General features: G+C 48.6%; 15 protein-coding genes, 1 long non-coding RNA gene, 2 other non-coding genes and 1 pseudogene across 33 annotated transcripts; 11 read left to right on the forward strand and 8 right to left on the reverse strand.

Moving 5' to 3' along the window:
• Positions 1 to 1,951: 1,951 nt before the first annotated feature.
• LOC148320695 (claudin-4-like) lies at positions 1,952 to 3,418 on the reverse strand. Its single transcript, XM_088279972.1, has one exon. It carries the CDS (start codon positions 3,300 to 3,302, stop codon positions 2,658 to 2,660), a length of 645 nt encoding a protein of 214 aa, XP_088136098.1. The 5' UTR covers positions 3,303 to 3,418; the 3' UTR covers positions 1,952 to 2,657.
• A 2,228-nt stretch (positions 3,419 to 5,646) lies between these two features.
• LOC148320696 (claudin-3-like) lies at positions 5,647 to 6,321 on the reverse strand. The gene has a single exon (XM_088279971.1). It carries the CDS (start codon positions 6,319 to 6,321, stop codon positions 5,647 to 5,649), a length of 675 nt encoding a protein of 224 aa, XP_088136097.1.
• Positions 6,322 to 10,329: 4,008 nt separating this feature from the next.
• LOC148320697 (claudin-4-like) lies at positions 10,330 to 11,489 on the forward strand. Its single transcript, XM_088279977.1, has one exon. The coding sequence runs from the start codon at positions 10,462 to 10,464 to the stop codon at positions 11,104 to 11,106; it is 645 nt and encodes a 214-aa protein (XP_088136103.1). The 5' UTR covers positions 10,330 to 10,461; the 3' UTR covers positions 11,107 to 11,489.
• An 859-nt stretch (positions 11,490 to 12,348) lies between these two features.
• On the reverse strand, positions 12,349 to 15,368 carry LOC148320698 (claudin-9-like; annotated as a pseudogene).
• Positions 15,369 to 15,868: 500 nt separating this feature from the next.
• Positions 15,869 to 16,650, forward strand: LOC148320699 (claudin-like protein ZF-A89). Its single transcript, XM_088279978.1, has one exon. The coding sequence runs from the start codon at positions 15,912 to 15,914 to the stop codon at positions 16,542 to 16,544; it is 633 nt and encodes a 210-aa protein (XP_088136104.1). The 5' UTR covers positions 15,869 to 15,911; the 3' UTR covers positions 16,545 to 16,650.
• Positions 16,651 to 17,575: 925 nt separating this feature from the next.
• On the forward strand, positions 17,576 to 19,709 carry LOC148320700 (claudin-4-like). Its single transcript, XM_088280296.1, has 2 exons — positions 17,576 to 17,890; positions 18,436 to 19,709. The coding sequence occupies exons 1-2, from the start codon at positions 17,651 to 17,653 to the stop codon at positions 18,751 to 18,753; spliced, it is 558 nt and encodes a 185-aa protein (XP_088136422.1). The 5' UTR covers positions 17,576 to 17,650; the 3' UTR covers positions 18,754 to 19,709.
• Positions 19,710 to 20,075: 366 nt separating this feature from the next.
• LOC148320701 (claudin-4-like) lies at positions 20,076 to 23,561 on the forward strand. Its single transcript, XM_088280291.1, has 2 exons — positions 20,076 to 20,305; positions 21,431 to 23,561. Exons 1-2 carry the CDS (start codon positions 20,237 to 20,239, stop codon positions 22,388 to 22,390), a joined length of 1,029 nt encoding a protein of 342 aa, XP_088136417.1. The 5' UTR covers positions 20,076 to 20,236; the 3' UTR covers positions 22,391 to 23,561.
• Positions 23,562 to 25,213: 1,652 nt separating this feature from the next.
• On the reverse strand, positions 25,214 to 28,495 carry mettl27 (methyltransferase like 27). 4 transcript variants are annotated; one of them, XM_088280294.1, is made up of 7 exons: positions 28,094 to 28,142; positions 27,697 to 27,796; positions 27,399 to 27,537; positions 26,086 to 26,214; positions 25,864 to 25,999; positions 25,549 to 25,641; positions 25,214 to 25,477 (listed from the first exon to the last, which is right to left on the reverse strand). In XM_088280294.1, exons 3-7 carry the CDS (start codon positions 27,519 to 27,521, stop codon positions 25,275 to 25,277), a joined length of 684 nt encoding a protein of 227 aa, XP_088136420.1. In that variant the 5' UTR covers positions 27,522 to 27,537; positions 27,697 to 27,796; positions 28,094 to 28,142; the 3' UTR covers positions 25,214 to 25,274. The 4 variants fall into 4 exon arrangements, with proteins under 4 accessions (XP_088136420.1, XP_088136419.1, XP_088136421.1 ...); XM_088280293.1 differs by lacking the exons at positions 27,697 to 27,796; positions 28,094 to 28,142 and adding an exon at positions 28,364 to 28,495; XM_088280295.1 differs by lacking the exons at positions 27,697 to 27,796; positions 28,094 to 28,142 and adding an exon at positions 28,191 to 28,350.
• Positions 28,496 to 29,768: 1,273 nt separating this feature from the next.
• Positions 29,769 to 35,956, forward strand: nf2b (NF2, moesin-ezrin-radixin like (MERLIN) tumor suppressor b). The gene is given in 16 exon segments (XM_088279500.1): positions 29,769 to 29,870; positions 30,712 to 30,837; positions 30,932 to 31,054; positions 31,409 to 31,492; positions 31,581 to 31,649; positions 32,196 to 32,278; positions 32,352 to 32,427; positions 32,524 to 32,661; positions 32,741 to 32,815; positions 32,890 to 33,003; positions 33,077 to 33,199; positions 33,690 to 33,992; positions 34,360 to 34,377; positions 34,577 to 34,740; positions 34,849 to 35,050; positions 35,341 to 35,956. Coding segments are annotated over 16 exon segments (1,836 nt in total). The 5' UTR covers positions 29,769 to 29,780; the 3' UTR covers positions 35,389 to 35,956.
• Positions 35,957 to 37,805: 1,849 nt separating this feature from the next.
• sdf2 (stromal cell-derived factor 2) lies at positions 37,806 to 39,507 on the reverse strand. The gene is made up of 3 exons (XM_088279499.1): positions 39,260 to 39,507; positions 38,527 to 38,723; positions 37,806 to 38,387 (listed from the first exon to the last, which is right to left on the reverse strand). Exons 1-3 carry the CDS (start codon positions 39,438 to 39,440, stop codon positions 38,091 to 38,093), a joined length of 675 nt encoding a protein of 224 aa, XP_088135625.1. The 5' UTR covers positions 39,441 to 39,507; the 3' UTR covers positions 37,806 to 38,090.
• A 288-nt stretch (positions 39,508 to 39,795) lies between these two features.
• Positions 39,796 to 59,470, forward strand: supt6h (SPT6 homolog, histone chaperone and transcription elongation factor). Of its 2 annotated transcripts, none has more exons than XM_088279416.1 (37): positions 39,796 to 39,930; positions 40,620 to 40,730; positions 40,820 to 40,981; positions 41,515 to 41,585; positions 41,666 to 41,840; positions 42,803 to 42,884; positions 42,952 to 43,207; positions 44,552 to 44,653; positions 44,722 to 44,835; positions 45,439 to 45,528; positions 46,782 to 46,924; positions 47,001 to 47,146; positions 47,207 to 47,314; positions 47,390 to 47,670; positions 47,734 to 47,888; positions 47,954 to 48,149; positions 48,409 to 48,548; positions 49,369 to 49,486; positions 49,557 to 49,633; positions 51,425 to 51,560; positions 51,625 to 51,762; positions 52,022 to 52,189; positions 52,255 to 52,382; positions 52,453 to 52,660; positions 52,719 to 52,866; positions 53,335 to 53,477; positions 53,547 to 53,687; positions 53,749 to 53,944; positions 54,020 to 54,165; positions 54,246 to 54,338; positions 56,015 to 56,128; positions 56,237 to 56,361; positions 56,440 to 56,552; positions 57,854 to 57,937; positions 58,012 to 58,199; positions 58,288 to 58,505; positions 58,997 to 59,470. In XM_088279416.1, the coding sequence occupies exons 2-37, from the start codon at positions 40,631 to 40,633 to the stop codon at positions 59,202 to 59,204; spliced, it is 5,211 nt and encodes a 1,736-aa protein (XP_088135542.1). In that variant the 5' UTR covers positions 39,796 to 39,930; positions 40,620 to 40,630; the 3' UTR covers positions 59,205 to 59,470. The 2 variants fall into 2 exon arrangements, with proteins under 2 accessions (XP_088135542.1, XP_088135543.1); XM_088279417.1 differs by having other exon boundaries at positions 39,847 to 39,936.
• Positions 59,471 to 59,823: 353 nt separating this feature from the next.
• Positions 59,824 to 64,123, reverse strand: rab34b (RAB34, member RAS oncogene family b). Of its 10 annotated transcripts, none has more exons than XM_088279428.1 (10): positions 63,911 to 64,123; positions 62,988 to 63,083; positions 62,394 to 62,434; positions 62,115 to 62,180; positions 61,028 to 61,129; positions 60,847 to 60,911; positions 60,724 to 60,775; positions 60,212 to 60,477; positions 60,037 to 60,144; positions 59,824 to 59,961 (listed from the first exon to the last, which is right to left on the reverse strand). In XM_088279428.1, exons 2-10 carry the CDS (start codon positions 63,033 to 63,035, stop codon positions 59,876 to 59,878), a joined length of 834 nt encoding a protein of 277 aa, XP_088135554.1. In that variant the 5' UTR covers positions 63,036 to 63,083; positions 63,911 to 64,123; the 3' UTR covers positions 59,824 to 59,875. The 10 variants fall into 10 exon arrangements, with proteins under 10 accessions (XP_088135554.1, XP_088135551.1, XP_088135550.1 ...); XM_088279425.1 differs by having other exon boundaries at positions 62,394 to 62,485; XM_088279424.1 differs by having other exon boundaries at positions 62,394 to 62,485; positions 63,287 to 64,123.
• A 54-nt stretch (positions 64,124 to 64,177) lies between these two features.
• LOC148320707 (uncharacterized) lies at positions 64,178 to 65,600 on the forward strand. Its single transcript, XR_015839585.1, has 6 exons — positions 64,178 to 64,414; positions 64,513 to 64,586; positions 64,779 to 64,852; positions 64,987 to 65,036; positions 65,211 to 65,252; positions 65,444 to 65,600. It is a non-coding gene; the product is annotated as an uncharacterized LOC148320707 (long non-coding RNA).
• On the forward strand, positions 64,631 to 64,702 carry LOC148320708 (small nucleolar RNA SNORD49). The gene has a single exon (XR_015839663.1). It is a non-coding gene; the product is annotated as a small nucleolar RNA SNORD49 (small nucleolar RNA).
• LOC148320709 (small nucleolar RNA SNORD65) lies at positions 65,297 to 65,369 on the forward strand. The gene has a single exon (XR_015839664.1). It is a non-coding gene; the product is annotated as a small nucleolar RNA SNORD65 (small nucleolar RNA).
• Positions 65,601 to 66,408: 808 nt separating the features above from the next.
• nsrp1 (nuclear speckle splicing regulatory protein 1) lies at positions 66,409 to 69,158 on the reverse strand. Of its 2 annotated transcripts, none has more exons than XM_088279422.1 (7): positions 68,996 to 69,158; positions 68,424 to 68,514; positions 68,278 to 68,334; positions 68,074 to 68,202; positions 67,777 to 67,984; positions 67,447 to 67,549; positions 66,409 to 67,100 (listed from the first exon to the last, which is right to left on the reverse strand). In XM_088279422.1, exons 1-7 carry the CDS (start codon positions 69,013 to 69,015, stop codon positions 66,548 to 66,550), a joined length of 1,161 nt encoding a protein of 386 aa, XP_088135548.1. In that variant the 5' UTR covers positions 69,016 to 69,158; the 3' UTR covers positions 66,409 to 66,547. The 2 variants fall into 2 exon arrangements, with proteins under 2 accessions (XP_088135548.1, XP_088135549.1); XM_088279423.1 differs by having other exon boundaries at positions 68,950 to 69,023.
• Positions 69,159 to 69,186: 28 nt separating this feature from the next.
• On the forward strand, positions 69,187 to 77,232 carry LOC148320711 (uncharacterized). Its single transcript, XM_088279418.1, has 15 exons — positions 69,187 to 70,680; positions 71,906 to 71,949; positions 72,054 to 72,163; positions 72,243 to 72,307; positions 72,415 to 72,533; positions 72,605 to 72,670; positions 72,757 to 72,822; positions 72,898 to 73,092; positions 73,156 to 73,249; positions 73,635 to 73,763; positions 74,107 to 74,153; positions 74,212 to 74,358; positions 74,434 to 74,634; positions 74,718 to 75,447; positions 76,336 to 77,232. The coding sequence occupies exons 1-15, from the start codon at positions 70,618 to 70,620 to the stop codon at positions 77,227 to 77,229; spliced, it is 2,970 nt and encodes a 989-aa protein (XP_088135544.1). The 5' UTR covers positions 69,187 to 70,617; the 3' UTR covers positions 77,230 to 77,232.
• Positions 77,233 to 78,479: 1,247 nt separating this feature from the next.
• On the forward strand, positions 78,480 to 87,323 carry coro6 (coronin 6). 2 transcript variants are annotated; one of them, XM_088279420.1, is made up of 11 exons: positions 78,480 to 78,628; positions 80,260 to 80,552; positions 82,164 to 82,286; positions 84,450 to 84,579; positions 84,644 to 84,822; positions 84,901 to 85,020; positions 85,228 to 85,332; positions 85,583 to 85,728; positions 85,802 to 85,859; positions 85,928 to 86,155; positions 86,414 to 87,323. In XM_088279420.1, the coding sequence occupies exons 2-11, from the start codon at positions 80,355 to 80,357 to the stop codon at positions 86,534 to 86,536; spliced, it is 1,410 nt and encodes a 469-aa protein (XP_088135546.1). In that variant the 5' UTR covers positions 78,480 to 78,628; positions 80,260 to 80,354; the 3' UTR covers positions 86,537 to 87,323. The 2 variants fall into 2 exon arrangements, with proteins under 2 accessions (XP_088135546.1, XP_088135547.1); XM_088279421.1 differs by having other exon boundaries at positions 78,488 to 78,628; positions 80,337 to 80,552.
• Positions 87,324 to 87,325: 2 nt separating this feature from the next.
• LOC148320713 (von Willebrand factor A domain-containing protein 7-like) lies at positions 87,326 to 92,969 on the reverse strand. The gene is made up of 15 exons (XM_088279419.1): positions 92,664 to 92,969; positions 92,021 to 92,293; positions 91,826 to 91,919; positions 91,623 to 91,757; positions 91,308 to 91,494; positions 91,039 to 91,214; positions 90,835 to 90,947; positions 89,983 to 90,099; positions 89,663 to 89,893; positions 89,455 to 89,587; positions 89,180 to 89,320; positions 89,009 to 89,098; positions 88,655 to 88,926; positions 88,282 to 88,578; positions 87,326 to 88,215 (listed from the first exon to the last, which is right to left on the reverse strand). Exons 1-15 carry the CDS (start codon positions 92,841 to 92,843, stop codon positions 87,823 to 87,825), a joined length of 2,832 nt encoding a protein of 943 aa, XP_088135545.1. The 5' UTR covers positions 92,844 to 92,969; the 3' UTR covers positions 87,326 to 87,822.
• Between the last annotated feature and the right edge of the window lie 13,430 nt (positions 92,970 to 106,399).

Here is a 106,399-nt window from a genome sequence, read left to right on the forward strand (position 1 = left end):
GTTGTTTTTGTCAATCATTATTGATCAAAAGATATGAAAATTACCAATGCAACCTGGCTAATATATTCACAGAATGACAGCATTTTACAGTTACTGCTTACAAAAACGGAATTGAAGAACAAAAATACCAAAGCGCTTCTCACTGGCTCCTGATGACGCAGCATCCCACATGGCTCGCGCTGCTGCTACTTTCCACCACCATCTCTAGGTGGTGCCAGAGAGCGACATTGCTCTCAAACGATATTGAACACGTGACACGTCAGAAAAACTTTTGGACTTCAAAAAGTCGACAAAGCGAGTTTATTTTCAGCGCAATCGCTGCATGGCTAACACTCAGTTTCCTGCTTTTGCGTCATAGTGGGAAGAGAGGCACTGCTCTTGTTTTCCTGCCTCGATGGCTGCAAACATTGGTTGCTATGGGAGACCATTCTGTTGGGGTGCCACGGGCTGTCACCATGGCGACCGCTAGAGGCGCAGACTCAGGGGAGCTCATGGTGCGAATGCTAAACACATCCGCAGGATCCACGTACAAACGTTGAACGAGTTTCTGTGACATGACATGTCATCTCGAGGAACTCTTGGAAATCTGAATTTGCGGGCTTGGCAAACACTTCTTGCTCCACCGATTATTTCTTTGACTAATTTACTAATGAATTGCGCTGCATCCTGCGTGTTGTGTGCTGTGTGTAGTCAACTCCAGTCAAGTCAAGTCAAATTTATTTCCGCAGCCCTTCGTCACAGAAAAGGGTCAAAGGGCTTCACATGCGCACAGTTGACAAATGTTAACGACAACCCCCCTCGCCTAAACCCCCAGGAGGGCAGTAACGCAGAAAAAACCCATCTGGGGAAAAATGACTTGGCATGATTCGACTGAGGCGGCACGGTGGCCGACTGGTTAGCTCGATGACCTCACAGCGCAGAGGTCGTGAGTTCAAATCCAGAAACTTGCGTGACAGGTTGATTGGACACTCTAAATTGGCCCCAGGTACGAGTGTGAGTGCGGCTGGTTGTTCGACTTTGTGTGCCCTGTGATTGGCTGGCAACCAGTTCAGGGTGTGACCCCGCCTACTGCCCAAAGACTGCTGGGATAGGCTCCGGTGCCCCTCGTGAGGAGATGCAGTTCAGAAAATGGATGGAGGATGTGACTGACTTTAGCTGTCCAAACCAACACAAGAAGGGGCCAAAATCATTGCTGGGCATTCCGGCCGGAACGGGGTTGGCCGTCAGTTTTTATGAACAAGGCCAGAGGGTCGAGGCCAGAACCGTACCGAGATCACGGCCAGAGGCCGGAGGACTAACTGGCAAAAAAGGGTCAAATGCCCAGCTCTCCAAAATGGTAAGGGCGATATTTTGAAAAGTCGAAGACAGTGACTCATGAAAATAAATCAGCAAATGCAATAAGAAGCGGAATCGAGGTAAGCGACACGAGAGCGAGCTCCAGTCGGACTCTTCTTCTTATAAACACGAGGACACGATATGCAACGTGAGAAATTGCATTTTCCAACAGGAGAACTTCCGATTCAAATAAAGAAATGCCAAAGGTTGGTCGTCAGCGTCATGTGGTAAAAGCGCGGGCGACATTTGTGCTGTCAGGCGAATGGATCAAACTCGGCGGCGCGATGGCCTCGTCCGGGTCGGTCCGCTTCGGCTTGGCTTCTGATAAAAGTCGTTGATAAGAGCAAAGCCTGCAATGACCTCGACGCGTTACAGACACTCGTCACGCGCCGACCCGTATCGTCTGCTTTCATATTGTTCTCAAAGATTTTGTAACTTTACGAGGTGGGTTGCGTCGATCTTCTTTTTTGAACTCATCTTTTTTTCATGACTGATCACCAGTGAACTTTATTTTGTTGGTCTGAAAAAACTTTTCAGGTTGTTTTTGTCTTTCCGGAGGTCAGATGAGTCGTTGCGTTCCCACTTTTTATTTGGGCAAAGAAGACCAACAGCAAGATGCTTTATTGAGCAACTTTTATTGAAATGTAGCACACAAGTCAAGCACAAGACGCATTTGAGGAAAACGTTGATTTGTTTTTGAAGAAACAAACACATTTCCGCTTGCACACGCTCACGCAGTAGCACTAATAGTATAAAAGTCAAAACGAACACGATTCACATGACACTTAAATGTGCTCTTACAATTCAAACTATCATCACTAATCAAAAATTATGGTGATCATTTGAAAAACAAGACACTCAAAATGAAGGAAATATCATCGCAGTGAAACTAAGAGCAAACGGCCTGCAGCCATTGCACCTCTTCACTTTCAGTCCAAACGAATAATAGACACGCACGCGCGCACACACAGACGCACACGCACTAGGAAGAAGCAAATGCAAATGAGCAGGTTGGTCTAAACACAGTTTCAGTGAAATATGACGCCGTCGCGAGACACACACGCACACGCGCACACGCGCGGACAGACATTGGAAGGACCAAATTGACGCAAAGCAATACGATTTGAACTTCATGTCTCTCTCTCTCTCTCTCTCTTTCTCATATGATGCAAATTGATAGACAAAAATAAAAATGTCATTTTGAAATGTATTTTCTTGTTCTTCACGATTTCATGGTTTCCAAGATGAACGCAAAGCGGGAAGATATGACCTTCAACAACTTGTTCTCACACACACGCACACGCACGCACGCGCGCACAGCTTCACACGTAGTCCTTGCGGTCGTATCCGGCGTTGTTGCTGCGCGGCGCCGAGTAGGCCATCCTGGGGGGCTTGTAGCGTGGCTCTTTGGGCGGGCAGCTGCTGCACAAGATGGCGCCGCCGATCAGGAGCAGGGCGGAGGCGCCCCAGCCCACGTAGAGCGAGGCGCCCAGCTCCCGCCGCTGCGGGTTGCTCAGGACAGGATTGTAGAAGTTGCGCACCACCACATGGGCGGTCCAGCAGGCCGGGATGAGCACCAGGAGGCCGGCGAGCGCAAACACGACGCCGGCCGCAATCATCACCTTGGCCTTGGCGCCCTCGTCCTCCATGCAGTTGGTGCACTTGGCGCCCGCCGTCGACACCAGCACCCCGAGCACGCCCAGGATGATGGCCACGATCATCATGGCGCGCGCCGCCTGCAGGTCTTGCGGCAGCGCCAGCATGGAGTCGTACACCTTGCACTGCATCTGGCCCGTGCTCTGCGTCACGCAGTTCATCCACAGGCCCTCCCAGATGGTTTGCGCCGTGATGATGTTGGCGCCCACGAACGCCGTCACCTTCCACATGGGCAGCGCGCACGTCACGATAGACATCAGGAAGCCCAGCACGCCCAGGCAGATGCCCAGCAACTCCATGCCCATCGACATGGCCGCCGCCTCAGCGAGTCACTCGGGCTGTGAGGATGGACGACGGGTCGCGGTTGCCAGGTGACTGGTTGTCTGTTTGAGGATGGACGACGGGTTTCGGTTGTGAGGCGGCGCGGCGGAAACGCACCCGCTTTATACAGCCGTTGAGTTGGGACCACACCCCTGTCTCAGCGCCCCGCACAAAACGCACCAAACACACACCTGCACCTGTGCACAGGGCAGGCGGGGGGAGGGGCGCTAGGAACGCGCGTGTGCGTGTGTGAGAAGATGGCTCACTGCGGACAGCAAACATTTGGTTAAGAGGGAACGTTACGCGGAAAACGGAAATGAAACGCCTGCTGCTCCTCATCTTTGTCTCGCCGCAGCAGACGACAGACCATTTATTGGGGGCGACTTTGTTCATTTTGGGAGGAAATGAAATTGCCGCAGCAGCAATCCATTGAAAATGTGTCCTTTAAATGACATGACATTCCTACTTTGTGAGGATGTTGCCACATATACAAAGAATCAAAAAGGTGATTTTAAAGAACGCAAGACAAATACAGACGGAAAAATGTGCAGAAGAAGAAGGAAACAAAACAACAAGGAGCGTGCATTTCAGCTTGGCGGTGAAAGTGCAAAAAGAAGAATAGATGCACAAAGCGGTTGTTAGCGCTTACGAAATTACGCCGTGTGAATGTTCACAAGCAAAATATTTGTTCATATTTTTTGTGTTGGCTTTTGCAAGATGTTTTTGAGTCTTGCTAATTGGGGGGTGGGTCGTGTTTCGAGCCGCCCGTAGGAACAATCTGGTGACAATGACCAAAGAAAAAACAAAGACGGGGAGAAAGGTAATTGAGAGAGGTAAAAAAAAAGAAAAAGAAAAGTCGGTGGTGCGCTAGCTTGTTGCTTCCTCAACATCATCCGTGTTGGGAAAACAATCCGCAAGCTCAGGGACAAACCGGAATAACCACTCCCAGTGTAAACATGAGCCTGCTCTAAGTACGTGCACGTGCGCGTGCACGTACGTGCACTCCTCCAATCAGCAAGCAGCTTGCAAAATGTTTCGTCATCAACTTCAACGACGCTTTGAGATGCGAGTGAGCGCACTCTTTGAGATACAAGCGTCGTTTGGACAATTTCGTGCTTCGGCTTGCAAGTAAAAACTGGACACCCGTTCAAGCGCGACTTTGTGGCAGCCAACTCAGCTGCCCTCACTTGACAACAATTGGCGCAATTGCTCCAAAAAGAGGCTCCAAGCTGGTTCTGGCCTCGCGCAGCTGGAAAGTGCTCCCAAAATGCAGAGAAAAAGAAGAGACATTACTGACAGTCTGCTAGCTTAATGCTAAAAGATGCGTTAATGCGAAACCGCTCAGACTTTCAGCAAAGGATAAAAATAGTGGAGCAACTCAAGTCGACCGAAAATAAAGCAACACTCACACGCAGTGCCGCTACTCGATAGCCGCTACGAAAATGACCCAAAAAAAAAAAAAAAAGGTTACAGCGGCTTCTTGAGAAACTCTTCATTCTTTTCTCTCGTGACGACTTGACTGACCACTCAAGTGGATGCAAAACTTTCGGTGCGCATCCGCCACCGATCGTCAGTACCAAGCACACCACCCCCGAGCCACTCCAATCCCGGCCCGGGTTTGGAGTGGCCTGTACGTCCCGCAGTACAACAACAGGCAACGTAGCGCAACAAAAAGTGCAGATAGGAGCTGATAGCAAAGATCCGTATAAACGTGGTGCTTGTGGCGCCCAAAAAGCCATCTTGAAATGCGCGCTCCCATTTCAGCTGCCGACTCATTGGAATATTCAAAGCAGAGTTGAGCACATTGTTCATTTGGGGAAGTCCGCCGAGGCACCGTCAAAGCAAACAATGTTTATTCAGCTCCAAGAAACAAAAGCACACGAGCACATTCTGACTTGAAAACAAATCCAATCATCAAAGTCATTTGCAAACCCGAAAAACACAAAGAACAGGAAACTGACATGTGGAATTTCAAAATGATGAATCGGAAAATGTCAAATTGAAACGATTTTGTGCATATTTCAAATAAATGATGAACACAAAGTGGACAATGTTTTTTGGAACGAAGGATGATTACTAAAATGATTCGTCTCATCACCGCCACTCGGATTCCATTTTGCGGCTCACGGACTAAACGTCCTGGTCTCCACGGCAACACCAAGTAAGGATGCATGTCCACAGATGCGAATAAATACAAAAAGACGTCCAGACATGACACGGGCTGGTTCTGTCTGGCTCTGGTCGGTTCTCGCTGGTTCCTTCCTGGCGCCGGCTCCAAGGAGAGCGCTCGGTCGCCGGTGGATGTCAACACGCCAAAGGTCGACGGCGCGGCGCTCACACGTAGTCCTTCCTGTGGTAGGAGCTCTGGGCCAGCGACCGGGCGGGGGCGGCCGAGTAGGCCACGCGACTGAGGGGGTGCGCGGCGTACCTGCCGGCCTTCTCCTCGGGAGGGGGGCAGCTGCAGCACAGGATGGCGCCCCCGACGAGCAGCAGCAGCGCGGCGGCCCAGCCCAGGTACAGCGCCGCCCCGATCTCCATCTTTTGCCCCGACAGGACCACGGGGCTGTAGAACTCCACCACGATGGTGTTGGCCGACCAGGACACGGGCACCAGCTGGGCCAGGGCCGCCGCGATGAAGGCGGCGCCCGACGTGATGGTCACCCGGGCTTTGGCGCCCTCGTCTTCGATGCAGTTGGTGCATTTGGCGCCCACCAAGGAGATGAGCAAGGCCAGGACGCCGACGATGATGGACACCACGGTGAGGGCGCGCGCCGCCTGCAGGTCCGGGGGCAGCGCCAGCATGGAGTCGTAGACCTTGCACTGCATCTGGCCCGTGCTCTGGAACACGCACGACATCCACAGACCTTCCCAGTACACCTGCGCCGTGACGATGTTGGCGCCGATGAAGGCCGACACCCGCCACATGGGCAGCGCGCAGCTCACTACGCTCAGGAGCCAACCCACCAGCGCCACCGACACGCCGGCCAGCTCCAGTCCGAACGACGACATTCTGCAAAGATTCTGGTTCCGTTCGCTCCTGTCCACGTTGTCGCCGCCCAAGCTCTTCCTGCTTTCGGCCGCGCGTGGCCTCCTTATCTGGACGTTCTTTTATGGCTCCGACATCCAACCCTCTGCGGTGACGCCGCAAGCGGACCAATGAGGCGCCGGCCGCTTGGGCGTGGACCTTCTGCAGCTTCTCAAACAAGCGAGCTGCTTTATGGTCGAACCTTTCGCCCGCGCTGGCGTCAAGCATGTGCTTTTATTGCCGCGGCGAGCTAATGATCATCCAGCGCCTTGCGCGCTGACGACTGAGCGTGCGGTGTCACGCCGCTCACACTTTGGAGTCGCAATCATGACGCACCTCGTTGCGATGACTGGAAATCACCAGTTTAAACGGTTCCAGTTGGAAAAAACGTCCATCGGCCACCAACATCGCCATCTCATTTGCTTGGCTTCTCTTTAAGGTCGCTGGAGGATTTTGAAAAGCGACTTTTGTTGTCTTTGCTTTGCCTTCAGCTTTTCTTGATTGTGAAGCACATTGAGTTGCGCCTTTGCCTTCTTTCTTTATCAAGACCACAAACTGCAGCTCAGGTTGCTCCCATGACTTGACTCGATTGGGAAAAAAAAGAAGAAAAGACTTGAGAGTGGATTGGAAGACTCGGGTGGGGACGTGCCTTGACGTGAGGCCCGACGAGATCTTCGATCCATCACGTGACGCATTTAGAAGGCGACTTGACTTCTGACAGGATTGGACCTGACTTGAGACTTGCCCAACGCTTGTGAATATTCTCATTCATGCAGACGACCGGAACATTTTAGTCGCAATTCATTCAATGTCCCGAGATCACCACTCTAGGTTTTTTTCTTTTTTTTTAATTTAATCACCACTCGAAAGTGTGATTTATTCGCATCCCATCCCATCTCTGGCCCAAAAGTGCTGCACAACTTTTGAGCCTCTCACTTTCTCGTTACGGCACGCTTCCATCCAAAGTTTGGTTGCGATGAGCGAGGCCTCGAACGCGTCCCGCCGTGACATTTTGGTTAATGAGCAACTTTTACGCACAACAACATTCAGCTTGTTTTGACGAGGCGCCAGCGTTCTCATAAAAGTGTGCGTCTGTCAGAGGAACTCAACACCAACGCGAGAGTTTGCGGAAGTTGGACGACTTCCACGTCGGAGAATCGAGAAGTAGGTCAGATTTTGACGTGAGCGTGACACACTTTGATCGCGCATTGGTTTAAATGCAATCACAATCGCGAGGGAGTCCGCAGAGCGAGCGCCTCTTCTTGCCAGCAAGCGATAAGATAAAAGCAGGCCGTTGAGTGGGCATTATCTTCCCGCTCCGGACGCAAACTAAACACGAGCATAACTGACTAAACAATCATCTCTTTATGAAATACGTATAATTGCTATAGGATGACGCTTTCATGTGAACAGTAGCTAAGAATACGAATAGAACTGATGATGTCGTAACATCCGTTTGTTACGTGAGCCTTCTGTGGGGATTTACCCGACCCGATTGACCCAATCACGTCAACACTTTTCCCAACAAGCGATCATCGTTTCGAGACCTTCCTTCACTTCAAATTCCGTCCGGAATTCCGACTCGGAACAGTAAATGTGCTACATACGATTTGTGAAAGCAGATTGATGACGTTGGTGTTTTTCCAAACATCTGTTTTTAATTTGGAAAATTTTGCCAGACTTTCTGATGGACGTTACAAACCAAAAACGGAATCATTATCGTTTTATGTTGCTGTAATTTCGGCACCGCACTCATTTTGAAATCATGTCTGGAGAGATGGAAATTTAAAAAAAAAAGAGAAAAAAAGATTTTTCATCCGATTCATCTAATAAGTACTCAATTAGGGAAGAGTTTTTTTTTCTTGTGTTCCACAGCGCCAACTAGTGGTTTGGCACGCACACGCGTCATCGAGCTCATTTTGCCACACAGGGACGGAAAACTGTTGATCGAGTTTGCTTGAGGCTTGAGACAGCGAGTGAGCGAGCGTGGAAGGTGATAACAAGTTTCTATTGTGAAGCGTCATTGCTCTCCAGTGCCATCGAAACCCGCACTCAGCTCGTCAACGCTTTCGATCGCACACACCCAAACTCAACAACGCCGCCGCCAATGCTACGTTGACATCATGACATATGGAGCTCTTTAACCTTCTTTTGAGGGAGTCCAGTTCTGGCTCGATGGAGCTTGTCCTGTTCTACTCTGTCTGGAGCTGTTTTTCAGCTGGCTTTTCAGGAATTGGCTTCATCTCAATGCTGAACGTCACATCGAAACGAATCAGACCCAAATCTAAGAGCAGTCATTGCTCAGCGGGCCAGATTTAAGCAGCGAGCGCCCCCGTGTGGCCATCCAGTTGAATGTCGACCATTTTGATGCAGCGCAATTGACGTGCTTGTGTTTGTTTTTCCAAAGTGAGGCCTGGCCAATCTGGAGGTTTTTTGTAATGTCGTGGCGCTCATTTCGGCCGCTTCCGGAAGGCTCCAGAAAATTTCAGGAGGTTTGCGGGCAACTTAACGACCGCCTGCGGACACATGAAAGACTCTCTGTGACGCCACTTTACGAGCGCACTCAACACAAGTCAAGAAACGAGCCGCCGAATGGAGTCTTGGCGCCGTTTTGGAGACGCGTCGACCCGTCGCTTACTTAGCCAGGTGACCTCTGGAAGCACAGCAGAAGTGCGTGCACGATTGACGAATGAGTCGCCAGCAGGCTGACCTCCTCCTCCTCCTCCTCCTTCATCTCCACCTTCTCGAGCAAAATTCCACGCTGAGCTTCTGAATGGCGTTCTGTCTTCTGCCGAGTTCTGACATTGTGGCCCACAAAGGAACTTGATCCATTTTCTTCCCCCACAATCGCACCAAAGTTCTCTTCAAAGACGACCTCGGCTGACACCGCCAACAGTCGTCTTCTTCTTCCGACCCATTTCGGATCTGCGATGTCACATCTTGGGGAACATCCCGAGTTGATTTGACGTCTCCGTTATGTGACGCCGTTCACTTCAATAAGCAAAATATTTATTCTCCTGAAAATGTTTTTAAAACGTGTCAAATGTTCTCCCACGTAGGCCTCCTCATTTCGGTCTTGTCCCGAGAATGAGATGCACATCCGCCTGTGGCTGCTTCATTCACAAACAAAAACAGACCGAGTTTATAAACATTCGGCATGCGTCCGTCACGTTAACGCATATATCGCCAGCTAACGGCGCAATCTCGGCTGCCTCGCCGCGTTGTTGCTCGCTGTTGTTGCGACGTTCCAGCCGGTAACAAACCAAGCATCAACATAACAGCAAATCATGTTCGATCGTTCATTTAATATGAGAAGAACGAACGACCAATGAAGGATTCCGTCCTTGCTTAAAATGGCTGCTGCTTGAAGCGAATGGCGAGCGCCGCGATGCCAGCGGCAGAGGGCACACACACACACACACGTCACTCCAGTTCCTCACGTTGATTCATTTTTATTCTGCGCTCACTTTTGATTGAAACCCGTCACAACACCGACAATGACACGAAATAAGCCCATGAAAATATTAGGAACAGCTCTGACTTAAGATGCACTTCCTTCATTCTGACAGCTGCGTTATTCTCGGTGCTTGAAATGTTCACCGAATTGCAAGCTTGTTATTCTTTTCAAATTTGGACTTTGACACGATTCACAGGATTGAGGGGATCAAAAGATGAGAAACGACGTGTGACTGAACAACAACAAATATGTGACTTGTGTGTCTCTTTGTGTGCATGCGTGCGTGTTCTCATATTTGGTGAGCTGCGTTTCGATGTGAGTCACAACGTGCGGCCATTGCTCGAGCACCTTCAAGAGAAACCCGGCCGGGTGGATTTGGGGGTTGGGCTCCGTTCATTGTGAGCGAGCTGACAGTTAGCGTCTTGTTGTGGTCTTTGAGGCGGGACAAACAGGTTTTCGGTCCCTGACACTGGAGAGGCGTGTCCCTGCGTGGCTCCGCCCCTGAGAGCAGAGAGATATGTAGCCACTCTCTTGCCCGTCCTCCCCCACACAGAAAAGGCGCCCAGCCGGCCACTCGCTCCTTCGTTCGTTGGCAGGCTCCTCACAAATTCCGACTCCGCCGACAGGAAGGGAGAGGGGGGGGAAGAAAAAAAAAGAAGAAGAGCAGATGGTGTCCGCGGGCTTCCAAATATTGGGCGCCGCCCTAGGCCTGATCGGCTGGATCGGCGCCATCGTGGTTTGCGCGCTGCCCATGTGGCGCGTGACGGCCTTCATCGGCAGCAACATCGTGACGTCGCAGACCATGTGGGAGGGCATCTGGATGTCGTGCGTGGTGCAGAGCACGGGCCAGATGCAGTGCAAGGTGTACGACTCCATGCTGGCGCTCAGCTCCGACCTGCAGGCGGCGCGCGCCCTGGTGGTCATCGCCATTGTGGTGGGCATCCTGGCCATCCTGCTGGCGGTGGCGGGCGGCAAGTGCACCAACTGCGTGGAGGACCCGGTGTCCAAGGCCAAAGTGGGCGTGGCGGCCGGCGCCGTCTTCATCGCGGCCGGCGTGCTGCTGCTGATCCCCGTGTGCTGGACGGCGCACAGCGTGGTGCGAGACTTCTACAACCCGCTGGTGGTCAGCGCCCAGAAGCGGGAGCTGGGCGCCGCCCTCTACATCGGATGGGGGGCGGCCGCCCTCATGCTCGTCGGCGGCGGCATGTTGTGCTGCAACTGCCCCCCCAAGGACGAGGGCTCGTACACGGCGCGCTACAAGGCGGCGCGCTCCGATGCCTCGGCGCCCGTGTCCGGCAAGGACTTCGTCTAGACGTCTGCGTCGTCACCTTTTCGCGTCAGAACAAGTGTCGAGGAGCGTCGCCAAATGACACGCGGACTCGCCGGCTCATGATGTACCTTGCGAGAGCTTTGAACTGTTTCGCGCTGACGTCGATAATTGAACCAAAATAAATGAGGTGAAATCGGATAGTTAAGAATAGCCGGTCGCGCTTTCGTGGCCGCCATCTTGAGTCTGTCGCCGTGGGCCCCGAAAGGCGGCAAGTTGACATGGACTCCTCCCACAGGAAGAATGATTGCCTTCCAAACGTTTTTGTCGTTATTATCCTTTGGCCACGTTTTCATTTTCAAATGCAAGCTCCTCTCTTGTCTCATTTGGGAGCACATGTAAATAAATATTTCCTCTGCCAATCACAACTGCTCTCACGCGCTTTTTTCACACTCATGATGACATGCAAGGAACACGTTAGAATTCGTCTCGTATCGCAGCAGAGCCTGCAGCGACTTCCGGCACTTTAACTATCGGAAGCAACGTTTTCCCTGAAATGTGTTGGATTGTTTGCAAACTGCACAGTGGCGATTGAAACCCAACTTTGCTATTTCTCGACTCTCGAACATTTCTGCTCGCTGACAAACAAAGGAATGGAGAGAGCTCTCTCGCGACTCGCCACACCCAAACCAGATAGACGACAAACACTTAACGACTGCTGCTGCCTCTGGCCTCTTTTCATTGCGTGCGCGTGCGCGTGCGCGTGCGCGTGCGCGTGCGCGTGCGCGTGTGGGTAAAGAAAGAAAGGTGGTGGAGGACAAAAACAAGAATAGGAGAAAGACGCTCCTTTAGGTGTTTCTGTCCGGTTTGGGCTGCTATAAAGCAGAGAAATATATTTGCTTTTAATCTGCGTGTGCGAGCGTGCGCGTCCCACGGCTGCCCTCCGTGAGCTCAACTACCAAAACTTGGAGTGACGTGCGCTGATTTGAGGCGCGCGAAGAATAGAAGGAGCCGAGATAAACCAAGACAAAGGCGAGCATGCATGCGAGCCCAAATGCCGGCGCCGAGGCCTCCCGCCTCGCTCGCTCGGACCACTTGTGAGTCCGGGCGGTGCTGAAGAATGCCGACGGTGCAGATATGCCGAGCCCGTCGCACCTGCGCCTCGTGTCACGAAAAAAACAAACAAAACAAAAAAAAAACACGGAAATGTCGGGCTATTGGTCTCGACGTTGGCTCCGTTCAAATTGCTTGCTTGCATCGTCTTTGTGTTTTTCAAATCCAAGTGTGTCAGGTGTCGCTCAAGACTGAATCGGTGGTCTCAACTTCTGTGGCAGCTGCTGGACATTCAGCCTGGGTCTGTCTAGGCTTCATTAAGTCCACAAAAAGGGTGTTAAGAATTCCCAAAACAAGAGTGTGCGCGCGTGCGCGTGCGTTTGCATGAGACGGCGAGTGAATTTTTTAACTGCAAACTGGTCATGTGGAAAGCTTTGAAAAACTTGATAAAGCGATCTGTGTCAGGTGGAGGATTGAGGCGGAGGAGCCAAACGCAGGGAAGTCGGGCAGGAGTAACGTTGAAGGTATTTCATTGAAGGAAATCACTAAAGGAAACTAAAAGCAAACAAGGAACGGGTGAAAAACAAAAACATCAAAATAACAATGAAAAGTGAAACATGCTGAGGAACGCACGACAAACCACAAGAACGAAAAGAAGCAGGGAACTAAATGCAAACAAATTGACGAGACAACAAGGAACACCTGGACAAGACGCAAAGGCTTGGAAGGAGCTGATTGGCTAACGTGAGCGAATGGGTCGACAAGCGCAGGTGGACAAAATAAGCTTTAACGAAAGACCCCAAAGGAACACAAAGAAAAACTTCAAACACGGGACCATGTCTGTCCGTGCGTGCGTGCGTGCGTGCACGAGTGGTCGTCGTTATGTCTTCTGCACATTTCTTGTGCTTTGCATTTGAATTGTGGCTGCTCGGGCTTCCACCGCATTCCACAACCAAGCGAATAAAATGAAAAAAAAAAAGAGAAATATATGAAAAAAAAGTTGTTGTTTTTTTGTTGTTGTATTCATTTGTTTTGGCGCAGTCCAAAAATAAATTCAACATATTGCAGTTGCATTTCTTTCATTTTGATTTCATTACAAACTACATTTTTCAGAGGTAACTCATAACCGTTTGTATCGACTTACACATCAGCTTCACCTTGGCCGGCCTCACTCACTTGCAGTCGCAGATGCATGATGGGAAGAAAGCAAGTTTTAATGGCGAGGACTTTTGTTGACTTTCTTTTGGTGGACGAAGGGCAAGCGTGGTCTCTCAGCGGGAAGCACGCGACGGCGTTCCTGAGCGTGAGGCAGCGTACAGGCCGCTCAGTAAATTTCAGCAAGCCGTTAGGAAGACAAGAGCATTGGCGCGCACGTCACCAAGAAACGCTCGGACGCGCCTCAAGAATGCTCGCCGGCTCTTGTTTTTAACGCGCTGACACGGACGGGAGCGTCGCTTGGCTCACCGACTCGCGCCAAGTGACGCGGTTAAGCCGTCCAAAACAAAACCAACATCGTTTAGGTTCCCTCAAACATTTGTTCTGACATCACACAAACATATCGTCCTATTCTAGCAGATTGGGTGTAATTCAAAAGTCAAGTCAAATCGTGGCAAGTTCATATTTTTGGGCACACTATTGTCCCGAAAGGACATTTGATAAAAATAAATGCTTGTAAAAGAGAAACAAAATGTGTGTCAATGACTTTCGGGATTTTCTCCCTAAATGAACTCCAAAAAATGCATTGATCAAGAAACGTTTAACACGTTTAAAGGCCACCTAAAAGAATGCGGTGGGCCCCATCTGGCCCTGGGGCCGTTAGTTTGACACCTTGTGGTCAAAATATTCGCAATCAGTGTTTTAGAATTAGAATTAGAAATCCCTTTATTGTCATTGTACTCAAGTGTGCAACGAGATTAGAGGGCTCCCCTCTCCAGTGCAATACAACAATAATACAGACAAATATATAAATTAGATAAATAAATAAGAGCGTGCAATGGAATTTAGTACTGAATAGGGTAAATAAAAACACATCACGTCGCTGTTCTGCAAGGTAAGGGTGTTCTCGTGTGTGTGTGAGAGTTCAGAATGGAGATGGCGCTTGGAAAGAAACTGTTTCTCAGTCTATTGGTCCTCGATTTGATGCATCTGTAGCGCCTGCCAGAGGGCATCAGGTCGAACAGGTGTGAGTTTGGGTGGGTATTGTCTTTGACGATGTTGAGAGCCCTTCTGAGGCACCGGGCGGTGTAGACGTCCGACAGTGAGGGGAGAGGGCAGCCAATAATCCTTTGCGCTGTTTTGACCGTCCTCTGGAGCCTCACTCTGACCGCCTCAGTGCAGCCGCCGTACCAGGTGGAGACACAGTACGTCGGCAGGCTCTCGATGGACGAGTGGTAGAAGGAAGAAGAGGTGGACCCAAAATGCGAGGAGGCAGGGATAAGGGTAACTTAAGGGAATTTATTAAATCACTTCAACGAGGGCAAACAAGGAACGTGGGCCAATAAACGTGGCAGGGGGGCAGACTTTAAAGACAAACTAAACGTGACAAGGCTGGACCGAGGATGAGAGCAAAACACCGAGATGAACTACAAAGGGACGTGAACAAGGGCGAACGCAGGCATGAACGTGATCAAAGCAATGTACGTGAGAATCCGAGACGCAGCAAAACGGGATAACGATCCGACACTGGGTTGAGGGCATGGAAGGCATAAGTAGTCCGGTAATCAGGGGAGCAGATGGGGAGCAGGTGTGTGATCGTTAATGAGGAGCAGGTGCGTGGCTGGTGAGGGGAACCGCCCCTGCTCAGCTGATCAAAACAAACAGGAAGAAGCACATGGCAGGAAGGAGGGGAGAAAATAACAACAAAACAATAACAAAAGGCTGTCATGCCCGACGCGGATCATGACAGAGCCGGCCACCGCCGCCACCTGGGCCTTGGCGCCGCAGTCGTCCACGCGGGTGGCGCACTTGGCGCCCGCCACTGCCAGCAGCAGGCCCAGCAGCGCCAGCAGGATGGCGATGACCACCATGGCGCGCGCCGCCTGCAGGTCGTGCGGCAGCGCCAACAGCGAGTCGTACACCTTGCACTGGATCTGGCCCGTGCTCTGCGCCACGCACGTCATCCACAGGCCCTCCCACATGGCCTGCGCCACCACGATGTTGTTGCCCACAAACGCCGATATCTACCACATGGGCGGCACGCACGCCAGAATGGCACCCATCCCGATGAAGAGAACCTGCAAGCCGAGAGACGCCATCGGCGAGTGACCGCCGCCGCCCCCCCAAATGTCAGCCACAAGTGTAAACGCTTTGAAAAATGGTGAACCCCAAGCACCCCTGCCCCCAAAACCTTTGATCAACTTATTTGCAGCCATTGACGGATATAGACGCCAAAAAAAAATACATTCATCTTGCCTGGGCTGGCAGTGAATTGGTTAAAGTCCTCTAAACTATTTTGAATATTTTATGTCTTTACTTTGAAATGTTTTTCAAGTTATCTGTTCATGTGTTTAAATGAGTATCTTTTTCGAAACTACTTTTGAGTTCCGAGCTTTGCTTTTGAATGTTGTGTCTTGTCGATGAAATGCATTGTGGAAATCAAAACGCCTTTCCTTGCCTACCAAAAGGCTGTTCGCTTCATGCAACCAGACGAAGATGGGCAATTAGCACACGAGTGACCTCCCCGCAGGTGTCTCCAATGTGCGCTCAGGCTGCCAGCCAATCAGCGCGTGGGCCTGGCAGCTGCTTAAGTAGCAGAGCCGCATGACGTCGCTCAGCATCCTCGCACGTCTGCCATCAACATGTCGTCTGTGGGCCTGCAGATGTTCGGCGCGTTCCTGGTGACGGCGGGATTCTTGGGCGCCATCGTGACGTGCGCGCTGCCCATGTGGAAGGTGTCGGCGTTCGTGGGCAACAACATCGTGACGGCGCAGGTGTTCTGGGAGGGCCTGTGGATGAACTGCGTCAAGCAGAGCACGGGCCAGATGCAATGCAAAGTGTACGACTCCATGCTGGCGCTGCCCCGCGACCTGCAGGCGGCGCGCGCCCTGGTGGTCGTGGCCATCCTGCTGGTGGTCGTGGGCCTGCTGCTGGCCGGCGTCGGCGGCGAATGCACCAACTGCCTGGAGGAGCGGACGCAGAAGGCTCGCGTGGCGGCGACGGCGGGCGTCCTGTGCGCGGCGGGCGGCGTCCTGCTGCTCATCCCGGTGTCGTGGTCCGCCCACGTGGTCATCCGCGACTTCTACAACCCGGTGCTGGGCGACGCGCAGAGGCGGGAGCTGGGCGCCGCGCTCTTCGTGGGATGGGGCTCGGCGGGACTGCTGCTGATCGGGGGCGCGCTTCTCTGCTGCTGGTGCGCCTCCCGCCGGGACGCGGCGTACTCTGTCAAATATTCTGCGCCGCGCTCGAGCGCGAGCCGGGACGTTTACGTTTGACTCGTGCTGCCACGCTCGCTCCACTTGTCTACCTTTTTTTAATGAGCTCACATGGTTTATTATTATTTTTTTTTAATTTGTAATAAATGTCACCCTTTAAGCCTTAGACGCCCTCCGTTTCCTCTTTTTAATTCGGTTGCAACTATAGGACTTGCTTTCTCACAGTCTCAATTAAGTTGAGGCCAATGAGAATCAGCAAATATGCGCTTGCGGAGTGCGTCACTTTTTCAGACTTTGTCCTTTTTTTGGGGTGCTAAATTGACTTTAATTGCAAATCTTGAATGTCATTGTTTCAGCCTGAACGAAGAAACTTTTAGAACTGTAGAAAGATCAAAATTTCGCCTCAATTGCTTTGCGGTGTGTGCTGCACATCCATCAAACAACAACGGTGTGCCCCCCCCATCTTTTTGACGAATAAACGCCGTGGAAAATAAACAATTGACAAAAATTTAAAAAGCGAAGCTTCCGAGCTTGTTTGCATCACGTTGATTCTTGTCGCGAGGCTTGAGTTGTTCTGCAAATATCACGTGACCGACTTGCGTGCGTAATTTCTCGGAGGAAAAACCGCACACACGCCGTCAGTGGCAGAACAGTTTTTTCCCCAAACACTTCTTGCTGTAGTCTCCTTCAGAGTAAGAGCATGTTTGACATTACCTAAATAAAATACACAAATCAACAATGCAAAGTTAAAAAGTTTGAATCGTTTCCATCTTTTACTGCCAAAAAAAGTGGCTTGCTTGTCTTTCAGTTTCGTCCAAAATGTGAACCACGCATATTTAGACAAAAGGTGTGCTTGAAGAGGAGCAGCCTAAAACTTCGTGTTGTGGAGTAAATATTCTGAAATAAATGTGTAAATGCATCCCTCCCCGACGTCCTTATTTGGCAGAAACTGTCCTTTGGCTCCTCCTCGCTTTTTTTTTTTTTAATTTATTTTTTTGTGGAGGATCAGGTGGAACCGGAAAAGTGGTGCGTGGTCCTCCCTGCTTTGTTTGCGCTCGTGCACGCAAGAGAAGCCGCGCGCGTTGACTCGGGCTGGGTCAGGTGGGCGTGTCCACGCGTGGCAACTTTGAAGCGCAACTGCTCGACGACGCATTAAGACGAGCAAGATGCGGACGCAGCTGTTGGGCGTGCTGCTGGGCGTGCTGGGCCTGCTCGGCACCGGCCTGATCTGCGGGCTGCCTGCCTGGAAGGTGACAGCCTTCGTGGGCTCCAACATCGTGACCGCGCAGGTGTTCTGGGAAGGCTTGTGGATGAACTGCGTCATCCAGAGCACCGGGCACGCGCAGTGCAAGGCCTACGACTCCGTCCTGGCCCTGCCTCGAGACTTGCAGGTCTCCCGGGCGCTGGTGCGTATTTGCGCGCACCCTTTGCCACGCACCACGAGCACGAGCGGTCCTCTCGGTTTGAGCTCAAGACGCAAGACAATTTGTCTGACCACGGGCCACATTTTGTAGACACAAGTGAATTTCTCCATTAGAGTATTTTCCTTGTTGGTGCAAAAAAAAAAAAAAAACACAATCCGTCCATCCATCGTCTTTGTCCGTGATTTCAACAACTTTTGCACACTCGTAGGACAACTTTGTGCTGCTACTAGTGAGGCAAGACTGTGCGCAAGTTGACATCAGTGCACTGTTTTATGGCAAGATGCTCGTCGAATGTGGACATGGCCGAAGCACGCTGTTGTCGCTTTTGCCGCAAACGTAACACGTCTTACGATGCCAACAAAGACGGCACTAATAGCTGGACGAAATGGAATAAAATGTTTTAGATTTTTATTCCCATAAATTCTTCCTCGGTTGATGTCCAAGTAGAAATGGAAACAAGTCGTGCGCTACACGTCACAACGTGCGCACGAGTACAAGGCGCTAACTGTCGTACGGCCTTCCCGCAGGTGTGCGTGTCGTTGGCGGTGGGCGTGCTGGCGGTGGGCCTGGCCGCGGTGGGTGCCCGCTGCACGACCTTCCTGCGTCACGATTGGCCCACCAAGAACAACGTGGGCCTGTCGGCGGGCGTGGCCTTTGTGGCGGCCGGCGTCCTGTGCGTGATCCCCGTCAGCTTGTCGGCCCACGGCATCATCACGGGCTTCTTCGACCCGCTGGCGCTCGAGGAGCGCCGCGGCGAGCTGGGCGCCTCCATCTACGTGGGCTGGGCCTCGGGGGCGCTCCTCATCATCGGCGGGGTGCTCGTGTGCTCCGTCTACTCGTGCTGACGGCGAGCACGCTGAGTCTCTCTCTGTTGACTTTGACACTTTTCCGACATTTCTTTCGTGCACCGATTGCACCTTTGACCAGAATTGAAGCGAAAACTGTCGAGGTCACGTGAAGATGGACAAGAAGGAGCCCACCAGCAGCCGAGTCACGCGCAAGTATTAATACAAGACAATATGTCTTTTGTCCTCTGAGCTGTTCACTGCACGTTTCCCGTGGTGGGTCCGCCCCGTATTCTGTCTGCTGAGCTCCCCCGAGACCTGAGTGACCTGACTCGTAAGTTGTTCACCGTGTGAGCTGTCATTAGGCTAATTTTTCAACTTGGATGCAAAATCTTAAAGGGATCGTCGAGTGGGCGTGCTCCCAGAACCTCGTGTCTCAAGACACCGCTGTTGGTTGCACAACTCCACACAAGTGCATCTCGTGATATTTGTTGTCTGATGGTTGCTTTTAAAGCAATCAAAGTAGAGCAACGCGATACGCTCACCTTCAAACAATACGACGTCATTATTACGGTTGGTTCATTTGTTTGATATTTTTGATAAAAGATGATCCGCCATGTTGTATGTATGGAGGTCACCGGTGCCGCCAATTGAGTTTTCATCGGCGTCGAGAGTCACCTGCTGGATATAGACCACGACATCCAAAGTAGCTTCAGAACTCGATTCGGGAGCCGCCATCGCACCTCGGCGATTCTTTCATCGACTTTTTACAAAGTCATTTTGTCCACTTTTGTAACACAAAAACATTCTGAAGAGTTTGGGGGCACTCTGCAAGTGGATTGGTGGAAGAGATTTGGGTTTAAGCGAACGAGTCAAGTCATTTAAGTGGCGGGATCACAATTAGGGCTTTCAACCTTCAACTTGCATGATTCAACATAGCTGTATTTTGTATTTATATATTTTTTTACATCCATGCTGCAAAATATGATTGCATGTAAATAAAAGATCGGCTTTTGCCCGCTTTGTTGCTCTTTTGGGGACAGTGATCACGTTCAATATTTTAGCAGTTTTCCTCCCAATCACTGGGGGGCGCCAGATGAGATTCAGGTGCTTGAATGTACATTGACGATGTTCAATCAAACAATGACTCTATTGGAACTCGATGCCTGTGGGCATTTTAGTGACGTGAATTATTTCTGGATTCTTTTTTTTTTATGAATCAATACATTTTAACTAACCAAATGGGGAAAAAAAATCCAAATGGAAATAAAATGACAGGACTCTAAATGGTGTGCTCGGTACGTGGGCCACCTTACAGGAGGTAACCGGGCCAACCCACAGATGGAAGGATGAGCGATTATTTCAAATTGAACTCTCTCACATACACACCCACATAGGAAGGAGGGAAGAGGAAGTGATGATGTGTTGCACGTGAGGCTCCGCCCCCTGAGCTCCCTTCGAGCAGGTGCGGTCGTCTCCACCCGCGTTCAGCGGAGTCACTCCCAGGTGACGAGCGTCAGCCTGCAAAAGTGCAGAGAGACGAATGGGCGTCTCGTTTCGACCGGCAACGACGACGAGTCCCACCAAGAACATCGACAAGACGACGTCTCAGGTGTGTTGTGGAAAACAAAAGGAGCCGTTGTCATCCTTGCGCTCGATTTTCTTTGCAAGAGGTCAGTCTTGACAGGCAGGCAGCATGTTGACTCGTGTTCTTTTCTTTTTCTTTTCTCCTTGCGGACAAGAACGAGCAAAATTAGCAGCAGAAGATATCACGTATGCGGGCGGGTCGGCCGGGGTCTTCCTTCTTGGCAGCAAATGCTTTCGGGTTTTTCCAGTTTAGCGGGTGCCGTTAGCTCGGACATGCGCAGGTGGCCGACTTTGGATGACGTGAGCAGTCGAGGCTTCTCGCACACAAAAAACGTGAAAAGTGTTGAGGACGTCAATTGGCACGCTCTTTGCCAACAAATTTTTGGTGTGTGACAAACTTGGAAGCGTCCACTTTCTGGAAACTTCGACTTTCATCATTTTCTCTTAGCAAACGTCCACAAGCTGTCACAGCGCTCAAAAAAATGTTTGATGTTTTTGTCCTATTCCATCAAAAGAGGCGACAAAAAATGGAGTCAATTGACATTGAAATTGATCAGCGCCTATTTTCGTACTCAACTCGTTGCTTAGAGACCTTGGTGAGCTTCAATTAATTTCTGCCTCTCGTTCTCCCTGAAAACCGACCGATCGAAGACATTGGCAAACATCTGCTTTGACTTTGCAAAAAAATAAAAAAATCAACATTTTCTGACCGCTGGTACCAGGGGTGCAACTACCTACTTTCTGGGGTGTATGCAGACACATGACAAGCGATCCCCCCCCCCCTCCCAAAAAAAAACATACGTAGCAGTGAAGCTGCTAACAAGCACCCTCCGCGGACACGCACTGGAAACAAAACAGCCCGTAGCACCAGCACCACGCGTGTTTTCCGTCTCAAGGGAGGCCGGCGTGCATTGTAAATTTTAAAATAAAACAACTCGGAATTCAGCCCTTTTCCCTTTTTTATTTTCAATAGTAAAAAAAAGAAAAATAATAATAATATTAATTCTATATATATCGATATCGACCGATATGACATACATGCATCCCGATATAGTTTTCAGCCATATCGCCCAGCCCTAGTCCGATTGATTCACGGTTCAAATAATGGATTCTGCTCCTCTGACAACCGACGTCTGGTCTTCCACCGCAGGCGGTTGACATGGCGTCGATGGGCACGCAGCTCCTGGGAAGCGGCCTGTGCCTGCTGGGCTGGGTGGGCGTAATCATCAACTGCGTGCTGCCCATGTGGCGGGTGACGGCGTTCGTGGGCAGCACCATCGTGACGTCGCAGACCATCTGGGAAGGCATCTGGATGAGCTGCGTGGTCCAGAGCACGGGCCAGATCCAGTGCAAGCCCTACGAGTCCATGTTGGCGCTGAGCGCTGACCTGCAGGCAGCACGCGCCCTCACCGTGCTGGCGGCAGTGACCGGCGCCGCGGGCCTCGTCCTAGCCTTCGTCGGGGGCAAATGCACCCGCTTCCTGGACAGGCCGGGGTCCGGGTCACGGTCCAGGTCCAAAGGCAGGGTGGGGGTGGCCGCAGGGGTAATTCTGGTACTAGCGGGATTGCTGTGTTTAATTCCCACCTCATGGGTCGCCGGCGCTGTGGTCCGCAAGTTCTACAGCGCAGCCATCGACGCTCAGCGGCGTGAGATCGGAGCCTGCCTCTACATTGGCTGGGGGGCGTCCATCCTGCTCATCCTGGGAGGGGGGCTTTTCATCAGCGCCGGCTGCCCCCTCGAGGCTCAGCGGGCGGACAAGAGCCCGTCCGTTCGATACCTGATGGTCCGCTCGTCCACCGGGTCCCTCCGCAAGGTTCCGGCCACGAGGCCCACCGGGACCATTTTCAGCGGACCGCCCAGCTACCGGCCGGCTTCTACCAAGTCCGAGCCGCCCGACGTGGCCGCCTGGGGTCAGAACTCGGAGAGGTCCTGGGCACCGTCTAATAAGTCTCAGCTGAAACCAACCGGCTCGGCGCCCTCAGAGCAAAGCGACGCTCTGTCTGCCGAGTCTCAGTTGAAGGCAGACAAGCAGGACCTCAACGAGACTTTGGACTCGGATGGGAGCCAACGTGAAGATGCATCCTCCAACCCTTCAAAGACCTACCTATGACCTGACACATCAAAGCTCTGGACTCGCTGTCTCTTTGACATGGACCGATCAAAGTCCGACTGTTGACCAGGACCGACGCTTATCTGTCCATTCCAAAGAGCTAGACCGACTATTTGAGACTTCAAAGGCCCACGTTTGTTGTGGACTTGAAATCAAAGAGCGCTAACAAAGCGATATGATACAGGCTGTGTCTTTGACTGACAAGAACTAACTCTATTTGACGGATCCAAGTCTAAACTATAGACCCGGACTATTTGTTTCATGTCTAGATACCCCAAAGGCCTAAACTGGCTGTTTAAGACTTGAAAGTCCTACCTTTTGAAGTGGACTAACTCAATGGGTATACATCAAAGAGCCATTGTCGACCCAAATTTGTTGTGGACCAAATGTATTTGACAGTTTTCCTTGCGCTAGTCCTACATTTAATCTGTCTAAACACTTAGACGGCGACTTCAAAGATCTAGACTACGCTAGTCCCACGTTTGATGTGGACTTAACACAAAGACTTGAGCGAGATATCTCCTCGGTGCGGATTAACTTTAAAGTCCCACCACTGGCCCGGACATCAAGGACTTTTGTAAGACAGCGGCGATGCCAGCCATGATGCAGGAAGTTGACGTTGAGGTTCTCTTGACGGGTGAGCAGATTGGATCAGGTTAGTCATGAGTTCATCGAAGGGACTGCCAAGGTTACACGAGATATTTCACAAGGACTTGAACATGTCCCGAGGAGACCCAGTGAGTTTATCGGATACTATTACAGAAAAGGAAACGACGACAATGACCACGAAGAGACATCAAAACCTAGTGGAACTTTTTACTGCGTCCAAGTTTTTCCGACTTGACTTGGACTAACTCTTGAACGAGATCGAATTGGCCACTTTGACCTGACCCGACTCGGGTTGACCTTTTCTTTGATCTTGTGTGTGTCTTTGTTGCGTCCAGTGACAGGAAGTGATCTATAACCTCTACTCTGTCTTTGACAGCATTTGGTTCATGTTTGATTTGATTATGAAATGAAAATGTGACATTTTTAGCTCATAACCTCTGATAGCGAAATGTTTTTTGTCTTTTTTCCAGACCCGACTGTTCTTTACACTTTTGGATGACCCCAAAACATACGAGACACATCAATGTGCAAAATATTTGCAGTAAAGCTTGAGGAAGTGCTACTGTGCTTGTTTTGAATGGCTTATTTTGAAATGAAGGTCAAAAACGAGGAGGAGAGAAGATGGCAGCTGCTTCGTGAGATTGGAAGTGTGATGAGCTGAGTTTTGCTTGCGTGCCGGTCAAACCGGTTGGACAGAAAGTCTGCTGCTGGCTTTGCAGACGCCAAAATGGTTTCACTCGACATCTTTCGCTTTCAATCGCACGGGTTGAATGAGTATGCATCATCACTCGTTGCATCGTGATCATATCGTTTCTAGCGCTGTTCTGTCTTTTTGCAGACATCAAAGTGGTTTTGCGTGTGAGCTTTTGCCAAGCTATTCTTTGTGCAACTCTTTACTTCAATAGGGTGAGTGGAAGTGGTCCAGAGTGTATGAGCGGCACGATGGCCTCACAGTGCCCGGGAAAAAAACAAAAAACACATGCATTACATTTTCGACAACTATATTGCATTAACGATCGATTCCTCGCAACGGAAATTCCGATATCCGGAACCCGGAAGCCAGAGCGTAGCCCCGCAGTTGCGCAAACTCAAGCATACAACGGAAAAACCTTGACAGCTCCCCCATGATCGGATCCAAAACGGCGACATGTAAATGACCCTTTGGCATGAGTTTTATTGAAATTGAAAAAGATTTCAAATCCATTCGTTTACGTCTGTAGATCATGGCATCCAAACGAAGAAGAACGGTAATGACCGTGGAAGAGAGTGAAATGGATCTGATTAAGCGAAGTGAATTTAGATTCCGGCAGTTTACCTGCCCGAAGGAAATTGCTTGCGGCTTGACGGACGAAGTACAACGGTGTAAATGAACGTGTCCTGGAATGCTTAAGCTGTTGTGCTAAAAATTTCACACTAATTGGACCGCTGTTTAGAGCGAAGGTGAGACCAATGGGCATTGAGAGTGAGTGAGTGGAAGAAAAAGCTATTAAAAAAAAAAAAACGAAAAAAAAAGCTGTATTTTGTTAACATACTTGCATGCGTGAGGAAGAGTGGCAGTGGCATCACGTGTCACATATGTACCCAAGTCGTTTCCCACGTAAGGAAATTCTGTTATACGGATAATGCAAATATAATTCCGTACTAGAGAATACGGTCCGCCTTCAGAGCGAACCATGCGGGCGTCTGTGCTGTGAGTGAACGGGCTTTTAGAGTCGACAGACAGTTGCGATGGCCAATCCGATCACGAGTTGGTTACGGTGAGCCTTCTCGCGAGCCTCACGTGTCAACGCGTGCTGTGATTCGCTTCTCACTTGCGACAGGGGGGTGCTTCGCCGAAAATCGATACCAGACAGTCTTTCATGACGACCCTTCGAAAATCTAAAATGTATTCTTGCTTTTTTTATCCCACAGTGGCCCAAGGAGGGAAAAGTGTGGATTTCATTGCAGTTATACTTGCAAGTCCATTTTCAAGATGGACCTTTCAAGGGAAGCTCTCTCGTGAGTCGTGGTCGTCCAACACTCCATAGTGCCGAAGCGCGTCTGTATTAGTTCTCTGAAGGCTTCGGTGTGAAATGCACGGGCCGCCACGCGGGTGCAGCTGTGTGTCACTCACGTGCATGTGGAAGTCAAGCCCATGTTCATATACAGGTGTGTCCGTCAAGCAGGCAAAGCAAAAATTTTCAACGCTTCTGAAAGAAATTCACACATGCAGACACGTGCCACCGTTGTATTGTCTAAAACTTCACAACTGCATCGTCTCGAATGGATTCGCGTGTTAGAGCTTTTCAAAGACATAAACACATCCAGGGGTGTATCCCCTCTCATGGTCGGTCACGCCTCGCTCAAACTCGCTCACGTCTGTCACGTCGACTCGGCGCCACAGACCCTGGTCCTCCATTTGCTTCATCTCACCCTCTAAGGCCATCTTGTAGTCAATGTTGTTCCTGTCGGCTCGGGTGGTCATGCAGATGAGGCCTCCTGTGTGGTCACAAGTCAGTTTGAGACCTGAAAAGTGTCCACTGCATCAATGGAGTCCAACACAACCTCACCCTGCTTGGCGGCCCGCCACAGGTCACGGATCACCTTCACTGGAACTTGACCTAAACTCAGACTGCCGGCAATTATCACGACATCAAAGACACCTGCAGGAAGAGACAAGCACGGATGAATGACTTCACGAGGACTTTTTGGGACATTTGCAGGCCAATGAAGAATTGCATGTTGGGGTGAGGCAGGCTCTACTTTTCTGGGCCTGAAGTCACCAAGATGGATGGCTTTGCCTCACTCATAACATGGAGTTGTCCTCCCGGCATGCGAAAGCAAGCCAAAGTTCACAGAACTGTCGTGGATGGATGGATGATTACCTAACGGAACTGGAATCAGCTGGTCTCCGAGCACGGCCATCTTGAGGTCTTGGTACAAGCCGTTCTGTCGGGCATGTTGCAGCATCCCCTCGCTGCCGTCGATGCCCACAAAGCGCTGAAATCCGTCACGCTTCATCTGCACCACATGCGCGCTTATCATCATCACCATCACTTTGCAAATGTCATTCCGGTGGATCTCTTCACGTAAATCACGACACCCACCATCTTGGCCACCATACCCGTGCCGCAGGCCACGTCCAACACCGCCGCCGCTTGGCGCTCGCCGCGGAAGAGGGCGGAGACTCGGCTTGCTGCCAGAGCTGGCGCGCGGTACTCAATAAGTTCAACATCCTGTTGAATGGATGCCGGAAACTGGCAATGAGTAGACTGTTGGAACGTGTCTCTTTTTGTCATTGAATATAACGTTTGATAAACGACTCTTCGTTTGAATCTCGTTGCACACTTGAGTACAATGACAATAAAGGGATTTCTAATTCTAATTCTAATGATTGAGCACATGAACCACTCGTACGCCTACAATACAAAAACACCAAAATTGAAAAACAGCTGGATTTTTCTTGGGTTTTTTTTTGTCTGGAGTGAGTAAGGAAAAGAGTTTCATTTTAATTCTAAAACTAAAATAGAATATACCACGAGACAGACATCGAAATACGGCCTGTAAACGTATTTGTTATCGATTACTGGAAGTTGTCACTCACAGCGTTTCTCCTTCTAACCAGGTGGCGGTGATATGTCATGTCATGTCATTATCCACACCGTTTCTTCTGTGCAAGGTCGCGGGAGGGTGCTGGAGCCTATCCCAGCTGACTACGGGCGAAAGGCGAAATAGGAGAGACTTATTTTTAATCACACACTGATTAGCGTTGTGTGGGTTGTCTCGGTATGGTTACGGCCAACAGTACCTAGTAGTAACCCATCCATCCATCCATTTTCTGTACCGCTGCGCTCCTCACTAGGGTCGCGGGGGGGTGCTGGAGCATATCCCAGCTATCTTCGGGCAGGAGGCCTAGTAGTAACCGTTTTTGTTATTAAATAGTTTGTTGCTAGCTCGCCACTTGACCCGATTACTTCTGCAACATTACTATATATATATATATATATATATATATATACACATACACTTTGGTAGTTGCGCATACGTGACCAAAATGGACATTATCACACCGGCGTCGGTGGACCCCGCACGCTGTCGCCACCTCCTGGTCAGCAGGAGAAATGCTGTCGGTGACAACTTCCGGGAATCTCAAAGGAATCTCCGAGCCGTATTTCGATTTGTGTCTCGTGCTACGGTCTATTTTTGTTTTAGAATTAAAAATGAAAATCAAACTGTTTTTCGATTTTTCCTTATTCGTTCCAGACAACAAACTAGAATATCAAGCTTTGTTTCAATTTTGGTGTTTCGATATTAAAATGAAAATCAATTAATCAGTCCTTTTTCCATATTTAATATCTGCTTCCAAAGACCAAAAGAGACACGGAACCGGTATCATTAATCGGGTGATTGCGGTGAAGACCTGCTCGTAGGTTTGAGCCCATTGGTTGTAGAAGTTGATTTTGGCCTCCGGTGAGTTGTCCTCGTGCACAGACAAGACCGCGTTTTTGGCCATTTCAAACGTGCGCGGTTCCGCGGACGACATCGTGCACGTGCGACAACTAAACACAGACAAGACATATGACGCGTGAAATTAACATCAACATGGATGCAGCGTGGTTACACTTCACACATGACGTCAACATAAAGCACAGCTTTAGTGTATCGAAATGAAACAAGGCTGATAAAATCCATGGTCATGTGGCATCATAGGATTATACCTTGATGCCCAGTCGCAGCAGAAGAATAATTCTGATATGTAGACAACTTCTCTCGTTAGCCAACTGGCGTAGTTTATTTCAGCAACACACACGAACTGCTCTTCTCCAGAGCCAAAAGCAGAGAGAGAGAAATAAGGCTTGAACACCTGCCTAACATCGCATCGTCTGTTAGCGACAGCACCCCTTGTGGCAAATAAGCACATTACAGTAACAAGCAGTCATACAATAACGCTCAACAAAGGCAACCCTCTTTGGAGCCTTTGAAACGGATTCCACTTGTGATGCGTCGCTGCAGACACAACACGATAAGAACAACAACACAAAAAAGGTCTGCTAGCCAAGCAACATGAAGACAAGTTGATAAGATATAATTAAGAAATGTTATTTTGGGGTTTACCTGACAAGCAAAAATCAGAGTGAGTCGTAAAAGTGGAGTGAAGGAGTCACTACTGTAACCGGCTGATCCGATTCGATACAGGAAATGAGCGGCATACCTGGCCTGAGGGTGCCACTGTCCGACAGGGAGGGGTGGAGTTTTCTTTCAGTTTTTTTTTATAAATGACGTAACCTGAGGCGGTCAAAGTCATTTTTAGCCTTCTACTACAACGTCTGAGTGATGCTTTTGGATCAGCAAAAATTTGTTGCAGCTTATCCATCCAGCCATTACCTGTAGCGCTTGTTCTCACGAGGGTCGCCGCAGCCTCTCCCAGCTGTCTTCGGGCAGTAGGCGGGGGACACCCTCAAATGGTTGCCAGCCAATCGCACAAAGACAAACAACCATCTGCGCTCACACTCACACCTGGGGGCAATTTAGAGTGTGTCATCAACCTGCCAATGCTTGTTTTTCGAATGTGGGAGGAAACCGCAGTACCTGGAGAAAAGCCACGCAGGCACGGGGAGAACATGTAAACTCCTCACAGGAAGGCCGGAGCCGGAATCGAGCTCTGCACCTCTACACCGTGAGGTGGACGTGCACTTGACCCCGGTGCCGCCCTGTTGTTTATTACATTTTAAATTAAGCAAATGATAAAAATGAGCTTTTATCAAGGCTACTTGAAGTCGTCGCTTCTTTATCACAGACAGACAATAAGGTTGTCGTTTACATTATATAAATTACAGGTTACATATCAGAACCTTTTCATTCACTTTATTTATGGTGATTGAATTTGCTAAATTGAAACACTGCCAAATTATCTGCACTAACGTAATAATTAAAACCACAATAACAGTCAAATGAGTACGAGCAAAAATGATCAAATAAATTATGAAATCAGCACGAAAAGACTGTCCTATAACTTGACTGAACCAGATATTTGGATGTATGCTTTTATTTTAATAGTGTATATTGTGCTCCAACAAAAATAGAATTCGATTGTAAACGCATACGGACAGAAAGAAGCAAATTATTAGCACGTTCAATGGCGTAGCGGCAGCAGGTCAGATGGAGTCGAGATATCTTTCGGGGGAGCACAGAAATGCAAAAGCGGGTGCCTCGAGGGAGGCATTCATGAGGCAGCGGTCGCGACAGAAGCAGAAATGACGGAGGCACTTTTGATTCGTATGGAGTCGATTCGAAGCTGCGCGAGGATGTTATGTTCGGTTGAATCAGCCTGCAGTTATCAATGCCGCCTGTAGGAGCCGCTTTCTTCTCTGCTCGCGACCTGTCCTCAACTTTTGCGACGCGCCAACAAGACGAGCAGCGAACGCAGCTTTTTTTGTTTTGTTTTGTTTTGTTTTTGTTTGTTTTTGGGCAGCTGTTTGTGGGGGAAAGCAAGCAGACGACGAGTGACGTTTTGTTTGTGTTTAGTGATGGAGTCTTGGGAAATGTTGCCGACGTGCTTGAGTGGCTTTCGGTGTGTTTTGGTTCTCTAGTTGAAACTGGCGTTGGAGCAGGTTAGCTTAGCATCAAGCAGCCAAACAACAAGCAAAACGTCTCCTTTGACTTATTTGGTCGCTCGAAACGTTTCTCATTTCTCTCAGGTAGTGAGCTTTGTCCTACTTATGTGTGTCCATTTCTATTTAGTTTTGTGTTGTTGACATGGTCTTGACTTCCCCGCAGGTTTGCTTGAGAGCCGTGCAGCAAAATGTCCATTTTAGGCTTAAAAAAGAAACAGCCGCAGACGTTCAAAGTGAAAGTCATCACCATGGATGCTGAGATGGAGTTCAGTTGCGAGGTACGAGGTGACAGACGCCCTCAAGTCAATCCGAAAAAGGACGTGCAAAAACTGACAACGTTGTAGGACTCATTTGTGGAGTAGTGGACGATTTTTCAGTTTTCATTATTATTATTATTAGTTTTTGTGTGTGTGTGTGTCAAACATTGCCCACTTCAGAGGCTGGCATGAGTTGGCAATAGCGTTTATGTGGTGCTTTTGTGACTTGCACTCAGCGAGCTTGCCATTCCTACAAGCCTGAAATGATTCTTCTTCATGGATATCCGCTTCATTGTCTGCCACGAGTGCGTGTGCTCTTTACTCGGAATAGTGTTCAAGCGAAGGTTTGAGTCTGACCCCTCGTGGCTGTTTTTATGACGCCTTGTTTTCAGCGCCGAGTGCTCGCACGTCACGCATAGAAACATACGCGCATAAATACAATACAATACAACTTTATTGATAAGGAAGGGGAGCGAGGAGGGTGGAATTTTTTATTTAAAAAAGTGCAATTTCACAACCAGAGAGCACACCGGCCCTTCAGACTGGTGTGGCAGCATTCGAGCGCCTCGTTGTCATGGCGTCGAAAGCCGGTGACCTCCCGGTGGGATATACATATTCCGGAGGCTTTAAGCCCATATGTATTTGCAACTCAATAATGTAGTTGGTCAAAGCATCGAAAAGATGTAGCATTTGTTTTCCCAGGTGTCAGTAATGATTCTTTGATTGTCAGCTAAGTGCAGATTTTCACGTATGATAACCGTAAGCAAACATGTCGATGTATGATCTGTGCCGTTTGTAGTCCGCAGCAGTTTGTTGACAGCAAGTTGTCTCTAACGGTTGTTGTTGCGCTTTTGTCATTCAGGTCAAGTGGAAAGGCAAAGACTTGTTTGACCTGGTGTGTCGCACGGTGGGCTTGAGGGAGACTTGGTTCTTCGGCCTGCGCTACACCGTCAAGGACACTTACGCGTGGCTCAAACCTGACAAACGAGTAAATGTGGAAAAGGAAGGGGGAAAAAAGAAAAACAGGATTGGATGCTTGCATGTAGTTGTTGTTTGGTTTCAACTGAAATCTCCCCCCTCAGGTCCTGGACCAGGAGGTTCCTAAAGACTCGCCCATCACATTTCACTTCCTGGCCAAATTCTTCCCAGAGAAAGTTGAAGAAGAACTCGTCCAAGAAATCACACAGCACCTCTTCTTCTTGCAGGTTCTTTACTTAAAGGGACACTTGCTTGGACTGAACATTGGCTCTTTCATATTAGGCATGCATGTAAAAATGTCATCAGTGCTCAAATTCACCCCTTTAAACAATTCTGCAGTAACGTCAGGGCTTTTTGTTTTTGTTTATTACGGCAAACGACGAGGGCCTGGCTGGATGAACCCTTTAAAGCCTAAGCCGAGTCAAATATTTTCTTGTCAATAATATGTTCTTTGTGCCCCACCGTCGCCTGAGACAGCATTCGGATAAACGTTGCCTTTGTGGAAAATGAATGAGTACATTTGTAGTTTTTTGTTGCTTCGTTTGGCTCATTGTTGACTTGCTTTTGTTTCATCGGGTCAGGTGAAAAAACAGATCTTGGATGAGGAGATTTTCTGCTCTCCCGAAGCGTCTGTCCTTCTGGCCTCGTATGCAGTCCAAGCCAAAGTAAGTCTGCACACCACACCCTTTTGTTAACGAAAATACGTCGAGCGGGATCTTTTTTTTTTTTTTGTATTGCTTTGATTTTTTTCAGTACGGTGACTACGACCCCAACTTCCACAAGCCGGGCTTCCTGGCGCAGGATGAACTTCTGCCCAAAACAGTAAGTGACCCAAATATAACATGTGGCCATTGCCATGGCGACGGTCACCGCTGGAGGACGCTCAACGTTGACTCGCATAACAACGTCTGCTATTTCAAAATGTTGCGTGTGTTCCACTGCGATCACCTTCTCTAAAGATTGTCTGATCATATGTTGCAGTCATCCCCGCTGTCGGATCAATAGTCTTACCTTTTTATTGGTCGCCGCACATTCTGGTCTCTGTGTGTGTGCGCTCAAACTTTGGAGATACGTCAATCCGAGTTCAACATTACAATGGCGGTACACATTCGACAGGCACTTCGACGCACACGCGTTCCGCCACGGCGGCAGCTTAATTGTCACTACACGTACATTGTTTTAAACAAGCCAGGTAAAACGGATCAAGCATGTTAGAAAGGTGAAAGATCGCACAGCAGCATTGGATTAGCGACTGGCCGTCAGTAAATTTCAAGATCACGCGATCACAAATCCCCCGACAATTCAGCCCGACCTTGAACGGACTCGCTTGTCTTTGTTTTCATTGTGAAATTCATTTTGGGTGTTCAGGTGCTGATGCAGTACCAGATGACAGCAGACATGTGGGAAGAAAAGATCACCGCCTGGTACGCCGAGCACCGGGGCATCGCCAGGTAACATCGGGCACGCCGACGCAGGTGCTCGTCAGAGGTGTTTTGAAAGGTGACGGTCGTGTGGTCCTCGCAGGGATGAAGCCGAGATGGAATACCTGAAGATCGCTCAGGATCTCGAGATGTACGGCGTCAGCTACTTTGACATCACCGTGAGCGCTCCCGCTTCCGATCCAGAAACGGTTGCATCTGCTTGCCGTATGTCCCAGCGTGTCGCCGCTGACTTGAATCCCGTTTCCCGGCAACAGCAAAACAAGCGCGACACAGACTTGCTGCTGGGCGTGGACGCGCAGGGGCTTCACATCTACAGCCCCAACAGCAAGCTGACCCCCAACAAGTCCTTTCCGTGGAGCGGCATTCGCAACATCTCCTACAGCGAGAAAGAGGCGAGCGTCACGTCTGCCCAGCCTCCGTCCTCCTCCCGTCTTTCTTCTGACGCTGCCGACGTTTCGTTTGCAATTGCAGTTCACCATCAAGCCTCTAGACAAGAAGAAAGACGTCTTCAAGTTCTACTCGTCTCAGCTGCGCGTCAACAAGCTGGTGAGTAGAGCGCCGTTGGCGTTGGCGTACGTGAAGGCGGGCGGCGCGCACTTGATGTGCTCTTGCGCCCTCAGATCCTGCAACTGTGCATCGGCAACCACGATCTGTTCATGCGGAGGCGCAAGGTGGACTCCATCGAGGTGCAGCAGATGAAGGCACAGGCAAAAGAGGAGAAGGCCCGCAAGAAAGTGAGAATGTCCGCCGGCCGAGGTTCGCTGCGCTCTCTGCTTTGACGGAAGGCGGCGCTCGCTCTTCTTCCAGATGGAGCGGCAGATTCTGGCGCGGGAGAAGCAGATGCGGGAGGAGGCTGAGCGAGCCAAAGAGGAGATGGAGCGCCGACTGTTCCAGCTGCAGGATGAGGCGCGCCTGGCCAACGAGGCGCTGGTGAGGTTTCGCAACACTCAAGAGAAAAATGTCCTCAAATTTATTCGAACGGATCTGTGGAAATCGATTCATCGTGAGATTGAAGTCTTGGAAATAGTGACAACCAGAACTTCATTTCTGTTCAGCTGCGATCTGTTTAAGTGATTGGCGGATAAAAAAAAAAAAAAAATCATAACAGAATGCTTTCCCCCCAACGAAATCAAACAAACACCTGAGCAAGTGGTCGGTTGGATGTGGCCTTGCGTTTGATAAGGGACTATCTCCTATCTCCTAATTGAAATACGAGATGAAAGTACAGTCGGCCCGCTTGTGTTTCGGTCAACATGTTCAATTTGCGGTCTGTGGATGAAACATTCGTCGCATTCTAAAAATGCCTCCAAATTTTAGATGCAGGAAAAATCCCGGCCGGCCCTGTTTGACTGCAACTATTTGTGCCAAATGACGTGGACGCTCGACATTTGAGTGAATGACGCGTGGGCTCGTCCTTCAGCTGCGCTCGGAGGAGACGGCCGACCTGCTGGCGGAGAAAGCTCAGATCGCAGAGGAGGAAGCCAAGCTGCTGGCTCACAAGGCGGCCGAGGCCGAGCAGGAACGCCAGAGGTTAGAGGTCAACGCCATGAAGACCAAAGAGGAGAAGCGGCTGATGGAGCAAAAGATGAGGGAGGCCGAGCAGCTAGCCGTCAAGCTGGTGGAGCAGTCGGAGAGAAGGTAGTCGTTCTTCTGCGCCCCCCCCCCACTGACCGCATGAAAGTAGCCCGAGTGCAGAGCCCGGAAGCACTGTGATGACGTCACTGTTGCATTCATTCCTTCATAAATGTGCGAAATAAAGTTGTGCAGGCTTTTATGTTAAACATTCCATGCAATTGCCCGTGTACTGCTCCACAACACAGAAGCAAAAATGTACAACAGGCGTGGCACACGCAACATGCGACAGGTTGCAAGCGTGTGGTTGCGCTGCTTTGTTTCGCCATCCTGCCATAGATAGATAAACAAAGACACATTTGGAGGAACAGAAAAAATGCTTTGAATTCACGGCACATTGGTCACTAGAGAGGAACGCTTGCGTCTTGATTTTTGCTTTGAAGACACGATTGTGGCGTTTGGGTGAGTGCTGTGTGAGAGAAGGAGGCTGACAAACACTTTTCCACTGACTCATGCAGAAAACGAGTCATCCTTGCGTCCATTTTGTCCTGTGCTTGAGCCTGCCTCAGCTGATGGCGGGGACGCCCGGACTGGTCGCCAAACAATCGTAAATGTTTATAGGATGGGGGAGGCCTTTTTCCTCAAACTACCAACTTTGGCCCACAAAGGTGAACGGATACTTGGCACGGCCATTGTGGCGTCTCACCGTGGCGGTTTTCTCTGTTGTGTGTTCAGCTGATAGCAGCTTATTCGGCTCCGCCCCCTGCTGTCATTCCCGTACCCGCCGCGGCGCTTGCCGCACCTCCGGAAGCCGACTCGGCCCACGAAGCCACATCATTGCGCCTGGACTTTAAAGACTCGGACATGAAGAGGCTCTCCATGGAGATCGAGCGCGAAAGGTCACGCACACGCGCAGCTCTTCTTCCCTTTTGTCGTCTGTGTGTGTGTGGTGGGGGGGGGCGGGGGTGTGTGTGTGTGACGTGTGTTTGTGTTCTTGTGTGTGTTAGGCTGGAGTACATGGAGAAGAGCAAACATCTTCAGGACCAACTGAAGGAGCTCAAGTCTGAGATTGAGTCTCTGAAGCTGGAGGAGCAGCAGCAGCAGCATCATCATCATCCTCACATTCCTCAACAGCAGGCGTCCGCCATGTACACGCTGCACGACGGCAGGGCTTACATCCCGGAACCGTTGTACATTCGTCACGCCAACGTAAGCACCCAAACATGCGTCGCCGTCGTCACATGCTGGAAGGGTGTGGAATTGGATTCTGTCCAATTCCAGTCTTGGAGAGGGAAACTATTGCATAAAAATAGAACCACAGAGCAATTATCAATAAAATGTAGATGGAGACGCGTTTGAATTTTTTTTTTTTACTCAAGGCACTTGGAAGCACGAAGCTAACGTGCATCGGCGACACGACACGCATGAAGGAAGCGCCGACGGGTTGCTTCTTTGCGGCCTTCCACTTGTTCGTGACGTCTTACATTTTGTCTTGGCAGAGAACTTCGGCCTTTGCGTCCCCGATGGCCTTCTTCGAGGAGGTCTGACGAAGAGGAGCAAGAAGACGCGCGTGGACGTTTGCAACACTAAAAGCCTTTTTGGGATTTTCTTCATCTTTGTCGCCAGGTGCCTTTTTGATGCTCTTGAGTGGATTTCATTTCATACGACACAGCCGAAGCATTTCAGCTCTTTCTTTCTGCTCTTTTTCTTCACTTTCACAATTCTTCTGCTCAGTCGCGGTCGACTTATTGTCTGGTTGTTCACTCTGGTGAACTTTTGGCTTTGCTATCATGTTTAATAGATGGCTGTCATTTTGTTCTCGTTTTGGCGACACCGCACATCACCAATGTGAATTGCGCCACCTTGTCTTGTTTTGCGTAACTGTGCAGCATTCAATCATAATATTTATTTCTGCTTTTTTTCATCACCACGACGATCTTTTCTTGTTTTTTGTTGTTTTTTTATGTCACTATGACTGAATTTGTTTTCAATAATTTTCTACTGAACACATCATTTCAATAGAATTTGTTACAATGGGCTGACTACCACGTTTTTCTTCTTGAATTTCAAATAGAAATGTTTTCACATCTGCAAACATATTTGACTTTTGACAAATATTTGAAGCATTTCTTGCCGAGACTAAAACCCTTTTCACACTGCACTTATTCGGCAGCACGATGATAACTGCGGCTCCCCGGTTGCCAGCGTGCCCATATTTGGAAGTGCCTATCAGCAAGTCAAAATGGAGGTTTTACCACGGGTTCGACTGCACCTTCACAAGACGTAGCGTGAATGAGCTGGCGACCGTAGCGCCTAAATCTGGTGTGAAAGACCTCAACTGCAAATAATTTGGAGTGTTGTGCGTCGCACAGCGCAACAAACCAACTGAAGTCACAGTGGAAAATAAAATGAATGTCAGTGTGGTTTGTGGCCACCAGAGGGCGTCACCAGCTTCGAGCCGTACTTCACCGAGTGGCGAATGCTTGCTGAAGTCTTTGCAACCTTTAGCGAAGCCCGATGAGACGAATAAGCAACATTTGCTACGTTGGGAAGCCTCTGCCACTTTAAAAGCAAAACGACGATACAGATGTTAATTTTCTCAGATTTTTAGAAATGGTCCATGCAAATCTGTTTGAAGTCATCAACTTTTGGAGAATGAATTTAATATGTTTCGAAAGTAACCTCCCAATGAAAAAGGTATTTCAATCCTTCTTCTTTTCAAGTATTAAAACCTAGTCGTTGTTCCAAAGGATGATGTACCACAAAGTTGCAAGACATTTGATCATTTAAAAACAAGTAAAAATAGTCGTTTGATGCAGCATCAGGAGGTTGTGTTTGCTGAAATCAAAAGCCATTGCAACAGCGCCACTTAAGTGTCGACCACGTCGGTTGTTGCATGTTGACTGTCATTCGTGTGGAAAGTATCAAGACATCAGGTCGAGCGTGTGCTGCATTCGTGGGAACGAGATGACGAGGTGCGGCTTGCTCGTCTTCGGCAACGTCGATTCCCTCCCAACGGGGCGTTTTCTAGCCACTGCTGCTGAGAAACTGCAACATCACAACTACAAGTCATGTTTGAGATCAACTTGAGTTGGTTTTTCACATGTTCAATGTTTGGGTCATGGCTCATTTGTGACCAGAACCAGTTCGTAGCGGCATGAGCTCATGTTTCCATTTTTCTTTAATTAATGTCTTTGCTTATTTATATTAGCATGGAGCAATTATTTCTGGGAGATATCTAACAAAATTATAGTTCACTCCACCCCAGGTGTCATGCCAGATAATTAATTTTTTGGGGTATTTTTCTTCCATTCTCCACCGAGACCTTTTACTGAATGTCTCTCAGCATTTTCTGCTAAATTGTCTGGGTTTGCAAGACAATTTTCTTTGTTTTGCCGACCCCAGATAGCTGTGGCCCCCACCAAAGGCTAAAAGTCGAGCTGCGTCAGTTGGGATTCATTCTTACAGTGGGAATAATATGATTGAAAAAAACGTTTCAAATCTCAAAAGATTCTAGCAGAGGTGGGCAAATATCATCGCTATCCTCTGAAAAACACGTTTGCCCATTTTTTTTCTTTTTTAGTTTCCGCGTTACAGACATCGCATGAATGTGAACATTTTCAAATATTACGAAATTGGACAAACGTGCCTTTCACAGGACAAGGATATGCAAATCCAAAATCACGTGATGGCGGCCGTTGACCTTTTGCATGACGAGACCTCGCCGGCTTAGCATGTGCTGAGACAAACGAGCAATACAATGTATCGGCTCCAGCTTGGGAACATGTGCAAAGAAAAACAACTTTATGCAATAAAGTCTTTGACAAGTATGTTGGGTTCCCTCCAAGTTCCTTCTTTCATGTGAGAGACAAAAATTGGCAGTTGACGAAAGGCCTTCCTACGTGTCAGCTTTGTTTTAAATATTCAAGTTAAGCAATATACATTCAAATCGATAATAGTCAGATTCAGTATCTAGTGGCAACATAGATTTATTGTAAGGTTTGATGCACCTCACCAATGACGAATTACATCTGTGTGCGTGTACACGTGCACATGCAGGTGCTGCAATCCAAGTTTTGAATGAAATATTTTGCTTGTTGATGTTGTTGCTGAATGATGCCCGTTTATGCCTGTACTAAAGAGCAGCAGAACAAGGCGCACGTCCTCCAGCAGCAAGTTGCCATGCGGCGAGCGTAGACAAGAAGTCCGCCAAGCCGACACAATGCCACAGGTAGTTTGCGTTTGGTGTTCAGAACTCGGTGTGCGCGTGCTCCCACTTAGCGAGGGGGGGTCCGTCGGCGGGCTTGACGAAGATGCCCTCCATGGCCTTCCACAGGCTTTGCTGGCCGTGGCCTGCCATGGCGTGGACTTCCCTCTGGCCGTTGATGGGTCGTCCGTACTGCTCGCCCGTCACCGCCAGCGCCGCCTCTGTGGCTTTGTGGCGCAAGCGCACGGCCTCGGCGCGCTTCCACACGGCCCCGCCGCACTCCACCGTCCACTCGTCCAAGTGGTCGCCCTCGCCCTCTTCGCCAAACGCGCTCACTTCCTGTCAAGACACAACGATGTTATCATCAACAGCAACACGTTTCTTCGAGTTATCCAATGGAGTTCAATGCTTTTCAATGACGTCATTTTGACGTCAGCCCGGAATTGCCAGCAAGTGGAGGCAGCAGAGCGCCACTCACCTGGTTGGAGGACAGCGGCGAGCTGAAGTAATGGCTGTGCAAGTTGCGTCCCGTGTTGACATGAGTCAGTCGGATGTTTTGACCGCACTTGACAGCGTTTCCCCGAAGGCAGGCGCTGTCGCGGGTGCCGCGCACGCTCCAGTAGCTGTTGCTGTCCTCCAAGCTGGTCACGCCTGTCACCGACTGCTGCCCGCTTCCTGGGTCACACACACACACGCACACAGGTCAGAGCATTTGAGTGGATCCGTGGATGGAATCATCTTGGTGACACTTCAGGGGGGGTAGGGCGCCGAGAGTCGGCTTTTTCTTTTTGGTCTTCTCCAGTCGGGGCTTTTAACAGCACCCAGCTCTGTCACGTGACGGACAAAGTGCTCCCCTTAGCACCTCTAATTATAGTGACTTTTTATAGACGTATCTGGTTCCAACAGGATGAACACTTGTTCGTTGTCCAGGCTGTCGGTTGAAGAAGGATCGTGCGAGTATTGATTAGAATTGGACACCAACAGGAGGCAGTGACGTCACATCAATCGATCACGAAAAAAAAAGGGTGAGAAATCTGATCAGAGTGAACGGACACGTCATGCATATACTTTGGCACGTCAAAACGTATGCAGAGATCAGTGCGACACTTGACCCAAAAACACAATTTGGAAGCTTCTTGGACGTGCTTCTAAAGAGTCGCTAGGCTTGTGAACACAAAATGTGAATTGCGACGACAGTTTTCGCGACTGACCTGAGCCGTAGCGCACATCATGCGAATGAAGTCTCACGTTGTGTTTGACGTTTAAAAGTTTGAGCACAGAACCACACGTGACAAACGTCAACTCCGATCCGAGCGAGCTCCGGAACAAAATCGCCCAAAAGACAAGACGAGCGAAAAGGCGCGAAGGAGAAATAAAATTAACCGAGTCCATCCTCCTGCTCCTTCGGTTGCTGCAGTCCTGCTTCTATCGCCGTAGACGTCATCCATGCCAGCAAATGTCGACGGGGATGTCACAGCGCCCTCGGTGTCGCGGAGTAAAAATTACACCTGCGTCAGTTTATATTGTTTATATTTTTTTAAAGCTGTTTACATATACTAGGGCCAACAAATTGTAGTAATTGCAAGGGAGAGTAATTGGTCTTCAATTAGTCACACTGGCACGTTTGTACACGGAAAGCGGAAATTTGCGTGTTTGTTTGTTGTTGGAGGGTCCCCGATCTGCTCTTCTCGAATTTTGCGTGCTTTAGTCAAGTGCCGACGAACCAGCAGGGGGCGGCAACGTGCGCTTGAAAAGGCCGCCGGATGTTGCTGCCGGAATCCCGGAAGTCATCACGCATTCTGCCATTTTTTTCTCCCAAGTGCACACAAAAACTCTCAGCGCATTTCGTCCTCTTTTACTCAGCTTGTCACCGCAACGAAACGTACGTGTGAGTTCTGTTTGCGTGTTCGTTTGTGTTGTGAAGCCAGCCACCGAGACGTCGATGTTGGCGCGGCTACTGCCCGCCAGATGGCGCTTCTTGTTATGCTTGCAGCTCTCGCTAATGCAAGATTAGCATGGCACGTTAGGTGTGCCGATTACACTCGGAGGCCTGTTTGCTGCTTCTATTTCTTTTCTTTTTTTCCGCGCGTAAACGTGCCATTCGGCGTCCCGACCAGAATGGCGGACCTTAGTGGCTCCCTCTAACCAGTTACGACAACAGATGAATGCTAGCTCCTCCATGCTAGCGTGATGCTAGCTCCATGCTAACTAGCGGCTTCATTGGAAAACAGTTGCTTCGTTCAAATCAGCTCAAGTAATTCAGCGGAAACATGTTACGATTCTAATAATACCAAAAAGTCCGAAAATTATTTCGCGTAGAACTTCGAAATGTTCGTGTGACATGTTGATGTCCGCATTGCGGCTTTGGTTCATCACACACTGGGCTCCCATGCCTGTTTTGATTCGTAACACAAAAATGGCTTTAATTTGCTTTTCAGAAAATTTCCAGCCTTGTATCTTCCAATAAGAGAATATTTTCACCTTTGTCTTCAAAATGGACCGTGGGATGAAATATTGTATTTTGTTCTGTTTGCCAATGTATATGGACTGGAATTGTGAAAATGTGAACAGGAGCAGCACTCATGTCGGACTTCATCGAGAGCGAGGCCGAAGAGTCTGAGGAGGAGTTTGAAGAGAAAGACCTGAAGCCCAAGAAGACACAGAGGTTCATGGAGGATGACGGTGGGCTCCCAAACACTCACACGCGCGCGCACACACGCACACGCGGTTGGGCTTGTGTGTGTGCAAAACTCTTACACATATCCCTGCAGATGAGGAAGAAGATGAGAACATGGAGGACCAGGATGAGCGGGGCAATTTGCGTGGGCTCATCGATGACGGCGAGGAGGAGGAGGAGGCGGGAGGTCAAAAGAGTGTGAGTGATGCTGGCAGCGACTCGGAGGAGGAGGTCCGGCATCGCCGCAAGAAGCGGAGTAAGTTGAAGATAGGTTTTGAGTGCAAGAAAATGAAAACAATTCAAGCAGACGTCTGCTTATTATTATCGCTGGTAATTGAACAGACCGACCCAAGGATGCTTGACTGCGTTGCGCATTCTTGCCACCATTTGCCCCAATGTTCCACGCTGGTGGATTTCCTGATTTTAGGGCAGCACACACAAGCTCAAGAAAAAGAAAAAAACAATTAGAAAAAATCAACAGCAAAAGCATGACCACTTAACTCTACACGCCTATTAATATAAAAAAATAATACTCTTCTAAATGCTACTATAGATTGGGGAGCCGTGTCGTTCACTGCAGCGAGAATTATTCCTGCTATTGTTACAAATTAGATCTTTAATTTTTGGAACGTGTGTATTCCATCCCCCAGCATTTTGTTGTCATCTTTTCCGTTCTCCATTTGTCTACCTCAATTGTTGCTGATCCAGCTCAAAATTATATACACAAATATGGAAACTGTAACTAGTTCAAGTGTTTGACACCTCTTCTGTCACTTTCCCTCTTGCCAGATTACAACGACCTGGATGAGGACGACCTGGAACTCATTGAGGAAAACTTGGGTGTGAAAGTCAAGAGGAGGGTAAGCATCTTTTCATCCTCGCTTGGCTTCTCCTCGCAAGCTGCTACCAAACTAAACTCAGTGCTGTTCTCGCACCGCAGAAGAAGAAATACGATCGTGTGAAAACACTGGATGACGATGACGATGACGAGAAGGACCTGATCGCAGACGAGATCTTTCACGGTGACGGAGACGGCGAGCTGGAGGAGGGAGAGGCCGTCCACGAGCCTCTCCAGCAGGCGGAAGACGACGAGGAAGGAGAGGAGGAGGAGTCAGGTAAAACATGAGTCAGATTCAAATACAGATGCGCTGCGTCCTTTAGCTTGTGCTGTCAAGTCCTCTGTGAAAAAAACATTTCCAGTTTATATATTCTAATACAATACATTAAAAGAATTATTACAAAAAAAATCCGCAAAGCTGCAGCAATACGGTAAACATTACTAAGGTGTCTTATGGCCACACTGAAAATAAACATCCATCCAACCATTATGTACCGCGTATCTGGCGTCGGGTTGCGGAGGCTGCAGCTTCAGCCAGGAAGCACAGACTTTCCTCTCCCCTGCCAGCCGCGTCTCCCAACTTTTCCGGCGGGATCCTCAGTTGTTCCTAGGCCAGCTGGGAGACAGATGTCTCTCCAGTGTATCCTGGGTTGTCCTCGGGACCCCCTGCCGTTGGGACATGCCCTGAACACCTCACCAGGGAGGTGTCCTGGTGAGCTCCACGAGCCGTTGCCTTCCTGTGGTGGAGGGAGGAGTTTGCGTGTCACAATGATCCTCGGAGCTAAAAGTTGCAAGGGGCTTTTTGTCCCCGGTCGGGTCAATCGTGGCAAAGAGGTCCTTGGTGAAGGGCCGGACAAAGCACGGCTCACAAGACCCTTTATGATGGATGAAATAATTGGACTTGGCTTTCACTTGCCCGGACCCGGGTCACCGGGGCCCCCCTCTGGAGGTGGGGCTAGTTGGCGAGCGCCTGTTGCCGGGCCTGCACCCACGGGGCTCGGCCGGTCTCAGCCGGAAACAGCAACGCGGGTCCCCCTTCCCATAGGCTTACCACTTGTGGGAGGAGCCAAGGGGTCGGCTGCCCTGTGAGCCGGGCGGCGGCGAGAGGAAGGGACCTTGGTACTCCGATCCCTGGCGAGAGAAACTAGCTCTTAGGATGTGAAAATAAACAAATGATGCAAGTTAGATCCTAATTTGTTGTAAACAGCTGTAATGTTTTGTTTCTACTAAATTCCACAGATATTGACGACTTTATTGTGGATGATGACGGACAACCCATCACCAAAAAACGGGGCAAAAAATTCTCCGGATATACCGACGCGTGAGTGTTTTTGTTCTTTGGCACATGTCTGTCTTAAAGCTAACATGATGTCATTGAAACCCCTCAGAGCCTTGCAGGAGGCGCAGGAGATCTTCGGCGGCGACTTTGACTTTGCGGAATTTGACGCCGATGCGTACGACCAGGGCGAGGAGGAAGAGGAAGACCAGGACGAAGAGGGCTGGGACCGACCCAAGAAACAGACCAAGAGGCGGCAGGGCCGCAAGAGCATCTTTGAGCTTTACGAGCCCAGCGAGCTGGAGAGCAGTCACATGACTGACCAGGACAACGAGATTCGCTCCACCGACATGCCTGAGAGGTTCCAGGTAGACGCCGCCTTTGGAATTTCTCCTTTGGGGGGTTTCTGCCGTCACAGTGGACGGGAAACGTCTCACTTGGAGTTTAGAAGGGACAACGTTGACCCAAACGTGTCCCTTCATCTCAAAAAGAATGAAGATGGCAATTAGGGGTGTCCCGATGCAACATCTTCCACTCCCGATCCGATACAGATATTTTTGTCTAGCGTGATATCCGATTCTTATATTGTCCAATGCGATATGAGCAGGAATGATGCATGCTGTCATTAATTCTTTCAGTATGAATTGTTAGACACTTAGATCAAGTTGTACTATTAAACCGAATAACAATAGTCTGCAACGGTAGGCATGAGAAAATACATGATCCATTTATTACAAGCATGGAGAGAATCTGACTATGAAATGGATACATGCATACCGTTAACAAAATGCAGTTAGTGATGTAATCAAAGTTCTGTAATATTAATGTCACTTGAATACATTAGATTCCTTTTGGATTGCTCCAATAGAAGATATGTTGAAAGAAATTAATAACACAAAAAACATTTATTTTTATATATTTGTCTCTTTTTTTTTTTTTTTTTTTTAATTTTATTTGCTTGGTTTTGGAATGCTGGGGGAAACCTGAGCAGCCACAATTCAAATCCAAAGCACAAGAAATGTGAAAGAGGCGTAACGATGACCACTTGTGCAGAAGCAGACAGACGGGTAGATGGATAACTTCATCTAGTGAGGGAATGTAGATTTGGTATCTTCATGAAGTTTGTCAAACCTTTCCACATGAGCAATCGGTAAAAGGCAATTTTGAAAAGAAAACGTAGCTTTTTATGTTTTTGTTTTTTTTTAACCGCAAAATCCAATAGTTTGAATAAATATGGTGTTTCCCTCACCATCTTCACCAGCTGCTTTACAGGTGTGGTTGTTTTGATCACGGGAGCTTTGCATTCTCGCTCTCGACGCTGTTGGAAACAAGACCAGGAGCTGTTTCCTGAATGGACTGCTTGTCTATGAGTGCTAATAGCGGGGATTTGGGATCTATAAATCGTAATCCGATTTGATACAAATATTGGATTGGGAAAACCCTAATAGCGATCTGAACTCGAACCCATCATAAAACTGCTTTAGGACATTTTAACAATCCTGTTCTAAAGATGTAAAAAGAAGTTAACCAGTTTCAAAAGTAAAAACGTAATCTAGTTTAGCTTTTGGTGACAATGAGAACGTGACAGTGACGCTGGATTGAACTTGTCTTGTAGATTCTTGTGCTTCTCCTCTATTTCAAAGTACAGAATAAAACAATAGCAATCCCAGTCAGAGCTAACGCTTGCGTGGCTGATCTCGTTTGTGTGACAGCTGCGCTCAATCCCTGTCAAAGCGGCCGAGGACGAGGAGCTGGAGGAGGAAGCAGAGTGGATATTCAGACATGGCTTCTCCACACTCACCATTTCGGTTCAGGTTTGAGGATTCTCCTGAAAGCCGCCGGTGGCCTTGCACAGTCGACCAACGTGTTTGTCTGCCAGCAGGAGAGCGCCGACTATTTGGAGCGCGGAGCGTCGACCAACTTCAGCCGCCAAGGCCCCAGCACCATCGCCAAAATCAAAGAGGCGCTCAACTTCATGAGGAATCAGCAATTTGAGGTTGGTTTGGAGACACTGTCTGACATGCACCGTTTAAAAAAAAAAAAAAAAAAGACACACATCATGTACAAATGTAGGGCGTAGCTCAGAGTTAATTCAGAGCCTCCATTTTTCTGAACTCGTCGCAATGCATCCGTACAATACTGCCAGCATATTGTGCGACGGCAAGTGGCCAACTGTTCTTTTTGGCGACGGTCCAGTCCAACGCGCGTTGGGATGCGGTGTGTAAAATGACATCACGTGTCAAGTTACACAGCCATGGACAGAGGGCTGGGAAACAACACACACATTGATGCACACAAGCACACGCACACAAAATTCTCGTCAAAGCATAATTGGAGTGCAATGTGGATTTCCTTCTTTATCTATGACTTATTTTGTCATTGTTGATTGTCAATGAGTTCTAAATAAAAAAAAAAAACAACGCACATTCCACATGCATTTGGATTGATAGTTCGATATTTCTTTAAAAAGTGCTTCCTTTCACTGAACCCAGAGTAATATTGTTATGGTATCGTTACTGAGCTATTCTGGCATGAATATCCAGATGTGATATTTTGTCCACATTGCCAAGTCCTAACATTCAGCGTGTCCCCCCCCCAGGTTCCCTTTATCGCGTTCTACAGAAAAGAATATGTGGAACCAGAGCTGAACATCAATGACCTGTGGAAGGTGTGGCAGTGGGATGAAAAGGTATCGTAATTGCACTCCTGAAATCAAGTCAAGATCAAGCGAAACCACATTTAGACATGATATATTCAAAATGTTAATTAAAAACCTTTAAACCGTATTTTGCAAGGACCACAAAGCTATAAAAACATAAAAACAAGCGTACGAAAAGAAAGACATTTTCAGTTTTTTTTTAACTGACAGCGTCAGAATATAGCTACGTGTTGTCAAAATTCCCATTTCTTAACCCCCCAAATTAAAAAAACTGGTAAAAAGAGCTATTTGTCAAAACCAACATTTGAAGCACAGCCTTGACTTTAACCCTATTTTATTTCTTTTCTCATGGCATATATTATTAGTATTACTGCCAACTTTAAAGTATTGTAGGGCATACTGAGTGACCTAAAACTGACTGATGAGGGCATAAGGGGTGGCCATGTTTTGAATGGGAACTTATAAGATAGTTAGCACTTACCTCATTTTTCTGAAGGATCCGGTGAAGGGTCTCTGCTGCGTTCATATTCGTTTGACCAATCAGGGTCCAAATCTGTCACGTATTCATCATCTTCACTGCTGAAAGTCTCTGGCCAAGCGATACGTTAGCCGTGTGTGCGGTGTCGGCCACGTGAGCTACGTGGAGGCGGCCGAGGGGCAGGCTGGCAGCAGAGCCCCGCCGTGGTCTTCATACCTAGTGTACGGCAAGCCGATTTGTTGCCGACGTAGGCCCGATGAGGCACGCCATGGTCCGGCGCATTGATAGTCTTCATCGCTAGAAGGCTCCAGCAAAACTAGCCGCAAGCCGTGTGGGGACGCGGAGCCTCATTTGATGGCTGCTTGCGTTTGCAAGGACAAGGCGTCTTGCTCTCATCCAAAGCAATGTCACCATTGTCATGCTTTTTGGAAGCATTGGTAGGGCAATGCATTCTTCAAAGGTCAATTGTTTTTATTTTTCCATCACTACCACTGCTATTCGAGTCTCCACACAACTAGTCTACATTATAAGATAAGATGTCCTTTATTAGTCCCACAATGGGGAAATCCAACACCCTCCGCTAATCTTCTGCAGTATGATCCTGGCGGCTCTCTTACATCATCACCTGGGTGTCTTTTTTTTATTTTTTTTTAAAAATAATTTCCAATGGAGACAAGTCTGATTCTCAGAGTTTGCGTCAGACTCTACTGCACACTACGACTATGTACAAGTTCGACTTAGGTAGGCGGTCAACAAGTACTTCTTGGGGAATAAAAGAGTGACTGGCCATGCTTTCCGCCACCAGTGGACTCAGTTGAAGACCCGCAAGCAGAACCTGACGCGACTCTTTCAGAAGATGCAGTCCTACCAGTTTGAGCAGATCTCCGCCGACCCCGACAAACCTTTGGCTGATGGGATACGCCCGCTGGACACGGCTGACATGGAGAGGTATGTATGTGTGTGTATCCCCACTTCTCATGTTGCATTGTAGCGTCTTCACGCGTTAACTGCATTATTGCCGCAGACTGAAGGACGTCCAGACGCTGGAAGAACTGGGTGACGTGTACAACCACTTCCTGCTCTACTATGGCCGAGACATTCCCAAGATGCAGAACGCTGCCAAGGCCTGCAAGAAGAGACTCCGGAAGATCAAGGAAGTCACAGAAGACGGTGGGTGAGGAGTTTCTTTTAGTAACCTGCAGAGACTTGATTTGCAAGATCTCGTTGTAGGCGAGGAGGAGGAAGTGGAGGTAGAAGTAGAGGAGGAGCAGAAGGGTCCAGACCTCAAGCTGGCGTCCCGCAGGGACATGTACAGCATCTGCCAGAGCGTGGGTCTCGGTGCGTCTGCTTTTTGTTGAACTCTAACATGGATTCACTCCGCACAAGCTTCATGATCTCCCCTCCTCCGCACAGACGGTCTGGCCAAAAAGTTTGGCCTGACACCAGAGCAGTTTGGTGAGAATCTGCGAGACAGCTACCAGCGGCACGAGACAGAGCAGTTCCCCGCTGAGCCCGTCGAACTGGCCAAAGACTACGTGTGCACCCAGTTCCCGAGCCCGGAGGCCGTCCTGGAGGGCACGCGCTACATGGTGGCAATGCAGATCGCCCGCGAACCTCTGGTCAGGCATGTGCTGCGCCAGACCTTCCAGGAGAGGGCCAAGATCAACATCAAGCCCACCAAGAAGGGCAAAAAGGTCCGACGCACACGCAGCACTGTAGGAAAGTGTGGCCCGCGCTCATGTTTTGTGATAATGCAGGAAGTGGACGAGGCCCACTTTGCCTACTCCTTCAAGTACATGAAGAACAAGGCGGTGAAGGAGCTCAGCGGGGATCAGTTCCTGAAGATGTGCTTGGCCGAGAACGAGGGTCTGCTGTCCATTGACATCTGCATTGATCTCATTGGAGTCAAAGGGTAAGAAGAAGAGGCCGGCCGACAGTTCCACAAATCTGACCGGCCCCGTTGTGCTCCTCACTCAGGTACGCCGGCGACCAGACGTACTTTGACGAGATCAAGCAGTTCTACTACCGAGACGAGTTTAGCCATCAGGTGCAGGAGTGGAACCGGCAGCGCACGTTGGCCATCGAGAGGGCCCTCAACCAGTTCCTCTACCCTCAGATGGCCAAAGAGCTCAAGAGCAAGCTCATCGCAGAAGCCAAAGAAAGCATAATACGGGTACGTTATTTGGATGAGCTGAAAGATGAAAAAAGATAAAGATGTCCTTTATTAGTCCCACAATGGGGAAATTTGAGGTGTTACAGCAGCAAAGATATAGATCACACAGAGTCGGCGGCGTAATGTAGCCGTTAATGTATAACATTAGCAGCAGACATTCATAAAAAGCATGCAAATATACACGGTATAAACGTATCTAAGTGTAAGGCCTGTCCATTATACAGAAAGATGTTCTGATGGCTTTTTCCCCCCCCTCTAGTCCTGCTGCCGTCGACTGTACAACTGCTTGAAGGTGTCTCCCTACAGGCCAGACCAGCAGCTGGAGGAAGATGATGACCTGATGGACGAGAGTCAGGGCAAAGGCATCCGGGTGCTCGGAGTGGCCTACGCACCGAGCAGGTACACGTTGACGCCGACATCCTCCAACCATCTGGGACAATGCATTCCGTAAAAATCTGCGCTCTCGAGACCATAAAGAAACAGCAACCTTTGTAGTTTCATCCCTGAAACATACACTACACGAGAGGTAGAATATTTTTTTGAAAACCGTGTTGGCCGCAGCTGTCCGCACGACTCATTTTCTTTATTTCTCGCCAAGATGGTGGCGCACACGGTTACGGCGGCGTGTCACAACTTGTCATTTCCTTCCAGCCATGTGGCAGCCAATCAAATTGCAGCGGGGCGTGTCCTGCGTCAGAGGCTTCTCCGCTTGGATTCAGAATGACGCGAGCGTCACTACCATGCCGCTGCTAGCGAGTCTGTATAAAGCTGTTGCAACATCTCGACTGCATAAAACGTACAACTTGGAATTACGATTCGCCATATTGGCTGCAATGCTAGCATGCAGCTGGCCAGCGCCCGTTATTAAAAACTGGGAATCATGTCCACAAACTGACGTCTGCCATTCAAGCACATTTTGTTGCTTTCAATTCCAGTCATCAAAAAACTGATGAAGAATTGTGTGTGTCCAAGCTGAGGATGTACTGAGCGGATGAGCATAAAGTAGAATAATGCAGATGATAATACCGCTTACACAATTGCATATTTATGAGGACACATCTTAGTCTATGTGCATCCGACTTGTCTTATTTCCTAACCTGATCTTTTCTTTCTGAGAGTGATGATTAGATGAGTGTTTTACAACCTGTGGAGCCAACGCGGCTATTTTATGTAAGAAAACAACCGAACCAAACGTCTGCATACTGAACTCATGTGACAGAGACACGCCGGTCTTCTGTGCGCTGATCAATGGCGAAGGCGAGGTTGTGGACTTCCTGCGCCTGCCCTACTTCATGAAGAGGAGGAATGCCTTCAGGGAAGACGATCGAGAGAAGAAGGTGCGCGTGCAACAAGTTCCCAGATGAACGTGTGTGTTTTAGTGTCACTCACCTTATTTGTCAACTTCAGGCCAATGACATTGAAAACCTCAAGAAGTTTTTGTCCAGCAAGAAGCCTCACGTGGTCGCTGTCGCCGGGGAAAACCGGTAGGAACTTTTGTGCTCTTTGGAACACATACACGCCAGTGAGCGTCTTTTGAAACTTTTATCCAATATGGTGCCTCCGTATCGGGTGTGAAAAAAAATGTCAGCTCAAGGTCCCGCGCCGTTCATGTGAAGTTAAAAAAAAAAAAAAAAAAAGGGAATTGTCACTGCTCCTTGCGCCCTCAATTAAACAGCAGAATTGCCAAAAATGAGAGCACTCCCAAGTAGGGCTGGGCGATATGACCTCAAATCAATATCACGATAACTTGAGCAATTTTACCTTGATAACGATAAATGCACGATAAATTCCCCCGTGGACCAAAATCAAAATAAATGCAGGAATTGATCTTTTTTTATTGACCAACTGGTTCACTTTACTTTCAATGAAAAATAAAGTACAAAAATCATTTGTATAAACATTCCAAATAGCTTGCTTTGCATGACTGGAACAATGTCACAAAGAACAGGAGAAAAAGGTTGCCTCTCGCAAAACCTTTTTCTGCAAATAGATTGCGCCCAGATGCTGTAATGCCATGTGCAAAGGACTAGATTTGTGTAAAGGTCTCTTGTAAACAATATAAATAATGCCATGTGCAGAGGAGCTCGTGTGGCCTGTAAACAAAATGCTAAATAAAAAGGAAAAAATGTCAATGAAATGCCAATGCCAAATAAACAAGTGTGCATCATCAGCGAAATGCGCCGTCTCGAGTACTCTGGTGCGCAGTCGCCACTTGTCGTCTACGTCATGCACAGTCAGGCTCAAACAGGGATCCATGTTGCGACTCGATCACAAGTCGGATACGGATGCAAAATGCTTGACATGTCTAAGCGTCCGTCCCGATGTTGTCCATATTGGGGAGTACGGTTTACGACAAATATTTGCGTACCTCTTGTCGGCTACTTTCATGAGGCGTTTAAATCCCCTGGGCTCCACTGTAGCTAGAGGAGCTAAATCTTTAGCTATGTGCTCGGCTATCGCGTCCACCTCTGAGACGTTCTCTCGGATGGTGTCGCCTCCGTTATGGGCTGTTGTCACTTTGAACTTTTAGCTCAAGTTCCAAGTCGACAGCATGGTTGTGTTGGAGGTGGTGAAAAAGAAAAGGTTGGACGCGCTGTTTTGGGTGCTTATGACGCACTTTGTAGTTCGTGTTGTTTTGCGCATCCAAAAACCTTTCCAAATGACAGATGAATTTCTTTTCGGGTCAAGCGCAACAGGAACAACTTCAACTAACGTTACTTGTTCTTCAGTCGTGTCAACCGCTTCTTGATTTGAATCGCCAGCTACGACCGCGTTGTTAGTTTACTTTCTTGTTCAGATGGGTGGAGTCACGTGACTACACGCGCTGTAGCCTTATTAAAGGCCGTAGACAGACAAGTCTTAACTGTCCGTTGCTGTCGGCTCTGTACCTTTTTTGCGGCGGAACCAAACCAGACTGTGATATTGGAACACAGGACTTCAAACTCCACGCTGTCGGAGTTTAACTCGCAAGCCGGCTCGTTTCTTTCACCTCTTGCGGCATCCCCATGCTCCATATAGTGCCGCCGCTCCACCAGCTATTAACGCTGAAAAACTTTGTGGGTTTGTGTAGATTGTGAGGAAAAGAGTCCTTAGCAGCTATTTTCTCATGTTGGTGAGGTGAGCGCCATCAGGTCGGCAGAAATGAACAAAAACGACAAAGACGATCCTTGCGAGCGCATCACTCATCCCACTGCAGCACTCGTCACGTTACTTTGAAACCGGATCGTCGGTGATGTGGTTTCTAATTCGGAATTGTGACCTTCTGGTTGGTGCAGGGATGCTCAGATGATCATGGAGGACATCAAGAGAGCAATCGGCGAGCTGGAGCAGGAGTCGTCGCTGCCCTCCGTCGGCGTGGAGCTCGTCGACAACGAGCTGCCCACGCTCTACATGAACAGCAAGAAGTCGGAGGTACGCCGCGCGCCGCTCCTGCAAAGCGGCTTCCCGCTTGACGTGCCGCCGTGGTCCCACGCAGATGGACTTTCGGGATTACCCTCCCTTGCTGCGCCAGGCTGTGTCGATTGCCAGGAAGATCCAAGATCCTCTGGTGGAGTATGCGCAGGTCTGCAGCTCTGACGACGACATCATCTGCCTCAAGCTGCACCCTCTGCAGGTGAGGCCGTCACCCACATTTGGAATTTCCTGCCTTCCTGGTGCTTACTTTTTGGGGAAGGAGGGAGATGTAAATTGTCCCCTGAAAAAGTCTCCATTTGCAACCGAAAACCCAACAAGATTCGACGAGCTCGTCATTCCGTGGACTTCTATAGTTTTCCGTTCGTGTGCAAACGGGTTCAGGCACGATTTTTGGTATTCGATATTGCAACTCGTGATCAACTCTGATCGTAACAATAAAAAGTGCGCTTGGCTTTCAGGAGCACGTGGTGAAGGAGGATCTGCTCTCTGCTCTTTATTGTGAGTTTATCAATCGGGTCAACGAGGTCGGCGTGGATGTGAACCGCGCCATTGCACACCCTCACACTCAGAGTCTGGTCCAATACGTGTGCGGTCTGGGCCCGAGGAAGGGCTCGCACCTGCTCAAGGTTGGTTTGGCTCTTCTGGGTTTTCTCTGGTGCCCCGCTGACCAGCGTCCTGCTCCTTTGACCAGATCCTGAAGCAGAACAACACACGTCTGGAGAACAGAACCCAGCTGGTCACAATGTGTCACATGGGCCCAAAAGTATTCATCAACTGTGCCGGTTTCATCAAGATCGACACATCGTCGCTCGGTGACAGGTCTGCGCGTGCGCCTCATCATTGCGCCACCTAATTCATCTGCTCAACTCATCTGGGTTTGATTTTGCAGTACCGACTCCTATATTGAAGTTCTGGACGGCTCTCGCGTCCACCCGGAGACGTACGAGTGGGCCCGCAAGATGGCTGTGGACGCGCTGGAGTACGACGAGTCTGCCGAGGATGCCAACCCGGCTGGCGCCCTTGAAGAGATTTTGGAGAACCCCGAACGGCTCAAAGACCTCGACCTGGACGCCTTTGCTGAGGAGCTGGAGAGACAGGTAGGCGCGCGCTTTGTGGCCGGCCGGCCCACATGCTCACGTCCCGTCTCGTCTGCAGGGTTACGGCAACAAAGGCATCACGCTGTATGACATCAGAGCTGAGCTGAGCTGCCGATACAAAGACCTTCGCGTCCCCTACAGAGTCCCCAACACGGAGGAGGTGTTCAACCTGCTCACCAAGGAAACGCCAGAGACCTTCTACATTGGTGAGATGCTTTAGATTCAAATCGGTTCTATTCTTCACGCAGAAGACAAAAACGAAACTATCGAAATGAAACGACGAAAACCAACGAAAGTCTTGTTAAATTGGTCGGAATTTGGTTATAAAGTTGATTTTTGTGTCCCGCAAGATGATTTGTTCTCAGACTTCACTGTGGATGCAACACATTCAGCAGAACTGCAATCATCGGCAATTTAGTAGTGGAAGTCGTTTATTTGGCTTCCTCTCAAAAGGAAGACAAAGTGCCTTAAATTGCACTTGGAGCTCATTTTCAATCACAAGCCATGTTTGAAATATGAAAGGATCCCGTCTTATATTGCGCTATGCTGCGATTCACATCTGCTCCCACGAGTCCACCGTCCACTGATTAGTCTCCAAGCAGAACAATGTTTTGGGACCGCCCGATTGCAAAGAGATGTTCCTTGAAGAACTTAGGTTATGTTTTGTGGTCCAGGTAAGCTGATCACCAGCGTGGTGACCGGCATTGCTCACCGGCGCCCCCAAGGGGAGAGCTACGACCAGGCCATCCGTAATGACGCTACGGGCTTGTGGCAGTGTCCCTTCTGCCAGCAGGACAATTTCCCCGAGCTCAGCGAGGTACCGGGCGGCGGGCGCTTCCTCAGACTTTTTCAATTGGATGTCGCAATCCTGTCCTTGTGTCCATAGGTGTGGAACCACTTTGACAGTGGCTCCTGTCCCGGTCAAGCCATCGGGGTACGGAGCAGACTGGATAACGGCGTGCAGGGATTCATTCCTACTAAGTTCTTGAGTGACAAAGTAGTGAAACACCCCGAGGAGAGGGTAAAGGTGAGACGTTTGCTTGCGCCTACTTTTTCATCACCTTTCTCAAACGGGCCTCCTCCTTCAGGTGGGCATGACGGTTCACTGTCGCATCATGAAGATTGACATCGAGAAGTTCAGCGTGGACCTCACGTGTCGCACCTCCGACCTGTCGGACAAGGCCAACGAGTGGAAGCTTCCAAAGGATACCTACTATGACTTTGACGCAGAATCAGAAGACCTCAAGCTGGAGGAGGAGCTTAAGAAGAAACAGCAGCGCACCCGTCAGTTGGCAGAGGGGGCCCTTCGGTCTTTGTCTTTGTCTCTGCCCACCTAACTGTCCCGCTTGCTCTCTGCAGCGTACATCAAGCGCGTCATCGCTCACCCCAACTTCCACAACATCAGCTTCAACCAGGCCGAGAAGATGATGGAGACGCTGGACCAGGGAGACCTCATCATCAGGCCCAGCAGCAAGGGAGAGAACCACCTCACCGTTACGTGGAAGGTAAGAAGAAGAAAAAGGCGAAGATGGCACTCTGACACTTAAAAAAAATAAAAAAATAATAAAAAAACTTGTTTTGCCAGGTGGCTGACAGCATCTACCAGCATGTGGACGTGAGAGAGGAAGGCAAAGAGAACGCCTTCAGCTTAGGACACACACTCTGGATCAACAATGAGGTACCAAGCTCTTTTTCTGCAACCTTGATCATATCGGATTCCGATAGCAACCAAAAAGGCAGGCTACATCCAAAATGGCCGCACATAGACATGCAGGCACCTGTTCTTGTTTCCAGCGCGCCACGAGCGAGCGCGAGTAGCCCACATGAGCAAAACAACCACACCATATTTATATTTGTTGTTTTGCACTGGAGAGGGGAGCCCTCTAATCTCGTTGCACACATGAGTACAATGACAATAAAGGGATTTCTAATTCTAATTCTAAATTTAAAAAAAATATATATATTGAAGTTTTCAGTATTAAAAAAAAAAAAAAAAGCATGCACGCAAGCACTAGTGTCATTCACGTGATTGCGATTCGTAGCGCAGCCCTCGCCTCAGTGGTTCGGCTGCATGACGGTTGTGACGGATGGGATGAGGTCGAACGCCGTGCCTTTTCCTTGTAATTTTGCTGCTGGATATTAAAATTGTGTGGACTTAATCGATTAGATTAGAGTAAAAATTGACGAGTTGACGAGAACTTTTGATATCACAGAGTAGATCGCGCGACTAGCGGAGGTCACGTGGATCCAAAAGCGCGACTACAGAGCTCAGCAAGCATCTGTCGAGCCGCTACAAGTGCAAAATCGCTTTGTTGGTGACTTGTTTTCGGAATCACTTGGACTTGCTTGCCTGCTCAGACTCTCCTCACTTCAAAGCAACGAGACCTGAGGCCAACCGCAGCAAAAAATGAACTTTTCATCTGCATTTTACAATGTTGAATATCGCGCAGACGACGACAACAAACCCTTTGCACGCTTACGGGCCCGGTGAGGTTAAGTGCTTCAGAAAATGGACGGATGGAACGCAAAGACGCAAAGTGTCTTTACTGTCACAATAGTCATGAATATTTGTGGGAGTAATATATATATTTGAAATCATTTATTTCCTTGAGAATATCTTCACTTGAAAATGCACACAAATGCCTTTATTGCAAAATACGCGTGTGCAAAAGTCACAGTGAAGTAAATAATAAAACGCTCCCTTGCGCAGTCCTGCTGTAATGTTCCTCACAGAATTTTAAAAAGGGGAAAATTCAATAGTCTATTGTTTCGTAAGTGAATTTGTGCAAGTTAGCAACTTTAGCGCTGGTACAATGACGTCGAAAAGTTTCGTCCGCTCGTTTTCAACCAGTCCAAAAACAGTCTAGGTCCTTGGTTTGATTTATTTTGCATATATTTTATTCAAGTGCAAGTTTGAGGTTGAATTTATGGAACTCAAATGTTTGGAATAAATGAGTCGTATATTCTCATACCTATTGTTGCTGACTATTGTTATTCGGTTATTTCTGCTGACATCGTACGGGACGATATCGCAATCGGACATTACTCCAGGCCGCAATATCGGATCGGAAGTGAAAAAAAGTTGGATCGGGTCTCCCCTAGTCGATAGAGCCACAAACGTCCAGATAGGGAAGTTAAAATGATCTCATCACAAGTTGACTTTGTCACTTGGAAATGTGGAAACCATTCGCTGTAATTCGGTTGTGTGGCACCGAAAAATAATTCAACGAGAAGGACAGACGTTGGACTAAAGGACTTAATTGTGCCTGATGCTTTCAAGACATTCCCAGGACAAGCGTGTGCTTCCAACTTTGTGTTTTGGCGTTTTCCTGATGAGCGACTGGGTTCTTGCAGGAGTTCGAAGACCTGGATGAAATCACAGCACGCTTCATACAACCCATGGCGTCGTTTGCTCGTGACTTGCTGAGCCACAAATACTTTCAAGAATGTAACGGCGGAAGCAAGGAGGCAAGTTCTTCTTCCTGTCTGCGGGGAAAAAAAGGGGGCGGTGGCTGCCTCTCGCTGGAAAATTGATGATCTCGTAGTCATGAACTGCTCTTGTCATGTTGACGTCAGAAAATGGAGGATCTGCTGGTCAGGACCAAGAGGGAGAAGCCCACCTTCATTCCATACTTTGTGTCTGCGTGTAAAGCGTTGCCTGGAAAATTCCTGCTGGGGTACCAACCTCGAGGAAAGCCGCGGTTGGTGACCATCTGGACAAGATGTTGCTCAATCCTTGACGTCACTTAAATGCGCATCTTGGACTGTCCTGTCCTCAGGGTGGAATACGTGACCATTACCCCGGATGGATTCAGGTACCGCTCGCAGGTCTTTCCCTCAGTCAACGGCTTGTTCCGATGGTTCAAGGACCACTACCAGGAGCCTGTGCCAGGTAGGAAAAGAATCGCATGACTGATCAACAAGCTTATTTCATTTTATTTTGGCTTTTTTTTAGATTTGATTGCACTTTTATTTGTGCAGGTATAGCAATGGTGAGCAGATTCTCATTTGCAGTGTAAAACAAAGCAAATCTAAATAAACGGCAAACCGCAATGTACAGTACAGTGAATAGTGAAAATCTGCATATCATCGGTGTCCTGTGAAAAACGCCTGTGTCCAATTTTGTATATATATCTTTTTTAAATGTTCACGTTAATGTGACATCTGCAACACAGAAACCCCACTGCCGTAAATATTTTTTTTAAATTTGAAAATAAATTGGCAATAGTTTTTCACAAGACAGCGACGATATACAGTAATTGACACCTTTTAAAATATTTTTTTAACTAATTAATCACAAAATATTCCGTAATTGCAATTAAACACATTTTTCAACTATTTTTTGCGAAGCTAGAACATTTACTTGAATAATTGCTCATAATTATATAATTATATGATTGGGAATCATTATTAAATATGAGGTGTATTTTATTTTAAAGACCTCTAATAGCTTTCTTTGATACATGAATACCATCAAAACAAAGTAATCTTGACAGGAATTTTTCTTCTTCGATTTTCTCAAAACCTAGGGTAGTCTATTAAATTATATACAGTACATTTAGTTCTGCCCACAAGCGCCACAACGCGTGTGTGTGCGTGCGTGTGTGCACGTGCGTGCCTCCGTGCGTGCGTGTACGTGTATATATGCACATAAACATACATGCACACACTCACACACATGCATACAATTTTATGCATATACAGGGTAGGCCAAAAATCTTTTAACTCAACTATCGAAATTTTTTATGCTAAGATTAATAAATCAATGTCAAAGTTCGAATAGATTTCACAATTTTAAAAAAAGAAAAAAAAGATGAAAGTACCTCTTTCCTCCAGCAGATGACAGCACAGAGCCAATATGTTGTTGTGAGTCAGAAGGCTTAAATATTCAACAGAAGTCGCAATAGGTCATCAAATGTGTGCTGGAGCAAAACAAATCTAATATAAGAAAAGAATACTTGTGAAAAATATCGCAAATCGCAGTATGATCAATAATCGTGATAGAAATCCGATCGTCACACAACAATTGTGATTTAAATCGAGGCAAGTGAATCGTCCCACCTCTCATATGTTTTTAGGCACATTGTCTTCGTAAATGAGAGACGAGAAAAGTCCTTCATTCAAAATGAATTTGGCAAAAACAATGACTTGAAATGTCAAGTAATCACCGCACACGCATGTTCTCTTGCCAAGGCATCACGCCCACCAACAGCAACAGCAGCCGCACGCGCACGCCTGCTTCCCTCAACGCCACGCCCGCCAACATCAACATCGCCGGTGGGTCTTGTCGCTTTCCTTGCCGCGTATCAGCCGGCTCGTCCCGTCATGCCGCCACCTTCTTCTCTCTGCAGACCTGACGCGAGCTGTCAACGCGCTCCCGCGAAACATGACCTCACAGATGTTCAACGCCATCGCTGCCGTCACAGGCCAGGGCCAGAATCAGAACCAGAACCCCAACACCACACCAGCCCAGTGGGGATCCAGCCAGTACGGATACGGAGGCAGCACTGGGGGGGGTGGCAGCTCCTCGGCCTATCATGTCAGTGCACCCGCCCACCTGCTCTTTGTGCGTGTTTGTCTTTACCATGCGACTGACGTGCGCTTCCTCGTACCGTCCGCCGACACAGGTGTTCGCCACACCCCAGCAGCCAATGGCCACGCCCATGATGACACCGAGCTACTCATTTGCGACGCCCAGCCAGCAAGCCATAGGCACGCCGCAGTACCCGGGCTCCACCCCACAGTCCACGCACACGCACCACAGTGCCCACCAGGGCCACGCGTCAGGCACGCCGGCATCATCAGTGTCGTCGTCGCGAGGCCGAACGCCTCAGCAGCAGCCAAAGTGAGTTATGCGGGACGTTTTTGAAACACAACAAATTGTCAACGTTCCCGCTAAACAAGATGAGGCGGTGGCATATAGTGGCCTGCGTCAGACAACGAAGGGCGTCGTCGCCACATGTCAATCCTGTAATGTGCCAACAACTATTACTGGGGTTGGCGACCTTCTCTGTCCCTTCTTCTTGTTGTCCCTTAGACTGCTTGTATTCCAGTCAAGCTCAGTGCTGCCTGGCATGCTGTGGCACAATGTGGTACTTAACTGACGCCGTCTTGCCGAAGTTGCTGACAACGCCATAAGACAATTTTGCAAATGTTGAAGCACCATTTACATAATAGTAAAGATAAAGATGTCCTTTATTAGTCCCACAATGGGGAAATTTGGGAAGTTTTTTTATACTTTAGTAATATACTGAGGTGATTTATTTTTTTTGGGTGGGGGGGCAATGCCGCCAGTGTCCACCAGATGGCACTAACTCCCTCCTCTTCCCTCTGCAGACCAAGCAGCAGTGCAGGCGTTGGCAGTTCCACTGCGGCAGTGGACTGGGGCAAGATGGCCGAGCAGTGGCTGAAAGAGAAAGAGGCTGAAGGTCGTAAGAAGGCTCAGAGGACGACCCCGCGACCTTCGCCCAGCCCCATGATCGAGAGCACGCCCATGTCCATCGCCGGAGATGCCACGCCCCTGCTGGACGAGATGGACCGGTAGAGTGCTCACGGGCGTGTCCGCCTAGCCCGTGACCCCCAAACACTACCGTGACTCGCTCTCTTCCGCCGCGACGTCACGCCGCAGAGTATGGTCTGCGTGTAAAAAAAACGGACCTGCCGTCAGGCGGGGTCTCTGTGGTTTGCATCACTTTTAGCTCTAGGGACAATTACGGCGAGAAAACACCTTCATTTGACTGACGGCTTCTGGCCACGTACACCGGGAGCGCAAACCCTTGTAAGGAACAAATAAAGACTTTTTTTTTTCCCCTGTTGGAATCTTAAAAGCTTCTACCATGCACATCTTTAACACGAGCTTTTGCCATCGTCTTTGGTGTGCGTAAGTTAGGCCATGTGGGAGGCGTGTGACTCGTGTGTCGCGAAGGTCGACAATATGCGCCAGTGTCGCGTGGAGAATGACTGCATATTTGTCTTCATGTCGTGGGCAGCTTTTAATCCAATAAGTGTCGCTTGAAAGTTGAGGAAACCGAGGCGATGAAGATCCGCCGACCATCTTTTAAACTCAAGCCAGCAGATGGGAGGCATGATGTCACGAGATCCCAAATAGTCACACTGTTGCCCGCCACATGATGCACACAGGAAGTCAACAAGCCACACGGGAATGCAGGAAACAACTTTTTATTTTCACGCCGACTCGGCGCTGCCCTTCTCACGTCAGCAACAGTTGGGCTTCCTCTTGGCCGGCTCACGCTCGTCCACGGGGCCGCTTGTGAACTCTGACAAGACAAGAAACGTCATTGCTACACGAGCGTTGGAATTACGTCCAAGCAAGCGGGTCTAATTAAAGTTGAGCAAGCAAGCATAATGTGACTCACTGATGACCTCAGCAGCGTTCCTCGCCGCGTTCTTCTCCAGCTCAGACAGGACGTTAGCCTCAAAGGTCAAAGAGGCCACGCGCAAGAAGAAGTCTCTCACGCCGTCACCTGTGGCCGTCATGGAACGACGTTTATTCATGCGTCGCTTTAAGGGTGGAGCTAAAATGCGTCGCACCTGACTTGGCCGACACGGCCCAGTACTCGGCCCGGATCTCCGCCGACATTCGGATGGCTTCCTGTTCGACCTGAGCCAGCAGCTCGGGTGGCTGACAAAAAAAAAAAAAAATCAGCTGAGGATGCTGGATGCAATCTGGTTTGTGTGACTTTTTTTTTTTTTTTTTTACTTCCTCGACACCCACACTGAGGTCCTTCTTGGTGCCCACGAGGAAGAGGAGAACACTGCAGGGGTCGTTCTCCTTCATGGCGTCCTCCAGCCACTGCCTGCACGCACACAACTTGTAAGACACCTTGCTTTATGTCCCCCCACTCTGTGATGGGACCACTCATGTAGAGATGTACAGAAACTGTTGACTTGCTGATGAAAAGTTAGCGACACGGTCAATACGATTGATGATGAAACATCAACGATAATGGTTACATTACATTGATTATGAAATGTGGTTTGCAAGATGCAACGGGGCACTTTGTCCAATGGCAAACTTGAAAAGTTCTGCTAGTTCCTCTCACCTGGCGTGCGCTAAGGAGCTGCCTCTGCTCAAGTCGAACACTACGAAGATGGCTGCAGGTGCAAAGCACACAAAAAGGAGCATGTTGGATTTGGAGGTGCAGACGGCGAGACGCCTCACCCACCTTGAGCTCCTCGATAGTATGTGGACGCGATGCACTTGAATCGCTCTTGGCCCGCTGTGTCCCACCTGCAATGCATGGCGCCACTTCTCTTTACAAGCCGTCACACTACGGAGTCCCTCAGGGCTCCTTGCACGACCCCTCCCTCTTCAATGGCGACAATGATGACGTGTCACATACTCACAGCTGCAGGCTGAAGGGAACACCGAGAACATGGAAGCGTTCCATGTCAAAGTCCACACCGATGGTAGCTTTGTAGTTCTTGTCGAAGGCTTCCCTACAGAACCTTCCAGGAACAACATTTTGTATTCACGTAGGTTACAACGGTTACAAGTGAAATTTGAATATTTGTTCTGGGAAATTGTATTCATTTATTAGCTGCACTGCTTTGTCCAATCCGATTTCTGCGCCTCTATTACCATTGGAGTCCACTCTGCCCAGTGCCTTGGCAATGTCGAGTGCTCAAGCATGGAACAAAAGAGTAGACTAGAGTAGCAACAGGCACTCGCGTTAGAAGCGCATGCGAAACAAGCCCCTCGCAAAAGGATCGGGCCACGAACGGAATATTTTGCCCGTCGCTGTCGATCGACATCTGCCTTCTGCTACGCTGGCTGTGGATGCCCGGGGCCATGCCCCCCTTTACGCAGGACTTTTTTTGGAACCAATTCCCTTGCTGATGTCAAAATTTGTCTGCCTTCCGGTTGGCCAGAACAAAACTTGTTCCGGCCTCACAAATGAATTTCATGAAAGGCATCGCTGCTGAAGAAGAAGGCACCACCCGCCACCGCTGACGTACGGTGAAGAATTGTGGTACGGCTTCTGACCTGTGCGGACCTTGGATCAATCTGTCGTTGTGAAGAAGGAGCTGAGCTGTCGATCTACGTTCCGACCCTCACGAGCTGCGGGTCGTGACCCAAAGAACGAGAGCCTGGATATTAACGGATGACGTGAGTTTCGTCCACAGGGTGTGCGGGTTCCCCCTGAAAGAAGCTCGTTCATTCGAGAGGGACTCGGAATCAAGCCGCTGCTCCTCCACGTTCAGAGAAGCCAGATGAGGTGGCTCGGGTGTCGGATTAGGATGTCTCCTGAACGCCTGGCGAGGTGTTCTGGGCAGATCCAGAACCTTCTGGTGAGACATGTCCTGGGAGCGCCGCGGGATCCTTTCGAAAGTCACAGCTGGGGAGAGGGAAGTCTGTGCTTCTCTGTTGAAGCGGCTGCCTCAGCGAGCCGACCCCGGAAGAGCGGGAGATAATGGATGGGTGGCTTCTTACCTGCTGACCAGACACGTTTTCCCGACCGAGACGTCGCCCACCACAATGACTTTGGCGACATTGAAGCTGAGGAAGAGCAGAAGGATGTGAAAGCTGGAAACATGTCATCAACTTTGCACTTTGTCAACAAGTTCATTGCAGAACTTTTTGTCTTCCTTCGGGCCAAGCAAAATAATTTTTTTGAGCATCAGACTACTAGTCGTGCGCTCCACTTTTGAAACAAATCACCTTTCGAAAAACACTTGAGCATTGAATGGCGCCGGTGCCCTTTGAACTCACCTGATGGCATCTTTCCGATGCATCTGACACGCGGCCTTCACCTGAGGGTGGAAAACGTTTTTGGTCTGCAGCGCCGCCTTGGGAATGAAACACTGACGTGACGTCACGCCACGTCGACAACGATTGCAGTCACTTTTTTGTATTGCAACTACATCGTGTTGTTGTTACATTAGTGCAGTGCCTTGCAAATAGTGGGGCAGGCTCCCTTGGGGGGGGCGGTGTGACCCTGGGGAAGAAGCTTTTTTTTTTTTTTTTTGCCGTACTACAATAAAGTGTACTTGCACATCCACTCCAGTAGTTGTCAGTGCCGCTCTTCCTTGTCCATTGTGCGTAGCGAATATTAACTCTACGGTTGAGGTTTGTTTTGCAACGAAAATGCTGTTTTTTTACAGCTGTGGTGGCGAGTGTGTGCTGGTGGTAGTGGGATGGCGCTAATTGTTTTCTTCTTGCTAAGGGGTGTAACATAAAATAATTGAGAAGCGCTGAATTAGTGTCACGTGACCTTGTCACGTTATTACGTTGTTCATATCATGTTGCTATTGCATTTTTTGTTGTTGTTTTTGCATGGCCGATGTGCGTGTGCGCGTGAGTTACCTTGGGCAGGTGTGTTATGATCCTGTCGGTCTTGGCAGGAGGCAACATGATGTCGCTGCAGCGGATCCACTTTCAAACTTTTGCGAGTCCACTTTCCTTCAAAACGACATTAAACGACATATTTTGGTTGCAAAGCGACCATTCGTTGGTTCATTCTAACAACGTTATCCCTGGACTCCCCCAGCCTTTTTTCCTCTTGAGGAAAAAAATGCTTCTAAGTAAACTTTGCGTCATTTTTAAAGAGGATCTCGTTGAGCAAATCGAGCAGCAACGATGAAAATGAAAAGGAAATAGTTTACCCGAAAGAAGGCGAAAATAAAGCGTCCTGACGTGATGCAGAAAAGTGCGGAGAAAACAAGCAGCTGTCCAGCCGTTGGCTCCAAATCAAGTCAGCAGATTTATCTCGCAATCTAATCTTGCCGGCGGAAAACAAAACAGCGCTGCCGCGTGGGTTTACCGAATACCAGCACTAGGTTGCGGGCGCCGACCGTGTACGTGCAGTAAAGTTTGAAAAGGCGTGACAAGTTGACAGTATCAACGTGTACGAATTGAATCAAGCCAGCAAATACTCCGATGGCAACGGTTGGAACGCGAAGACTTAAAGCAAGAACACATCACATCCATTCGCAGATCTCCCTGACTTTACATCGCCCACAAATGTTTCTATGGCAACGCCCCCTCCAAACTCAAACGACGAGTACGCTTTTATTCTTCATCTCGCAATCTCCGCTCCTCAAACTTTAACCTCCTTAAACCTGTGGGGAACAATTTAAGGACTGTGGGACGTTTTTCTCCATCGCCCCTAAACTGTGGAATGCCAAAAGCAACACGGTCCGTCGAATCTTTGAAGAGAGGGCTCAAAGTCATATTTTTTAGTAAAGCCTTTTTTGACATTGCCTTTTTTAACGTTATTCAACGACTACCTGTTCTTATAACACTTTGAGGTCCTAGCGAATGTAAAGCTCACGATAAATAAAATCCATTATTCTTGTTATTACTGAGGAAACTGAGTGGTGACAAAATTGTTCGTCACAAGTAAGCTTTGTTTTGCCAAATTGCATCCATATTTAACGTAAACGTCTACATGTTTCTGTTCGGAAAATCAGATAAACTAGCTTCTTTTTCTGCTGCAACACTGGGACGTTGATGTGACGTCATATGCATGCGACCAGAGCTATTTATTGAGCGCGCCGTCGCTCTTTCGTTCTTTTCCACATGAGCACTCGGCTCGCTTGCCTGGTTGTGATTGCACGACGAGCCAATGAAGGCATGACAAAGAAAACAATATAAAATAGTGACTCCCACTATCTAATAAATGATAGTCCAAAGTCGCAGATGGTTGTGCGATATAAATTTTCAACTTTACCTTCCCGAGTTGAACATTTTGTTGAGCACGTGGACTCGACGATGGATTGCGTGACACAATGGTAAGCGTTTGCTCCGGCCAGCTAAAATTCACATTTGCTATTTATGGACTCGTGTTGACGAAAGCAATGCAAAATGAATTTCGCGTCTTTGTTCTCAGGTGAACGTCAGCTCGTGAAACGTCGTATGATGTCTTCAAATAAGACCGCGGTTGATGTTGCCGACGATGTGGAGGTGAACCTTTTTCTTTTTCCTCTTGAATGAAGTGACGCGAACGTGGCAATGATGAAAATTTTGAATAGGAATTGCCGTCCCATGCGATAACTGACGAGGCTTTTAGGTCACTGTTCTGAGTCACCATGGCAACATTTTATACGTGCTGGTAATCGTAAATTTTTCTGAGAATGTCTATTGACCTCCCAACAGGTCACGTGTCCGGATGGAGACCCTTCCACAAAATGTTCGTTTATAGTTCGGAGCTACTAGTGTCGACCTGAAAGGTATTTAAAATGTTTTTTGTTTCTCCTCCTGAAATAGCTGGATTTACCATCAGATTTTCTGCGGTGACTATTTTCTGAGCGTTGTGCACACTTGAGGTACAGGCTGTGTATATTTTCCCTTTTTTGTTTTAAAGTTTGCTGAAAACTGCAAGTCATCGCCACCTTTGCTGCTCGAATGCTGCAAGTAAGATGATTAGATTTTGTCAAAATATATTCACATAAAATGTAAACCAGGCTCTGCTGTGATGTCATTCAAGTCAGATGGGAAATTACATATGCTGCAACAACTGCTGACTTTTTATCCGAAATTGGAAATGTTTGTTGCCACTTCCTCCTTTGACTTGTGCCTGTTGCTTAGGTGACAATCCCCGCTTCAGTTTTGAGGAGCAGAAGATGGCAGGTGCGTGTCACTGTTTTTTATTTTTTTTTGTGCCTATTGGTGTGTTCTGATGAAATCCAAAGTGAAATGGCTGGAATTACCGGCAGATTTTTAGTGGTGACACTCTCTTTTCTGAACACTAATGTAATGTGCCCTAAAGGGTGTCGGATGGCACATTTCTTCAAAGTAATTGTGACTTTTTGCTTGTGCAGATTGGGGAGGGCCAAGCTGTGACCGCCATGTTGAGTCAGACGCTGCAGCCATCTCAAATTGAGATTTGCGTTGATGCAAAGCTGTGAAGTTTTTTTTCCTGCAATGTGCATTGTCCAAACTGAAAAACATTGGAATAAAAACCCATCTGAACTTTAACTTTGTCGCACCCATTTTGTCCATTTGGGGTGGGCTTGCCAAAATATTTGTTGCAGCACCAGTTGTAAATGAAAATCTATTTTGTGTAGTTTGTGCCTATGTGAATGGGTTGCATGCAATTGCATAAATTTGAATGTTTTTGAAAGTATTGTACCAAAACGGCATCCCAGTGAATACTGCTTTTGTAGAACACGAAGTAAGCTGCAAAATCCACCCGTTTTAAGTGGGTGTTTTGCCTTCTATAGCCACTGCCGTTGACTGAAAATTACATCACAACGGCCAGCTTGCGAAAGTGACATGGCCAAAGACAGGTGAGCTGTGATTAGTTGTTGCCTGAGCCCTTAATGTGCTCCGATGTCATTCTTGGGAGAGCGCAAGAGACAAAAAGGCCACGCCTGACAGATAAAAAAAATATTTTTTCTGCTTCCAACTCACTGTGCTAATTTTATTTTATTTTTTAACTGACACCTGATGCGACCATGCGCTTTCCACGTGGAAAATTGACTGAACCCGATGGCTGGTATCCATGCTCTGTTTTAGAAATGAGCAGAAACGGCAGTTTGAGTCTGCTGGGAGAAATGGCAACATTTTGCACAACCTGCAAATAAAACAAATGGGAAATCAATCTTTTCTTCCTGTTGAGCCTTATCTTACATTTGTTGGATTGCCTCTATATCATTTCATTATATTCTGAAGGTGTTGAAAATGGCTGGCAATTTATACTCCACAAACACAATATTAATCATAGGTTTTTGCTTTGTCCTTTCCTTTGAAAAGAACACGCAATTAAAATGTAGACAAGTCAGCCTTTACAAGGTTCATGTGCGCCACACTCAGTCGCTGATTTTATCAAATTGCACATGAAATTACACAATTTTAAGTTTGAACATGGGGCAAGAAGCCATTTGGGGATCATGTGATAGAGGGGGTGGATTTGGCACACGATGTCAGGCGTCATCGCGCTCGATGTAACTCCTGGAGGCCGAGCGAGCCATCTGGCGGGCGAGATATCGATCCCTGGCCGAGTTAAGAGTCTGCTCATTTGATCGTTTGGCAAACTTGTTGACCTTGGAGTCCTCCGTTTGGCCTCCGTCCTTCCTCGCCTGACCTTTGTCCTCATCTTCATCCTTCTCTTCTCCAGCTTCTTCCTTCCCATCTGTATCGTCTTTATCTTTCGTCAGCTCCTCTTCGTCTCGCCTTTTGTCTTCGTGAGATTTCCTCTTGCCAACTTTTTGGCCTTCTCTGTCTCTTCTCCCGCTACATGGCTCATCCTCTGGCTCGCGTTTCCTGAGCACTTCTCTCTCGCCGTGGCTGCCTGATGACGGTGACGTGCATCTGTAATGGTGTTTGGAATCTGACGACTGAGAGAGGGAGGAGGGCGGCATCTTGCTGAATGCTTGCGGCTTCTTGCGAGCGTCTTCTCCGTCACTTAGTGGACTTAACATGTCAGGACTCCTTTGAGATGTTTCTGGAAACCTTCCATCTTCTGACTTTTGACTTCTGCACAAGAGCCCACAAAGGAATGTAAATATTTTAGGGATGTAAAGATTCATCGAAAATCAATTTCATATCGATGTAAAAAAAAAAAAAAAATTGATATGCAACCCTATGTTAGAGCCGCTCTTGATCTCAAACTGTATATGCACAATTACTAAATGTGATGTAAACCTCTCTTTCGTAGAAGCACGGCGGTGATAACCAAGCACCTTAAAAAAGAAGCTTGCATGATGCCCGATTTAATGTATGACAGGGACAGTTGTGTCTGAAAGCTAGCTGTAGTTAGCACGCGCAGGTTACCGTATATAGACGCACATACGCACACATAAATGTCTATGCACGCTCGTACTTGTTTGCCAAGCGATCCGGGATGGCTTCCTCTCCGACCGTCTGGTTCAGAAGATGTCTGTAGAAACCGCTCAGATCTTTTTGTTTCCTCACATCCAAAGCGGCTGGTGGGGAGAAAATAATCTTAAGCAATTGTTCTTATCGGCAAAGAAAAACAAATCTTGAAAAACTATGTGGAAGTTGTTGGGTGTTATGACTGATTCAAAGCCAGAGCGAACATGGACACGCAAGAGTATTTTTTCCATTATTTACTTTTTCTATAAGTAAAAGCGAGAAAAAAAACCCTAAAAACTCTGAAATGGAAAAGCGAGCAATTTGCGGTGGGGCTCACCTTCAATGGCAGCTTGGCGCCTCTCACGCTCCTCTTCGTCCTTCTGCTCCTGCAGCTTTTGCTTGTAGGCCGACGTGACGTATGCCTCCTTGTCGGCGAACTGGCCGCCCTCCGCCTCACGCTCCCTCTGGATCTTGCGCTCCTCCCGGCGCTCCTGCTCCTTCTTGCGGCTGTCCACTGCCTTCATCAGGTGATGAATGTACTTGGGCTGCATGTGAAAAAAAAAACAACAAAAAAAGTAGTCACTCACTGGAGTTTCCAAAAAAAATACATAATAAAAAACAGGTTTGACGTGACCTTCTTGTCTGCCCCTGACATTTTTTTTTTACGGTTTTCCAGCCTCTGCTTTTGGATGTCATCATACACAGAGTCATAGTCATACACAGTGCTGTCCTCTTCCAGTGCCTTCTTCATCTCCAGCTGAGTCTGTAAACGCACATCAATAGGCAGCCTGTCAACATGTCACAAGGGAAGACAACACCAAGGAGGTCTTGGCCTCACCTGCCTCATCGTCTTCTTCTTGGCTGCTTCTTTTTGCAGACTCTTGCAGACAGATGTCTGATTCAAGAACAGCTTTCATTTAGATTGCATTTTTAAACAGTAATATAGCGCATTCAACGTCAACATTTATGGAGTGATTGTGCCACCTCATCATCTGAATCCTCGCCAAACACGGAAAGCTGCCGGAGACTTGTTGGCTTTGTCAAGCATTTCTTCTGCGGCAGGATTAGGCCGTACCTAAGTGAATGCAAAGGACGCGTGTCAAAAAGAACAAAAAGCTCCAAAACTCAGCAAACAACACAAATATCCCAAATATAAAAAATGTGCAGTCTATTTGTAAAACAATCCGAACAAATTCTCAGTTGAAACGTGACATTTGTGCTTGTGGGAGTAAGGAAGCACACGTTCAATAAAAAACTGAAAAGTATCAGGGCACACGTTTAGCCCACTACGCTGGTTCTTTTACTTTTTTTCTTCACAAGGCTCATTCTTGTGATCACTCTGTTTCCATTTTATTCTGCTCCTCTTTTTGCAGTTCTCTCTTTGCACATCGTTAGCTGGATTAGCCAGAAGAGAGGAAACTATTTCCAAGTTGCTTCGCCAAGAACAAAAGTAACGAATAGCTAATCAAATCAGGTTTTACATTTTTAATATTTTAAAATCTAAACCTACCCCAAAATGTCGACTTGTTTTTATTAGGATGTTAGCTCGCACTTACTGTTTCGCAGGCGCCGCCATTTTGTCAACTAGGACTCAATGGCCCAATCTCAATAGCCACGCTTGTGCCCTTCAACTGCGCGTTCCCGCGAGACTGCGGCTGTCGCAGCACTCCTCAGCACTTGAGACGTCCCAATTCGGTCGCCCCGCCCCCTTAGATCACTAGTACCACACTTCGGCTAAACCGGTGTCGTGCCAGATTTTGGCAGGGGGTAAGTACTTTGGCACGACACCGGCATCAATGCACACTCAGCGCAAGCGTATTACCTACAATTCATTGCGGATTTGAATATAATAGTGGGAAAATGGCGATTTCCGGTGGAATTATGTCATTTAAAGTGTGACTATCGAATTATTAACAAACATGATCTCTTGCAATATTTTAATATGATTTTAGGCACCAAAATTGTCCAAACTACATCCTGTTTGACGACGAATTTTTTTCTCGAACTTTATTAACATTAACAACCAACACATTTATTATACATACATAATACGCATAGAATTTTTGTTTAAAATACCCCTGGCTCTTCTTTTTGTCCTTTCTATCTATGTTTGATGACGAATTTCCAACGTCCTGGTGCAAGTCATTGACGTCACACGCACCGCACCGTCTCATTTCTGCAATTTTTGCAAATTGTATCCTCGATCACGACGTGCACTTCAACTAGGTGTGCACTTCATTGAAGACCGTAGGGCGGGTATTGGATTTGCGACAGATTCGACACGTTTGTAATTCTGGTAAATTGTCAAAACAAAGAAATCCAAACTATATTCGTGACTCGGTGTGGGTATTAATGGCATATACATAAGTAGAAATATAGAAAAAAGTTGGTATTTTTGTCTATTCTTCCGACATGATGTTCATTTGTAGCGACAGTGCTACTGTCTTGCATGATGAATAATAAAGATTAGATTGTTTTATTATATAATATATATCGGAAGAAAGGGTTGAGTGAGTGAATAGTGTACTTCCTCGCTATACGATAATGTTCAAGATACTGTATTTTGTGACCAAACGCAACGATATATTAATATTGAAGTGGTGGGTACGTTTATTTTAATTTTCTACTCGTTTGCGCTATTGATGTGTATAATTTATGCATTTTAATATCATATCAATGTATGTGAAGTTGTGAACATTGTGATAATGTCGTTTCGTGTGTATGTAAATGTGTACCGTACAATGTTTTGAAACTTTTATTGTAATTGGTTGTGATCATTTATACGTCATGCGTTTGACGTTGGTTCGTTACTGTCCTAAAATGCTTTTCGTGTGCGGGTGCGTGAGTGACGAGCCTCTCATGAGCAAGCTTTCGGGTTGAGTCGGAATTTGGCGAAACCGGTCGGCGAGGGTCCACAAGGCGGCCGCGTGCGCGCGTGCGCGGCTAGGTGGAAGCAGGCTGGAGGCTGCGACCGGCTGGGAGGGGAGAAGCTGTCGAGCCGGCACTCCAGCAGTCCAACACGTTCAAAGAACAGCCGAAGTCAAGAGCGACCCAGCGCGGTCCCCGCGATGGAGGGGCGATGATAGAAGGAGACAACGACGACGACGACGATGCTAACCCGCTTCCGTCGACTATTATTATGCTCTCGGTGCTCAGGTGTCGGCGTCCGGCTCGCTGAATGGCGCTGGTGACCGTGCAGCGTTCCCCGACCCCCAGCGCCACTTCCAGCCCCTGCGTGTCGGTAAGACCTTCTGCGCGACTTTTCTTGAACTGTTTTCCCCGTCTTGCGTTCGTAATTGTTTTTTGTTTTGTTTTGGTTTTTATCGCGACTGCCACAAATGGGCTCACCTATGTCCCCGTGCGCATGCGCGTAAATTGGAGCCTGTAATGCTAACGAAGCTTCACATCCAAACAAGATTATCAGCGTGCTTGCGGTTCGCCCCACACTTCCGGGTGCTAGAACCGCCTGGACCGGCCGGAAAGTTTTCTTTATTCCAAAATGTCAAGTGTTGATTCCACTTGAGTCGCGTTTTGTAAGCCTTAGAGGCGAATGTGCATTTTTGCATATGTGCCTTCCACTTCCGGTTTCTCTTGAGCGCGTCCATGCGTAGCAGGAGTGCGCGCGCTTGGGAAGTACAGGTCGTCGACGTACACGCCCACGTTGCCCTTATTTGAAATTCAGCTTCACTTAACTTAATTTCATTTGATAACGTACTGCTCAAAAACCCTCCCAATTCAAAATAAAAGATTCCAACATTGATTGCCAAAAAAACCCCAACAACTTTGCGTTCCCTGGCAACGATTGCCAATGAACGCAAAGGTGTTTTTTTCGAGGGAATGTTTTTTTTTTTTTTTAAATGCGCGTTTATATACTTCCGGGTCAGTTTGGCTACCCTAGCCTCTGATGCGCAGCTTTTTGAGAGACGACAGTACGTCGAAGGCGGCAATAATCATGGAGGAGGACTTGGAACGTTGAAACGTCATAATCTATAACCCAATTTTCTTGGTTTCCTCACTGTGCTATTTGAAACGTTCCATGTCCTCCATGATTAATGCCGCCTACGACGTACTGTCAAACTGACCCGGAAGTACATAAACGCGCATTAAAAAATAAATACATATGCGTTCCATTGAAAAAAAACAACTTCAAGGGAACGCAATCTTTGCAAGGGACCGCAAAGATTTTATGAGGGAACGCAAAGTTGTTTTTTTTTCTTCTTCCATGTCCCCTGTGAGGCTCCGTATATCACGGCAAAAGTTGACCAAGTTCTGATCTGGAATGCTGGTCCATCATTTTTAACGATGGTTTAGGGTCAAACGGTGGGCTTGTTTCGTTTCTTCAATTGGAATTTACTCGGTAATTGCTCCTCTGTTTCAATGCTAGCTCGAGTACCCGTACTGGTGCCGGTCTTCAGAACAGTGGTATGGATCATCCCTAATTGAAATGTTCTCCTTTTCCCTTTCAGGAGTCTGGCAGCGGAGAGGATGATCGACATTCTCAACCTCACAGGTGAGACCTAAAAACAAAAATTGACGATGAAAATGCTCGCCTGCTCGCAAGCCGCTGTTGGCGTAGTGGCTGAAATCCAGATCAGATAATTCTGTTGTGTCCAGCATCAGTGAAAGTTTCCTGACCGTGAAAGGGGCGGCGGTCTTCTTGCCTCGGGGAAACGGCTCCTCATCTTGCGGATGCCGCCTCTCTCAACTGCGCAGCAAACATGCAGGTGAAGACGACGTTAAGTTATATTTCAGCCATGTTGGCTCGCAGGCTAGTTATGTGCGGACAACCTTTATGTTCTCTAGGAGACATCCAGCAGCATCTCCAGACCATGTTCACTGTCCTCAGACCAGAAGACAACATCAAACTGGTAGGTACGCATGCAACGCGCCGTAACGTAACGCCAAGCGACGTATGCATGCACACATGCAACGGAAGGCTGCGTGGCGGGTGTTAGCCGTGTGGTTCCCACACCAGGCGGTGCGACTGGAGAGTGCTCATACTCTGACACGCTACATGGTGGTGGTGTCCACCAATGGGAGGCAGGACACGGAGGAGAGCGTGGTCCTTGGAGTGGACTTCAGTCCCGTGGACAGGTAAGCGGCGTCAGCGTATCATCGGGCGGTCGTATGTCGCGCATCTCTTCCACGTGAACTTTGCTCCTCAGCTCGTGCTCCGTGGGATTGGTTCTTCCCCTGTGGAGCGACACCATGATCCATCTGGATGGGGACGGGTATGGACTCACCAGCACCGCCATCATCATCATCATCATCATCATCCGTAGCAGCTCTTCCTCACCATGTCTCTTCTTCCTCACAGCGGCTTCAGCGTGTCCACCGACTGCAGAGTGCATGTGTTCAAACCCGTCTCCGTGCAGGCCATGTGGTGAGTTGGCGCGCGGCATTAAACGGCCGGTCCCAAACATCGCGTTGAGCCCGCCGTCCTGTTCCCCGTCGACAGGTCAGCCCTGCAGTCGCTGCACAAAGCCTGCGAGGTGGCGCGCTGTCACAACTACTTCCCGGGAAGCTTGTTCCTCACCTGGGTCAGTTACTACCAGAGCCGTGTCTCGTCCGACCAGACCCGCATCAACGAGTGGAACGCCATGCGGGACTTGCAGTCACACCGCGCTGACTCTCCCGTCCTTTTTTCCGACACGTGAGTGCCGCACGCCGCGCAACGGCCGATCATGTGACCTGATGCGCAGGCGTCCGTCCGCAGGCCCACCGAGCGCGAGATGACAGAACACCAGATCAAGAGCAGTTTGAGGGAGGTCATGATGCAGAAAGATCTGGAGAACGTCACCTGCAAGGAGGTGAGTCATGCCGTCACCTTTGCGGCCAAATCGACCAATGGGAATCAGGATTTTCCTAAGCTGAGAGCTGTTGTTCAAACATTCGGCTTGACTGTATTGTTGCGATCTTTTACATAGCGGACGTCGGAATGAGTTAACTATCTTTTTTTTGTGTAGCCAAATGTTTGAACCGCCCAAAAAAAAAATATATGTCCTAAGCCTGTGTTTTTTTTTTTTTTTTTTTAACGACTCATCCACCCTCTGAGATTGTCAAGCATGTTTAAACTGTTTTTGACTTGTCGGTCTTGGCCGTCTGCAAACCTCCTGACATTTCAGACAGTTTACAGTGCCACCTGCTGGCATGGCCTGCAAATGTTTCACCCGTTTGCTTCCCCGTGTGGTGCAGATCCGCACGGAACTGGAAATACACATGACGTGCAACCTGAGGGAGTTCAAGGAATTCATCGACAACGAGATGATCGTCATTCTGGGGCAGATGGACAGTCCCACGCAGATCTTTGACCACGTCTTCTTGGTAGGTGCGCCCTACAAATCAGACCAGGAGTTTTGCGTGTCCTCCGTTGTGCCTGCTGGCTGCAAGCTCGCGAGTACGAGTTTGCCGTGCTTACAACTGCTATGCATCAAACAAGTTCAATAAATAAGATCAACAAATTCAGAGCAGCAACGCGCGTCGAAATGAATGCGGCGTTGTTGTGGAATCGTCCTCGAGGGCTTACGTTGACTCTGATAAATGAAAGGATCACAAAATGCAGAACTAACTTGTACTCTGCTTGTGTTTCGCAATCACCTCACACCTGTTGGCTCATCACCGCGTCTGCGAAACACTCTTATCCGCGGCGTGCTTTTGCTCCTTCCAGGGCTCCGAGTGGAACGCGTCCAATTTGGAGGAGTTGCAAAGCAGCGGGTGAGGCGTCAAGTCTACAGATGACCTGAGCGCACGTTAATGAGAGTCTTTCATGCAGAGTACACTACATCCTGAACGTGACGCGGGAGATCGACAACTTCTTCCCGGGCGTGTTTGAGTACCACAACATCCGCGTGTATGACGAGGAAGCCACCGACTTGTTGGCCTACTGGAACGACACCTTCAAGTTCATCGCCAGGGCCAAGTAAGTCCCCGTGACCCGCATGCACATGGCGCTCGCATGAATGCTGGCCTCACGCCGCCGCGTGCTCGCTCGCAGGAGGAACGACTCCAAGTGCCTGGTGCATTGCAAGATGGGAATTAGTCGTTCGGCGGCCACGGTCATCGCATACGCCATGAAGGAGTACGGCTGGGACCTGAGGAGGGCCTTTGACTATGTGAAGCAGCGCCGAGCCGTCGCCAAGCCCAATCCGTCCTTCATGAGGCAGCTGGAGGAGTATCAGGGCATCCTGCTGGCCAGGTGCGACTCGTTAGCGTGTCCAGCTGATGTTGACGCTGCACTTGAGAAAAGTGAACCTAAAGATCTTCCTTGTTGTGCCGCAGCAAGCAGCGACACAACAAGCTTTGGCGTTCTCACTCCGACAGCGACCTCTCCGAACGTCTCCAGCCTTTGTCCAACGCATACGCCAAACCGCGCGTCCTCGGCCGCTCGGACCTTCGCGACCGAGCCGTCGTCCCGCCAGGATCCTCCGTCAAGGAGCTGCCGGAGTCGCCTGGGCGCGGCGCCCGCCGGCTCGACATCCCTTCTCGTCCACTCAGCTCGCCACCGTGCCACCGCGTGGAGGCGGTGCCGCCTAATGCCCCTGTGCCGTCGCAGTCTTCGGCGCTGTTCTCCAACGGTCTACGTGACCCTGAGGAGGGCGTGCGTCATCCTTCCCCGTTGTCGCTGCCAACAGCCGCCACCGTCGTGCCCGAGCCCCCCCGCAGGGACTCCATGACAGTGGCGCAGAGTGTTGCGTTGGGGAAGCCCCACCCGCCCGCCGCCCTGCACCATCTGCCGCTCTCCCCTGCCCCATCGCCCGAGTCAGTAGCAGAGATCTCACAGCGGGGCTCCAGTCCGCCGTCGCCCGTCCGCAAATCGGATTGCTCGGTTACAGACGCTCCCGCCGCCGGGGATACCCTCATGTCCGCCCGCACCTTCGGGCACAGCGACCACATCAACTTTTTCAGTGCCAGGGAGAAGTTCAAAGGCATGGCGCAAGACGGTTGCAGCAATCGGCGACATTTGCCGCCACCTGCCGATAGTCTTGCTGCGGACGAGACCCAAAAAAAGGTGAGAGGAGCCCGTGTGCATGGTTGTGCAAAAGACTCGCGTACTTTCATGCAGCAGTCATCAATCTAGTGCAAGAACTCAACACTTGTTAAACTTCAAGCAATCAAACATGACGTTTCTCTGATAATTTTCTCATTGCAATAGCGTAAGATGATTTTCATATCTTTGAGTTTTTGGACAAGTCTCACAGCTGCAGAAACAATTTGTATGCGCAGCCACAATACGCTGCGCTTGCTAACCCGACAGAAGTGCGCTTGCATGCTTTTTTGTGGCGCTGAAACACAACTTGCGACGTGTTTATCAAAGATGGAAAGATGAAAGGGGGGACAAAAGTATTGAGACGTTTCCTTTGACTGCCCGGCATTTGCAACCATCACAACATTTTGACTTCCCTGCACAGAATATTGTGTCTTTTAATTTTTACATTCAATTTACCAAATGAAAGAGTACATTTACCGTCGTCTGTTCTTTAGTCATCAGCAGTAGTTTACAGCAAGTTTTCTTCAAATTCAGCCGCTTCTCAAATAATGCAGAGAAAAATAAATCTTGGTGTAGACAAACGTATCACGCAGAACACTGACCGACTTTGACGCTAATATTTTAGCTTTCATGAGACCACTAACGTTTCCATAAAGCAGATGAGAAGGAATGGCTTGCGACAGCAAAGTGGTGTATTTGGTGAAATACAAATGCTCGAGTGGCGCCAAGGCGACACCGTGAGCGGCTATTCACGTGATGACCTTGTCTTCCTCATCATAAGTCCAAGGTCGTCCGACGTACTACTTTTATTTACGAAGCACGCGTACTTAAGCTAACGGTTGTAACGCATCCTCTGCTATGTAGATGTTTCCGTCTCGCATTCTCAAAGGTTCTTTATCGCCCGTGCAGGTCGCCGCAACAAAGCTGGCCATGCAGTCGGATTGTTGCAAACGCAACCGATTGGAGCTTGACGGCCACAAAGTCAGTCAGTCTGAGCAGGAAGTGGGGGACCAAGATGGTTATTGTCCGAGCGCGAAGCAGGAAGTGAGGGACGAGGACGCTCGTCTCCACAGGGATTGGACACGAGGTTCAGTGCGCCGTGTCACTCGGCAGCTGGAGCGCCGGATGAAGAGGGAACGTCCCGCGGACTGCCGTGGCCCCTCGCTGTCCTCGTCCCCGCCTTCACATTCAAGAAGTCCCTCCCTCTCTGAGCGCTGCACTTCCGCAGAGCTCGTCCCCGCCCCGACGGGCAACTGGCCGCCTGCCGGCAGCTTGCCGCGTCCGGAGGCCATCTCGGGGCAGGCTTGGGGTGATGTCATCCTGAAGGAGACGTGGGAAACCCTGCGCCAACTCGACGCCTTCCTGCAGCAGGTGAGTGTGGGCGTGGCCAGAGCCAATCGGAAGCGAGGAGGTGCGCAGCGGCGCATTCGCGAGGCAGAGGCTCGCATCCGCCGGGCCGGTCTGACGCCGCCCTCGCTGATGAAGCGCTCTGCCTCGTTAGCAAAGTTGGGCTTTTTGGAGCTACTTGCCGACGACCTCACAGAGTGGGAGCTGAGCCGTGCCGCGGCCGCTGTGCGTCTGCCGCCGACCCCTTCCACGGGGCCGCCCGAGGACCCGAAAAAGCAGTGCGTCCACAACGCTCCTGTCGCTTCGGCTGATGCGGAGAGCCCACGCCGGGCCCGACACTCCTCATCGGCCTCGTCTAGTTCGCCGCTCTTGGCCTCCAGGCAGCAGTATGGAAGAAGTCACCCCGTCAGGCGCCTTAAGAAAAGCACCGTCAGCACGCTCTACCACACCATGTAGACGTGCGTACCTCGCTACACAACAGCACTTGCCTCTTGCCTTAAGAGAAATGACCTTGGAAGATATTTGAAGGTGAAATGAGCCAGATTGTGCAAAGGTGAAACCCACGAAACATTCCTTCTTCCTATTCTTTTTGATGTTTTAAGATTGCAGCTGATAAAGATTGCTGGAACGTCTCTGACACTTGAGCTGTTGTTTTTCTGTTTGCTTCACAGTCAGGTGACATGGTTGTGTCAGACCAGTCAGGAGCAAATGGAGTTGTTGGCTTTGTAGATTTTCAATGACGTTGTACCTTTAAGCTGCACACCGCAAACGTTCTGCCTCCCTCATCGAGCGCTGATGCCACTCAATGTGCGTGCGCACGAAATTCGTGAACTGGGATTTCGTATGGGACCTTTTAAGTCTATTTAAATGTTTTAAGCCCTTAAGTTCGTGAGGTTGTGGAGCGCAACATTTTTTTTTATCGTGCGTGTGAGTGTGTGCGGAATTGAAGCTTCTGTGTATTCTGTTATACATCCACTTTAATCTTTTGTTTCATGTGGTCTGAGGTTTCTTCTTGCTGGGTCATGTGATGGTTGGAAGCCGCGTGTGCGTTTGTGCCGTTTTTTTTTTTATTTAAAGCCATCAGTAATTGTTCTATTTTATCATGTCCTACTGTAACCATTGAACGGAATGAAAATGACCAATCATCCGGTTTCGTGCGACACTTAAGAGTAGTTGCCTTATGTGTCCAGTAGGAGGCGGGCATGTGGACACGTTAGCTGTCTGTAAAACGGTAACTTTTACTTTTTTAGCTTATATTAGTGCAACTCTTCATCGTGTATAGTTTTGGTTCCATTTTAAAATTCACTAAAAAATTAGGGCCAAAAATTTTACGGCCACAATGTTGCCTTCAGTCGGGACACACTGCTAGAAAGGACCAATCCACTACTTGAGTTAATTTGACCCAAATTTTCTGGGTCGTCTTGTACAAAATAATTCCCCCCAAAACTGTGTGATTTTGTACAGAACAACCCAAAAACTGCGGTCGTTCGAGTCGTGGTCCGCCGTACGTGATCGTCTGCCGAGCCGGAACAAGAATCTCCGAGCTCACCGCATCAGCAGCATCAGCAACAGCTTCACCTCCTGCACAACGAGATGGAAGCACACAGCCTGCAGGCCTGCCGACAGTCACGTCCCCTTTCTCCGAACACAAGCTGCTGCTTCCAAAATAGATGGTCACCCAACACCCCCGCCACCCCCCTCCAGCCCCCCACATACCCTGTCTCGCCATCGCCCACCTCTTCTGTCTTTGTTTGGGGAGGACACACGCAGTTGCTTCAGCCGGCCCGCGCCAGGCACCGTTCGACGAACCAAAACCAGAAGCAGACGGGCCAGAGTTGTCTCGCCAAAACCTGAGGTGAGCCGTGTTTGCGGCCCACCTTTTCCTGGCCGTGTGTGTGTGGGTGTGTGCGCATGTGTGCTGTGCAGTGCAGTCGGTTGACCAACTTGTGGACAAGGGTTAGTGCTTGGGCAAAAGTGACAATTGATTTTCAAATCGAAAGTTTACTTTGCCTTGTCGGCGAGTCTCGATCAGATCATGTTGCCATTTTTTTCCTAAACTGCGGGAATGTGAAGCCCTCCGAGTCTGCTGATGAAATGAAATAAACTGGATTTGACTTCAAAGAGGTGAGGAAGGTCTTGCATTGATGCCCCACGCTCAGTAACCCCCCCCCCCCCCAACTGGCAAGATTATTTGTGGGCGTCACTTTAAAGTGGACTGACTCAGTCCCGAGACTATTTAGGACGAAGGTCTGGCCGGGTGGCGCGGTCATGTACTTACATGTCTAAATAAGGAACGAGGGCACTTGCTCACACCGGACTGAGGGGGGGGGGGGGGGTCTGCAAGCTCATTACCTGCGACTTTTCCTAGAGTGTTATGATTGTTTGATATCTCTTCCGCAACTCGGTCCAGTCATGTCGCACAGTCGGCCAAATGTCAAGTTTCACGAACACTCAAAGCAAAGAGGCGCAGATAGTCACATGAAAGAAGCGGCAATCAGTCTGATAATTGATATCTTCGTTGCATTTAACATTTGTTCATGAATGTTGCAAGCTTCTGAAACACTTTGGAGGCCCAAAAAAAGTACAACTATTGATAGAGTCCTGTTACGCAAAATGAATGCAAACAAAACAATTGGCGTATGCGTGCGTTTGTGTTCTTGTGTTGAGGCCAATGTGAGCTGATGTCAATCGTCAATATCTTGATTTTTAACAGGCATTGATTGAGTCTACTTTTACGTTTACTCAACATACACAAGACAGAAAAATGTGCAAAAGCCAAGAAACATTCACGAGGCAAATTGTATCAACACATTTGTGGACGTACGACAACAAGATGAAGGACATGTGCCAGAACGAGCATCGCTCCAACACGGCTGCAGGAATCGTGGGGCGCAAACAGCGGGACCAATGGAGACAAAACGGGTGTCTCGACATACGAGCGAGTCCACTCTGGAATTTTTCGTGTTGTGAGCCCTCAAACGGGTTGTTTTGACTTGCGTGTAAAAAGTTGACTCAATTCGACTCCCTTGACAAAAAGCATCATTTTGACTTGAAAGTGTTCCAAAAGAGACGTCAAAATTGCACGTTGTGTGTTTCAAACAACCACACAAGATTGATCGCTTATAGGAATAGCATCTATGTGGAAGTTTTCTTACCCTTTGAGCAAGGCATAATTGAACACATGCAGTGCAGTCACACACCGACAGACAATTCGACCATTCAGAGTCACAGGTGTGGAACAATTTTATAACAGCTCAATGGATCACTTCCAGTTGTTGTGCAACTCACTTCATTTTTGTTTTGTTTTTACTGTTGATTTGATCAAGAAAAACATTCTCGAGTGCAATTTCCTTTTTGAAGAACACGTTAATATTGTTGGACTGCAACACAATAATCGTGTTTTCTGTTCCTTTCGATCGGCAAACATCGTGTGAGTGTTTTGAGTTACAAGCCTGGTCAAGGAACAAATTCAATTTGTATCTCTAGGCGCCACTTCACTCTCAACGGTTCGATGCCAACAGAAGATTTGAACGGTGTTTTCTGTGACTTCCTGGCCTCCTCAGTCTCCACCCACGGCAGCCATGAGTCGCAGCATCGTGCGGCAGAGCAAGTTCCGCCACGTCTTCGGCCAGACCGTCAAGGCCGAGCAGAGCTACGATGACATCCGCGTCTCCAAAGTGACGTGGGACAGTTCCTTCTGCGCCGTCAACCCCAAATTCCTGGCCGTCATTGTGGAGTCAAGCGGGGGTGGAGCTTTCCTGGTCATTCCCCTCACCAAGGTAAGTACACGGGGTGGCACGGCTGATTCAGTTTCATAGTCTCTCGACTCTAAATTTGACGCATCGGTCCCAAGCCTCTCGTCAAGCCAGACTGAACCACCAGGTGATGCCAACTGGAATGAATGAGCTGATATATCCTTATTGGGACATCATATTCTGCGCGCGCTAGGGCTGGGCGATATGACCTCAAATCAATATCGCGATAAATTGAGCAATTTTACCTCGGTGACGATAAATGCACGATGAATTGCCCCCGTGGACCAAAATCAAAATAAATGCAGGAAATGAATATTAACTGTTTTTTTTTATTGACCAACTGGTACACTTTACTTTCAATGAAAAATAAAATTACAAAAATCATTTGTATAAACATTCCAAATAGCTTGCTTTGCATGACTGGAACAATGTCACAAAGAACAGGAGAAAAAGGGTACCTCTTGCAAAACCTTTTTCTGCAAATAGATTGCGCCCAGATGCTGTAATGCCATGTGCAAAGGACTAGATTTGTGTAAAGGTCTCTTGTAAACAATATAAATAATGCCATGTGCAGAGGAGCTTGTGTGGCCTGTAAACAAAATGCTAAATAAAAAGGAAAAAATGTCAATGAAATGCCAATGCCAAATAAACAAGTGTGCATCATCAGCGAAATGCGCCGTCTCGAGTACTCTGGTGCGCAGTCGCCACTTGTCGTCTACGTCATGCACAGTCAGGCTCAAACAGGGATCCATGTTGCGACTCGATCACAAGTCGGATACGGATGCAAAATGCTATTGTGATTACTTTCGGTAACGGTGAATTTTCGGTTTATCGCCCAGCCCCAGCCCTAGCGCACGCGCGCACATGCACACGCACACACGCACACCCACCCCCACACACACACACGCACACACATCACACTATGCTTCCTTTTGACTTCCTTATTTCTTTTCAGGAATAATTCGGACAAAAGTGAAGCCATCATTTTTGACAGTTTAGGCTGGGTAAACACATTAGGATTTTTCCAAGCTTAATATCTCTGCTGGACTTCACACACAAAGATAAGAAATCGGGCATTTAACTGATTTGGTCGTAATGTGTGGGGTGCGTCGATAATCACCACACAGAGCACCACACCCAACGATTGTCACAGGCGCAGAAATCTCGCGTGAGATCTCCAATCCAAAGAATAAAAGAAGCTGTCAATATATTGTTTGGGATTGTAATTGAATCGGAATCGTAATTGTCCAAATTCAAACGATGCCAAACCCAACTCATGAACACACACGCACACACACGCACAACCCACACACACACACTTGCAATCGATTTGTTACTGGCTCCTGGATGTGGCAACCACTGGAGTCACTTCAGGCTATTAATCGTTGCACTTCTCCTCTGCCACCCTTCTGCAGCCCCATGACACACATGGAAAAAGTCGCCTTTCAGCGCCTCACCACTCGGCTATAAATACACTTGTTTCGTGTACGTGCATGTTACTAAAGTTGATGCACGTGTCCACAGCAAACGGAGGGGCTCCAATAGGGCACATGAAGCATCCGAATGAAGGACTCCCAATCTTGAAGAAGTCTTGACCTTCATGGTATTGTGCTATGATTTTTGTGTGCTCTGCAGATGGGTCGTGTGGACAAAAACTACCCTCTGGTCATCGGACACTCTGGACCCGTGCTCGATATCGACTGGTGTCCCCATGACGATAATGTGCTGGCCAGCGGCTCGGAGGACTGCACCGCCATGGTAATCGATGCGTGTATATAAATGGCTACCCAATCTGATGAGAGCCCAAACACGCACACGCACGCACACACACATATATATATATATATATAATAGGGCTGTCAAAATTAAAGCATTAACTCAGGTGATTAATCCAAAATGTTTTAACTCAGTTAAATATTTTCACTCAATTAACTCAGTTTGATTTACTTCAAAAATAATTTGTATACTTTGCAAATATTACACCATATTAGATGTACATCTTTAGCAAGTCTCAGAACAAAAAACAGTGTTCAAGTTACCACTGGGCCTTGCAAACCAACATTGCTGGAGTGTGGCGCTTGTGGGCAGATTTGAGAAATGTTTCGAAGAAAAACAAATGCCTGTAAAGATGTATTAGATCGTAGTCAAGAATCAAAGAAAGCTATTAGAACCGTCTTTGAATTAAATATACTTCATATTTGGAGATTTTGCATCAATTCCAAGATATTATCCGGTGGCCCACTGGTAAGCATGATAGCCTCACAGTGTGGAGGTCGTGCGTTCGATTCCGGCTCCGGCCTTCCTGTGTGGAGTTTGCATGTTCTCCCCGTGCCTGCAAGGGTTTCCTCCCACATTCCAAAAAAACCCCATGCAAGGCAGGTTGATTGGACACTCTAAATTACCCAAAGGTGTGAGTGTGGTTGTTCGTCTTTGTGTGCCCTGCGACTGGCCGGCGACTAGTCCAGTGTGACAACCTGCCTACTGCCCAAAGACAGCTGGGATAGGCTCCAGCACCCCCTGCGACGTGAGGAGAAGCGGCTTAGATACTGGATGGATAAATAAATCGGAGCACCACTGGCGCCTACTAGTGCTTGTGCAATTGCACTTTATTGTTGTACAGCAAAACAAAAGCATGTTGCCATGGTCAGACACGCGCCCCCTTGGCTTCGCATCATGCCTGCCCCCCCAGAATAACTGAACGAATGTCTCTGATGGCAACAGCTGATTGTGTGTGTGGGGGTGTGTGCATGTGTCCGTACGCGTGCGCATGTACGTGCACATGCACTTACAGCTGTCTATTCCTGGCACCTCCAGAGAACCTTAGTGTGATGTCATTCTATTAAATCTGTTGCCGTGCGTGCGTGTCAGGTGACATTTCCTGTGGCTAAGAAATATGACCATAAATTGGACTGTGATGCATGTTGTTGGAATTTCATCACCAAGCAAATGCAAATTTGAATTCCACGATTGAAACCCATCTTCTTCCACGGCTTCTCCCAAGACTTGGCATCCTGCAATCTTATCTTTGGTATGTGTTCAGATGCCAAATTGTCGTGAAGTGTCGTTACTTGCATATGCAGACTCTGCGTGCGTGTGCGTGTGTCTTGCAAATGTGGAGTGCAGGTCGTGAACAGTCTATGGAATTCAACACATTTAAACTAAGTCATATATGAATATAACGTGAGAATAATCTCAAAGCTGTAAACACAATCACTTGTCATTACTGTGCACGGTTCTTCTAGTTTCATTTGATAAATGCTTTTTGTTTAATAAATGCTTAACACCTACCGTGAATATGAATGTCATGATCTGTGTTGGTTGCATTTGGTTTCGTTTTAATTTGTGTTCTAATTACCTGCTAATTTCTATGACGGCGTATGGAGAGCGCTTTGTTACAGCTGCAGCTGTTGTGAAGTGCGCTATAGAAATAAAATGGTTTTGTAGAATTTAGTTTAGTTTAAGGTTTGTCTTTGTGTTTAGTGTGTGTCTTGTTAAAGCCGATTTTGTCCCCCTGTGCTTGTCGTCCCGTTCCCGAGTGTGAACCAATCAGCTCCCTCCAAAACTTTGTGTCTTGTCCAGGTGTTCCTGGTTGTCTCGTCAATTTGTTTGTATTTAGTTTCCTGTTTGTTTTGCGTTCTTGTCGGTAAGTTGTCAACCTGTATGTCTCCTGTCATGTTGTCGATGCTACGTCCAAGTTTGTTACTTTGATCCTTGTTGTTTTGTACTTGAACATTTCGATTTAATCCACGTTTCTTTGCTATTTTTTCTTTAGATTTCAATATTCTCTCTTCCTCCACCTTCAACTTTCTTGCAAAGCCTGACTATGAACCTGCTCATGTTAATGATCGACATTCTGTCACGTAAATGCCACTTAGGTGATACAATCCTTCAATTTCTTTTGTGGAATTGGGCCATCCGCAGGTGTGGCAGATTCCCGATCACTCACTGGTACGCCCCCTCACTGACCCCATTGTGGTACTGGAGGGTCACTCCAAGCGGGTTGGCATCGTCAGCTGGCACCCGACCACGCGCAACATACTACTCACTGCGGGTACAACATGCACGCACGCACACGCACACGCACGCGGTGATCAATAACGCCACTCTCTTTGCAGCGAGCGACAACATGATCATTGTGTGGAATGTGGGAACGGGTGAGCCGCTCATCTCCATGGACGACCACCCCGACCTCATCTACAGCATCAGCTGGAACAGGAACGGAAGCTTGTTCTGCACCACCTGCAAGGACCGCCGCCTGCGCGTCTGCGACCCGCGCAAGGCCGACGTGGTGGCGGTGAGCGGTCCAAGTGGAGCGACGGAGCCACAGAGGCTGTTGTTAACGTGACCCTTGTAATCGCCCCCCCACCCCCAGGAGCGCTTGGCTCCTCACGAGGGCATCCGGCCCATGAGAGCCATCTTCACCAGAGACGGGAACATCTTCACCACCGGATTCACCAGGATGAGCCAAAGGGAGCTCGGACTCTGGGACCCGGTACGTGTCGAGTGGACGTGATTAGGAAAGCAATCAATATGCAAATGTGCGTGACAAACTGCTCAAGAATCAATTGATATCGTGCATGTGTAGAAACAAAGGTGAACAACAGCCAGAATGGTCAGCGGTGTTGTGTGTAGATTCAAATGCGTCGAGCGGTTCCAAATGAGAACTAATCAAGCCGAATGAATTCTTCATGTTCCTCAGACCAATTTTGAGGAGCCAATCGCACTGTTGGAGTTGGACACGAGTAATGGCGTTCTGCTACCATATTACGACCCGGACGCTAACATGGTGTACTTGTGCGGCAAGGTAACGTCTTCAATCCTGTTCCTCGAGGGCCGCTGTCCTGCCTGTTTTCCTGGCTCGCTTCCTACTGCAATGATGAGGATCGTTAGCGGGCTTCTTCAGAACTTGCTGATGGGCAGAGGGTTTTGATCAGGTGTGTGGCAGCAGGGACAGATGTAAAAGAGGCTGGACAGCGGCCCTTGAGGACTGCCTAATCCAGAGGCAACATGCACATCAAATGTGTCGATTTAGCGGCATTTGTGTGCGTGTGCAGGGAGACAGTAGCATCCGTTACTTTGAGATCACAGAGGAGCCGCCCTATGTGCACTACCTCAATACCTTCAGCAGCAAAGAGCCGCAGCGGGGGATGGGTTTCATGCCCAAGAGGGGCGTGGACGTCAGCAAGTGCGAGATTGCGAGGTGAGGCCACACAGCCACGTACGGCGAGTGAAAAAGGAATCCGACAACTCAGACAACTTGCGTTTGCACCAAGGTTGTACAAGCTGCACGACAAGAAGTGTGAGCCAATCACAATGACCGTTCCCCGAAAGGTAAATCGCGCCCCAGCCTGTTGCGCATCCCGATGTGCGCCATAACTGTCTCAAATGTTGTCGGCCAGTCGGACCTCTTCCAGGACGACCTGTACCCGGACACGGCTGGCCCGGAGCCCGCCTTGGAGCCCGAGGAGTGGCTGGAGGGTCGTGACCAAGACCCTGTGCTCATCTCCATGAAGGAGGGTTACGTGCCGCCAAAGAGCCGCGAGCTCAAAGTGTCCAGGAAGAACCTCCTGGACTCCAGGCCCCCCCCCCGTCGCAGCATGTCCACGTGCGATGCTGCCAGCCTACCGGTCAGTCCTTCACTTTGTGGCGCTTTTCACCAAATAGCAACGAGCACAATCTAATGAGCAAGAATGTCTCTTCGCTGATATTTATGCTTTTATGGTTGCCACAGTAGTAGTTTGTGGTTCCCGTTTTCACTTTCTCTATTCTTTGCACCAACTTTGACTTCTTTTTTAACTTGCCGTCTAATCTCTGTCCTCCTTTCCTTGTCTCCCTTTTCTTCTCCTTTGTCCTTGTCTCCTCTGCCCTGGCATATTCTGGTGTAGCCTGAGCTACTGGAGCGGCTGCTGGAGGAAATCCAGCACCTGAAGGCGACAGTGTTGTCTCAAGAGAAGAGAATTTGTGATTTGGAGAACAAACTGTCCCAGTACACCAATGGGATGGCCTGACGGTCTGCTCTCTTGCACCCTCTAAAGGGCGGTTGCCAAGTGTCGTACAAAGATGCGGCAGCAATGCGGCACGGTGCACCAAGGTAGTGACGTGCTGGAACACAATCCCCAGTGCAGTACAACTGAAGGCATCAGAGTCAAACTCTTTTCAGTGCTTTTGGTCCGCAAAGGGACAAGGGTTGAAGGTTTGAGGGATGCGTTACGCTGACAAAGTCAACGAAAACGACAAACGGCTTCCTGCTTACAAAGTACAGCAGCAAATAAGTTTGAAAAAGTAACAAGCCCTTCATTTGCTGTCGTCTTTATGTCACAATCCTTTATGGCATGTCAATAGACAGAAAGGAAAGAAAATGTGTAATTTGCAGCCAAATGTCAAAATAAAGTTATGTTTTTTTTTCACCCTTCTTACATCGGCTGCGACAATTTGCTGAACATTTCTTCTGCACACGTTCCTCACAAGTTCTAATGTAGCTTCAGAAGTCACCAAGTACTTACGACACATCTTATTTCTTACGATTGAGCAATATTCCCATCAAATCTTCAGCGCACCGTAGTAGGACAAATTCATCATTTCATATTGCAGAACATTCAAAAAGATATTTGAAAACTTGGACATGTCTAACTTGTGCATGACTCGAAGAAGTTGAAATTGATTATGGGATGCGAATGCAGATTTCTTGCTATTTTTTTCCTCAAATCTTTAAAGCCCCAACATTGAGAGCATTTCAAGCTGCAGAACTGGATGTTGCCCACTAGGGGGAGATTTAACCCACTGAGCACACTTTCTAATAATAATAATAATAATGCCTTTATTAGTCCCACAATGGGGAAATTCGAGATTCGAACCCAGGCCTCCTGGGGAGACTGGGTCCTGAACGCGGCGCCTTAGACCACTCGGCCATCCTTCGCACAATTTTATGCATTGGCCGCAATTGGCAAGCTGGTGATGTTTTTTTTTTTTGTTTATTTTGTTTTGTTTTCCATGAGACTCTAGTACATGATTGAATAAAGTTTATTCTGTCTCTTATTTACTTTTGCACTCGTTGGTTCTTTTCTCTCTGACAGGCTATTAGTTTAATTTACCTGACATGTTTCGTTGACAGTCTTTCACCTTCTTCCGAGTGACCGTAAAAGTGACAATTGATCATTCATCACATCTGTGTGTTTAGCTCCTAGAAACCTGAGCCTCTCACTTTGTGACACACTGAAGAAGGCGAAAGACTGCCCCTGAAACATGTCAGATAATAGTCTGTCTGAGGTCAAAGAAGCAACGATTTCTTCTGATCTTAGTGCCCGTTTAAGCTCTGCAGGACTCCAAGCGCCAGGATGAGCGCCGCGCCACTGAGGTGCGTGGGAGTGAGGACTGACGCCTCGCAACCGGAGGTGGTGAAGGCGTTGAAGGCGCACGTGTCCGCATTGCCCACGTTGTCCACCACCAGCAGCTCCACATCGGTCGAGTCGCACGAGGCGTTGTAGTTCGCCAGGGTGGCGTTCTGGTTGTCGGGTTTCGGTCTGAGGCTTAGCGTTCCGTTGCCTCTGGTGAGGCTGACCCGCTCCACGCCAGTGCCGTCGGCGCCGTCGCTGACCAGCAGCAACAGCTCCCAGGAGGTAGCGCTGCTATTATGCACACACTTGACGATGCTCTGCACCTCGCACACGGGAGCGGTGAAGTCCATCACCTGCAGGGGGACAGGAAGTTGTCAGAGGATGTTTGCCGTGCGGAATGTGACCGGCGAGCCACAGACGGGATTTAGGACGGAGATTCTGAGGACGATGTAGTTGATGTCCCCGACTCCAGGAGCCTCCGCCTCGATAACAAGGGTGACGGTGGTGCCTGACGGCGTGTTGAGCGGCACAGAGAGCGTCACGGTGCCGTTGGCGCTCACTCCCGGCTCCACCATGAGAATGCTGGGAACGCTGGTGGTATACAGCGGGTTGTCTGTAGTGACCCGGATTGAGACATTCCCTCCAAATTCTTTGACGACGACAGAAAAAGGCACAGACAACGGCGTCCCGGGCACGATGTCGCGCTCTGCTTCTGCCTAAAGATGGACGACGTCAGACATGTCGTCTGATGTGCCGGTGCCTCGCTGGACCACCGCTGCGCTGACCACTGACCTTGATCGTCAGATTGGATGCCCGGAAGCTGGTTGCTGACTCCCTTTGGAAAAGAGAGGCTTCTCCGGTTGTGGCGTTCACCGCGTTTCCCTTCACACGTAGCACAAACGGCACCGACGGAATCTTTTCGACCCGAACCAGGTAGCCGCCGCTGCCTTGTGGCTCCACATCCGCCGGAATCACCAGCGTTCCCGCCGACTCGACCAGAGTAACCTCGCTGACGTTCGCCGTGTCGCTGCCTGTTAGCGTCAGCAGCAGGCTACCGTTGGTGCCTTCAAAGAAACGGACTCGTCATCCGGACCGCCAGACTTGTTGACGTCGGAAACATCAGCGCAAAAAAGAAAGTTGTCGTACCTGCTGACGGACGTGTGTCGAGAACGTCAAACGTGTTTTTGGAGGGTACATACTCCACAAAGTCAAACAGGAAGTCAAGGGGACTCTGACCTTGAAAGCAAAACGACATAGCAAACAAATGCACATTTTCTATTTTTTGTAAGATTCCATTTCTTTTTGCAGGGCACTTACCCGTGACCCTGAGCACGTATGGATTTGTTGCCTGCATTGTTACTTGCCACCTTCCTACCTGTGGCTCCAGTTGCAAAGTTTGTAAGTTTCCCACAGACTGTGAGAAGGGTGTGGCCATGACACCGAATGTTCGCGTATTGCCTGCGCAGACATGAGGTGCAACCCGTGCCATATGTTAGGTTGTTGTCAATATGAGTGGCGCCAATGTTTAAACATGTAAGTAACTGCTGGGTGCTCCGCTAACGTGGCCAGCATATGCCGAGTTTGCGTTTCACCCTCAGGGTCGATGAGGATGATGCGAGGAGAACTTCCTGTCACGAAAAGTTGGACATTGCGCGTGGTCTCGTCAACGACAAATGAGAAGTCGCCGTTGCGTCCCGGAGTCCTGGACGCCCGCACAAGTGTCACCTAAGAAAAGCAATCAGACGCGCTGAGCTTGACACACGAAAACTTGTAGCCAAGCAACCAAGTTGCCAACGCTACCAGAGAGGATCTTGACATTTGTTCGATGATGCTGGTGGCCTCCAAGAGTTCATCTTTTTCCACTTCTATGACCAGACCTCCAGCTGCCTCGGCCAGGTCTATGTACTGCTGAGCGTCCGATTGCGCAATCCTGCTGTGCTGCTGCTTTTGATCAATAGTTTCCCGCCTCAGCTGCTGCCGCCGCCGCCGCCGCCGCCTGTTTGTCATTGTTCCTGTGATCAGGAAGTGCACCTGGATGGAGAAACAAAACACCTCTTTGATGCGATTTACCGTTGGTGAGAATCTTGGAGAGGCACAAAGTACATCCATGTGGCACCCACCACAGATTCAGTCCGCTCGATGACACCGATGACTGTGGACTTGAGCTGTTGGTCTTTGGCCGGTGCGTCTGTGAAAAGGAAGATGTCCGAGTTTCGGGGAGCATTCGTCAATGCCAACTTGACGTGGGAGGGAAAAGAAGAAAAACAAAAGGAGTACTGAGGAATATTTAAGAACGACAAATGTCGATATTGTATTACTTCTCTTCAGCTAACTATAAAGGGAGTGGGGCTCATCGCGTCAGCAAGTCTGAGTTGAAGCGTCAAAGTCCGTTTGCAAGTCCATTTTCAAGATGGACCTTTCAAGAGAAGCTCTCTGGTGAGTTGACATCCAACACGCAACAGTGCAAAAGTGTGTGTGTGGGTGTGTGTGTCGTAAGTAGGACGTCTCTGAAGGCCTACGTATGAAATGCACGGCCCACCACTGCAATGTTACTTGGGTGACACCCTCAAGCGTTTCATATTGAGTCGTGAAAATTTGTGTGAAATGGAAAATGGTGAATTGGAGGTGGGTAATGGCCCTAACAATCTCAAGGAAGACAAATGGAGGCGTCCAATTGAGGTTCACCCTAACCCTAACCATCGTGTATGTCTGCTTCTGACTGTGTGGGTGTCCCGTTCACATCAGTGATCGGTTCCACAAGGCTTACTAAGTTTGGTCCCACAACTCCTTACTTTGAGTTTTGTTACTCGAGGAGCATTTGTGGTTCATCACGTTTGTCTTTGAGAAGCAAAGAATATTCCTGTACGGTAAGGCTAAGTTCCCCTGGTAGCACGAGCGAGGCGCGGGTAAACGGCGAGAGTAGCAATCACTCTCTTAACATTGCAAAGTTTAAAGTCCCCAATTCATCATACCTGAAGGCCTGAGAGACTCAACTCCCCTTCATCTCCTCCACCGCTTGCTGTCAGATCATCAACAATGTTCTTGAAGACTTCTGGGTCACTCGTCCTAATGGGCGGCCCGAATCCTGAACCAAACAGAGACAACTTGGCATGCTTTAAGGTTTGAGTTGAAAAGCCAAGAACCATCTACCACCAGTCTGCAGCCCAAGTCCCGACCTGGATCGTTAAAGGGCACGAGAATGTAGGACAAAGGTTCATTGTCGGTTCCCACTTGGCTATCGATGAAGGAGGAAGTTGCATTCTGCACGGCCGCAATATCATCCCTCATACTCTGCGTGGTGTCGATCACGAAACACAAAGCTCTCCCAGATCCTCTCGAGATGCCCAACATCCTGATTAAAGACAGCATATAGGCTTGATATTGCTCCACAAGGTGTGAATGTGTGTGCGCGTGTGCTTCTGTCTCATTGCTCAGAGCAGCGTACCGGAGGAAGGGCTCATTTCCCGCCGCCCGTCGGATGTCCTCCAGGATCTCACTGGTCGCTGAAGTGGCCAGATCGGCCGCCTCCGAGTGGAGGAAGCCATGCTCTGAATCGAACGTGTCTTTGTTGATCCCGCCGGTGGGCTCAATCCTGCTGGTCAGGTCCAAGGCTCCTCCGTGGCTGCACTTGCCTGTCCGACCCAACATACGCCAGATTTTCTTCTCAAACGGTGCATATGCAAATTAATGTGTGCTTCACTTTGGTCTCTGCTCAAGCGTGTGTGCTGCGGCGTGTCATTTAGCGAAAGGTTTCCTTTACCACTGGGCTTGCTGGCGATCCCCGGAATGATTCCAAAATATCCTGTGGTCAGTATCTGCCCCTGGGTGACATTCTCCAGGATGTTGTCGCTGCAGTCGTCGTCAATGCAGCTGCGACAGGTTGCCATGGTCTCATCTGCCCGAATGGTGACGCTTACCATGAGCTGCGGCTCTTTTCATGATTTTCTCTCTCTTTTTGCCTACCTGCTATGTTGCCAATGCTGGTGTTGGGTCGAATGAGGTTGGAATTTGGAAATGTATTGCCATTCTCCGCCCAGTTACTGTGGCTGTAAAAATCCTTCAGGTTCAAGGCAAACAAAACAAGTTTGTTTGACACTTATGCAACGGTGGTAAATGAGCGCAATGCCGCAGGGAGTAAAAGAAGAGGAGGAGGATAACCTGTAGTGTGTGAAGGATCTCTCCCAGGTTTTCCTGGGCCGCTTCAAAGTTCTGCTGCCTGTTGTTGGCCTTGACCATCTGCAGGCCCGTAGTGATGATGTCCCGACCGCTGACGAGCCTTTCGTCATCAAAGTGGAAGCTGGCGTTCAGCGCTTCCTGCAGGTCCACGCGCACGTTGCGCAATGTGATGGACATGATGGCCTGCTGGAAGCTCTTGACGGAGCTTTCAGCTCTGCAGGCAGCAGCCACCCCTGTGGCGGTGAATGGCTGCGACTGCACGCACACAAGCAAAACTATCTTCAGCTACAACAAATTCCATTGTTTTGCTTATTTGTATTTGATGTTTGTTTATTTTACAGGCTAAATGATTGAATTTTTTTCAAAAACGACAAAGGGAATCCATAAGATAGGCAGTAGGGCGGGGACCATAAGGCCCCGTGCTCAAAGTTTGGGGATGAATTCTCAACCTTAGTGCCGATGACCTCCCTAACCAATCTTTTCATCCATTTATCTAATCTGTGCTACGTTAATCGGAACAGTGGTTTCAATTTCCGTCAATTGAATACTTTAAATAATCCTTTTTGCCAAGAAATGCGACACACATGCACACAAACAATAGTATGGAACTGGGGAAGACTCTCACGGGAAGGATGAAGTCATTCTGCTCGGATTCGGCCAGCGCACGGCACACCTCTATGGTGACATTCAAAATGGCTTCCTCTGTGATCTCCTGGTGACTCTTTGACCTTCCTGGTAAAATTCCAAATGCCTGAGCTCCAGTTTGAAAGAGCAAGATGCTCAAAACCGCCAAAGCAAGCGACATGTCTTATCGACCTGTCCTGAAAAAGAAAAGATGAGGTTTGCGCTGAAACCCTCCTTGAGTTTTCCTTCTTTCCGTGAATGGGACGCTGAGAGTGTGACACCCTCTCTGCTCAGTTAGTGACAATGACAGCAGTCAGTATACTGCGGGGAAAAAGACAACGTCACGCACAACCTGTTCAACCTGTTGCTTGTGCTGCAACATCGGATGTGCTGACGCTAACGTAGAATTTGGAATGTCATGATGAGCTGATTGATTCCATGCTTGCTACTTAGCATGATTACTACCATCGATTTTGCTTGTAAATGCATGCAAGTAATCATATTTACCAAATGTGGACTTTTTAAAACTTTTTTCTTTTAACTTTTATTTTTTTTTAGGTAACTCTTTTTTTTAACCTTTTTTTTTAACTTTTTTTTTTAAACTTTTTTTGGCAGCTTTTTTTGGTAACATTTTTTTTATAACTTTTTAAAAAAAATTAAACTTTTTTTGGTAACTGTTTTTTTACTTTTATTTTATTTTATTTTTTTAAACTTTTTTCTGTATTTTTATTTATTTTTTTTTTAAACTTCTTTTTTTTGACAACTTACCCCTAACCCTAACCCTAACCCTGGGATTTGAAATTCCACACAGGCATAGTACAGGGAATAAGGTTCCACTTAGTTTGAAATTGGTGTTTTAGCTGTTTCATTTTTTTACATTTGTCTTTATATTACTGGGCCTGTTTTATTTAATGGTGATTACAATGCATCTAATAATCAGATACTCGTATACCATATAATCCTTGATAATTTAATAATTTTTCTGAATTGAATATGTGATTTTGTTTTATTGTTTGTTAATTAATTCAATAAAGTTGTTTTCAAAAAAGAAAAAAAGTCACGTGTCCATGTTCAAAATTTGAACGTCAACTTGTTTGTCTCACTTCTTTTTCTCTCATGTGCGCCCCTCTCCCCACCGCAGCGTGTAGATTTTTACCACCCCAACCCAACATCTTATTTCTTGAAGCAACTTAATTAGCATTCATTCTAAAGTTTACAAATTCCTCATTGCAATGTTACTCGTTCCGGTTAGGGTTTTAAACGTGGAGAAAAGGTGATAATAGTGTCGTTTTCATCCAAGATGCAGCAGAATCGCGTGCATGAAATATGTCCCTCGGCGCGTCCCGTAGTTAAGGCGTAGCCTTCTGGGAGCCGCTCGATTTTTCGTCCATTTCCCTCCGGACCTTCGAAAGGTAAGCAGCTCTCCTCGCCGATGTTCTTAATTAAATGGGGCGCCTATTTGTATTGCAGTGGAATTGTTTTATGCTGTTAATATGATGTGCGTTGCTGCTGGGTTACACTTTAATGCTCGTTTTAACGGCTGATGCTTGAGCTAGGGTGTACTTTCTTTTTTACGTCCGTGTTATATTGTTGTTACTAGCGCTGTCGTCCACGGTTGGTTTTCTGTGCTTTGTGGCTTCGTGGTGGCTGAGGTAAAACCGGATTTAATGGCGCGCTGAGCGCGAGTAAATTGGTGGGGCCTAGCAGTCATTGAGCTAACTGCTAAGACCGAATTTAATGGCGCGCTGAGCCGGAGTAAGTTGGTGGGGCCTAAGAGTCACCGAGCTAACTGCTAAATCGGGGTTTAATGGCGCGCTTTTTAATTTACATTTTATTTGCCTCCCGTGCAATATAGTTGTCTCTTGTGATGTCGTCCATGTTTGTTTTCTCTGCATTGTGGCTTCGTGGTGGCTGGGCTAACTGCAAAAACCGGTTTTAATGGCGCGCTGAGTGTCTGTTAATTGTGGGGCCTTTTAGCTAACAGCTAAGCTTGGAATTAATGGCGCGCTGAACGCGAGTAATTGGCAGGCGAAGCCTAAGTAGCTTCTGAGCTACTTGCTAACCTTGAGCAAATGGCACGCTGAGCGCAAGGAAAAGGCGGGAGCCTTGTATCCACTGTGATTAGGGTTAGGGTTAGGGTTAGGGTTAGGGTTAGGGTTAGGGTTAGGGTTAGGGTTAGGGTTAGGGTTAGGGTTAGGGTTAGGGTTAGGGTTAGGGTTAGGGTTAGGGTTAGGGTTAGGGTTAGGGTTAGGGTTAGGGTTAGGGTTAGGGTTAGGGTTAGGGTTAGGGTTAGGGTTAGGGGTTAGGGTTAGGGTTAGGGTTAGGGTTAGGGTTTAGGGTTAGGGTTAGGGTTAGGGTTAGGGTTAGGGTTAGGGTTAGGGTTAGGGTTAGGGTTAGGGTTAGGGTTAGGGTTAGGGTTAGGGTTAGGGTTAGGGTTAGGGTTAGGGTTAGGGTTAGGGTTAGGGTTAGGGTTAGGGTTAGGGTTAGGGTTAGGGTTAGGGTTAGGGTTAGGGTTAGGGTTAGGGTTAGGGTTAGGGTTAGGGTTAGGGTTAGGGTTAGGGTTAGGGTTAGGGTTAGGGTTAGGGTTAGGGTTAGGGTTAGGGTTAGGGTTAGGGTTAGGGTTAGGGTTAGGGTTAGGGTTAGGGTTAGGGTTAGGGTTAGGGTTAGGGTTAGGGTTAGGGTTAGGGTTAGGGTTAGGGTTAGGGTTAGGGTTAGGGTTAGGGTTAGGGTTAGGGTTAGGGTTAGGGTTAGGGTTAGGGTTAGGGTTAGGGTTAGGGTTAGGGTTAGGGTTAGGGTTAGGGTTAGGGTTAGGGTTAGGGTTAGGGTTAGGGTTAGGGTTAGGGTTAGGGTTAGGGTTAGGGTTAGGGTTAGGGTTAGGGTTAGGGTTAGGGTTAGGGTTAGGGTTAGGGTTAGGGTTAGGGTTAGGGTTAGGGTTAGGGTTAGGGTTAGGGTTAGGGTTAGGGTTAGGGTTAGGGTTAGGGTTAGGGTTAGGGTTAGGGTTAGGGTTAGGGTTAGGGTTAGGGTTAGGGTTAGGGTTAGGGTTAGGGTTAGGGTTAGGGTTAGGGTTAGGGTTAGGGTTAGGGTTAGGGTTAGGGTTAGGGTTAGGGTTAGGGTTAGGGTTAGGGTTAGGGTTAGGGTTAGGGTTAGGGTTAGGGTTAGGGTTAGGGTTAGGGTTAGGGTTAGGGTTAGGGTTAGGGTTAGGGTTAGGGTTAGGGTTAGGGTTAGGGTTAGGGTTAGGGTTAGGGTTAGGGTTAGGGTTAGGGTTAGGGTTAGGGTTAGGGTTAGGGTTAGGGTTAGGGTTAGGGTTAGGGTTAGGGTTAGGGTTAGGGTTAGGGTTAGGGTTAGGGTTAGGGTTAGGGTTAGGGTTAGGGTTAGGGTTAGGGTTAGGGTTAGGGTTAGGGTTAGGGTTAGGGTTAGGGTTAGGGTTAGGGTTAGGGTTAGGGTTAGGGTTAGGGTTAGGGTTAGGGTTAGGGTTAGGGTTAGGGTTAGGGTTAGGGTTAGGGTTAGGGTTAGGGTTAGGGTTAGGGTTAGGGTTAGGGTTAGGGTTAGGGTTAGGGTTAGGGTTAGGGTTAGGGTTAGGGTTAGGGTTAGGGTTAGGGTTAGGGTTAGGGTTAGGGTTAGGGTTAGGGTTAGGGTTAGGGTTAGGGTTAGGGTTAGGGTTAGGGTTAGGGTTAGGGTTAGGGTTAGGGTTAGGGTTAGGGTTAGGGTTAGGGTTAGGGTTAGGGTTAGGGTTAGGGTTAGGGTTAGGGTTAGGGTTAGGGTTAGGGTTAGGGTTAGGGTTAGGGTTAGGGTTAGGGTTAGGGTTAGGGTTAGGGTTAGGGTTAGGGTTAGGGTTAGGGTTAGGGTTAGGGTTAGGGTTAGGGTTAGGGTTAGGGTTAGGGTTAGGGTTAGGGTTAGGGTTAGGGTTAGGGTTAGGGTTAGGGTTAGGGTTAGGGTTAGGGTTAGGGTTAGGGTTAGGGTTAGGGTTAGGGTTAGGGTTAGGGTTAGGGTTAGGGTTAGGGTTAGGGTTAGGGTTAGGGTTAGGGTTAGGGTTAGGGTTAGGGTTAGGGTTAGGGTTAGGGTTAGGGTTAGGGTTAGGGTTAGGGTTAGGGTTAGGGTTAGGGTTAGGGTTAGGGTTAGGGTTAGGGTTAGGGTTAGGGTTAGGGTTAGGGTTAGGGTTAGGGTTAGGGTTAGGGTTAGGGTTAGGGTTAGGGTTAGGGTTAGGGTTAGGGTTAGGGTTAGGGTTAGGGTTAGGGTTAGGGTTAGGGTTAGGGTTAGGGTTAGGGTTAGGGTTAGGGTTAGGGTTAGGGTTAGGGTTAGGGTTAGGGTTAGGGTTAGGGTTAGGGTTAGGGTTAGGGTTAGGGTTAGGGTTAGGGTTAGGGTTAGGGTTAGGGTTAGGGTTAGGGTTAGGGTTAGGGTTAGGGTTAGGGTTAGGGTTAGGGTTAGGGTTAGGGTTAGGGTTAGGGTTAGGGTTAGGGTTAGGGTTAGGGTTAGGGTTAGGGTTAGGGTTAGGGTTAGGGTTAGGGTTAGGGTTAGGGTTAGGGTTAGGGTTAGGGTTAGGGTTAGGGTTAGGGTTAGGGTTAGGGTTAGGGTTAGGGTTAGGGTTAGGGTTAGGGTTAGGGTTAGGGTTAGGGTTAGGGTTAGGGTTAGGGTTAGGGTTAGGGTTAGGGTTAGGGTTAGGGTTAGGGTTAGGGTTAGGGTTAGGGTTAGGGTTAGGGTTAGGGTTAGGGTTAGGGTTAGGGTTAGGGTTAGGGTTAGGGTTAGGGTTAGGGTTAGGGTTAGGGTTAGGGTTAGGGTTAGGGTTAGGGTTAGGGTTAGGGTTAGGGTTAGGGTTAGGGTTAGGGTTAGGGTTAGGGTTAGGGTTAGGGTTAGGGTTAGGGTTAGGGTTAGGGTTAGGGTTAGGGTTAGGGTTAGGGTTAGGGTTAGGGTTAGGGTTAGGGTTAGGGTTAGGGTTAGGGTTAGGGTTAGGGTTAGGGTTAGGGTTAGGGTTAGGGTTAGGGTTAGGGTTAGGGTTAGGGTTAGGGTTAGGGTTAGGGTTAGGGTTAGGGTTAGGGTTAGGGTTAGGGTTAGGGTTAGGGTTAGGGTTAGGGTTAGGGTTAGGGTTAGGGTTAGGGTTAGGGTTAGGGTTAGGGTTAGGGTTAGGGTTAGGGTTAGGGTTAGGGTTAGGGTTAGGGTTAGGGTTAGGGTTAGGGTTAGGGTTAGGGTTAGGGTTAGGGTTAGGGTTAGGGTTAGGGTTAGGGTTAGGGTTAGGGTTAGGGTTAGGGTTAGGGTTAGGGTTAGGGTTAGGGTTAGGGTTAGGGTTAGGGTTAGGGTTAGGGTTAGGGTTAGGGTTAGGGTTAGGGTTAGGGTTAGGGTTAGGGTTAGGGTTAGGGTTAGGGTTAGGGTTAGGGTTAGGGTTAGGGTTAGGGTTAGGGTTAGGGTTAGGGTTAGGGTTAGGGTTAGGGTTAGGGTTAGGGTTAGGGTTAGGGTTAGGGTTAGGGTTAGGGTTAGGGTTAGGGTTAGGGTTAGGGTTAGGGTTAGGGTTAGGGTTAGGGTTAGGGTTAGGGTTAGGGTTAGGGTTAGGGTTAGGGTTAGGGTTAGGGTTAGGGTTAGGGTTAGGGTTAGGGTTAGGGTTAGGGTTAGGGTTAGGGTTAGGGTTAGGGTTAGGGTTAGGGTTAGGGTTAGGGTTAGGGTTAGGGTTAGGGTTAGGGTTAGGGTTAGGGTTAGGGTTAGGGTTAGGGTTAGGGTTAGGGTTAGGGTTAGGGTTAGGGTTAGGGTTAGGGTTAGGGTTAGGGTTAGGGTTAGGGTTAGGGTTAGGGTTAGGGTTAGGGTTAGGGTTAGGGTTAGGGTTAGGGTTAGGGTTAGGGTTAGGGTTAGGGTTAGGGTTAGGGTTAGGGTTAGGGTTAGGGTTAGGGTTAGGGTTAGGGTTAGGGTTAGGGTTAGGGTTAGGGTTAGGGTTAGGGTTAGGGTTAGGGTTAGGGTTAGGGTTAGGGTTAGGGTTAGGGTTAGGGTTAGGGTTAGGGTTAGGGTTAGGGTTAGGGTTAGGGTTAGGGTTAGGGTTAGGGTTAGGGTTAGGGTTAGGGTTAGGGTTAGGGTTAGGGTTAGGGTTAGGGTTAGGGTTAGGGTTAGGGTTAGGGTTAGGGTTAGGGTTAGGGTTAGGGTTAGGGTTAGGGTTAGGGTTAGGGTTAGGGTTAGGGTTAGGGTTAGGGTTAGGGTTAGGGTTAGGGTTAGGGTTAGGGTTAGGGTTAGGGTTAGGGTTAGGGTTAGGGTTAGGGTTAGGGTTAGGGTTAGGGTTAGGGTTAGGGTTAGGGTTAGGGTTAGGGTTAGGGTTAGGGTTAGGGTTAGGGTTAGGGTTAGGGTTAGGGTTAGGGTTAGGGTTAGGGTTAGGGTTAGGGTTAGGGTTAGGGTTAGGGTTAGGGTTAGGGTTAGGGTTAGGGTTAGGGTTAGGGTTAGGGTTAGGGTTAGGGTTAGGGTTAGGGTTAGGGTTAGGGTTAGGGTTAGGGTTAGGGTTAGGGTTAGGGTTAGGGTTAGGGTTAGGGTTAGGGTTAGGGTTAGGGTTAGGGTTAGGGTTAGGGTTAGGGTTAGGGTTAGGGTTAGGGTTAGGGTTAGGGTTAGGGTTAGGGTTAGGGTTAGGGTTAGGGTTAGGGTTAGGGTTAGGGTTAGGGTTAGGGTTAGGGTTAGGGTTAGGGTTAGGGTTAGGGTTAGGGTTAGGGTTAGGGTTAGGGTTAGGGTTAGGGTTAGGGTTAGGGTTAGGGTTAGGGTTAGGGTTAGGGTTAGGGTTAGGGTTAGGGTTAGGGTTAGGGTTAGGGTTAGGGTTAGGGTTAGGGTTAGGGTTAGGGTTAGGGTTAGGGTTAGGGTTAGGGTTAGGGTTAGGGTTAGGGTTAGGGTTAGGGTTAGGGTTAGGGTTAGGGTTAGGGTTAGGGTTAGGGTTAGGGTTAGGGTTAGGGTTAGGGTTAGGGTTAGGGTTAGGGTTAGGGTTAGGGTTAGGGTTAGGGTTAGGGTTAGGGTTAGGGTTAGGGTTAGGGTTAGGGTTAGGGTTAGGGTTAGGGTTAGGGTTAGGGTTAGGGTTAGGGTTAGGGTTAGGGTTAGGGTTAGGGTTAGGGTTAGGGTTAGGGTTAGGGTTAGGGTTAGGGTTAGGGTTAGGGTTAGGGTTAGGGTTAGGGTTAGGGTTAGGGTTAGGGTTAGGGTTAGGGTTAGGGTTAGGGTTAGGGTTAGGGTTAGGGTTAGGGTTAGGGTTAGGGTTAGGGTTAGGGTTAGGGTTAGGGTTAGGGTTAGGGTTAGGGTTAGGGTTAGGGTTAGGGTTAGGGTTAGGGTTAGGGTTAGGGTTAGGGTTAGGGTTAGGGTTAGGGTTAGGGTTAGGGTTAGGGTTAGGGTTAGGGTTAGGGTTAGGGTTAGGGTTAGGGTTAGGGTTAGGGTTAGGGTTAGGGTTAGGGTTAGGGTTAGGGTTAGGGTTAGGGTTAGGGTTAGGGTTAGGGTTAGGGTTAGGGTTAGGGTTAGGGTTAGGGTTAGGGTTAGGGTTAGGGTTAGGGTTAGGGTTAGGGTTAGGGTTAGGGTTAGGGTTAGGGTTAGGGTTAGGGTTAGGGTTAGGGTTAGGGTTAGGGTTAGGGTTAGGGTTAGGGTTAGGGTTAGGGTTAGGGTTAGGGTTAGGGTTAGGGTTAGGGTTAGGGTTAGGGTTAGGGTTAGGGTTAGGGTTAGGGTTAGGGTTAGGGTTAGGGTTAGGGTTAGGGTTAGGGTTAGGGTTAGGGTTAGGGTTAGGGTTAGGGTTAGGGTTAGGGTTAGGGTTAGGGTTAGGGTTAGGGTTAGGGTTAGGGTTAGGGTTAGGGTTAGGGTTAGGGTTAGGGTTAGGGTTAGGGTTAGGGTTAGGGTTAGGGTTAGGGTTAGGGTTAGGGTTAGGGTTAGGGTTAGGGTTAGGGTTAGGGTTAGGGTTAGGGTTAGGGTTAGGGTTAGGGTTAGGGTTAGGGTTAGGGTTAGGGTTAGGGTTAGGGTTAGGGTTAGGGTTAGGGTTAGGGTTAGGGTTAGGGTTAGGGTTAGGGTTAGGGTTAGGGTTAGGGTTAGGGTTAGGGTTAGGGTTAGGGTTAGGGTTAGGGTTAGGGTTAGGGTTAGGGTTAGGGTTAGGGTTAGGGTTAGGGTTAGGGTTAGGGTTAGGGTTAGGGTTAGGGTTAGGGTTAGGGTTAGGGTTAGGGTTAGGGTTAGGGTTAGGGTTAGGGTTAGGGTTAGGGTTAGGGTTAGGGTTAGGGTTAGGGTTAGGGTTAGGGTTAGGGTTAGGGTTAGGGTTAGGGTTAGGGTTAGGGTTAGGGTTAGGGTTAGGGTTAGGGTTAGGGTTAGGGTTAGGGTTAGGGTTAGGGTTAGGGTTAGGGTTAGGGTTAGGGTTAGGGTTAGGGTTAGGGTTAGGGTTAGGGTTAGGGTTAGGGTTAGGGTTAGGGTTAGGGTTAGGGTTAGGGTTAGGGTTAGGGTTAGGGTTAGGGTTAGGGTTAGGGTTAGGGTTAGGGTTAGGGTTAGGGTTAGGGTTAGGGTTAGGGTTAGGGTTAGGGTTAGGGTTAGGGTTAGGGTTAGGGTTAGGGTTAGGGTTAGGGTTAGGGTTAGGGTTAGGGTTAGGGTTAGGGTTAGGGTTAGGGTTAGGGTTAGGGTTAGGGTTAGGGTTAGGGTTAGGGTTAGGGTTAGGGTTAGGGTTAGGGTTAGGGTTAGGGTTAGGGTTAGGGTTAGGGTTAGGGTTAGGGTTAGGGTTAGGGTTAGGGTTAGGGTTAGGGTTAGGGTTAGGGTTAGGGTTAGGGTTAGGGTTAGGGTTAGGGTTAGGGTTAGGGTTAGGGTTAGGGTTAGGGTTAGGGTTAGGGTTAGGGTTAGGGTTAGGGTTAGGGTTAGGGTTAGGGTTAGGGTTAGGGTTAGGGTTAGGGTTAGGGTTAGGGTTAGGGTTAGGGTTAGGGTTAGGGTTAGGGTTAGGGTTAGGGTTAGGGTTAGGGTTAGGGTTAGGGTTAGGGTTAGGGTTAGGGTTAGGGTTAGGGTTAGGGTTAGGGTTAGGGTTAGGGTTAGGGTTAGGGTTAGGGTTAGGGTTAGGGTTAGGGTTAGGGTTAGGGTTAGGGTTAGGGTTAGGGTTAGGGTTAGGGTTAGGGTTAGGGTTAGGGTTAGGGTTAGGGTTAGGGTTAGGGTTAGGGTTAGGGTTAGGGTTAGGGTTAGGGTTAGGGTTAGGGTTAGGGTTAGGGTTAGGGTTAGGGTTAGGGTTAGGGTTAGGGTTAGGGTTAGGGTTAGGGTTAGGGTTAGGGTTAGGGTTAGGGTTAGGGTTAGGGTTAGGGTTAGGGTTAGGGTTAGGGTTAGGGTTAGGGTTAGGGTTAGGGTTAGGGTTAGGGTTAGGGTTAGGGTTAGGGTTAGGGTTAGGGTTAGGGTTAGGGTTAGGGTTAGGGTTAGGGTTAGGGTTAGGGTTAGGGTTAGGGTTAGGGTTAGGGTTAGGGTTAGGGTTAGGGTTAGGGTTAGGGTTAGGGTTAGGGTTAGGGTTAGGGTTAGGGTTAGGGTTAGGGTTAGGGTTAGGGTTAGGGTTAGGGTTAGGGTTAGGGTTAGGGTTAGGGTTAGGGTTAGGGTTAGGGTTAGGGTTAGGGTTAGGGTTAGGGTTAGGGTTAGGGTTAGGGTTAGGGTTAGGGTTAGGGTTAGGGTTAGGGTTAGGGTTAGGGTTAGGGTTAGGGTTAGGGTTAGGGTTAGGGTTAGGGTTAGGGTTAGGGTTAGGGTTAGGGTTAGGGTTAGGGTTAGGGTTAGGGTTAGGGTTAGGGTTAGGGTTAGGGTTAGGGTTAGGGTTAGGGTTAGGGTTAGGGTTAGGGTTAGGGTTAGGGTTAGGGTTAGGGTTAGGGTTAGGGTTAGGGTTAGGGTTAGGGTTAGGGTTAGGGTTAGGGTTAGGGTTAGGGTTAGGGTTAGGGTTAGGGTTAGGGTTAGGGTTAGGGTTAGGGTTAGGGTTAGGGTTAGGGTTAGGGTTAGGGTTAGGGTTAGGGTTAGGGTTAGGGTTAGGGTTAGGGTTAGGGTTAGGGTTAGGGTTAGGGTTAGGGTTAGGGTTAGGGTTAGGGTTAGGGTTAGGGTTAGGGTTAGGGTTAGGGTTAGGGTTAGGGTTAGGGTTAGGGTTAGGGTTAGGGTTAGGGTTAGGGTTAGGGTTAGGGTTAGGGTTAGGGTTAGGGTTAGGGTTAGGGTTAGGGTTAGGGTTAGGGTTAGGGTTAGGGTTAGGGTTAGGGTTAGGGTTAGGGTTAGGGTTAGGGTTAGGGTTAGGGTTAGGGTTAGGGTTAGGGTTAGGGTTAGGGTTAGGGTTAGGGTTCGGGTTAGGGTTAGGGTTAGGGTTAGGGTTAGGGTTAGGGTTAGGGTTAGGGTTAGGGTTAGGGTTAGGGTTAGGGTTAGGGTTAGGGTTAGGGTTAGGGTTAGGGTTAGGGTTAGGGTTAGGGTTAGGGTTAGGGTTAGGGTTAGGGTTAGGGTTAGGGTTAGGGTTAGGGTTAGGGTTAGGGTTAGGGTTAGGGTTAGGGTTAGGGTTAGGGTTAGGGTTAGGGTTAGGGTTAGGGTTAGGGTTAGGGTTAGGGTTAGGGTTAGGGTTAGGGTTAGGGTTAGGGTTAGGGTTAGGGTTAGGGTTAGGGTTAGGGTTAGGGTTAGGGTTAGGGTTAGGGTTAGGGTTAGGGTTAGGGTTAGGGTTAGGGTTAGGGTTAGGGTTAGGGTTAGGGTTAGGGTTAGGGTTAGGGTTAGGGTTAGGGTTAGGGTTAGGGTTAGGGTTAGGGTTAGGGTTAGGGTTAGGGTTAGGGTTAGGGTTAGGGTTAGGGTTAGGGTTAGGGTTAGGGTTAGGGTTAGGGTTAGGGTTAGGGTTAGGGTTAGGGTTAGGGTTAGGGTTAGGGTTAGGGTTAGGGTTAGGGTTAGGGTTAGGGTTAGGGTTAGGGTTAGGGTTAGGGTTAGGGTTAGGGTTAGGGTTAGGGTTAGGGTTAGGGTTAGGGTTAGGGTTAGGGTTAGGGTTAGGGTTAGGGTTAGGGTTAGGGTTAGGGTTAGGGTTAGGGTTAGGGTTAGGGTTAGGGTTAGGGTTAGGGTTAGGGTTAGGGTTAGGGTTAGGGTTAGGGTTAGGGTTAGGGTTAGGGTTAGGGTTAGGGTTAGGGTTAGGGTTAGGGTTAGGGTTAGGGTTAGGGTTAGGGTTAGGGTTAGGGTTAGGGTTAGGGTTAGGGTTAGGGTTAGGGTTAGGGTTAGGGTTAGGGTTAGGGTTAGGGTTAGGGTTAGGGTTAGGGTTAGGGTTAGGGTTAGGGTTAGGGTTAGGGTTAGGGTTAGGGTTAGGGTTAGGGTTAGGGTTAGGGTTAGGGTTAGGGTTAGGGTTAGGGTTAGGGTTAGGGTTAGGGTTAGGGTTAGGGTTAGGGTTAGGGTTAGGGTTAGGGTTAGGGTTAGGGTTAGGGTTAGGGTTAGGGTTAGGGTTAGGGTTAGGGTTAGGGTTAGGGTTAGGGTTAGGGTTAGGGTTAGGGTTAGGGTTAGGGTTAGGGTTAGGGTTAGGGTTAGGGTTAGGGTTAGGGTTAGGGTTAGGGTTAGGGTTAGGGTTAGGGTTAGGGTTAGGGTTAGGGTTAGGGTTAGGGTTAGGGTTAGGGTTAGGGTTAGGGTTAGGGTTAGGGTTAGGGTTAGGGTTAGGGTTAGGGTTAGGGTTAGGGTTAGGGTTAGGGTTAGGGTTAGGGTTAGGGTTAGGGTTAGGGTTAGGGTTAGGGTTAGGGTTAGGGTTAGGGTTAGGGTTAGGGTTAGGGTTAGGGTTAGGGTTAGGGTTAGGGTTAGGGTTAGGGTTAGGGTTAGGGTTAGGGTTAGGGTTAGGGTTAGGGTTAGGGTTAGGGTTAGGGTTAGGGTTAGGGTTAGGGTTAGGGTTAGGGTTAGGGTTAGGGTTAGGGTTAGGGTTAGGGTTAGGGTTAGGGTTAGGGTTAGGGTTAGGGTTAGGGTTAGGGTTAGGGTTAGGGTTAGGGTTAGGGTTAGGGTTAGGGTTAGGGTTAGGGTTAGGGTTAGGGTTAGGGTTAGGGTTAGGGTTAGGGTTAGGGTTAGGGTTAGGGTTAGGGTTAGGGTTAGGGTTAGGGTTAGGGTTAGGGTTAGGGTTAGGGTTAGGGTTAGGGTTAGGGTTAGGGTTAGGGTTAGGGTTAGGGTTAGGGTTAGGGTTAGGGTTAGGGTTAGGGTTAGGGTTAGGGTTAGGGTTAGGGTTAGGGTTAGGGTTAGGGTTAGGGTTAGGGTTAGGGTTAGGGTTAGGGTTAGGGTTAGGGTTAGGGTTAGGGTTAGGGTTAGGGTTAGGGTTAGGGTTAGGGTTAGGGTTAGGGTTAGGGTTAGGGTTAGGGTTAGGGTTAGGGTTAGGGTTAGGGTTAGGGTTAGGGTTAGGGTTAGGGTTAGGGTTAGGGTTAGGGTTAGGGTTAGGGTTAGGGTTAGGGTTAGGGTTAGGGTTAGGGTTAGGGTTAGGGTTAGGGTTAGGGTTAGGGTTAGGGTTAGGGTTAGGGTTAGGGTTAGGGTTAGGGTTAGGGTTAGGGTTAGGGTTAGGGTTAGGGTTAGGGTTAGGGTTAGGGTTAGGGTTAGGGTTAGGGTTAGGGTTAGGGTTAGGGTTAGGGTTAGGGTTAGGGTTAGGGTTAGGGTTAGGGTTAGGGTTAGGGTTAGGGTTAGGGTTAGGGTTAGGGTTAGGGTTAGGGTTAGGGTTAGGGTTAGGGTTAGGGTTAGGGTTAGGGTTAGGGTTAGGGTTAGGGTTAGGGTTAGGGTTAGGGTTAGGGTTAGGGTTAGGGTTAGGGTTAGGGTTAGGGTTAGGGTTAGGGTTAGGGTTAGGGTTAGGGTTAGGGTTAGGGTTAGGGTTAGGGTTAGGGTTAGGGTTAGGGTTAGGGTTAGGGTTAGGGTTAGGGTTAGGGTTAGGGTTAGGGTTAGGGTTAGGGTTAGGGTTAGGGTTAGGGTTAGGGTTAGGGTTAGGGTTAGGGTTAGGGTTAGGGTTAGGGTTAGGGTTAGGGTTAGGGTTAGGGTTAGGGTTAGGGTTAGGGTTAGGGTTAGGGTTAGGGTTAGGGTTAGGGTTAGGGTTAGGGTTAGGGTTAGGGTTAGGGTTAGGGTTAGGGTTAGGGTTAGGGTTAGGGTTAGGGTTAGGGTTAGGGTTAGGGTTAGGGTTAGGGTTAGGGTTAGGGTTAGGGTTAGGGTTAGGGTTAGGGTTAGGGTTAGGGTTAGGGTTAGGGTTAGGGTTAGGGTTAGGGTTAGGGTTAGGGTTAGGGTTAGGGTTAGGGTTAGGGTTAGGGTTAGGGTTAGGGTTAGGGTTAGGGTTAGGGTTAGGGTTAGGGTTAGGGTTAGGGTTAGGGTTAGGGTTAGGGTTAGGGTTAGGGTTAGGGTTAGGGTTAGGGTTAGGGTTAGGGTTAGGGTTAGGGTTAGGGTTAGGGTTAGGGTTAGGGTTAGGGTTAGGGTTAGGGTTAGGGTTAGGGTTAGGGTTAGGGTTAGGGTTAGGGTTAGGGTTAGGGTTAGGGTTAGGGTTAGGGTTAGGGTTAGGGTTAGGGTTAGGGTTAGGGTTAGGGTTAGGGTTAGGGTTAGGGTTAGGGTTAGGGTTAGGGTTAGGGTTAGGGTTAGGGTTAGGGTTAGGGTTAGGGTTAGGGTTAGGGTTAGGGTTAGGGTTAGGGTTAGGGTTAGGGTTAGGGTTAGGGTTAGGGTTAGGGTTAGGGTTAGGGTTAGGGTTAGGGTTAGGGTTAGGGTTAGGGTTAGGGTTAGGGTTAGGGTTAGGGTTAGGGTTAGGGTTAGGGTTAGGGTTAGGGTTAGGGTTAGGGTTAGGGTTAGGGTTAGGGTTAGGGTTAGGGTTAGGGTTAGGGTTAG

Source organism: Idiotropiscis lumnitzeri, chromosome 17, assembly GCF_059441095.1.
Source record: "Idiotropiscis lumnitzeri isolate Australia: NSW breed Sydney's pygmy pipehorse chromosome 17, RoL_Ilum_1.0, whole genome shotgun sequence".
Classification (NCBI taxonomy): Eukaryota; Metazoa; Chordata; class Actinopteri; order Syngnathiformes; family Syngnathidae; genus Idiotropiscis; species Idiotropiscis lumnitzeri.

Excerpts from the sequence above, each read along its gene's own strand:
- LOC148320695 (XM_088279972.1), bottom strand. The coding sequence starts at position 3,302 with ATGTCGATGGGCATGGAGTTGCTGGGCATCTGCCTGGGCGTGCTGGGC.
- LOC148320696 (XM_088279971.1), bottom strand. The coding sequence starts at position 6,321 with ATGTCGTCGTTCGGACTGGAGCTGGCCGGCGTGTCGGTGGCGCTGGTG.
- LOC148320697 (XM_088279977.1), top strand. The coding sequence starts at position 10,462 with ATGGTGTCCGCGGGCTTCCAAATATTGGGCGCCGCCCTAGGCCTGATC.
- LOC148320699 (XM_088279978.1), top strand. The coding sequence starts at position 15,912 with ATGTCGTCTGTGGGCCTGCAGATGTTCGGCGCGTTCCTGGTGACGGCG.
- LOC148320700 (XM_088280296.1), top strand. The coding sequence starts at position 17,651 with ATGCGGACGCAGCTGTTGGGCGTGCTGCTGGGCGTGCTGGGCCTGCTC. Across the intron at positions 17,891-18,435 it reads TGCAGGTCTCCCGGGCGCTG|GTGTGCGTGTCGTTGGCGGT; the intron begins GTGCGTATTTGC and ends GCCTTCCCGCAG.
- LOC148320701 (XM_088280291.1), top strand. The coding sequence starts at position 20,237 with ATGGGCGTCTCGTTTCGACCGGCAACGACGACGAGTCCCACCAAGAAC. Across the intron at positions 20,306-21,430 it reads TCGACAAGACGACGTCTCAG|GCGGTTGACATGGCGTCGAT; the intron begins GTGTGTTGTGGA and ends CTTCCACCGCAG.
- mettl27 (XM_088280293.1), bottom strand. The coding sequence starts at position 27,521 with ATGTCGTCCGCGGAACCGCGCACGTTTGAAATGGCCAAAAACGCGGTC. Across the intron at positions 25,642-25,863 it reads GCTGATTCCAGTTCCGTTAG|GTGTCTTTGATGTCGTGATA; the intron begins GTAATCATCCAT and ends CTCTTCCTGCAG. Across the intron at positions 25,478-25,548 it reads GTGGCGGGCCGCCAAGCAGG|GAGGCCTCATCTGCATGACC; the intron begins GTGAGGTTGTGT and ends GTGACCACACAG.
- sdf2 (XM_088279499.1), bottom strand. The coding sequence starts at position 39,440 with ATGGACTCGGTTAATTTTATTTCTCCTTCGCGCCTTTTCGCTCGTCTT. Across the intron at positions 38,724-39,259 it reads TGATGTGCGCTACGGCTCAG|GAAGCGGGCAGCAGTCGGTG; the intron begins GTCAGTCGCGAA and ends TGTGTGACCCAG. Across the intron at positions 38,388-38,526 it reads CGCCGCTGTCCTCCAACCAG|GAAGTGAGCGCGTTTGGCGA; the intron begins GTGAGTGGCGCT and ends GTGTCTTGACAG.
- supt6h (XM_088279416.1), top strand. The coding sequence starts at position 40,631 with ATGTCGGACTTCATCGAGAGCGAGGCCGAAGAGTCTGAGGAGGAGTTT. Across the intron at positions 46,925-47,000 it reads GACACGGCTGACATGGAGAG|ACTGAAGGACGTCCAGACGC; the intron begins GTATGTATGTGT and ends TTATTGCCGCAG. Across the intron at positions 49,487-49,556 it reads AAGACGATCGAGAGAAGAAG|GCCAATGACATTGAAAACCT; the intron begins GTGCGCGTGCAA and ends TGTCAACTTCAG.
- rab34b (XM_088279425.1), bottom strand. The coding sequence starts at position 63,035 with ATGTTGCCTCCTGCCAAGACCGACAGGATCATAACACACCTGCCCAAG. Across the intron at positions 62,181-62,393 it reads CATCGGAAAGATGCCATCAG|CTTCAATGTCGCCAAAGTCA; the intron begins GTGAGTTCAAAG and ends GCTCTTCCTCAG. Across the intron at positions 60,145-60,211 it reads GGCCGTGTCGGCCAAGTCAG|GTGACGGCGTGAGAGACTTC; the intron begins GTGCGACGCATT and ends TGACGGCCACAG.
- nsrp1 (XM_088279422.1), bottom strand. The coding sequence starts at position 69,015 with ATGGCGGCGCCTGCGAAACA. Across the intron at positions 67,985-68,073 it reads TGTCAGGGGCAGACAAGAAG|CCCAAGTACATTCATCACCT; the intron begins GTCACGTCAAAC and ends TTTCACATGCAG. Across the intron at positions 67,550-67,776 it reads GCGCCAAGCTGCCATTGAAG|CCGCTTTGGATGTGAGGAAA; the intron begins GTGAGCCCCACC and ends TCTCCCCACCAG.
- LOC148320711 (XM_088279418.1), top strand. The coding sequence starts at position 70,618 with ATGGCGCTGGTGACCGTGCAGCGTTCCCCGACCCCCAGCGCCACTTCC. Across the intron at positions 71,950-72,053 it reads CGACATTCTCAACCTCACAG|CATCAGTGAAAGTTTCCTGA; the intron begins GTGAGACCTAAA and ends TGTTGTGTCCAG. Across the intron at positions 72,671-72,756 it reads ATCCATCTGGATGGGGACGG|CGGCTTCAGCGTGTCCACCG; the intron begins GTATGGACTCAC and ends TCTTCCTCACAG.
- coro6 (XM_088279420.1), top strand. The coding sequence starts at position 80,355 with ATGAGTCGCAGCATCGTGCGGCAGAGCAAGTTCCGCCACGTCTTCGGC. Across the intron at positions 82,287-84,449 it reads CGGAGGACTGCACCGCCATG|GTGTGGCAGATTCCCGATCA; the intron begins GTAATCGATGCG and ends GGCCATCCGCAG. Across the intron at positions 85,021-85,227 it reads AGCTCGGACTCTGGGACCCG|ACCAATTTTGAGGAGCCAAT; the intron begins GTACGTGTCGAG and ends CATGTTCCTCAG.
- LOC148320713 (XM_088279419.1), bottom strand. The coding sequence starts at position 92,843 with ATGTCGCTTGCTTTGGCGGTTTTGAGCATCTTGCTCTTTCAAACTGGA. Across the intron at positions 91,495-91,622 it reads GATCGCCAGCAAGCCCAGTG|GCAAGTGCAGCCACGGAGGA; the intron begins GTAAAGGAAACC and ends TGGGTCGGACAG. Across the intron at positions 89,894-89,982 it reads TCGAGCGGACTGAATCTGTG|GTGCACTTCCTGATCACAGG; the intron begins GTGGGTGCCACA and ends TTCTCCATCCAG.